We start from the raw sequence: 144,179 nt of genomic DNA on the forward strand, positions 1-144,179 counted from the left end.
GTCTCTCTCTCTCTCTCTCTCTCTCTCTCTCTCTCTCTATTGTAGTCTTGTAATAACTTTGAAGTAAATAAAGTCTCCAGTTCATAACATTTAGGCTTTGCATCCCGGCCTCAAGAGGTATTTATTTTACTTTAATTTCAAGTCTCTTCTCTAGTCTATCCTCTCTGGTCGTGACTATGTCCGGCTAAGAGATTTCATATCTATGTTGAATATCTAACTTCTCTCCTATATACACCATGAAAGATCTGGCCTCTATCAAAATATAAAGGAATTTTTATACAGTTTCTTGGCTTGGTTTCGTGATGGTGGTACAATCTAATCTAGCACTACTCTTATTGGCTTTGCCTTAGTGGCTCCGTCTAGCAAGCCGTGAACCTTAGCCCGTTATTCTAATTGATAATAGTTTTTCTATTACAAATATTGCTATGATTGATAGTGGAGCTGATGTTAGCTGCATTCAAGAAGGTTTAGTACCTACTAAATATTTTAAAAAAAACTACTCATATGGTTAAATCTGCATCAGGACATGCTTTAGATATAAAGTATAAATTGCCTAATACGGGTATTTGTCAGAATAAAGTCTGCATTCCTCACTTCTTTTTCTTGGTTAAAAATCAGTTATACCCTCCAATTATACTTGGAACACCTTTTATTAATGCTATTTATCCTTTTACTAGCATAGACTCAAAATATTTTACAGCTACTTATAAGGATAGAAAGATAAGTTACACTTTTGTTACATATCCCGTAACAAGAGATATAAATACTTTAATTGATATGAAGCAAAGACATATTGATTCGTTACAATTAGAATTATTTAGTATGAATATATTTGACACTTTAAAATCCACTAAAGTACAGGAAAAGATTAAATTGATTTCCGAACAAATTGCTATTGATATTTGTGCTGAGCATCCTAGTGCTTTTTGGAATCGAAAAAAGTATATTGTCACTCTTCCATATGAAGATAATTTCTCTAAAGATGATATTCCTACTAAATCTCGACCTTGTCAGATGAACGTTGAATTGGTAGAATTCTGCAAAAAAGAGATTGATAATTTGTTACAAAAGGGTTTGATAAAATTCTCAAAATCTCCTTGGTCTTGCACATCTTTTTATGTTAATGCAAGGCCTAAATGCTATGAATTGGAGACTTTATTTACTTCAAAGTTATTACAAGACTACAATAGAGAGAGAGAGAGAGATTTATAAGAGAGAGAGAGTTTTTGCTAATGCCTCTCTCGGAATGAAGAATGATCTTATATATAGAAAGAGAAAAGAATCTATGCACAGTAAAATAGGTCCCATATGTGGGTCCCTTATACAGTGAATTTACTGTGTAAACAGTATCTCTACTGTTTAGTGGGGTCTGTATACAGTGTTTCTACTATGTAAATAGTGTATCTACTATTGAGCGGGGTCTCCGGCGGCTTCACTGTTGATCATACTCCTCGATTTTCTAATTCTTTCATTTGCTGGATGAAATCTTCCGTATTTTCTACGGCTTCATCAGATAATATCTGCTCTGATTGAATAGGCTAGGAATCTTCTGCAATATCATCGTTCCTTGTTTCACTCTGCATTGAAGTGTCAGATTTTTCATACTGATTAATAGATTGAAACAAGTTTCTTTTTACTTCTTCTAAATATTTATTAATCATCTCATCTTTATCTTCTTCTTGAAAAGAGATTCTTCTAGCAATATGATTGACTGAGCTATCATCAATTATTCCCTTCCGGGGAGCTGCTGAGTATTCTTAGATTTTTGCTCCAATAGAATCCAAGAGTTCTTGACCGTATAACATTTTTGTCTTGGGATCCTTTTTCATTAATTTATCTCAGAAATTATTGTAAAATATCCTATATAAGCAAAGAATCTGTTCTTCAGTGAACCCCAGCTCGGGAGTCCATTTATGAATCCATGGAATAGAGAACTCTATAAAGAAATATATTTGATCAATTTTTTCCATATAGCATATATGATCTGCGTGGTATAACTCGTTCAAATCTGGCGAAACTTTAGTCCATTCTTTGTATAATATAAGAAATGGGTCGGGTAATATCTTGACTGTTGGACCGTGGAATGACCACCAATTTAAGAACTAATTAGGAATGGGACCTGCAAATATCTTTGCACATACCTTTATGAATCAGGTATGTTTATGCCTCTCATTATTATAATAAAGTACTTTATCAAAGGCTTGGATATAATCCTAATATGTGAAATTCATTCGAGATTTGTTGAGGCTTATCTGCCTTTCTTTCATTATGGAAATCCCCCAATCTTCAACAGATATAATCTGTTTAATAATAACTTTTGAGAAGTTATAAACATTCTCATCTGTGCTATAACCGGAAAAATGCTGAAATTCTGCACTGCCTGTGCTGGTGAGAATAGTCTCATAATAAGAACGGATTTTGTATGACTCACCCGGATAATACAACCCATTAATTAAATACCTTTGGAATATCTTCCAGGGTTCATCTTTTCTTTGTATCTCAGAATTTTTCAAAAGAAATATCATTTCTTTTTTAGGCAATTTTTCATTGGACTTTATATCATCAGTGTCCTCTTTGGCAATTGAAGCAAACATATCACTTTGCTTTTGAGCAGCCAAATATGCCTGCAAATAACCGTATAACGGGCTGTCCTCTGGAATATCTTCCAGATGAATAGAGGGAATTGACGAAGATTCTCCTTTGGGAGATATCTTCTCATTAGTTAAGCTCCTTCTTCCCATTTGTATCACTGGGGAGTTAGATGAGGATCCGTATGATGATCCTTGAGAATATGATTTTTCTGGGGATGATCTTTCCCCTCTGCCTCTGCCTCTACCTCTGGCCCACGGAGGGTCCATGCTGCAAATATAACAATTCATTTTATTCAGATAATTAATAGTCTTTCATATCATCTCTAATTTCTTCAGAATAATCATGAATAGAAAATTCTTCTTCGACAATGTTATCAATAATAATATCAATTATAAGACTTTTTAAGTATTTATATAACTTAACCACTTTCAAAATAGTGATTAACGTTTTCTCATCTAGAAAATTTTTATAGAAATTCATGATTAATTTAAATATTCACGGGATAGGTAATCAGGAAGAGAATTATCAACTCCTTTTTTATACTGAATTTCGAAGTCATAGGGGGCTAATTGAGCCTGCCATCTTGCAAATATTAATTTCGAAGCATCATGTTTAAAATCTTTGTTAAACATATATTTGACAGATTGGGCATCAGTTTTTATCAAAAACTTTTGATTGTATAAATCATCCTGAAATTTTAGAACACATTTGACAATAGTCAACATTTCATGGGCCACAGTAGCATATTTTTTCTGAGCTTCAGTCCACTTTCCAGAATAAAATCTTATCAAATATTCACAATTATTGTAGGGATTAACTTGTTTTAAAATCCCACCATAGCCAATATTAGACGCATCTGTCTCAATAATTTTTTGCCAAGCTGGATTAGCAAGAGTTAAACAAGGTAAATACTTAACCCGTTGTTTAATATTTTTAACCAAAGCAGTATGACTATCAGTCCAAGGTTTTTTATGATCCTTCTTTAGTCTGTCGTATAAAGGGGCTAAATTACGAGATACATTATTATAAAAAGGGGATATATAATTTAAACTTCCCAAAAATCTCTGTAATTGTAACGACCCGGCCGGTCATTTCGAGAGTTATAACCCTGTTTTCTCCATTCCTATTTCTTTTTGTGTTATTAAGCTATATTATGTTATATCGGGTTAGTTGGTTCGAGTCCGGAAGGATCTCGGAGTGAAATAAGACACTTAGTCTCATAATTAAAAATTTTAAGTTAGAAAAGTGGACCGGATATGGACCTATATTTAAACGACCTCGAATTTGAATTTGATGATTCCAATAGCTCCGTATGGTGATTTTGGACTTAGGAGCGTGTCCGAAATATTATTTGGAAGTCCGTAGAGGAATTAGGCTTGAAATGCCGAAAGTTTTATTTTTGAGAAGTTTGACCGAGGGGTTGACTTTTTGATATCGGGGTCGGAATCCGATTCCGAAAATTGGAATACCTCTATTATGTCATTTAGGATTTGTGTGCAAAATTTGAGGTCAATCGGACGTGATTTGATAGGTTCCGGAGTTGTTTGTAGAAATTAGAAATTTCAAAGATCATTAGGCTTGAATTGGGGTGTAATTCATGGTTTTATCGTTGTTTGAGGTGATTTGAGGATTCGACTAAGTTCGGATGATATTTTAGGACTTGTTGGTATATTTGGTTGAGGTCCCGAGGGCCTCGGGTGAGTTTCAGATGGTTAACGGAACAAAAATTGAACTAGAACAGCTGTTGCAATTTCCTTCTGTTGGAAATTGCTTCTGCCCAGAAATCGAAGCCCAGATCGAGCTCAGGGTCGAGGGACACGATCAAAGGCATGATCGAACTTAGGGTCGAGTGCCACGATCGAAGCCATGATCGAGCCCAGGATCGAGAACCAGGATCGAGGGGCACGATCGAAGCCATGATCGAGCCCAGAGTCGAGGGCCACGATCGAAGCCATGATCGAGCCCAGAGTCGAGGGCCACGATCGAAGGCATGATCGAGCTCAGGGTTGAGGGCCACGATCTAAGCCATGATCGAAGCCATGATCGAGCCCAGGATCGAGAACCAGGATCGAGGGGCAGGATTGAGGACCTCGATCGAGGGCCAAGATCGAGGCAGAACCGAGGATGTCTGGGCGGAATTATAAAAACAGGGACTTCGTCCCATTTGCCATTTTTGACAAATTGGAGCTTGGGGAGAGGCGATTTTTGATATATTTTTAAGGAAAACTTGAGGTAAGTCCCTTGTGATTATTTCTACACCATAATATTGAATTATCATCGAATAATCCGACTAGATTATATGATTTTGAGGTGTAAATTAGAGATTGGAACTTAGAAAATTTGGAAATAAGATTTGTAGATTTGAGGGTCGAGTTGAGGTCGGATATTGGTAAAATTGGTATGGGTAGACTCGTGGTTGAATGGGCTTTCGGATTTTGTAACTTTTATCGGGTTACGAGACGTGGGCCCCACAGGCGATTTATGAATCAATTTCGGGGATTGGTCTAATTTTGAAGCTTTTCTTGTGGAATTCATTCCATTAGCGTATATTGATGGTATTATACTGATTGTGAATAGATTTGGAGCATTTGGAGGCAGAGTCCAGAGGCAAGAGCATTGCGGGGTAGAGATTTGACCGGTTTGAGGTAAGTAAGGATTGTAAATCTAGTCCTGAGGGTATGAAACCCCGGATTTTGTATCATTCTATTATTTTGAAGTGATGCACATGCTAGGTGACGGGCGTGTGGGCATGCACTGCTTGGGATTTATGACTTGGTCCGTCCTGTAGCAACTGTAAAGTTGCATACTTTGTTGAAACCATTTGATACTTATATGTTTTAGAAAGAATTTCTGTAAATTGGGCTGAATGCCGTGTTTGGGCCTTGCGCCAATGCTGTTTGGACCCTTAGGGGCTGTTTCTTATCATCCTCTCACTGTTTTCGATTGAAAATCTATACTCAGTCATGTTTATATTTGTTTACCGCATAACTCAGTTTTATGACTCTATTTTGATGCATATAAATGTTTTGGGCTGATTGCCCTGTTTTACTGAAATGCCCGAGTGGCTTGATTTTTGAGGATGAGTGTGGATTGGGGCTGCCCGCCTGCAGCATACTTGTGACTGAGTGAGGCCGAGGGCCTGATTGGTGAGGATGAGTGTGGATCGGGGCTGCCCGCCTGCAGCATACTTTATTATTATCGCACGTAAGTTATCCGTGCAGATTATAGCGCTTGGGCTGAAGGAGCCCCTCCGAAGTCTGTACACACCACCAATGAGCGCAGGTACCTACTGAGTGCCGAGTGCCAAGTGCTGAGTGACTGGGAGGCATGAGTGATTGTGAGGTATGCTCGAGTGGCAAGAGTGATTGTGAGGTATGCCCGAGTGGCAAGATTGATTGTGAGGTATGCCCAAGTGGCACGAGTGACTGTGAGGTTTGCCCGAGTGGCTGTTTATGATTTCATCATTTTTGCTCACCTTTGCATTGAGCCTTTGTTTGAAAAACTATTGAGAAAAAAAAATGTCTTTAAAATGATTTTTATTGGAACTGGGTTTAAACGAGATGTTTGATTCAAATCCTGATTTTTAAGAGCATGTGGTATTTTACTGAGATTTCCTGATATGAACGTTATATGCTTTATTGCTCGTCACTACTGCTCAGTCTTTATTTATTGTTGTTACTTACTGAGTTGGCGTACTCACGTTACTCCCTGCACCTTGTGTGCAGATCCAGGTGTAGCTGGACACGGTAGCGATTGTTGAGTGTTCTGCTTGCAGATTTTCTTGGAGATAGCAAGGTAGCTGTTTGGCGATCGCAGCCCCTACTCTTCTCCCTCTTATCTTCCTCTAGTTGTATTTAGCCATTTTTCGGGCTGAGTTAGCCTTGATATTGTTAGATAGATTGTAGTATATGCTCATGACTAGTGACACCCTGATGTCGGGCTTTTCTTTTTCGCACTTCTGTTCTTCTTTGATTTTAACTCTTTAAATGGAGGTTTTATGTTAAATAACCTTGAAATTATCTTTGAAATGAAAATATCATTTTGTTTTGGAAATGAGTCGGCTTGCCTAGTTCCACGATAGGCGCCATCACGACAGGGGTTAGTTTTGGGTCGTGACAGATTGGTATCACAGCCTAGGTTACATAGGTCTCACGAGTCATGAGCGGGTTTAGTAGAGTCTTGCGGATCGGTACGGAGATGTCTGTACTTATCTTCAGGAGGCTACAGAACCCTTAGGAAACTTCACATTCTTGAATTCTTGTCGTGCAAATCTGTTGATTCGAGTAACTATATATCTATTGTTTTATTCTCTCACAGATGGTGAGGACTCATGCTACCGGTCAGGAGAGCCAGCTACCAGTACCACCAGCCAGGGCCGCGAGAGGCCGAGGCCGTGGTAGATGCCATGGTAGGGGCAGAGGTGCAGCCCGTATAGCAGTTGGAGCAGTACCTACAGATCCACCGGCTGTCCCAGATCAGGACCAAGTTCCAGTTATTGATGCACCAGTTCAAGCACCACATGTGCCTATTGTGATTTCAGACCTTCAGGAGGCCCTAGCTCAGATTCTGACAGCGTGTACTGGCCTTGCTCAGGCGGTCTCTATTTCGACGGCCGCAACGACTTCTCAGGCCAGGGGAGGCACTCAGACTCCCATCGCTCGCACACCCGAGCAGGTTATTCAGGGACTTCAGACACCAGAGGCACCACCAGCCCATCCGATTGCTGTTGCTTAGGATTATGTGTTTCCTGCTATGCCTGAGGATGATCAGCGTAGGTTGAAGAGGTTTGGGAGACTTCGGCCACCACCTTTCAGTGGCATAGAGAGAGAGGACGCTCAGGACTTTTTGGACAGGTGTCAGAGGATACTCCGTACTGCTGGTATTTTGGAGACTTGTGGGGTCTCGTTCACTACCTTTTAGTTTTTTGGGGCTGCACTCAGATGGTGGGAGACTTACGAGAGGCGTAGGCCTGTTGGCGCAGCACCCCTTACTTGGCAGCAGTTCTTCGTGGTCTTTTTGGAGAAGTTCGTGCCTCGATCCCGCAGAGAGGAGCTGCGTAGACAGTTTGAGCGGCTACGCCAGGGTGATATGTCTGTGACGCAATATGAGATACGGTTCTCCGAGCTGGCCCATCATGCTATCTGGTTGGTTCCCACGGACAGAGAGAGGATCATGAGGTTTATTGATGGCCTCACTTATCAGCTATAGTTGCTCATGACAAGGGAGCGAGTTTCGGGTGCTACATTTGATGAGGTTGTCGACATTGCTCTGCAGATTGAGATGGTTCGCGGTCAGGAGAGGGTTGATCGGGAGGCCAAGAGGCCTCGTGGTCAGGGTGGATTCAGCGGTGCTCCTTTTGGGGGTCAGTTCCAGCACGGTAGAGGTCGTCATTTCAGACAGGCTCAGTCAGCTCGGCCATTTCATCGGGGTGCATCATCTGGCCATGGTTCTCACAGTTCTCATCAGGGCCACTCATCACTTAGTGCCCTTCCAGTTCAGAGTTCGTCCCGTGCTCCACCTGTTCAGGGCTCTTCCATGCCAGGTTCTTCTACCAGTCATCCCGGTGCTAGGGGTTCCCTTCAGTTTCTACCGCCGGCACCAGGGAGTTGTTTTGAGTGTGGGGAGCTTGGGCATATGTGAAGGCAGTGTCCTCGTCGTCATGGAGGTCTATCTCAGCAGAGGAGTCAGCCTCCGACTACAGCCCTAGCTACCTCACCATCCGCCCAGGCAGCTCGGGGTGAAGGTCAGTCAGCTAGGGGTCGCCCTTGAGGGGGAGGCAGATCAGGGGGTGGTCAGGCCCATTTCTATGCTCTCCCTGCCATACCAGATGCTATTGTTTCAGATGCTGTGATTACAAGTATTGTCTCAGTTTGCCACAAAGATGCCTCATTATTATTTGAACCTGGTTCCACGTATTCATATGTTTCCTCGTATTTCGCCCATTTTTTGGATATGCCCCGTGAGTCCTTAGTTTCAGCTGTACATGTATCTATTCCTGTGGGCGATACTATTATTGTGGACTCCGTCTATTGGTCATGTGTGGTGACTATTGGGGGTCTAGAGACCCGAGTAGATCTATTGTTGCTCAGTATGGTTAACTTTGATGTGATATTGGGTATGGATTGGTTATCTCCATGTCATGCTGTTCTAGATTGTCACACTAAGATGGTGGCATTGGCTATGCCGGGAATTCCGAGGGTTGAGTGGAGCGGTTCTATAGATTATGTACCAAGTAGGGTGATTTCATATTTGAAGGCTCAACGCATGGTTGAGAAGGGTTGCCTATCTTATTTGGCTTTTGTGAGGGATGTTAGTGCAGAGACTCCTGTCATTTATTCTGTTCCGGTGGTACGTGATTTTCCGGATATGTTTCCTGCAGACCTACCGGGCATGCCGCTTGACAGGGATATTGACTTTGGTATTGATTTGGTGCCGAGCACTCAGCCCATTTCTATTCCACCGTATGGTATGGAACCGGCGGAGTTGAAGAAATTGAAAGAACAGCTTCAGGAACTCCTTAATAAGGGGTTTATTCGGCCTAGTGTGTCACCTTGGGGTGCACCGGTTCTATTTGTGAAAAAGAAGGATGGTTCCATGAGAATGTTTATTGATTATAGGCAGTTGAACAAGGTCACAGTCAAGAATAAGTATCCTTTGCCTCGTATTGATGATTTATTCGATCAGCTTCAGGGAGCGAGGGTGTTCTCCAAGATTTATTTGAGGTCCGGTTATCACCAGCTGAAGATTCGGGATTCAGATATTCTCAAGACAACTTTCAGAACCCGATATGGCCATTATGAGTTCTTGGTGATGTCTTTTGGGCTGACCAATTCCCCAGCAGCGTTCATGCATATGATGAACAGTGTATTCCAGCCCTATTTGGACTCATTCATCGTTGTATTCATTGACGACATCCTGGTGTACTCTCGTAGCCAGGAAGAGCACGCTCAACATTTGAGGGTTGTATTTCAGAGATTGATGGAGGAGAAGCTTTATGCAAAGTTCTCTAAATGTGAGTTTTGGCTCAGTTCAGTAGCATTCTTGGGGCACGTGGTGTCCAGTGAGGGTATTCAGGTGGATCCGAAGAAGATAGAGGCGGTGCAGAGTTGGCCCAGACCGTCCTCAACCACGGAGATTAGGAGCTTTCTTGGTTTGGCGGGTTACTACCATCGCTTTGTGGAAGGATTTTCATCTATTGCATCGCCCTTGACCAAATTGACCCAAAAGGGTGCTCCATTCAGGTGGTCGGATGAATGTGAGGAGAGCTTTCAGAAGCTCAAGACTGCTTTGACCACAGTTCCAGTGTTAGTTTTGCCATCAGCTTCAGGTTCTTACACCGTGTATTGTGATGCCTCGAGGATAGGCATTGGTTGTGTTTTGATGCAGGAGGGTAGGGTGATTGACTATGCCTCGCGCCAGTTGAAGACCCATGAGAAGAACTATCCTATCCATGATCTTGAGTTAGCAACCATTGTTCACGCCTTGAAGATTTGGTGTCATTATTTATATGGGGTTCATTGTGAGATCAATACTGATCACTGGAGTCTGCAGTATCTGTTAAAGCAGAAGGATCTTAATTTGCGTCAGCGGAGATGGTTGGAGCTTCTTAAGGACTATGAGATCACTATCTTGTACCATCCGGGGAAGGCCAATGTGGTGGCCGATGCTTTGAGTCGCCGGGCAGAAAGTTTGGGGAGTTTAGCATATCTTCCAGCAGCAGAGAGACCTTTGGCATTAGATGTTTAGACCTTGGCAGGCCAGCTTGTTAGATTGGATATTTCGGATCCTAGTCAGGTATTGGCTTGTGTGGTCTCCAGATCTTCTCTTTATGACCGTATCAGGGAGCGTCAATATGATGACCCTCACTTGCTCGTTCTTCAGGACAGGGTTCGGAGAGGTGATGCTAGGGATGTGACTATTGGTGATGACAGGGTGCTGAGAATGCAGGGCCGGATATGTGTGCCTAATGTAGATGGGCTTCGAGAGCTGATTCTTTAAGATGCCCACAACTCGCGGTATTCCATCCATCTGGGTGCCGCGAAGATGTACCGGGATTTGAGGCAGCACTATTGGTGGAGGAGGATGAAGAAGGATATAGTTGGGTTTGTGGCTCGGTGTCTAAACTGTCAGCAGGTTAAGTATGAGCATCAGAGATCGGGTGGCTTGCTTCAGAGGTTAGAGATCCCAGAGTGGAAGTGGGAGCGGATCACTATGGACTTTGTAGTTGGTCTCCCACGGACTTCGAGGAAGTTCGACGCTATTTGGATTATTGTGGATCGGCTGACCAAGTCCGCGCACTTCATTCTATTTGGTACTACTTACTCTTCAGAGTGGTTGGATGAAATTTACATCCGAGAGATCGTTCGCCTGCATGGTGTCCCAATTTCCATCATTTCAGATAGGGGTACTCAGTTCACATCGCAGTTTTGGAGGGCCGTGCAGCGAGAGTTGGGTACTCAGGTTGAGTTAAGCACAACTTTTCACCCTCAGATGGACGGGCAGTCCGAGCGCACTATTCAGATATTGGAGGACATTTTGCGTGCTTGTGTCATTGACTTTGGGTGTTCATGGGACCAGTTTCTGTCACTCACGGAGTTTGCATATAACAACAGTTATCAGTCGAGTATTCAGATGGATCCGTACGAGGCTTTATATGGGAGGAGGTGTAGATCTCCGGTTGGATGGTTTGAGCCGGGTGAGGCTAGGATCCTAGGTACAGACTTGGTCCAGGATGCATTAGATAAGGTGAAATTGATTCAGGAGCGACTTCGCACGGCGCAGTCTAGGCAGAAGAGCTACGCGGATAGGAAGGTCCGTGATGTGTCTTTTATGGTTGAGGGGAAGGTTTTGCTTAAGGTATCACCCATGAAGGGTGTTATGAGGTTTGGGAAGAGGGGCAAGTTGAGCCCCCGGTTCATTGGGCCTTTTGAGGTGCTTCAGAGGATAGGAGAGGTGGCTTATAAGCTTGCCTTGCCACCCAGCTTGTCGAGTGTGCATCCAGTGTTTCATGTTTCCATGCTCCAGAAGTATATTGGAGTTCCGTCCCATGTTTTGGATTTCAGCACGGTTCAGTTAGAGGGTGATATGACTTATGATGTGGAGCCGGTGACTATTTTGGATTGGCAGGTTCGAAGGTTGAGGTCAAAGGATATAGCTTAAGTGAAGATGAAATGGAGAGGTCAGCCTGTGGAGGAGGCCACCTGGGAGACCGAGAGGGAGATGCGGACCAGATATCCATGCCTATTCGAGACTCCAGGTATGTTTCTAGACCCGTTCGAGGACGAACGGATGTTTAAGAGGGGGAGGATGTAATGACCCGGCCGGTTGTTTCGAGAGTTATAACCCTGTTTTCCCCATTCCTACTTCTTTTTGTGTTATTCAGCTATATTATGTTATATCGGGTTAGTTGGTTCGAGTCCGGAAGGAACTCAGAGTGAAATGAGACACTTAGTCTCATAATTGAAAATTTTAAGTTAGAAAAGTGGACCGGATATGGACCTATATGTAAACAACCTCGGATTTGAATTTTGATGATTCCAATAGCTCTTTATGGTGATTTTGGGCTTAGGAGCATGTCCGGAATATTATTTGGAAGTCCGTAGAGGAATTAGGCTTGAAATGCCGAAAGTTTTATTTTTGAGAAGTTTGACCGGGGGGTTGACTTTTTGATATCGGGGTCGGAATCCGATTCTAAAAATTGGAATACCTCTATTATGTCATTTAGGATTTGTGCGCAAAATTTGAGTTCAATCGGACGTGATTTGATAGGTTCCGGAGTTGTTTGTAGAAATTAGAAATTTCAAAGTTCATTAGGCTTGAATTGAGGTGTAATTCATGGTTTTAGCGTTGTTTGAGGCGATTTGAGGATTCGACTAAGTTTGTATGATGTTTTAGGACTTGTTGGTATATTTGGTTGAGGTTCCGAGGGTCTCGGGTGAGTTTCGGATGGTTAACGGATCAAAAATTGAACTAGAACAGCTGCTGCAATTTCCTTCTGTTGGAAATTGCTTCTGCCCAGAAATCGAAGCCTAGATCGAGCTCAGGGTCGAGGGACACGATCGAAGGCATGATCGAACTTAGGGTCGAGGGCCATGATCGAAGCCATGATCGAGCCCTGGATCGAGAACCAGGATCGAGGGGCAAGATCGAAGCCATGATAGAGCCCAGAGTCGACGGCCACGATCGAAGCCATGATCGAGCCCAGAGTCGAGGGCCACGATTGAAGGCATGATCGAGCTCAGGGTCGAGGGCCACGATCGAAGCCATGATCGAGCCCAGGATCGAGAACCAGGATCAAGGGGAAGGATTGAGGACCAGGATCGAGGGCCAAGATCGAGGCAGAACCGAGGATGTCTGGGCGGAATTATAAAAACAGGGACTTCGTCCCATTTGCCATTTTTGACAAATTGGAGCTTGGGGAGAGGCGATTTTTGATATATTTTCAAGGAAAACTTGAGGTAAGTCCCTTGTGATCATTTCTACTCCATAATATTGAATTATCATCGAATAATCCGACTAGGTTACATGATTTTGAGGTGTAAATTAGAGATTGGAACTTAGAAAATTTGGAAATAAGATTTGTAGATTTGAGGGTCGAGTTGAGGTCGGATATTGGTAAAATTGGTATGGGTAGACTCATGGTTGAATGGGCTTTCGGATTTTGTAACTTTTGTCGGGTTACGAGACGTGGGCCCCACAGGCGATTTATGAATCAATTTCGGGTTTTGGTCTAATTTTGAAGCTTTTCTTGTGGAATTCATTCCATTAGAGTATATTGATGGTATTATACTGATTATGAATAGATTTGGAGCATTTGGAGGTAGAGTCCAGAGGCAAGAGCATTGCGGGGTAGAGATTTGACCGGTTTGAGGTAAGTAACGATTGTAAATCTAGTCCTAAGGGTATGAAACCCCGAATTTCATATCATTCTATTATTTTGAAGTGACGCACATGCTAGGTGACGGGCGTGTGGGCATGCACTGCTGGGGATTTGTGACTTGGTCCGTCCTGTAGCAACTGTAAAGTTGCATACTTTGTTGAAACCATTTGATACTTATATGTTTTAGAAAGAATTTCTGTAAATTGGGCTGAATGCCATGTTTGGGCCTTGCGCCAATGCTGTTTGGACCCTTAGGGGCTATTTCTTATCATCCTCTCACTGTTTTCGATTGAAAATCTATACTCAGTCATGTTTATATTTGTTTACCGCATAACTCAGTTTTATGACTCTATTTTGATGCATATAAATATTTTGGGCCGAATGCCCTGTTTTACTGAAATGCCCGAGTGGCTTGGTTTGTGAGGATGAGTATGGATTGGGGCTACCCGCCTGTAACATACTTGTGACTGAGTGAGGCCGAGGGCCTGATTGGTGAGGATGAGTGTGGATCGGGGCTGCCCGCCTACAGCATACTTTATTATCATCGTACGTGAGTTATCCGTGCAGGTTATAGCGCTTGGGCTGAAGGAGCCCCTCCGGAGTCTGTACACATCCCCTAGTGAGCGCAGGTACCTACTGAGTGCCGAGTGCTGAGTGCTGAGTGACTGGGAGGCATAAGTGATTATGAGGTATGCTCGAGTGGCAAGAGTGATTGTGAGGTATGCCCGAGTGGCAATAGTGATTGTGAATTATGCCCGAGTGGCACGAGTGACTGTGAGGTTTGCCCGAGTGGCTGTTTATGATTTCATCATTTTTGCTCACCTTTGCATTGAGCCTTTGTTTGAAAAACTATTGAAAAAAAAAAATCTTTAAAATGATTTTTATTGGAACTGGGTTTAAACGAGATGTTTGATTCAAATCCTGATTTTTAAGAGCATGTGGTATTTTACTGAGATTTCTTGATATGAACGTTATATGTTTTATTGCTCGTCACTACTGCTCAGTCTTTATTTATTGTTGTTACTTACTGAGTTGGCGTACTCATGTTACTCCCTGCACCTTGTGTGCAGATCCAGGTGTAGCTGGACACGGTAGCGATTGTTGAGTGTTCTGGTTGCAAATTTTCTTGGAGATAGCAAGGTAGCTGTTTGGCGATCGCAGCCCCAGCTCTTCTCCCTCTTATCTTCCTCTAGTTGTATTTAGCCATTTTTCGGGTTGAGTTAGCCTTGATATTGTTAGATAGATTGTAGTATATGCTCATGACTAGTGACACCCCGGCGTCGGGCTTTTCTTTTTCGCACTTTTGTTCTTCTTTGATTTGAACTCTTTAAATGGAGGTTTTATGTTAAATAACCTTAAAATTATCTTTGAAATGAAAATATCATTTTGTTTTGGAAATGAGTCAGCTTGCCTAGTTTCACGATAGGCGCCATCACGACAGGGGTTAGTTTTGGGTCGTGATAAAATCCTTTTGAGTCTATGCTAGTAAAAGGATAAATAGCATAAATAAAAGGTGTTCCAAGTATAATTGGAGGGTATAACTGATTTTTAACCAAGAAAAAGAAGTGAGGAATGCAGACTTTATTCTGACAAATACCCGTATTAGGCAATTTATACTTTATATCTAAAGAATGTCCTGATGCAGATTTAACCATATGAGTAGTTTTTTGAAAATATTTAGTAGGTACTAAACCTTCTTGAATGCAGCTAACATCAGCTCTACTATCAATCATAGCAATATTTGTAATAGAAAAACTATTATCAATTAGAATAGTACATTTGATATACCATTTTTGGGCAGTAACAATTTGCATCATTCCCAAAAATATATCATGTTTAGAATCAAGTCTAATAGGTTCTTCCTCAATATCATTTTCAAAAATACCTTTGTTTTTATCATTAGAAAACTCAGTTACGAAATTATTTTTCTCTATCTGAGTAATCCTGTGATCACAAATTATTTGATTTTGTTTAAGAGATTTAATCTCCCTTTTTAAACTTTCAATTTAAACCTTTAAATCATCGAAAGAAGCATCTCTAGTTGGTGTAATTTTATTATTAAGTCGGTTATTAATTTCTGACAAAGAATAAGGCGTAGAATATTCAAATTCATTCTTTTATTTTTCAAAAGGTTTTGAAGAACTAGAACTTGAACTTGCAGCCAAATTTATAATTCTTTCACGAAGTTTATCATCAGTAACTTCTTTTAAAAGTTCTATTACATTATCAGATGTAATAGTTTTCATGTTCAAATCTTGAAATTGAGATTCTAATTGATAAAATTCATCATCATCACAAGTACATGTATTACCTTTTCAAGTTGTACAAGTATTATCAATATTTTTATCACTATCAGATAAATCAAGTAAATCGACTTCAGCTTCAGATTCTGACTCAGAATTATAATCAGTTTCTGATCCAGAAGTGTATAACAAACCATAAACCTTATCACGTAACTCATCGTCTAGTTCTAGGGTTTTCAGCTTTTGAAGCTTACAATTTGGAGCTATATGGCCATATTTTCCACATTTATAACACTTAATATCAGCAAGATCTCGCTTAGACCTATTTTTCGTAAATCTAGTAGACTTGCGATGAGCTTTACTAGCATCACGCTCTTCTTTGGATCTATATCTCGATCTCTTTTTCTTATAAGGACTGTCTGGGTTATGATACCTATTTTCCTTTTTCTTGCTATGAGCATACGTCTCGGGTAAACCGAACTGGGTGCAAAAGTCTCCTAATTGTGATTTCTCCTTAAGCTTATCTATCTTAAGCTGTCTGGACAATTTTAATTCATTACACAAGTTTAATCCTTCTTGTGTGCATACTCCTACCAATTTTCCATAGGTATAATCTTTGTACGGAATTTTCCCGTAACTACCCCTTAGAGTTTTTCTTACTCTTTCAGCAAATAAGGAGGGAAGGCCATCTATAAACTTAGCTTTCCAATGTTCATACTTATTTTTGGGTAATTCCATTACTCTACTCATAAAAGTATCTTTATACCATCTAAACTCGCTTAAGGTCCTACATCTAAGGCCATTTAGCAGAGTACGGACAGTCTCGTTCTGATTAGTAAATCTACCATTGAAATGTTCTAATATGGTAAGAACAAGGGTGTAAACATCATCTTCTCTATTTTTCACTAGAGCCATGCCTAAGTTATCGACTCCTTCATCAGTGGCTATTGCATTAATAACCATCGCCTTTTCTTCAGTACTTAAATAATTATCCCACCAGCCACGAAGCTGGCCAGTAAAACCTGCAATAATTATTTTGCAAATAGTTCTATCTGTATTTTGCAAATAATAATAATAATAATAATAATAATAATAATAATAATAATAATAATAATTGGATTGAATTGTATTAGACCATTTTGTAACTCGCGATCGGTAGAGTTGCAGTCCTTTATCCATCTGTTTGAGTGTTGTTTACCCGTAAAACGGTACAGTTAAATTTGTTCGTGGTTTCTAGACAACTGGATAAATTTGATCCAAAAGATAATGAAATAATCGATGAAATATAAAATACTTAGCCTTAGAATGTAAATAGAATGGCAGAGTTGATGAGTCCAGGAGCAGGGTTTCCGGGCACAACAATGATGAGATAAAAAACGAGAGAATAAAATTATATTAAAATGCTATATAGAATGTAGTGTAAGTTAGCTAGAAAACTCGTCCTCTTACAATGATAACAGAGCTTACTATTTATATCTACATCCGGGAAAGGTGGTCCTAGGATCATGCCATTCTTTGATTTCAATTATGAGGGTTATTGATGAAGATGTAATGTTAGACATAAATGCCAAATTCCTTGTAACGGGTTATCATCCTTAATGCTGCAAAATATTCTGTATTAAATGTTACCGGGCGCAAAGCATTTAATACTCATTTTTTGATCGTTATTCCTTCCGGTGACAAGCGGAATAGCTATGTTTGGTGGTCATCCCTATCTTCCGTTCCACGTGTCCTTCCTTTAAACGGCCACGTATCATGTCGTATTTTTCCTTATATAGATAGCCTCCTTGCTTTCCGGTGACACAATCTTGCATTATCGGGAAGTTGGTAGAAAGCACCTTTTTGGCGGGAATTACTATAACTCCCTTTGATGTTTTCTGACAGTTGATTAGACACATGTCTCTCCGCATTTAATGCCCCGAACACACATCATCCCACGATTCAGCACAGCTTTTTTTCGATTATCGAGGTAATCATGGCCATGAATTTAGCCGCCAAAATTTTAGTTATACGCATCATCCTCCTCTTATGTACTTCATAATTTCTCAAACTTCTAACTTGCATCTTTATTTCCCAACTTTTCTCTAATCTTCTTCGAATTAGAAATTTTCCTTCCTTATATTCCAATGGCTTCCTCTTCAAAAAGTGCTACTTCTTCAAATGGCAAGAACAAAACCGAGGATTCCGTTCCTCCAACAGTGCGTTCCATCACCCCAAGAAGGCTTAGTACTTCGAAGGATTTCGAAGAGAAATTTTCTACTGCTAACTCTCGTACATGGGTTGTTAGTAGATACCCTTCTTCCATTCGCCATTTCAGTATTCCTATTGTGAAGGAGAACTGGCCCTGCCCTGAGTTAGATATTATTGCTCCTGATTTATCGGAGAGAGTGACCCTTCCCAAGGAAGGTTTTACATATTTCTTCAGGTATCCCTTTACTTTGGGTGCGTTTTCTTTGAGCGAAGAGCTTGATTCCATAATTGCGGAGTTTTATCTTTGTTACCATGTGTGCTTGGCACATGTAAGTCCTTTGGTGTAGAGGACAATTGCCTGCCTTCGACGTTTGTGCCTAGAAACTGGAAAGGAGCTAACCCTATCTCATATGATGAATCTTTATTCCCCCAAAATCTTTTGCGGGGGAATGATAAACCTTTGCAAGCGTGGCCACAATGCTTTACTGTCTAGCATGGATGACGACAACGACCGTGGGTGGATGGAACGGTTCGTTGCAGTTGCCACCAGTGACATTATTCCAACAACGGCTTTATCCTTTCCGGTCGCTTGGAACCGCTCTCGTAAGTTCCCTTTAATAAAATTTTTCCTACTAAATATTCTTTCATGCTCGTTGTTATCCTTCAACCTTCATTTGTTATAGCGACTCGATGGATCCCACCTGTGATAGAAGGCTTGAATCGGTGGGTTCAAAAGATCTTGGACATCACAACACCTGAAACTCGTTTGTGGAAAGAGTTGTCCCTTAAATATGGGTGGAAGGCCAAAAATCATGGTAATTTTGAATTACCTTGTTTCCACTTTTTTGTATATGAAGAACTTGGTTGAACCCTTCTGACTTGTTCATGAAATTAGGTCTACCTGCGGGCTCAGTTGATATTCCCGAGGAGGATGATTTGGCTGACCCTGTTGATGCGGCGAGGCTACTTCAGGAGGCACTTACTCGAATATGCATCTCCGGGCCTGCTTCAGGTGCAAACATTTCTTCACGGCGTCCCTGGCCAGAGAACAAACAACCAAAGAGAAGACGTTCATCTATGGCCGGGGAAAAGAATAAGAGGGCAAAGGTTGATGCCCCCGAGTCATCTCCAGTGGCGATGGTGACTGGTCCTCCTTCTGGGCCGGTCATAGACACTGTGATGATCGATGATGATGAAAAATCTCGTGATGAGGGAGCTTCTTTACATATAAGGATACGATCCTCATCATCTCAATAGGATGCTCGACCTGCTGACACAATTGCACTAACTGACGATGACGTCTCAACACTTTGGGCAGAATCTGATTTAGTTGAATATGCTAACTCCCGCTTCCGGGCTCCAATTGTTGTAACCGATACCGTGGGGCTGAGTACCGGGTCCGTGCCATCTTTGGTTGGTGAGCATCAAATAACCAGCACTGCATTTGATGCAGCTGCTTCTCACTTTTCAACTCCATCAGCTTCATCTCCACCTTCACCACCACCAGCAACTACTATATCATTTCTATCTTCAACCACTCTTCCAACAGCGATTGCTACATCATCTCTATCGGCCTCACCTGACCATGAAGAAGGTGTCCCTCCTCTACAGTCCCCAGTTCATGGGAATTTAGGGCAAAATTATGCTGCCCCTTCTGAAGATCCACAAAGGAGGAGGAGTGTTACCCTTTAAGTCTCCACCGGGTACAACTTGGTTTTGAGGCTTGTGGAGCTTGCTAACTATCTGAAGCCTTTGGCTTCAAAAAAAAACTGGGAGAAGATTCAGACACTCTCGGGGGAGTGTTTGTTGAATAATGCTATGCATAACGCCGCAACGGTACGTTCCTTTCTTCTTCTGTTATTTCTTCTACTTTTGAGCAAATGTACTCTAAGTTTTACCTCTTCTTGTTTTGTAGGCCAACTTTCTTGCTTCTGAGGGCCTTCAAAGGCTGATTCGTGAGAAGGAAGAACTTACTTCTGAACAGGATCAACTTTTGGCAAAACGGGACCAGACTGTTCTCTGCCTCTCGGAACTGGAAACCAAGGCTACCGAGGCTGTTGTTTTGGAGGCTCGTTTGCAGCAAAGCAAGCAAGAAGTGGTAAACCTTAGACAAGAAATTGGGCCGCTGAGGGTTAGATTTGATGAAGCCAAGGCTAAATGGCAGAAATCTAGAACGTTGTTCTTGCTGCAACCGATCGTGAGGCTGCCTCTGCTGAAAGAGTGATTAACTTGGAGGCATCCTTAAACTCTAAAAGTGAAGAGCTTGCTGCTGTGGTGGTGAAACATGCCCAGTTAGAAGAGAAGCACATGAAAACTATCGAGCATAATAGGTTCTTTAGTTCAACTGTCCGTGAACTCGACGTCAGTCTCAAATCTGCTAGGTCTGCCCGGGAAAACCTTTCCGTCGAAGTTACTCAACTCAAAGAAGAACTCAAGCACCGAGTGGCTTCCCTCATTGTTGAAAAAAATTATTCCATGTATAGCATGAGGAGAAAAACCTTGGAAGAGGCCAAGACTGGTATCATTAACATTGATGCCGAAATTGCTAAGGTCTGAGAGCTTGAGTTGGCTGCAAAAACTGGACTCCCAGCGCAGTCTGACGCTCCAGGTTCTTCTGATTCCGGTTCCGAGTTTTCGGAAACTTAAGAAGGATCGGAAGGCGGTGATGCCGAAGACTAAGCTGGGGAAAATATTGAGCCATCAGTGGAACCATCTACTACTCCCGGGGATACGGATACTTCTCTTCCTCCTGATTCCGGAGACGCTGCAATTTAGCTTTTTCTTTCTTTTTCTATTTTGCACCTTTATCATGTTGACGCGTCCTTGTAAATAAAAGCATATTTTTTTCTCAAGTATCGTTTGAGTCTTACTTTCATTTGAATATTCATGCAAGTCTTTAACTTTCGTACTTGCTTAAGTATTCTACGCATGTTGTTCTGTTCGCGCTATATTATGTGTAATATCAGATGCCTTTCCTTCGAGGCATTTTTGGTTCCGAGTGTTATCCCTTTTTCGTGAGGGTTTCTATGAGTATTTGCGCAAGTTTGCTTTTTGCGTCTTTTTCTATGTGGTTTCGGGTGTATTTTTCCCCGATGGCATTCTAGATTCCGGGCATTGATTCTTCCGGAACCAACCCTTTAACTTGAGGGTTTTCATAAGAGAGGGCCCTCTTATGTTTACGGTGCTCTTGAAGAGGACGTCTCCTGTTCATTACGGCACTAACATTTGAAGTACTTATTTAACTTTCAAATGGAAAAATTAACTCATCGTTTGGACAAGAAACAAGATAAAAATAAAAGGATTTCATTTCATTTCATTTCATTTAATTCCTTATATTTTCAAAAGTACATAAGCATTTTGCTATGCACAGAAGAAATTGCCATGAATTAGGGCTATCTTGTACAACTTGTTTCTACGGGGCTAGCTACGCAGTCCCTGGTCCCGATGATGTATTTTGTTCCTGGATTTTCGTTCCTCGTTTGACGTGGCATTCATTGTTTCCGTATTCTCATATCATTCCCCCCAGTGTTAGAATGCGAAGAATGCGATTTGGTACACTGGAAGTCTTGTATCTTCGAAGATCCCACCAAATGAATTGATAGGTAATCCTTCACTCGGCAACATATCTTGTTTCCCCTTAGGAACCCATGCTATCGAGCGAAAGAATACCTAACAGTCCTCTAGTGGTTTGTGCTCGTGAATGGTCGGGTAACCTCCATTCGGTAGCAAACTTAACTTCCCGGTGGGAATTTGCTATCGAAGAAAAGATTATCTAATCGTCTCTGAGTGGAAACTTGTTCATTTGCCTTGTTATGAAAAGTCTTATCACTGCTGTCTTCGTAGTATGATTTCCGTCGCTGCCTCATTAAAAACCTTGACCGAAAAACCCAATTGGGACAAAAACTAAATGAAGGGAAAAAGAGTGCAACACATACTCTCCGTTTGACTGTTGTTTGTCAGCAGTAATATCTTTTCAGGTGAGCCACGTTCCAATTGTTGGGCAACTTGTCTCCATTCTATTTCTCCAACTCGTATGATCCTTTCCCAGTGACAGCTGAAACCCGGTAAGGGCCTTCCCACATTGGGCCTAACTTGCCCGCATTGATTTCCCGGGTGTTTTGAGTTACCTTCCTCAAGACCAAGTCTCCTACTATGAAATAACAGAGGTTAGCTCTTCAATTATAATATCTCTCCATTCTCTGCTTTTGAGCTGCCATTCTGACATGCGTCAAGTCCCTGCGTTCCTCGAGCAGCTCCAAGTTGATTAGCAATGCCTCGTTGTTCGATTCTTCATTTGCTTGGAAATACCTTAAGGTTGGTTCCCCTACTTCCACTGGTATCAAAGCTTCTACACTGTACACAAGGGAAAAAGGGGTTTCTCCCGTGCTTGACTTGGCCGTTATTTGGTAGGCCCATAGAACCACAGGTAATTCTTCGGTCCAGTTTCCTTTTACCGCTTCCAACCTTTTATTTAGATTTTGTATAATTACTTTGTTTGTTGACTCTGCTTGACCATTTGCGCTCGGATGATAAGGTGAAGAGGTAATCCTCTTTATCTTCAAATCTTCAATGAACTTTGTAACTTTTGCGCCGATAAACTGTGGCCCATTATCGCATGCAATATCTTTTGGTATTCCAAACCTGCAAATTATGTTTTCCCACAGGAAGTCGACCACTTTGCGTTCTCCGATCTTCTGATAAGAACCCGCTTCCACCCATTTAGAAAAATAGTTAGTCAAAATTAAAAGAAACCTTATCTTTTCGGGAGCCGGTGGTAGTGGTCTGAAAATGTCCATCCCCGATTTCATGAACGACCACGGGGACAGAACCGAATGTAGGGGTTTTTTCGGTTGATATACTAGTGGTGCGTAGCGTTGACACTTATCACATTTTCGTATGAAGTCTTTGTCATCTTGTTCCATACGGGGCCAGTAATATCATACCCGAACTAATTTTAGCACCAAAGAATCTGCACCTGAGTGGTTGCCACATATCCCTTCATAGACTTCTCTCATGACATAGTTAGCTTCCGATGCTCCTAAGAACCGGGCCAACGAGCCTTGAAAGGAATTTTTGTACAATTGACCTTTTTGAAGCTATAACATGCAGCTTTGGCGCGCAACACTCTTGATGATTTGGGGTCTTCGGGCAACTTTCCATGCTCGAGATAATCAATTATTTTGTTTCTCCAGTCCCAGACCAAACTAGTCAAATTTACCTCATAGTAATCTGTGTCCAAGACTGAGTTCATCAGTTGTATTACCGTTCCTGATTCCGATCCCTAGATTTCTATTGATGAGCCCAAATTTGCCAATGCATCTGCTTCTGCATTGTCTTCCATCGGGATATGAGTAATTGACCACTCTCGGAATCATTCCAATAAAGCCTGAACTTTTACTACGTATTGCTGCATACGTGCTTCTTTGGTGTCAAAAATTCCGTAGACCTGATTCACCACCAATTGCGAATCACATTTGATTTTGATGACTTCAGAGTTAAGTCCCCAGGCCAATTCGATCCCTGCAATCAAAGCTTCGTACTCTGCTTCATTGTTTGTTAAAGGAATCATTCTGATGGCTTGCCTTAAAGTATCCCTCGAAGGCGTGATCAAGACTATTCCGAGCCCGAACCTTTTTACATTTGAAGCTTCGTCCGTAAATAAGGTCCAAACTCCCACTATCGATTCTAACACCATTATTGCCTCTTTGACTTCCAGAGGCAATAGTCCCGGACTGAAATCGGCCACGAAGTCATCCAAGACTTGTGACTTAATTGCAGTCCTCGATTTATATTCTATATCAAATTCACTCATTTCGATGGCCCATTTGGCCAATCTACCCGAGAGCTCAGGTTTATGTAGGATATTCCTCATAGAAAAAGTAGTCACCACAACTATCGGTGGCATTGGAAGTAGGACCTCAGCTTACGGGTGGCGACTACGAGAGCTAAGGCCAGCTTTTCCAGATATGGGTAGCGAGTTTCTGCTCCCGTTAAAATTTTGCTAATGCAATAAATGGGAGATTGCGTACCTTCATCTTCTTGGACTAAAACTGCACTTACCGCAACTTCTGAAACCGCGAGGTAAGTAGACTAGAAACATTTTACCTTCTTTTGGTTTTGAGACCAACGAAGGGCTTGACAAATATTTATTCAACTCCTTCAAGGCTTGCTGACACTCCGGTGTCATCTAGAAATTGTTTTTCTTTTTGAGTAGTGCGAAGAAGCGATGGCATTTTTCCAATAAACGGGAAATGAACCTGCTTAAAGCTGCCAATCTTCCTGTGAGCCTCTGGACTTCTTTTACGTTAGAAAATTGGTCCGGGAAGTCCTCTATGGCGTTGATGTTATCGGAATTTACCTCAATTCCCCTTTGTGAGACTAAGAATCCTAGGAACTGACCCTGAACGCACACTTCTCGGGGTTAAGCTTCATATTATGCTCCCTCAGGATGTGAAATGTTTGTTGCAAATGCTTCAGGTGGTCGCCTGCATTCAAAGACTTAACGAGCATATCGTCTATATATACTTCCATAGTCTTTCCTATTTGTTTTTCGGACATTTTATTCACGAGCCGTTGATATGTGGCTCCGGCATTTTTTTAACTCGAAGGGCATTACGTTGTAACAATATGTACCAAAATTCGTTATAAATGAAGTCATTTAGGTTCATATTGATTTGATTGTACCTAGAATAAATATCGAGGAAACTCATTAACTCGTGCCCGGCCGTGGCATCAATCATTTGATCGATACTTGGCAATGGGAATGAGTCTTTCGGGCATGCTTTATTAAAATCCTTATAATCGACGCACATGCAAAATTTATTATTTTTCTTAGGAACTACTACTACATTGGATAGCCAGTCCGGATATCTTACCTCTCGGATTGAACCAATCTTAAGCAAACGGGTTACCTCTTCTTTGATGAATTTACTCCTTGCTTTAGCAATAGGGCGCTTCTTTTGCTTTACCGGAGGCGTGTTGGGATCCAAGCTTAACTTGTGTAGGACTATCTATGTCGGGATTCCTGTCATATCCTCCTGCGACTATGCAAAACAATCGGCATTAATTTTAAGGAATTCAATAAAAGCAGACCTGTGCTTTGGGTGCAGTCCTGTTCCCAAATGGAATTTCCTTTCAAGGAATTCTTTGAACAACGCAACCTGCTCCAGTTCTTCTACCGTGGACTTCGTTGCATCCGTCTCTTCTGGTACTTAAAAATACCTCGATACCTGGTATTGTTCCGACTCTTCTGTCCCCGGGCTAAGTTCATCTGGTTCGGGGGCAGGTGCCGATTCCGGTAATTGCTATACCGCACGTTCCTTTCTTTTGTTACTGGAGACCGAAATTGCACTCATCTCCCTTGTTGTCGGTTGATCACCCCTTATTTGTTTGATCCCCTTGGGTGTCAGAAATTTTAACAATTGGTGATATGTTGAAGGCACTACTTTCATCTCGTGCAACCATGGTCTTCCCAAGATGATGTTATACCACATGTCTCCATTTACCACTTCAAAGAGAGTTGTCTTCATTACTCCCTTAGCATTCGTGAGCAGCAAAATTTCTCCCCGGGTTGTCACACTTGCAAGGTTGAATCCAGCGAGGAGTTTCGTTGCTGGGATAATGCTTCCGGTGAGTTTAGCTTGCTCTAGTACTCTCCATTGTATGATATTAGCTGAACTTCCTGGATCCACTATAACACGTTTAATTTTAAATCTAACACATTTAAAGAAATTACTAGTTCGTCATTGTGCGGTAGCAGTAATCCGTCAGCATCTTCGTCCGTAAATGTGATATCGTCTTCCCGGAGACTTTTATTATGAGTTATCGATACTTTTGTATTCTTTGCTACCGAAAAGGTGACCCCGCTAATTTGATTTCCTCCGAAGATCATGTTGATCGTTTGGCGTGGGGGTTCTTCTCCTGCTTTCGAGGTTTCCACAACGCTGATGTTCCGACCATAATTATTTTTAGCTCGGTCACTCAAGAATTCTCTGAGGTGACCATTCTTTAACAGTGTTGCCACTTCTTCCCGAAGGTGTCGGCAGTTTCCAGTCTGGTGGCTGTTAGTGCCATGGTATTCACACCATAAATTGGGATCCCTCTGGCTGGGATCAGATTTCATTGGTCTTGAGAATCGTGCCTCTTTGATATTTCTCATGGCTGATACCAACTCCACCATACTGACGTTGAAGTTATGCTTTGACAACTTTGAGAAAGAAGAATCTCGCGACCCCAAGATTTCTCTATCATGTAGTGATCTGTTGTTCCGGCCACGATCGGTCCTTCTTTCAATGGTGAACTTGTTTGCTGTTCGGAAGCTCCTGCCACGACCTTCTGTCCGCTCGTAGGGTAAAAATCGGCCCCTCGAAGTCCGTCTATCCATGTCAATATCATTTTTCATTTTTTCTCTATTCTTCTCCCATCCTTTGGTCGACAATGGAAATCCAACTTGATCGTCTTCGATCCTTATTTTCGACTCGTACTGGTTGTGGACATCTGCCTAAGTCATCGCTTGAAACTCGAGCAGACTTTCCTTTAACTTCCAGGAAGCGTCCGAACTTCTTGGATTTAAACCTTTGGTGAACGCTTCAGCCGCCTATTCATCCGGGGTTGTCGGTAGTAACATCCTTTCCTTCTGGAATCGGGTAACAAACTCTCATAATAATTCGGATTCTCCTTGCACGATCCTGAATATGTCAGCCTTTCGGGCTTGTACCTTTCTGGCACCGGCATGAGCATTGATGAAAGAATCAGCGAGCATCTTAAAGGAATCTATGGAATGCTCGGGAAATAATGAATACCACGTTAAAGCTCCCCTCGTGAGAGTCTCACCAAATATTTTCAGCAACACTGACTTAATTTCATGAGGAGCCAAATCATTTCCTTTCACTGATGTTATGTAGGTGGTAATGTGCTCCTGTAGATCTGAAGTTTCGTCATACTTTTTCACTTCGGGCATTTTGAACCGCTTCGGGATTAATTCCAGGGCTGCACTCGGTTTATACGGTAATTGAATATACTTCTTCTAGTTTGGGCCTTTTAGTACTGGTGGTGCACCCGGGATTTGATCCATGCGGGCATTTACTTCCTTCATGAACCGCAAAAGTTCATACTTGAACAAATCGTTCTTGTTGTTGAGGCCGGATCTACTCTCCCTGGCCCAGTCAGAGCCAACTTCGCCCCTATGAGTGCTATTATCAACTCTCTGCATTTTCTGGTTCGTGAGAACATTAGGAGGAACTGGATCTCGCCTGTCTGTATTATTTGAGACACTCGATAGCGCTTGCTTCAGTTCTATCATAACCTGATCCTGCCGCGTGAGATGGCCTAGAATGATTGCATGTTGCTCTTGCAGGAGCCTTACTGCATGCGCTGCATGCTCCTCATCAGCATCATCAAGAGTTTCCTCCCGAACCTGTTGAGGGAACCGCGTGTTATGTAATAGTGTGGCGTTATTCCCCTCATTGCGAGTGTCACTGATTGAATCCTCGAAATGAGGCTGTTCCCCTTAAATTTTAGGGTTGCGCGTGTCGTTAACAATGTTATCTGCCATTTTTGGTGATTTTTCGCTAGGACAAAGTAATCAAAACACATTAGTAAAAAAGACAAGGATCAATTTAATCGCATGACTGTCTAGGACCCATTGTGGGCGCCAAACTGTTTACCCATAAAATGGTACAGTTGAATTTTTTTATGGTTTCTAGACAAGTGAATTAATTTGATCCAAAAGATAATGAAATAACTGATGAAATATAAAATACTTAGCCTTAGAATGTAGATGGAATGATAGAGCTGATGAGTCCGGGAATAGAGTTTCCGGGCACAACAATGATGAGATCAAAAGCGAAAGAAAAAAATTATATTAAAATGTTGTATAGAATGTAGTGTAAGTTAGCCAGAAAATTCATCCCCTTACAATGATAACAAAGCTCACTATTTATAGCTATGTCTGGAAAAGGAGGTCATAGGATTATACCCTTCTTTAATGTCAATTATGAGGGCCATTGATGAAGATGTAATGTTAGATATAAATTCCAAATTCCTTATAACGGGCCATCATCCTTAATGCTGCAAAATATTCTGTATTAAATGTTACCGGGCACAAAGCATTTAATACTCCTTTTATGATCGTTATTCCTTCTGGTGACAAGCGGAATAGCTATGTTCGGTGGCCATCCCCATCTTCCGTTCCATGTGTCTTTCCTTTAAGCGGCCACGTGCCATGTCGTATTTTTCCCTATACAAGTGTGTAGACTGGTTCTGATATGGCTAGGGGTGTAAGAACATTCATGGTCTCTCCGGTCACGATCATCCTGTTTGGTCACGTTTTCGATCTCTGTCTCTATCCTTGTCCCTCTCTCTGTCTCGATCCTTGTCCCTCTCTCTTTCTCTCTCTTGGTCACACCCAAAATTCCGGTCAAATTCATGGATATGGTATCAGGTTTGGTCATGTTCGATCATCGTCACGAATGGGAATGAGGAAGGGAGAGTGAAAGAGTTTTGAAGTTTGAACAAAGAAGCGATAGTGATTTGTTTCCCTCAAACCATGAGTCCCTCTGGTGAAACTGAAATGATTAAGTGTTTAAGCATTAATTTTTTTGTTAAAACCTATATAATATCCTCAAAGCTTGAGCTGATTACTACAATATTTTTAATTCTAAATTGATGCAAATATAAAATATGTTATATTTTAATAGGATGAATGTCATGCTTGTTTATATAAGAAGGTGCAATTTAAATATATTTTTTAACTAATTCAAATACAAAGGGTAAAAAAATATTTATATAAATACAAGCATCAAGATTCACAAATTTTATTAGCAATCAAATCACAAAGATCCATCCATAGGAGATCACTCTTTTCTTCCATATTTTTTGCATTTATATTGTTATTAGCTCTAGAAGATATACCAATGCCGGGATCAATAGATGAAATATATCTCTCATTCTTAGTTGCTCTTAATGCATAATCCATACTGCATTTCTTTCTTATATAGTTATGAATGACCATACTAGCAAGTACAATATCTCTCTAGGTGTCAATGTGATAAAAATGCATGTCTCGCCAAATAGACCTTGCTTTTTCAAATCCCAAATGTGTGCTCTAGTGACAGGAGGTTGGGTAGTTCGCATTTGCGACAAAATAGTCGCTTTTGCAATGAGGACAGGCTTTGCAAATGCGAAGCCAATGTCACATTTGTAACCTCCTCTTAGGATGTCAGTGGCCGCATTTGCGAGGATTTCTTCGCAATTGCGAACCCATGTCGCAATTGCGACAAGTGCAATTGAACAAAAGGTTAGAAAAGTCAGGATTTAGTCCATTTCTCACCTTTTAGAACCCTAGACTCGGTAGGAGGTGATTTGGAGAGGGAATTTTCATCTACAAACATTGGGTAAGTCATTTTAATCAATTTTTAACTATATTTCATGATTATATCTTAGATTTAACATCAAATTTATGTGAATCAAAGAGGTTTGGGAAATTTTGTCAAGTTTTGAAAAATAAGATTTTAAGTTTTGTGAGTCGATTTGGATTCGGATTTTAAAACTAATCACATATATGGAATCAGGGGGTTATGGGTAGTCGGAATTTACCCTTGGACCCGAATTTTGACCGAACGGGTCGGGAGTTGATTTTTGTTGACTTTTTGGAAAAAGTGTAAAGATCATAACGGTATTTATTGTGATTGTTTTCCCTTGCATTGTTTGATGATATTAAGTCAATTTTGGTTATATTTGAGCCGTGTGGAGACGAATTTTAGGGAAAAAGCTATTTTCGAGGGTTGAGTTGGCCTAGTTGAGGTAAGTGTCTTGCCTTACTTGTGTGGGATAAAGTACCCCTTAGGATTTGGAATTGATTGTATTATTTGTGTTATGTGAAAGCCGTGTACGCAAGGTGACAAGTGGGTACACTGGTTATATGTAGTATTTGACCGGTTTTGGTTATTTAGACTCTTTCCATGCCTTTAATTGAATTGTCATATCATGTTTTAATTCTTTATCAATGGCCCACCCTTTCTTTGAACCTTATCAATGATCGAACTTAAAGATATGAACTAAGTGCCATTTGATGAGTAACTAAGAACAAAGGAGAGGGATATGGAAAGAATGAAGTAATGAAAGAGGAAGTCATTGCTAGTAGTAACGACTTGTCACAATCCATTGGTTCATATAGAATCCATGTCCTAGGTGTATCAAAAAATATTTTTTTTGCTAAGCGTATATAATAAAATAGAGTGAAAAGGTCCACCCCGAAACCAAGGGGGTACTAACTAACAACTGAGTCCTCTCCGAACCGCAGGAGATAGTTTGCCATCATACGGCTCACCAACTTCACTTGCCTCTGTGGGAGGCTCACTCCGGGCAGGTACAGATCACTTACAATACACGGGCTCTACGAAGGAAGGGGTTGGGTCAGGAGCGTTTTCAATATGATTCTTTTCCTGTATTTGTTCGATGAGAAATGCGAGTCTGTTTTGTCCACTTTATTCATCCCCTCTATCAAAATGATCAAAAAGAAAGGCGAGCTTGCTTCTTATTCCCGTGTTTGATCTCTTCCATCTCTGCCTGGCTCGTTGTCACCTATGTTGAAGAAAGGTTTGGAACTCTGTAGAGAATGAAGAAGGGCCAAGGATCTTCCTCTTAACAGTGCTTTTTGAGGCTCCCCCTGAATAAGTAAGTCCCCGTTAGCTCGGGCAAAGATGGGAATAAAGAGTAAGGATTGAAGCCCCCTTAGCTCTGCCAGGCACTGGATTGGGGTTAGCTTGTAAATGTGTAGAGCCAAGTATAGTGTGGTGTAGTAGTAGGCACTTCTAGGCCCCTTCCCGGCTACTGGATCACTCCAGTGCTTTGGGTACTACGGACCCTCTGCCATCCATTGCAGCAGAGTTGTTTCATGGGGGGGGGGGGGGATGGGCTAAGCGCAGTTCTTCGAATCAAACGTTGAATGAAATTGATTCTTTTTTATATATCAAAATCTAAATCGGATAGAATATATGGATGGATCTATCTTTCTATTCATATATATTACTAATCAAAATGGATTTTTATATTGTTGTAGCGTAGCAAGAAGCCCCAAATCCTTGATTTGGCCAGGAAAGACTGCACTGCTTTGGGCCCAGGAAGCGAAGGGAATGAGCTCGGCTGCTTCTTCTCCATACTTCTTTTTCTCCGTACCCGTTCCGCATGCGCTTCGCGTGCCATTGGCGCTTTGATCTCCTCTTATTCTTAATTGGACGGTTCAGATGGACTTCACCGTTCTTTCCCAACTAAAATCGAAAGGGCTGTATGACATCGAGATATCGGTTCGTTTGCTGCCTCCAATGAGATGGGGAATTTGTAATCCACTATTTAGACTTTTGGGCCCTTCATCTTTCTGAATCGAGACCCGGCCTAGCTCGTGTCGTTCCAACAACGGGCGGGGAGCACCTAAGTATACGATCGCGTGCAGTAATTCGGAGTCCTATTAAACCTAAGGCCAACTTCAATTCACCAAACCAAGGTTCATCTCGTGTAGTCATTATGGACGCGTACAAAGATATTGAGTAGACGGTTGATGTATCAGACTCGACCCTATCTTTCGTAGCATGCATTCCCATCCGTGTTGCAACTGATTCGGTAAGCTACATGTCCGGTGTACGGAGAACTGCCTTCGATCCCCCAAACTTACTTACTCGTGGCAACCTTCCGGCGGCCCAACGACCTATAATGCTAGTCACTACTCCCACTGGGGCTAGGAAGTAAGCCCCACAACCCAAAGCGGTGAAGAACAAATAGAATTTGCTACAAAAGCCGGTTAATGGGGGTATTCCTGCGAATGGGAACATAGTAATGGAGAAGGTAATAGCCAAAATAGGTATCGTTTTGGCTAGAGTGCCCAAATCAGCTATATATTTGACACGGGTTTGCCGTAATGCTAAAACTATGGCGAATGCATCTATCATCATTGATGCATAAATAAAGATACCAATTAGTAGTGATTGAATTCCTTCTATGGTTCCACATGGGAAACCAGTACGAATATAACCTACATGTCCAATTGAATTATGAGCTAGAAGTCTTTTTACTTTCATTTGGGCCATGGCGGCCAGTGCTCCTAAGATCATAGAAGCAATGCTGCAGAAAAAGAATATTTGTTGCAATATAGCTCCATAAGAACCATAAATAGAATGGAATGCTATAACCGGGGTGGGTGAACCCTCATAGATATCAGGTGCCCATATATATAGTGTAGAAAGATATATAGAGTCCGAAGGGTAGGGGGTTTTCTTCAGGGCTCGAGAGATGGAATGGATAGGGCCCACAAGTTTTGAATTCGCTGCTGGGGAATTCACATGAAGGGGAACGAGGAATTCTCAACGAAAAAAGTGCTCTCTGAACCAAACGTGAAAGTAGTTTTCCATCAGACGGCTTTTTCTGTAACTCTACTCTCGACTTGGATTATATATCCAAAAAGGTCCGCTCTCGGCCATTCCACACGCTGCCTAGCAGAGACGTGGTTATCTGAAGTGGATTCTCTCTTTTGTAGTAGATGCCGAACCTGCTGTGCCCCATTTCCTATGAAGGGGGTGGACACAGCAGCTACATGAACTCCTTCCTTTCCGCTGTTGCAAGCGCTTTCCCGGGCCGAGCTGAAAATTTTTATTATAAAGGGCAGGCAAAGCCTGAAGGCAGCTATCCTAATAGGAAGGGAGGAACGAGGAGAGGGCCCGACAATCATACCACAGCAGTCAAAAAAGCGTGTTCCCTTCAGATAAGATGCACTGTAGGCCATCCTCGGCCTTCTTCGTTTTCAATGAAAAATCGATCTTGATCTTTGAAAGCGTTTTCCTTCCCCCGCCGCACCTCCCTCCCTTCATCAATCCTTTCCTTTAATGGTTGGGGAAAGCATTCCCTTATCTGAACTTGGTGGGCATTTTTTCCAGCCTTAGTAAAATAAGGGATGGGTTTGGCTTGAACATAGACTCAAACTGAATTTGAAGGGTCCTAGCTATGCCATGCGTTCAATACAAAATCTGAAAAGCTGCAGGGATGACAAAAAGAGGGCGCTTTCCTGTGTTGCACTAAAAAAGGACCTAAGAGACGAGCGTCTTCTCTTAGGTTTCTACCTCCCGCGCTCGTCACTCCCGTACCGCATTAGAGAGGAAGATTAGCAAAGAGGGAAAAGAAAGAGGGAATGGGAGCAACATCTTATTCTCTTCGCGAGAACTTCCAGATCGTAGAAGCATTCGGAACGGGCTCCGCGTTCATTTCGTTGGAAGAAATGATCCATTCTATTCGGGGCTTCGGGGAACCCAAAAACGAAATCTTTTAACTTGAGAATCAATGATAGATAGACAAGATACATAAATGATATATATATATATATATATATATATATATATATATATATATATATATATATATATATTTCTCACAAAAAATTTGTGAGATAAAGAGTAGATGGACCGTATCCCCTATATCTAACACTCATTCCTATCTATTGATAGAACGATCTTCATCAAATACCGGACTTTGCCTTTTTTTAAGGAATTACTCATATCCAAAGCATCTTTTCACAAGTACCCCAACCCATACAACTAGTTGGGGGGGGGGGGGGGGCTATTCACGTTTTGAATCAAACAAAGTAAGTAGTAGGGGCTTCATAGCAACTTTCATTCTAAAGGAAAGCGAAGAACCATCCTTTAGTCAATAGGAGCCCTACTTCCCTCTTTCCAACCTCATCCCTTCAATTCAAGGGCAAACCCATTTCCTAGTCACCGGGCTGAGCGCACCTTTGGTACTTCAATAGGGCGAGCTATTTGATAGTGACTTCTTTCGTTTGGTAGGGCGACGAAAGGTTACTTCAATGACGAAAAAAACCGAAAACTCGAGAGGGTTGCCTTTGGAGAAGCATTTGCCGGTAACCAAAGCCTCACTCTGATTATGCCGTGAGGCTGACTGAATCCAATCCATAAACCCGGAAATGAAAGGTTGCTCATTCCCTTTCGTCTAGTAGGCATACTAACCACTTTTCCTTAGACTCTATTGGAACAAAGCAAAGAAGGAGGCAGAATGGAGAAAGGAAAGGGACAAGGGCGGTCTTGCTTGGCACGAAGGCTGCTGGTTCGGGGGTAGAGTACAGTACTAAAGGTCCTCAGACTTCCAGGCGGCTTTTCTTTTGGGCAGTTGTTCACCGTTAGATCTCGCCAATACAGCCCCCTATAGTTTTCGTTACCGAGATATCATTTTTTTCATTGTTCCTAGGGATTTTTTAGGTAATCTACTCCCATGCTGCAAACAGTCAAATCTGAACTGAACCCTGTCGCTCTTCTTTCTTTCCTCGCGAGCAGGAAGCACACCAGCAGCGTGCGTTGTGTGATTTTACTATGTTTTTTGTACTTGACTAGGTGGATAGTTGACCGGAAGATAACTTCGATTCGCCCGACCAGTAGGCAGACGACGTGTTTATCTTGTGTGACAATACTACAGAGCGAGTTGCTCTTCTAGGCGGGCAGCTGTGTGACAACACTACAGAGAAAACAACGCTTTTGTGTTACATGCTATGGTATCAATGCCCTTATGAGGTAGTGATGAGTTTCACGCGCTCTAAGCCCGGCCCGCGCGCGGTTAAGAAGATTGGCCACAATCTGAGCGGTACCATCCACCCTACCCTACCACCTATAGGCGACCGTCTTACAGCCGCCCAAAAAGGAACTGCAGTGATCTTGAATAGGGATCCTACAACGATAAATAGAATACCCATAAAAATACCACTAGATCGAGCACCAGTGATTTCGTATTCGATCAAAATCTTGGTTAATTGATCGAAGTGGGTAGCTCCAGTAGACCCATAGATCATAGAACAAATAGGGTGGGTAGGCCTAAGCACCACACTACACGTATAGACGCGAACCCCCTCATTACCGTACGTGCGAATCTCACCGCATACGACTCGCATAAAGACTCCTAAATCCATCTCGAGCCCTTTCTTCCACCCCCCTCTCCAATCCTTAATAAAACTTGTATTCCCCAGGCGCTATAAAATGAGGGTCTTTCCTTCGCCTATCGTATGTATTGGCTTGGCTTCGTCCCGAACCAAGGAGGCATTCTAGCGAATGCATGTGTGTAGGAAGGCCGACGACTACATAAGCTAAAAGACTACGACTACAAGACAGGCCGGAAGCGACTCGCTTCTATTCTCGTTGAGATTGAATATAGATGGGAAATGACGAATGCCTCTTTTCTCTTCTCTGAAGTCTACAACAAACAAGTGGGAGAAACATGATTCGAACCTACATAGAAAACCTTCAACAAATTTACAGTTTGTTGCTTTTGACCACTCGGCCACTCTCCCCTTCCCGGACCGAGGCCCCCCTCAATGGGTTCTAATTCTAAGAAGGGGGTGCCCCCCTGAATCAATCAAAAAGCTTATTGATTTAATTGAAGGGAGCTAAGACGATTAGCTTAGCTAGTATTCTAGGAGAATCTAGTCATTTATTCAGTTCATAACTATCTCTGTAAAGCAAGGGGTAAATATTCTACGAAAGCTTCCCCCTCATGTAGTCGTCAGCCTTCCCCAGCCCCCCCTCGTCGCTTATGGCGAAACTGCGAGTTCATGAGCAAGTGAATGAAGGAGCCATGTTCCAAAAAGAAAATGACCCTATTTGTTTTCTTTATTCCCCTATCCCTTCAAAGCCCTTATATAGGTTGGGCGCTAGCGCTTTACTAATATAGTAAAAAGTTAGGCTCTTCTGCTGAGGGAAGCTGCGAGCCTACTTAAATATAGCTTACGCTTACCAAGCCTAATCTAAAGAAATAGGGCTACAACAAGCAAAGCAAGCTATACTTTGTTTGGCCCACATGCCCGAATTCCAAAAATTTTCAAAGATAAACATTACCCATAATACCACGAACTCAAATATATAATTTATTCCTAATTCCTTGTCCAATTTCGTGGTCAAAATCGAAAAATACCATTTCTAGGTTTTCTTCCAAAAATTTCATAATTTTGATCCAATTTCCATGTTAAAATCCATATATAACCAATGTATTTTGTCACGCCCCAAACCTGGGAAGGCGTGGCTGGCACCCGGTGCCGTACTAGCCCGAGCGAACCACTCTGTAACTCATTTTTTTTCTGCAACTATCATGGGCCAACATAGTCATAACTCGTAATGTATAGCTATAAGTGGGCAACACTGTATCAATAAACTATCGTTCTTAAAACATGAATACATATGGGCTGTCAAGGTCTCTGACATACTGTACAAAATGAATCTCTGTCTACAAAGCCTCTAAGGTTATATGACATCAAATGGGACAGGGTACCGGCCTACCCATAAGTCTGTAGCACAACTCTGACATGATGACTCATAGACTCGGCTGCACTCCGAATGAGGTGGAGTCTTACCAATCCTTCGCTGAATGCTAATCTCGTCTATTATGAGGGCTCGCCAAACTGATTATCTACACCTGCAGGCATGAATGCAGTGTCCCCAACAAACGGACGTTAGTACGAATAATGTACTGAGTATGTAAGATAGAACTAAAACATAACAGTAAGTCAACATTAATTAAAGACATATACGAATCAACCTGAATCTCTAAAGTGCCACCGTATATGCATACTTATACTTATATATATAATACTTCTCTTTGAATCTATTATCCATATCGTATAATGCATGACTGCCCAACAGATCAGTGGTAACTGCCCGACCGGCCGTAGCATGGTGGTAAATGCATGACCGTCCGACCGGCCGTAGCTCGGTGAATAATGTATAACTGCCCAACCGGCCATAGCTCGGTGGTAAATGAAAGACTGTCCGACCGGTCATAGCTCGGCGGTAAATGTGTAACCGCCCAACCGGCCGTAGCTCGGTGGTAAATGAATATGCATGTCTGCCCAACCAGCGATAAATAATGATACATAACTGCCCAACCGGTGGTAACTGCCCGACCGACCGTAGCACGGTGGTAAACGCATGAAGATGTATGTACATGTATTACTATATTATAAACATTAACTTCTCTATCATATACCATACACAACTTGAGGCAGAGTTACTTTTACTTACTTTTTGCCAACAATCTCACTGGCTCTAAAAGCTTCAGTCATAAAAAGCAAAATGCAAGGATAAAGAACAAGCTTTTATCTTTGGCAGCATTCTTTGGCAGAAACATTACATTTACATGTAGACAATTGTTATCTTTTAATATCGCCTAATAAAGTAATGACACCCTTACTTGCAATGCAATACTTATTTAGCTATTGATGTATAATTCAGTCTCGAAAAGTTGGCTGAGTAGACTATCCGCTCACAAGGACTAAGAAGAGATTCACGTAAATAATGGAACTGAATAACGTAGATATACTTAACTGCTAAGAGTAGAACCACTTATGGAATAGCATTATATTTACGTCTCGTTACTTGAATCATGCCAAAAGAAAGAAGGATTAGCCTTAACATACCTGAGTCGATTCTCTTGAGAAAGATTATACCGTACTCCCTTAGAATCGCAAAATCCCATTACTATTACGCAGTATAATTTCGTATGAAATTTTTTGACGAGAAAAATCACGTCAATCTATCTCACTTTGTAGAAGAGTCATATGAAACAAGAGTCACTTTGTAAAATCATGTTTGAGACTTTCCACCGTAAGTGTCTTAATTACAAAATATATGGAAATCCCTTGCAACAAATGAATTTGATAACCTTGAAGATAATTTAGAGATAGACCAAAATCATTTCACTTTTCACGTGTAAATGTCTTAAGGTTGATATCCAGGTGCCTACTAATTGATTTGTCTAAAGGTAAGAGTCACTTATGTCTTACTCCACTTGCTGCCACGTGGGGGTGGGGCGGGAATTTTAATCTTATCCTATAATCAATTAATTAATTAGGTAATATCCCGCTACTCGGTAATTAACTAATTATTCGCACAATTAAGAATTATCTCAAATTACTTAAAATTCTATTTATTTTTGATATACTTTATACATCATACTATCATGGTCATGTGGTACTATATAAAATAAATACCTACACTATTATTTTTACCAAAACATCCATGTAAAAATACTTATATTTTCTCAACTTTTAATTTTCCTAATCTCATATAAAGAGTAAAAATTCTTGTACGCTTAATTCTTAAAATGGTAAAAAGATAACCTTTTTTTCTTGTGAGAAAATAATTTTTATCTTTACAATAAAGAAAATCTCATAAACTTTCTTATATTATGTGTATAATTTACCATATTCAAAAACAGTAATAATGGTAACTATCCAAAATTATACTTATAAAACTTTTACTAAAATACTCCACTTAAAAGAAAATACCACATTAACTTAATATCTAACGGTATCAATGTTATTAAACTTACGGAGTCTTACAATAACATAGTCGCAAATCCTCTATAATCTCATGAATGGTCTTAATCCCTTCTAGCTCATATGGATTACTACGACTAATTCTAATATTAAATTACGGGATGTAACATCCTTTCCCCTTTAAAATATTCGTCCTCGAATATTAACTCTTAGCAATTTACAAAATTTTTCTCTAGGGTCTCCTCTATAAACTAAACTAAAATCTAACCTCTATTTGAAGTCTCGACTATTCACAATCTCTTGTACTTGAATATCTCGTATCTTTTTCACCTTTACCTTACCTTTCAATCTCGCATCGTATCTGCTGTTTCTTTTATAACCTTCCTTTCACATTACACATTAAAGCTTTACTGTAATACCTGCACCTCTGGCGCATACAAAATCTCACGACAACTTCATACTGACTTCTTATAACTCAGCTCTGTGGCACGATCTGGAAACAAAAGAAGGGTAATATTTCCTAAATGCCCTATAGCCTCTCATTTATAAATGTGGCGCACAACACATCCATAAGTGAGACTCTATTAGGCACGACTTTGTAGACTCCCTAGGACACGACCCGCTCTGATACCACTTTGTCATGCCCCAAACCTGGGGAGGCGTGGCTGGCTCCCGGTGCCGTACTGGCCCAAACGAACCACTCTATAACTCATTTTGTTTTTCTTCTGCAACTATCATGGGTCAACATGGCCATAACTCGTAATGTATAACTATAAGTAGGAAACACTGTATCAATAAACTATCGTTCTTAAAACATGAATACATATGGGCCGTCAAGGCCTCTGACATAATGTACAAAATAAACCTCTATGTATAAATCCTCTAAGGTTATATGACATCAAATGGGACAGGGTACCGACCTACCCATAAGTCTGTAGCAAAACTCTGACACGATGACTCATAGACTCGGATGTACTCCGAATGAGGTGGAGTTTTACCGATCCTTCGCTGAATGCTAATCTCATCTATTATGAGGGCTCGTCAAACTGATTATCTACACCTGCAGGCATGAATGCAGCGTCCCCAACAAAAGGACGTTAGTACGAATAATGTACTGAGTATGTAAGGCAGAACTGAAACATAACAGTAAGTCAATATTAATTAAAGACATATAAGAATCAACCTGAATCTCTGAAGCGCCACCGTATATGCATACTTATACTTATATATAATACTTCTCTTTGAATCTATTATCCATATCATATGATGCATGACTACCCAATTGATCAGTGGTAACTGCCCGACCGGCCGTAGCGCGGTGGTAAATACATGACTGCCCGACCGGCCGTACCTCGACGATAAATGTATAACTGCCCAACCGGCCGTAGCTCGGTGGTAAATGCATGACTGTCCGACCGGCCATAGCTCAGTGGTAAATATGTAACAGCTCAACCGGCCGTAGCTCGGTGGTAAATGAATATGCATGTCTGCCCAACCGGCGGTAAATATTGATACATAACTGCTCAATCGGTGGTAACTGCCCGACCGGCCTTAGCACGATGGTAAACGCATGAAGATGCATGTACATGTATCACTATATTATAAACATTAACTTGTCTATCATATACCATACACAACTTGAAGCAGAGTTACTTTTACTTACTTTTTGCCAACAATCTCACTGGCTCTAAAAGCTTCAGTCATAAAAAGTAAAATGCAAGATTAAAGAACAAGCTTTTATCTTTGGCAGAAATATTACATTTACATGTAGACAGTTGTTATCTTTTAATATCGCCTAATAAAGTAATGACACCCTTACTGGCAATGCAATACTTATTTAGCTATTGAAGTATAATTCAGTCTTGAAAAGTTGGCTGAGTAGACTATCCGCTCACAAGGACTAAGAAGAGATTCACATAAATAATGAAACTGAATAACGTAGATATCCTTAACTGCTAAGAGTAGAACCACTTATGGAATAACATTACATTTACGTCTCGTTACCTGAATCATGCCAAAAGAAAGAAGGATTAGCCTTAACATATCTGAGTAGATTCTCTTGAGAAAGATTATACTGTACTCCCTTACAATCGCAAAATCCCGTTGCTATTACGCAGTATAATTTCGTATGAAATTTTTTGACGAGCAAAATTACGTCAATATATCTCACTTTGTAGAAGAGTCATATGAAACAAGATATATAAAACAAGAGCCACTTTGTAAAACCATGTTTGAATCTTTCCGCCGTAAGTGTCTTATTTACAAAATATATGGAAATCCCTTGCAACAAATGAATTTGATAACCTTGACGATAAGTTAGAGATAGACCAAAATCATTTCACTTTTCACGTGTAAATGTCTTAAGGTTGATATCCAGGTGCCTACTAATTGATTTGTCTAAAGGTAAGAGTCACCTATGTCTTACTCCACTTGCTGCCACGTGGGGGTGGGTGGGGATTTTAATCTTATTCTATAATCAATTAATTAATTAGGTAATATCCTGCTACCCGGTTATTAACCAATTACCCGCAAAATTAAGAATTGTCTCAAATTACTTAAAATTCTACTTATTTTTGATATACTTTATACATCATACTATCATGGTCATGTGGTACCACATAAAATAAATACTTACACTATTATTTTTATCAAAATATCCATGTAAAAATACATATATTTTCTCAACTTATAATTTTCTAGTCTCATATAAAGAGTAAAAATTCCCGTACGCTTAATTCTTAAAATGGTAAAAAGATAACCTTCTTTTCTTTTGAGAAAATAATTTCTATCTTTACAATAAAGAAAATCTCATAAACTTTATTATATTATGTGTATAATTTACCATATTCAAAAAAAGTAATAATGGTAACTATCCAAAATTATACTTATAAAACTTTTACTAAAATACTCCACTTAAAAGAAAATACAAGATTAACATAATATCTAACGGTATCAATGTTGTTAGACTTACGGAGTCTTACAATAACATAGTCGCAAATCCTCTATAATCTCATGAATGGTCTTAATCCCTTCTAGCTCATATGGATTACTACGACTAATTCTAATAATAAATTACGGGATGTAACATATTTAACTCGAAATAAGTAGGAATAATTTACCTTATGATATATGGCGAAAACGATCTTCAAGAATCACCCCAAATCGCCCCACATGAGCTCCAAGAACTTAAAAGTGATGAAATGAGCTCAAAATTCTGAAATTAGATGTGTAATACACATGCCAGACCTCCTTCTTCGCGATCCCGGTCATTATCCAAACGATCGCGATTAACAAAAGTTCCATCATTGTTTCCTTCATCGTGGTCGCAGCCAAAACTTCGAGATCGCGATGTTCAAATTTTATTTCATCTACACAAACACCCTTCGGTATAATAGCCATAGTTTTTTGTACAAAGTTCCAAATGACAAATGGTTTATTTTTTTTGGAAACTAGATTCAAAGAGCTATAACTTTCATTTTTGTATCATCTCCAAATTCGTTATAGATTGCAAGATATAATTTTCCTAAGTCAGACCGCTAACAACAAAAATTCCTTCTACGCGATCGTGATATTCTTTCCGCGATCGCGATTCAAAAGGTCTGGAACAACACTTTGCTCTTCACAATAGGGGCCGTTTCTTCGCGATCGCGAAGAAGGTGCACCGGATCTCAAAAACAACAGCTCAAATATGACGAAATGACCTGTAGCCCATCCGAAACACAACCGAGGTCCCAGGACCCCCTACAATCATACCAACCATTCCCAAAACATGATGCAAACTTGCTTCAAATCACACCAAACAACATCCAAACCACGAATCGATGATCAAAACCCTTCTTTTAACTTTCAAACTTTTAAACTTCGCCGAACCCGTCTGAATTATACTTAAACATTCTGGAATGATGCCAAACTTTACGTACAAGTCACAAATCACGATACGAACCTATTCCAAGGCTCAGAATCCCAAACGGACACCAGTAAAATCAAATTTCACTTCAAATCAATTTTAGGAAATTCTAAAAACTTCAAAATGCCAACTTTCCATAATAAGCACCGAAATGCTTCCGGACCACCCGATCCGAACATACGCCGAAATTCGAAATCATCATATGAACCTATTTGAACCTACAAATCCCTTTTCCGAGGCCGTTTACTCAAAAGTCAAATCTTGATCAACTCTTCCAACTTAAAGCTTCCGAATTAAGAATTTTCCATCCAAACCAACTCCGAACATCCCGAAATTCGATTCCTACTGCACGTACAAGTAATAAAACATGAAGTGAAGCTACTCAAGGCCTCAAACTGCCGAACAACGCGCTAGAGCTTAAAATAACCGGTCGGGTCGTTACTTTCTCCCCTACTTAAACATATGTTCGTCCTTAAAGGGTTCCAATAACTGCTCCGGAATTGCCCAGATCCACTGTTTAACACCTCGTGCACCTACCCGTGCCACCACAACCCATGTGAATATATTAGCTTGAGCCAGATTGAAGATCCTTCCTGCTACCTTAGCCCACAAGCCTTAGAACCAAATTCCAACATCCGGAATTCTCTACGAGATCTAATTCTTACATACAAACACCATATCAATCTCAACCCGTTGTACCAAATATGATCATACACCCATGCCAAAACTACACAATGCACCACATAATTCGTATGCCCATAATAACATCCACCAACTGTATAAGCTACAAATTCACTAACCTGATGCCCGTAGTATACCTCATATGCGCATAAGCCCCGATCTAACCCTCGCGATACTGCAATGATGAAAACGACGTGTAGTAGTTCATAACCTCCTGCCAAATCAATAAATCATGGAGTCCTCTGCTCAATAAGAACTCTTGCCTCATTCTGAACTAAATAGTGCCATTTTCCCTCTAATATACCTTATATAAATCTGATTGCACTAATTTCAGGTCCAATAATCTCGTCTCACCCAGTACAAGCTGCTCGGGAAATAAGCCACCTCAAACACCACCAACAATCTCATATGATGCCATCAATGCGCCAACAAGCTATAAACTCGAATGTGACCCATAAGGAAGAACGAATTCTAGCAAAGAAACATCCAGCCCGCGTAACGAATAAAGCGGCCATAAAGATGCGATGAAACTATCTTAGAGATGAGAAACAAGGCGCAAAAAATAAGTATAAGGAGCCATACTCAACATCTCACTGTTGCGGCATGCAACCCGATCCACACATAACACCATTGCGGCTTGCAACCCAATCCAAACATGACACCGTTGCGGTGTGAAACCCGATCCAAACGTGACACTGTTGCGGTGTGCAACCCGATCCAAAAAATATACCGGTGGCGGTGTGCCACCCGATCCACACATAACAATAAATAAGAAAATACCCATCAAGCCATAATGTTCATACCTACGAAATACCCGAATATCGACCACAAACACGCCAAGTGCATAAATACAACCTTGGGGAGACGGATCGCGCCATGCGCTACAAAAACTCAAGCACAACTAAGGTGCAATAAATGATCTACATCTAGAGAGACATCTTGCTCATATAACACCACAAGATACATGAGATCACAACACATGTGCGAAGAATCAAGCCATCTCACAACCCACATGGCATAATAGAGTATTACATAGAATAGCTGATGACATGAATAATATCTAACACCCGAAGACTCCTCCATAAGCAATGTTATGCTGAATGAACACATTTGACCTGATGTAGAGCATACATTTACATTAGATCTACTAATGGACCTCAAGCCAATTTCGATCGTCCTATACTGGGCCAATAACCTTTCAAGGATCCACGATGACCCTATTCATGGCACATACGAGCAATCGTCAAATTTGGAACAAACTCCCACAGTCCACAACCCAAGGAATAGAGCGCCTCTCAGTCATAACCTCTCCCATTGGCTACATTACCAAAATCTCCATATCTGATTTCAATCTCTAATAATCTATTGACTAACACATCACACTTATACGATCTTCTCGTGGGGTATACTCCCACAACCTTCCACACTAGGTAGTAAAATCTGAATATTAATGGCCATCGACCATGCTATTTCTATAATACTAGTCAAGCATCTGCATTTCAATACCCAACACTCCTTCCACAAAATAGACCATCCTCAAGCTGCCCGAAAATAGTGCCAGCATACTCTGAACATCTGAAATCCTCCTCCGCTCCTCCGAGTTCGTGACATTCTTATCAATACCGAACCTTAGCCTTGATCCTTAACTTCCAATTTCCATACCGCTCACTGCACCTATCATGCCGCTATTCAAGAGTACAAGAATTTCATCATAACTCCTGAACCGCCAATAGAATAAACACTTCATCATCTAGAACCCTTTCACTCAACACATTTCAGAGGAACAATTGCAACACAACCGAATTCCCATAACCGCAAACAATGCAAACCTCCAATCGTTGTCTAAATCGCCATATCTCTTCTAGGATTCATTTACACATAACAAGGCCATCAGAATCAAATACCTCTAAATTAATCAAATTACGGTAGCTGTCAAGCCCGCATGTACAACCACAAATCACCTATATAGCCTTACCATCCCGAAGGAACCAATCATTTCCACAACCATGCTGATTCAAACCACTACTAACTGACTCAACTTCTTCCAATTTACTCTTTACTTGCCTTATAAATAATAGTTCTACTCAAACACATAAAAGACCTCAAAAAACACTCATCCCGAGTGACCCAAATCACGAGACGACATCGTCTCAATACCCATCATCCATCTCATACCCTCCTTATGCACTCAATAGTATCTCCAACTGATACACCCGTTCTGAATGACCTCCTGCGAATCCGAAGTTGTTTCCTCCATCTCTCTAACATTACACCGCAGACCCAGTGACACTCATAGAAATACTCCAAGCCTCTTTCATACTTTGCTGCAAAACTAATTCCTTAGTCACACGACGAACTCGAAAATTCCTAGGCACCGCACTTTACTTATTAAACCCACTAGAATCATTGTTGAGCGTCACCCACTCTAACCTGGTCCTGAATATATAGTTAGCAACCAGTGCTCCGGTAGCACATGAATACCCCTGAAGAAGCAATCGAATGACTCTCATTCCTTAATCATAACTAATCCACCAATGTAACAATAACCCGATACTGCTAAGGCACACAACCACATGACCCAATCATAGACGGTGGGCTCCCTCACTTAGGTTCACGCCACAATTACATAAATCCATAATTCACAATAACTCCTCCTCCTTGGTTACCATGATTTCGCACTGTTGCTCTGCCAAATTCCTCACAATCTCTTATTAAACTTGCATGACATAACTCGAATTACCATCTCCAAACACACACTCGACCTCCTGACCATTACACCATCTTATTCAAGCGATCCCAGCTCACATCGTAGTACATACTTCATGTTGGACAAAAAATAAAGTTTTTCAGAGGACCTTTACTAGGAATCACGCATCTCCTAACACCTCACATGAGATAGCCCACCTGATTACAACGAGTTTGCCCTGATTACAACCATCATAAAATCAGTTAATCCTCCTGAGCCTATGCTCTCCCACCCGTAAAAAATGGCCGTTCTTTCCTATCAACATCAAATGAAGGTCCAGCAATGCATCCAAAACTCGAAGTCATATTACATCCCAAGCAAACTCTTTCCATCATATTCAAACTTCCGAAGCACAAAGCCATCATTTCGAACGAAATACACAGATTTAGTCCCTTGTTTAACATGGCCATAATCGCTCCAAGCTTTCTGGAAGCATGTGGCCATCCTACCAGGAAATCCATACGATACGCTAAAATTCTCACTCTGAGTTAACCATCTTTCGAAGTGAACTATTCGACCTCTAGAAATTCAACCTCTGCGAGACACCTCCCACTATGTACTTCCTCATCTTTCACTGACCAAATACTGCCTCAAATCATAATCTATCTATGTAGCACCAGAACTGATAAATACCACCAACTATGAGCCTCCATAAAGATCATCCCTCTCGAACCATTCAACACCGGAAGCACCGATCTGACCCCGAAGCTGCCACATATCACCATCTCTAATAACTGCCTCTTAGGTACCATTCCACAATACCCTGCCCCAAAAACAAACCAAAGAAGACCATCACATCGACGAGCCTCAATACATTCAAACAAAGAGGACCACACCATAATATTAATAAGAGATCCACTAGATTAGGAAATATCCAATCTCGCGACTCCATCAACCAATGCCTGAACATCTATAGTCTAATTGCCTCTCCTCCGCTGGAATCAAATGTCGAATCTCCCGATCCTAAACTGATTAGTACTCCTCCCGAGTCAATCATTGTCGTGACACATAAGTAAGCATCCTATAATTCACATCAGCACTACGCGATAACACCGTATGAACATCACAATACACTATGCATAGCCTCGAAACTTTAGGAAACATCAATACTGGGATGAAATGACAGAACACTCCTCCACAAGGCGACGATAATAGTCCGCCTGCATACTTAGGGAAAAACATCCTGCACCACATCTGTAGCATTTTCACAACTCGTCGGTGCCCAACTGATAAAAGTGCCTAACGTCGTGTACGAATGAGTAGGAAGGAACCGAAGGAATAAGCTTCAATGAAATCATATCGCACGATGAGGAATCAAGGAAGGGAAGTTCTCTTAACAGCCATGAAACCTCTCGAAGATAAGTACAGATGTCTTCGTACCGATCCGCAAGACTCTACTAGACTTGCTCATAACTCGTGAGACCTAAGTAAACCTAGTGCTCTTATACCAAGCTGTCATGACCCAAAACCCACTATAGGTCTTGATGGCGCCCAACGTCGCCGTTAGGCAAGCCAACAGTGAACTACCAACTTAATTATGCATTTTATTATTTTCAAAATCGTGAATTTTATTAGATAAAGAAATCAATGCACTAAAATCATGGAAACTTATAATTTAAATAGAATAGATAATAAAAGATTGTAAATACGAAGCAAAACCATGGACAACTTCTAGAACATCCCAAAATCCGATGCCACAAGTGCATGAGCGTCTACTAAAGAGTCTAATAATAATAAAACATCTATCTGAAATATAAAATAGACAGGATAAAGTAAATAAATAAGATGAAAACTCTGTGGGCTGTAGTGCTAAGCATAGAAAGCAACTCACTATAAAGTTCCCTCAGCAGTTGCACCTACGCGCCAAGATGGCCATTAAATGAATGAGTACGCAAATCAATGCGTACGTAAATCAATATGTACCAAGTAAGTATCTAGCCTAACCCCAGAGAAGTAGTGACGAGGGGTCAACATCGACACTTACTAGCGGTCCAATAAATCAATACGATAACTCATAACAGATATGAGGCACAACAGTAGTAGTAAGATAAAAATTGTAACTAACATAATCCTCCAAAAATTTCTTTTAACGATATAAATATGTCAAATCTCATGTGCCATCTCAACAGATCTGAAATATCAAGTGCAATATCAAACGGATAAGGAATACCATATAAAATGCCGAGTCTCATTAGAAGGGTGATCTCGTGAATATCCGAACTGCTAGTGGTATAACGCATGATTATGCTGAGGTCGTATGACCCGATCTAGAGTGGTGCGCGCACTGCCGAGGGTCGACCGGCGTGAACCAAAGATGCATCTCAATATACTGCCGAGGCGTTCGGCCTGATCCACAGAAAAGGAAGAAACTTATCGAATTACGAGTCACATGCTTACAACATAGGTGCAGGAGCATAAATTAAACATGATTTTTACTGTTTATCAAATATCTTGCCAAACAACTCAAGGTGATAAAGCTCGGCCTAATATATTCCCAAATCAATTTCAATTATAAATTCACTTAATTAAGCTAGAAAAATATGTTCAAATAATTCAAATATTACATGATAAAGTCCCAAGTCTACCCAGACATAAACATGCTTTTAGCCACATACGGGCTCTCGTCACCTCGTGCATACGTAGCACCCACAATTAGTAGCACATTACAATTTTAATACCTACCGGGCAGATTTCCCCTCACAAAGTTAGACATGAGACTTACCTTGCAACGAAGTTCCATAACCGGCTCCAACACCTCTCTAAAACCTTAAATCAATGCCCATCAATCCAAAACTAGTCAAATAATGTGCAAACCAATATAAATATACTCCTATACTCATAATTAATCAATTTATAATAATTTTTAACTCCGCTTAAAAAGTCAACCAAGTCAATCCTCGGGCCCACGTACCCGGATTCCGATGCTTTTCAAAGATAAGCATTACCCATAATACCACGAACTCAAATATATAATTTATTCCTAAGTCCATGTCCAATTTTATGGTCAAAATCTAAAAAACTATTTTTAGGTTTTCTTCCAAAAATTCTATAATTTCTATCAAATTTCCATGTTAAAATCCATATATAACCCATGTATTTAACTCGAAACAAGTAAAAATAATTTACCTTATGATATATGGCAAAAATGATCTTCAAGAATCACCCCAAATCACCCACATGAGCTCCAAGAACTTAAAAGTGATGAAATGAGCTCAAAATCCCAAAATTAGATGTTTAATACACCTGCCATGCCTCCTTCTTCGTGATCGCGGTCATTATCCATGCGATCGTGATTAACAAAAGTTCCATCATTGTTTCTTTCATCGCGATCACAACCAAAACCTCGCGATCACGATGTTCAAATTCTGTTTCATCATATGAACCTATTAGAACTTTCAAATCCCGATTCTGAGGTCGTTTACTTAAAAGTCAAACCTTGGTCAACTTTTCCAACTTAAAGCTTCCGAATTGAGAATTTTCCATTTGAACCAACTATGAACTTTCCGAAATTTGATTCCGACTATGCGTACAAGTAATAAAACATGAAGTGAAGCTACTCAAGACCTCAAACTGCTGAACGACGCGCTAGAGCTCAAAACAACTGGTCGGGTCGTTACACTTAGTTTTTTATATCTTCACATGAGAGGGACTCTAACATTTTCTCCTCCGAGTTTTGGAGAAATATCATCCTGGGTATGGGTGGGCATAAAATTCGAAAAACGAATTCTGAACTGAATCGAATTAATTTGGTAATTTAGTTTTAATTTTTTTGATATTTCGATATATTTCGGTACAAAAATTTTGATATTTCAGTATTTTGGTACGGTATACGGTATTGAGTTTTTGATATTTCGGTATACCGAAATACCGAAATATTTAAGTCCAAGCTCAACTATATTTTTATTTTCCAGCCCAATAACTAGCCTAATCCCAACACCCAAAGCCCCCTAATTCCCTAATCCTTAGCTCTCAAGCAGACTTATCACTTACAGGCCGTACATGCTTACCCTTTTTCCCTTTTCTATTTTTCTAACCCTAGTCTTCTCTAAATAATTGCAACATTGCCTGGCTACTGCTGATTCACAACTGCAATTGCAGAGGGAGACAACGACTTCACGACCTCGGCGAGCGGCGATGACACTCCTCTCCTAATGTGGTATTAAGTTTGTTGTTTGGCAGGTGTTTTATGTTTGGTTGATCTGTTGTAGTTTACTATTTTATGTGTTTGGTAATGTGGTATAAAGTAGTTCAAGCTTTTCTAATGTAGTAACAACATTGTTCAAGCTTCTCAAGAGCTACACTGTTCAAGCTTCATAGACTTCCCCTCATACATTATAGGTATATTTGTTTGTGAAGGATCAATGTCAATTGTAAAGAAAAACATATTCAACTTTCCAAATAGCCCACTCCCCTTCAATGTGCCATAGCATTTGTTTGATTTTAATTTTCAATTTATACAATTTTTCTTTTTACTCTATTTTTGATGGTTTGTCTTTTAAGTTATTTGGTCTTGTAATTGCAGAGGATGGAGGAGTCATTTGGGAGTTAGACAAATGAATCCTTGATTATTTTGCACTTCCTTCGTTTGCTCCATAGTTTTCCATTTTCTCTTTTCAGTTATCACATGGAGTAGTTCACAACTTCATATTAGCCTCTATAGTTCAAAATTTTGTATACATGATAATACACAGTTTATTTTCTAGCTATACATTTGAGGAGCAGTGACTACATTGATGTAGTTAATTAATTTTAATTACATTGAAAGACTTTGGTATGATACCGAAATCGTACTGTACCAAATAAAAAAATACCGAACCGTACCAATCTACTTTGTTATGGTATTTGGTACACACAATTGATATACCGAATACCGAAGTACCATACCGTAGTTATTAAATACCGAACCAAAGTACCAAACGCCCACCCCTAATCTCGGGCACTTCACAGGAGATATCATTTGGACTTGGAGTTGGTGGAGCATCAGTCAGATAATTCAGGGAGTAGTAGTTTTACAATGAACTCCAGAATTTCTCATGACTTCGCTACTCTCACCACTTTTCTATATTGAGATCAGCACATCATTCCCAGTTGTCAGCCGTGGACGATCATCAAATGGTTCATGTGGACGGCCGAAAAGATCATCATCCTGGGTCTGCACAGGAAATAACATCTGATATCGGACATTGTGAACATCAACCAAACAATCTGGGGAGTGTTAGTTACAATTCTTGATTATACCATTTTATGATGACACTACTCTCACTATATTTTTATATCTGCAACAGATAATCAGCCTGGCTATTAGCCGGGGATGATCACCAAAAGGTTCCTTTGGACAGTTGGAAGGTCGCAACAAAATATCCCTGCAGTCAATTGGGAGACAACCACAACAACTGTCTCACAAATAGTTAGGGTCATCAAAGCAACTATTCGAAGAAGCAGTTGGGGCACATCTTCTGGAGGGAGTCACTTTTCAACTTTAGAGATACCACACCCAATCATGGGTACAAGGAGGCATCACTCCGAGTTTGTCTATACTCTTGCACTTCATACATATCTGTGATGCAATTAATGTTGTTAGTGCTATTTCCTTTAAAATATGAGAGTAAAAGAAGTGTTGAAAACTATACACCTTGTACTCTATAATCTTCACGAACTACGCGAACCTGATTCTTGGCCTTGTGTCAAAATACGTAGGCAACTCGTCATGGGTCCGGTCTTTCTCGTTCTTAGTTGGACGAGTCAGTCAAGTTTGGCCACTTGGGTCATATTTGACCAAAGATCCTTGCGAAAGAGTCATCTCTGAAAAAAATGTAAAATGTATATATCTTCCGCTGGTGCTTCGAAGTCTTTCTATAAACATCAATGGAAAATCAAAATCCAAAACATGTTCCTGCATAATTCCTCCTTGAAGAAATTCAAAAAAAAATTAGAAACATCTTCCTCTATCCCTAATCTTCATGAACTACATGTGCCTGATTCTTGGGCTCGTGTCAAGATACGTAGGCAACCTGTAATGGGTCTGGTTTTTCTCGTCCTTAGTTGGACGAATCAGTCAAGTCTGGCCATTTGGGTCATAGTTGACTAAAGATCCTTACAAAGGGATCATTCCCAAAAAATCAAAAAATAATATAACAAACATATGTATATCTTCCTCAGTTGCTTCTCTAAAAGTCTTCCCGTGAGACATCAACATCAAAATAAAAAAAACATCATCCTCTTTCCTTGAGGAAATTAAAAAAAAAATCCAAAACAAACCTCTCTTTATCTGTAATCTTTCAGAACTACGCCTGACCTGATTATTGGTTCGACAAGGTACGTAGGCAACCTGCGGGTTCGGTCACAGTTTTCAAAATCATCAAAAAATAATCATCAATCAGGGACCCTTACCAGGTTCGACCACATTTTTCAAAAACCAAAAAATACTCCCATCGTGCAGAGATTTTCAATTCCTGTCTCTCCCATCGCGCAGAGATTTTACATTTCAGCCACTCCTATCATGCGGAGATTTTTAATTCTTGCTCTGCCAACATATGGAAATTTTACTTTTCTATCAACGGTCCCAAACTGAACGGTACCTAGCCCCGTACTAACAATGCTCCTATACAGAACGGTACATATTTCGTCATTTTACTTTTCTGTCAGCGCTCCTAAACGGAATGATACCCAATCCCATATTAACAATGCTCCTATACGGAACGATACACAGCCCGTCATTTTACTTTTCTGTCAATGCTCCTAAACGGAACTACGCTTCAGTTCTAAAAATATTTTCCGTTTTGATCCCAAAATCCAAAAAAAGGGGGAACCCTTCCTCGGGTTTGATCCCATTTATCAAAAATCAAAAGAGGAAGAGTGGAAACCTTTCTTTAACTCTGGTCCCATTTTTCAAAAATAAAAAAAATAAAAACAAAAAGGAAAACAAAAGGAGAAAAAATCACCAAATATTGACTTGGTAATACCGATATAGTTGGGTTGAAAAATTGGGGAAAAATGAAGGAAAGTCCTTAGGCCGAATTTTGGGGATTTGATTGAGATTTTGGTATCAGATGTGAATAATTTTGGTATGGGTGGGCTCGTGGTTGGATGTATGTTCGGATTTTATGACTTTTATCGGATTATAAGACGTGGGCCTGGGGGTTGACTTTTAAGTTGACTTTTTGACTTTTGATTAAGAACTTAGTATTTTCTTATGGAATTGATTCCTTTAGCTCGTATTGATTGTATCGAACAGTTTGTGGCTAGATTCGAGGAAATCAGAGGTTTTTTCGTGAGGCAAGGGCTTGTTGGAGTAGGGATTTTCACAGTTTGAGGTAAGTAACACTTTTAAGCTTGGTTCTGAGGGTATAAAACCCCGAATTACGTGCTATGTGATTGATGTTGATATGACGCACATGCTAGGTGACGGGCGTGTGAGCGTGCACCATAGAAATTGTGATTTAGTCGATTCCTTGGAACTGCATAGCTATTTTATCTGAACATTTTTGCTGTACTCTATGTGTTAGAGCACTTGAGCTGTGACTCGTGCTAAAAATCATGTTTAGACTATATGCTGGTACTATTGGGACCCACAATGGTCGTTCTTTGCTGTTGAGTTATCTGTTTGATTGCAGTTGTGTACTCAGTCAGATTTATCATTACGTGTCATATCTCAGTCTCTGTTATCGTATATTGCCACAACTCGTATCATTGATTAGGGTTGCTTAGCATGAGTGTTGTGAGCCCGAGAGATTGGTGACTGAGTTGGGACCTGAGTGCCGTGATGTGAGTATATATATATATATATATATATATATATATATATATATATATATATATATATATATATATATCGGGTTGCACGCCGCAACAAGCCTTATGGCTATATATATGTGGATCAGGTTGCACGCCGTAACAAGCCTTATGGATATATATACATGGATCGAGTTGCATGCCGCAACAAGCCTTATGGCTATATATATATATATATATATATATATGTGTGTGTGTGTGTGTGTGTGTGTGTGTGTGGATTGGGTTGCGCACCGCAACAAGTCTTATGGGTATATGTGGATCGGGCTACACGTCGCAGCAGGTATCGTACAGTGCTGAGTGACTAAGCGTGACGAGCGAGAATTGAGACGGGCAGAGTGAGAGCTCCGAGAGTGTGAGTACTTGGGATTTCACCGTGTTGCATCACATACGGTATTCATAATGGCATGTAGCTATAGATATGTCATACTCTTATTATCAGTCACACTCGACATATTTTATCCGTGCTAAAGTTAACTGTCGATCTAGAAGCATGCCTACTTTTCTATATTGTTAAACTCTGTATCTTTACTATATTGTTTGATCTCGTCACTTCTTTCGGACCACAAGTTAGACTTCTTACTTATTGAGTGGTTGTGCTCACGATACACCCTGCACTTTGTGTGCAAATCTAGGTGTTTTCGTGCACGACGGTTGCTGATTCCTGGCGTTTCATCAGTTCGGAGATCATCAAGGTAGCTGCCTTGGCGTCCGCAGACCTTGACTCTCCTTATTTATCATTTAGTCTTGTTTATACTATTCTACTTTCCTAGACAGTTTTCCTTTGGTTAGGCCGTGTGATTATGTAGATGCTCATGTATTGTGTGACACTCAGATCATTTGTGAGAATTTTGTACTGAGTTACGATGTTTATATTCAGTTTTGTTTTACGAAATTCTTAATTATTTAAACCTATTTTCGTATATTTGGGATTTAAAAATATTGGTATGTGTGAGACATCGACTTGCCTAGTACCATGATAGGCTCCATCACAACATGTAGGGTTTTGGGTCGTGACAAGTTGGTATCAAAGCCTAGGTTACATAGGTCTCATGAGTCTTGAGCAAGTTTAGTAGAGCCTTGCGGATCGGTACATAGACGTCTGTACTTATCTTCGAGAGGCTGCCGAACCATTAGGAAACTTCACATTCTTGTATTCTTGTCGTGCGTATTTGTTAATTTCGGGAACTAAACTTCTGTTATTCTATTCTCTCGCAGATGGTGAAGAGACGTGCTATCAGACAACATTGACATCCACCAGTACCACCGACTAGGACCACGAGAGGCCGGGGTCATGGTAGGGGTGGCGTTAGTGGTAGAGGTGCAATGCGTATAGCAGCTAGAGTAGCACCTGCAGATCCACCAGTTGCCCCAGCTCGGGAGCAGGTTCCGGATGTGGTTGAGCCGGTGGGACCAGCTCAGGCACCAGCTGTGCTTTTTGTGATTCCAGGCCTTCAGGAGGCTCTAGCCTAGATATTGACTGTTGCACTAGCCTAGCTCATGTGGTCTCAGTCCGGCCGCAGCAGCCACTTCTCAGGTCGGGGGAGGTACTCATACTCTCGCCGCCCGTACTCCAGAGCAGGTGATGCAGGGACTTTAGACACTGAGGGTACTACCAACCCAGTTGGTTGCAGTTGCACAGGCCTAGGTGGGTCCCGTTATGACTGATGATGAGCAAAGGAGACTAGAGAGATTTGGGAGGCTCCAGCCTCCATCATTCAGTGGGACTGAGTCTGAGGATACCCAAGTCTTTTTGGATAGGTGCCAGCAAATTCTTCGCATGACGGGTATTCTGGAGACCAGTGGGGTCTCATTCACTACTTTTCAGTTTACTGGGGCTGCCTTCAGATGGTGGGAGGCCTATGAGAGGCGCAGACCAGTCTGTACAACACCACTTACATGGCATGAGTTCTCTGTTCTCTTCTTGGAGAAGTTCATGCCACAAACTCGCAGGGAGGAGCTGCACAGATAGTTTGAGCAGCTACGTCAGGATGACATGTCTGTGACCAGTATGAAATGAGGTTTTCAGAGTTGTCTCGTCATATAGTTTGGCTGGTTTCCACTGAGAGGGAGAGGATTAAGAGTTTATTCATGGCCTCACCTATCAGTTTCATTTGCTTATGACTCGGAAGAGTGTATCAGGTGCTATATTCGATGAGGTGGTTGATATTGCTTGACAGATAGAGATGGTCCGTAGTCAATAGCGTGAGGAGAGGGAGGCCAAGAGGCCTCGTGGTTTGAGTGGTTTCAGTGGTGTTCCTTCTGGGGGTAGTTCCACCAGAGTAGGGGTCGTCCTTATAGGCCCGCTCAGATAACTCGTCCAGTTCATCATGGTGCATCATCTAGCCATAGTTCATATAGTGCTCGTCCGGGGCAGTCATCTCTTAGTGCTCTCCCAATTTAGAGTTCGTCCCGTGCTCCTTCAGTTCAGGGTTCGTCTGTACTGAGTTCTTCTAGCAGGTATTCTGGTTCTTGGGGCCCGATCCAGTCCCCACTACCATTGTCGAATCGGGGTTTCTACGAGTGTGGGGAGCTTGGTCATATTAGAAGGCAGTGTCCCCTCCTCTTGGGAGGTCCAATTAAGTAGGGGGCCAGTCTATGACTTTAGCACCAGTTACATCACCACCTTCCCAACCAACTCAGGGTGGGGCTCAGGCAGCTAGGGGTCGCCCTAGAGGGGGAGGCCGATCAGGTAGCGGTCATGCCCGATTCTATGCTATTCCTGCCAGGCTAGATGCCATTTCTTCAAACACAGTGATCACATGTATTGTCTTAGTATGCCACATGGATGCTTCTGTATTATTTGACCGTGGCTCCACTTATTCGTATGTATTATCATATTTTGCTCTTTATCTGGATATGCCCTGTGAGTCTTTAATTTCATATGTTCATGTATCTATGCCAATGGGCGATACTATTATTGTTGACCATGTATATCAGTCATGTGTAATGACTATTGGGGGATTGGAGACTAGAGTTGAGATCTTATTGCTTAGTATGGTCGATTTCGACGTGATCTTGGGCATGGATTGGTTGTCTCCGTGTCATGCTATTTTGGATTGTCACGCTAAGTCCGTGAAGTTGGAAATGCCGGGGTTGCCAAGGATCGAGTGGAGAGGTTCTCTAGATTATGTTCCCAATAGGGCGATTTCTTATTTGAAGGCCCAACGGATGGTTGGGAAGGGGTGTCTGTCTTATTTGGTCTTTGTGAGGGATATAGGTGCTGATGCCCCTACTATTGATTCTGTTACGGTGGTGCGAGACTTTACAGATGTGTTTCCTGCAGACTTGCCGGGCATGCCGCGCGACAGGGATATTGACTTTGGTATTGACTTGGTTCCGGGAACTTAGCCCATTTCTATTCCTCTATATCGAATGGCACCAGCTGAATTGAAGGAATTGAAAGAACAACTTCAGGAACTTCTTGATAAGGGGTCTATTAGGCCCAGTACGTCCCCTTGGGGGTGCACCGGTTTTGTTTGTGAAGAAGAATGGTACTATGTGGATGTGCATCGACTATTGGAAGTTGAATAAAGTTACAATCAAGAACAAGTATCCTTTGCCGTATATTGATGATCTATTGGACCAGCTTCAGGGAGCGAGAGTGTTCTCTAAGATTGATTTGAGGTCTGGATATCACCAGTTAAAGATTCGGGACTCGGATATTCTAAAGACAGTATTCATGACCCGTTATAGTCACTATGAGTTCCTTGTGATGTGTTTTGGGCTGACCAACGCCCCAACAACTTTCATGCATCTGATGAACAATGTATTTCAGTCTTATCTCAACACATTTGTCATAGTATTCATTGATGATATCCTAGTGTACTCTCGTAGCCAGGAGGAGCATACCCAGCATTTGAGGATTGTACTACAACAATCGAGGGAGGAGAAACTTTATGCCAAGATCTCCAAGTGTGAGTTTTTGCTTAGTTCGGTGGTGGTTTTGGGGCACATGGTGTCTAGTGAAGGGATTAAGGAGGATTCGAAGAAGATAGAGGTAGTTCAGAGTAGGCCCAGGCCATCTCAGCTACATAGATTTAGAGCTTTCTCGGCTTTGCCGGTTTTTGTCGTTGCTTCGTGGAGGGTTTCTCGTCTATTACATCGCCTTTGGCCAAATTGACCCAGAAGGGTGCCCCTTTTAAGTGGTCGGATGAGTGTGAGGAGACCTTTCCGAAGCTCAAGATTGCCTTGACCACAACTCTAGTTCTAGTTTTGCCTTTAGCTTCAGGCTCTTATACAGTGTATTGTGATGCTTCTCAGATTGGTATTGGGCGTGTCTTGATTTGGGGGGGGGAGGGGGTAGAGTAATTGCTTATGCTTCACATCAGTTGAAGCCCCATGAGAAGAACTACACTGTTCATGATTTGGAATTAGCTGCCATCATCCATGCATTGAAGATTTGGAGGCACTATCTCTATGGTGTGTCTTGTGAGATATTTACAGATCGTTGGAGTCTTCAGAACTTGTTCAAATAGAAGGATCTAAATTTGAGATAGCGGAGATGGTTGGAGCTGCTAAAGGACTATGATATTACTATTCTGTATCATCCCGAGAAGGCCAATGTGGTGGCCGATGTCTTGAGTAGAAAGGTAGTGAGTATGGGTAGCCTTGCATTCATTCCTGTTGGTGAGAGACTGCTTGCAGTTGATGTTCATGCCTTGGCCAACCAGTTCGTGAGGTATGTTTCGGAGCCCAGCCAGGTTCTAGATTGTGTGATTTCTCAGTCTTCCTTATTTGATCGCATCATACAGCGCCAGTATGATGATCCCCATTTGTTTGTCCTAAAGGACATAGTTCAGCACGGTGATGCCAAGGATGTTACTATTGGGGATGATGGGGTGTTGAGGATGCATGGTCGGATTTATGTGCCTAATGTAGATGGGCTACATGAGTTAATTCTTGAGGAGGCCCACAATTCACAGTATTCTATTCATCCGGGTGCCGTGAAGATGCATCAGGAATTGAGGCAACACTATTAGTGGATGAGGATGAAGAAGGATATAGTGGGGTTTGTAGCTCGGTGGCTAAACTGTCAGAATGTGAAGTATGAGCATCAGAGGCCGGGCGGATTGCTTCAGAGGCTTGAGATTCCTGAGTGGAAATGGGAGCATATCACCATGGATTTAGCAGTTGGGCTCCCACGGACTTTCGAGGAAGTTTGATGCTATTTGGGTGATTGTGGATTGGCTAACCAAGTCCACGCATTTCATTCCAGTTAAGACTACCTATTCTTCAGAGAAGTTGGCTGAGATTTACATCCGCGAGATTGTTTGCCTTCACGGTGTGCCGGTGTCCATTTCAGATCGGGGCACGCAATTTACATCATAGTTTTGGAGAGCAGTGCAGTGTGAGTTGGGCACCCAGGTTGAGTTGATTACAACATTTCACTCTTAGACGAATGGACAATCCGAGCACACTATTAAGATATTGGAGGATATGCTACGCACTTGTGTCATAGATTTTTGGGGTTCTTTGGATCAATTTTTGCCGCTCACAGCATTTGCCTACAACAGTAGCTACCAATTGAGCATTCAGATAGCTTCGTATGAGACTTTGTATTGGAGGCAGTGTCAATCTCTTGTGGGCTGGTTTTAGCCGGGTGAGGCTAGGCTATTGGGTAGTGACTTGGTTCAGGATGCTTTGGACAAGGTTAAATTGATTCAGGATCGACTTCGCATGACGCAGTCTAGGCAGAAGAGTCACGCCGATAGGAAGGTTTGTTATGTTGCTTACATAGTTGGGGAGAAGGTACTTCTCAATGTTTCACCCATGAAGGGTGTTATGAGGTTCGGGAAGAAGGGTAAGTTAAGCCCTTGGTATATTGGGCCGTTTGAGGTGCTTCAGAGGATTGGAGATGTGGCTTACAAGCTGCCTTGCCACCTAGTCTGTCAAGTGTGCATCCAGTGTTGCATGTTTCTATGCTCCTAAAGTATGTCGGCGATCCGTCACATGTTATGGATTTCAACACAGTTCGGTTGGATGGTGATTTGACTTATGATGTGGAGCCGGTGGCCATTTTGGGTCGACAGGTTCGAAAGTTGAGGTCAAAGGACATAGCTTCAGTGAAGGTGTAATGGATAGGCCAGAGGGTTGAGGAGGCTACTTGGGAGTCCGAGTGGGAGATTGGAAGAAGATATCCATGCCTATTTGAGACTCCAAGTACATTTCTAGACCCGTTCGAGGACTAACGCTTGTTTAAGATGGGGAGAATGTAATGACCCAGCCGATTGTTTTGAGAGTTGTAGCCCCGTTCCCCCATTTACTACTCAGTTTATGCTTAATAGTTGCTATGTGAATTGCCGGGGTAGCTGGTTTGGGTCCGGAGAGGTTTCGGAATGAGTTGAGACAATTAGTCTCAAGGTTGGGAGCTTTAGTTGAAAAGGTTGACCGAATATTGACTTATGTGTAAACGACTTTGAAATGGAGTTTTGATGGTTTCGTTAGCTCCGTTGAGTGATTTTGGACTTAGGAGCATGTCCGGATAGTGATTTGGAGGCCCGTAGTTGAATTAGACTTGAAATGGCGAAAGTTGGAAAATTAGAATCTTTAGAGATTTAGAAGTTTGACCGAGAGTTGACTTTGTGGTTACTAGGCTCGGATATTGGCTTCGAGAGTTGAAGTAGGTCCGTTGTGTTATTTGTGACTTGTGCGCAAAATTTGATGTCAATCAGATGTGATTTGATAGGTTTCGGCATCGAATGTAGAGGTTAGAAGTTCAAAAGTTCATTAGGCTTGAATCGATGCGCGATTTGTAATTTTAGCGCTGTTTGATGTGATTTGAAGGCTCGACTAATTCGTATTGTGTTTTAGGACTTGTTGGTATATTTGGTTGAGGTCCCGGGGGCCTCGGGTGAGTTTCGTATGGTTAACATATCAATTTTTGGACTTAGAGAATTGCTGAAATTTTCTGTTGTACTGATATGGTTTTCTTATACGCGATCGCGTGGGAATGTCCGCGATCACGTAGGCTAATTGGAGCAGTTGTGGTATTTTGTTCAATGCGATCGCCAATTATGGTATGCAATCGCGTAGGCTGGGGAATCAGTGCATTGCGAACGCGTGGGATAAGCCACGTTCGCGAAGAGGAAAAGAGGCAAGAGCTGGCCATGTGTATTGTTCTTTGAGAATGCGTAGGTCTAACCACGATCGCGTAGGCCTGAGAAGCCTATGCTTCACGTTCGCATGAGCGTGCATACGATCACGTAGAGGAAGTTCTGGGGGTAGTGGAATTTGTGCTTCGCGATCGCGAAGGTGTTTCCGCGATCGCGATTAAGGATATTTGTGTATACTTTAAATATTTCAAAAACGAGGGTTTGAGTTCATATCACAAATCTGATTTTGGGAGCTCGGTTGGAGGCGATTCTTGGGGAGATTTTCAAGGGAGTGATAGGAGTAAGTGATCCTTAGTTTTTGTTAAATTCCATATTTATATCTTTGATTTCATCATTTAATTAGTTATTTGGGTTGAAATATTGGGAAAAATGGAGGAAAGTCCTTAGGCAGAATTTTGGGGATTTGATCGAGATTTTGGTATCGGATGTGAGTAATTTTGGACTCGTGGTTGAATGTGTGTTCGGATTTTGTGACTTTTATCGGATTCCGAGACGTGGGCCCAGGGGTTGACGTTTTAGTTAACTTTTTGACTTTTGATTAACAACTTAGTCTTTTCTTAAGGAATCGATTCCTTTAGCTTGTGTTGATTGTATCGAACTGTTTGTGGCTAGATTCGAGGCAACCGAAGGCCGTTTCGAGAGGCAAGGGCTTGCCGGAGTAGGAATTTGCATAATTTGAGGTAAGTAACACTTCTAAGCTTGGTTCTGAGGATATGAAACCTCGAATTACATGCTATGTGATTGATTTTGAGGTGACGCGCATGGTAGGTGACGGGCGTGTGGGCGTGCACCGTAGAAATTGTGATTTAGTCGATTCCTTGGAACTACGTAGCTATTTTATCTGAACATTTTTGCTGTACTCTATGTGTTATAGCACTTGAGCTATGACTCATGTTAGAAATCTTGTTTAGGCTATATGCTGGTACTATTGGGACCCACAATGGTCGTTCTTTGCAGTTGAATTATCTGTTTAATTGCAGTTGTGTACTCAGTCAAATTCATCATTACATGTTATATCTCAGTCTCTATTATCGTATATTGTTGCATCTCGTATCTTTGATTATGTATGCTCAGCATGAGTGTTGTGAGCCCGAGAGACTGAAGAGATAGGTGACTGAGTTGGGGCTTGAGTGCCATGTTGTGAGTGATATCTATATATATATGGATCAGGTTGCATGCCATAACAAGCCTTATGGATATATATATATATATATATATGTGGATCGGGTTGCACGCTGCAACAAGCCTTATGACTATATATATGTGAATCGGGTTACACGCTGTAACAAGACTTATGGCTATATACATGTGGATCGGGTTGTGCACCACAACATACAGAATTCACATTGGCATGTAGCTATAAAGACGTCATACTCTTCTTATCAGTCACATTTGGCATATTTTATCTATGCTAAACTTAACTGTCAAACCTAGAAGCATGCCTACTTTTCTATATTGTTAAACTCTGTATCTTTACTATATTGTTTGTGCTCATCACTGCTTTCAGACCATAGGTTAGACTTGTTACTTGTAAGGCCCCGTAAAAGCTTTTCCTAAAAACTCGAATTCCGTGATGCCAAAGTAGGCTTGATAGGGAGATTCCGTGAATTTCCAGGGGTCTTTCCTGATGAACTCACTGGGATTTCGCCAGATAGGGAGATTGATTTTGGGATTGATGTGATGCCAGTCACATAGCCTATATCTATTCCACCCTACAGGATGGCACCAACATAATTGAAGGAACTAAAGGAACAATTGAAGGATTTGTTAGAGAAGGGTTTCATCCGACCGAGTGTGTCGCTATGAGGCACACTGGTCCTCTTTGTGAGGAAGAAACATGGGTCACTGAGGATGTGTATTGACTACCGACAGCTCAACAAAGTAACAATCAAAAATAAATACCCACCACCAAGGATATATGGTTTGTTTGATCAGCTACAGGGTGCTAGATACTTCTCCACAATTGATTTATGATCCGGGTACCACCAATTGAAGATCAGGGAGCAGGATATTCCGAAAACATCTTTTAGGACCCAGTATGGGCACTTTGGGTTTCTGGTAATGTCTTTTGGGCTAACAAATGCCCCGACGGCTTTCATGGATCTTATGAATCGAGTTTTTAAGACTTTCCTCGACTCCTTTGTGATAGTGTTTATTGACGATCTTTTTGTGTATTCACGAGGTCGGGAGGACCATGCCGATCATCTCAGGGCAGTTTTGTAGACTCTTCATCAGCACTAATTGTATGCGAAGTTTTCAAAGTGTCAATTTTGGCTCGAATGTGTCACATTCTTGGGTCATGTTGTCTCTAGAGAAGGAATCAAGGTTGATCCTCAAAAGATTTCAGCAGTAAAGAATTGGCCTAGACCTATAGCGCCCACCGAAATTTGCAGTTTCTTATGCTTAGCAGGGTGTTACAGGAAGTTTGTGGAGGGATTCCTTGTCGGCCTATGTTCAGTGTACGAGTGGTTATTTTGGTCTTATAGGCCCGTATGTCTTATGTATAAGTTGGTATTTCATATTGTATTCTACTTATCTCATGTCAGCCTTTCCGGCTTAGTTATTTATGATAGTATGATACGAAAAGATACATTATGTTAGTACTCGGTTGAGTAAGGTACCAGGTGCCCGTCGCGGCCCATCGGTTTGGGTCGTGACATTAACTAAGATATATAACAATTAGGTGGGTAAACATATCATTTGCTCCACAAAGAAATGCCTATATTACTTCCAAGACTTAATAAAACAACTATTTCGCTTCGCAAACACACAGGGAAAGTTCTAGACATCAAATGCAATGCACAGTATACACAAAACCTCACTCACACATCGCATATAACTCGTTAAGGATCGGACTATCAAGACACTCTAGTCAAAACAGTTAAGCAAAGTTAAGATCATACAATTTAAGGTGCTTATGCAAGAGTAAAAAATTGAGCCTAAATGTCACAAGTAAAGCACTTACTATTCTCAAGGTATAATAAAGTCAAGAGATATTTCTTCCAATTCAAACCATAGCACAAGGTTTCCTACTACTCTACAAAATAAAAACTAACTACACCCGATTCAAACAAAACCCTTGGAAAAGAACCGCGGCACAAAGAAAAATCAAGGGGGAATTGTAACACTACCTAATAAAAGAAATTTGTTTTGTCTTTTTCTTTCCAACTTTAATCCCTCAAGAAACTTATCGATGATATCCATCACCGGGAAAAATCGAAAATTTTAAAATGTTTATGTCATTTTTTTCAATTTTTTCTGTTTGTAACTACTACAACTAAGTAAAAAAGAAAACTAATATACATACAAAAGTACATCCCCCACCCCACACTATATGAAGTGTAGTTTGATTGCTCGAGGACGAGCAATGGTTTAAGTGTGGGGTGTACCATCGTGCGTAATTATTCGGGACGAGCAATGGTTTCTTTTGCTCCTCCCACTCCTCCTTAGATTCCTTCGGTCTAGAGTATGCCAAATGTTTGACGAGCAAAAAACACACACTTAAATTATTCTCGCTAATCAAATATTGTATATCATAATATCGTATCCACAAGGATGGAATTTAAACCGTATTCTCGTAGTTTCTAGCTTGGTTGCTATCATAGATGATCAATAATTGAGATTTGTATGATTTATAAATAAAATTAACTAAGAATCTAAAGCTATTGACTAGTGACTATCGAGACAAGGAATAAGCAACTAAGGTTATCAGTGGGAGAAAATAGGTTTTGACAGGATAGGTGCAAGATAATTGTTCTGGTTCTAACTCTATATAATTCACTTCCAATCTTCAAGTGAGTTTCTCAAATTCACTCTATTATTAGTTCAAATGTTCAGCAGAAACTCCTCTCTTGATTAAGTCTTAACCTCACAAGATGAACCAATTTAAGCACTACGAAGATATGTTAGAATGCGTAGTGGTCTTTAGGAAAACCTCTTCCGATTATTCTCCTAACTAAGTTTAATCAATGATTCAAATAGCCTCTTTCGATTACTTAGAAGAATCTATGAACTCAACCAACAATATAATGCAAAGATATCACAAGTTATGCCTATCTCAATTACATGAACAAGTGAATATATATACAATAATTAAATCATCCAAAAATGCTTCAATATATAAAACTAGAGTTATAATCCACAAACAATCATCAATACACCAAATCTATCAAACTCTAAAGAGAACTACTCCATAGATATGGAGCAATTCATCACAAATACATTTAAAGTAGAGGAAAACATAAATTCAATCTAAACTCGTGTCTTGAGAGGAATGATGAAATCCTTGTGCTTTTTCTCCTCCCACTCCTCATTAGCTTCCTTCAGTCTAAAGTATGTCCAAAGTCCTGAAAATAGCATTTTTTATGTATTTATACCAAGTAGGGTAGGGCCCAAATAAAATAACCTTTTCCTAGCCGAAATAGGACATTTACTCTGTAAATATTGCACAGGCGTGCCGCATCGGGCAACGCGCCATGTATGGCATTAGTGGAGAAATCCAGAGAGCTAAGTTCTGACAGACCACATGAATTTGTACAAGCGCGGCTCCCCACGCGTTGCGGCAGTGGGGATTTCTCAGGGTATGGATCAAACTTCGATTTTTGACGTCAAGACTTGGTCGTCGACCCCCGAACACAATCCCGGCTTAATAACTTGGACTTTTAATCAGACTTCAAAGCTCCAAATAGCTCGAATTAGCTCCACAACATCTACATAGCTCAGAATCATTCCTACAAGGCATATAACATACAATAAGTGCATAACACTAACAGTTAAAGCTCATACACGAATAAAGTGCAGTGAATTAGAGTGTAACAAGAGACTAAAAAAGAGATTATAGCCTACCATCACCCTATGGCCATGATATCAAGATGAGCATTAGCAAAGGCATGTATTATTGTATCCTATAGGCATGCTATCTAAAGCGTTTAGTAGTAGACATGAAAGCAAGTGTAGAAATTACTTGAGCCAACATGCTTTGACAAGTTAAGTAATGTGTGTGTGTGGTTCCTACAGGCATGATTTCTATTAGTGTGCAACACGCTAAACAAAATAACAAATAAGGCAAGTTGAACGAAATAGCAAATAGAACACATAGACCCTATAGGCATGTTTTCTACCCTTTTATGCAAGCATTGGAATAACCCAACTCCCTTTTCATTAATTTCCCCATCATTAAATTTTATAAGTTATTACAGACCATACAGAATGATTACATGCCCAAATACGAATATAGAATAACCCAGTAACACATCTGGGCCTTCAAACAGGCTTAGAACTTCATATGAACTGTAGGCCCAAATTTCAGGAGTGGACAGTGTTCTTCAGACCTCTAGTACCAAAGCATGCCCTACATACCAGGCCCAAACAAATAATTTCTTACCGAAATGGATGCCAAACTTGTCTATACAAGTGACAAACTACACACATAGTTAATTGAACAACTTTAAAGCTTAAAACACTCAGTCCTTAAGCTGTGACCAACAACAACTCTAACCAAAACTTATAGACAGGATCATAATAAAATGAAAGACCCACAAAGCACATATGAGGCAAAGCTTGTGGTTGTATTTCCAGAAACAGAGTTTAACAGAAACAGGGTTATTTCAAAAAAAGTTCTAGAACAAAGCATAGTCCAAAGCCATCCCAAGGAACTTTAAGCAGGAGTTTATACATGGAAATCTAGCACTGTCATAGACAAGACAAGTAAGATGCATACTTAACATGGAAGATTCAACATAAGAGCCTAATGAGAACAAATAACTTGTAGAGTTTAACATATGGAATAATCAAGCAAACTTAGTTTATTAATAAGTGAACATTTAGATGAAAAGAGGCTGACTTTTAGGTAAATAAAGCAAGCAAGCATCATGTGAAGAGGAGTAAACAAGACATGGATTGAAATTCACCCTAGGAATCTCAAATGATCAGTGAGCACAAAACATCAAAGCAAAGAACAAGTCTTCCTTGGCATTGCAACAGTCTTGACATATAGAATTCATATGATCACAAGTGGGTTTCAGGGAATAGCAGGTAATTATAAAAGATTTGGCATAGACATATTTTAGTAGGTTCTAAGCATGCATTAATTTCCTAGGAGATCCTAAGTCATGGTTCATGATAAACAACAGTCTTGAGTAGTCAATTAGGCTTAAATGTGAAGAGAAGCATTCAGTCAACTTGGTCATCTACAATAGGCAAGCATTGAGGCTAATAATGTCAAGGAAAATAATAATAGGCTATATATTTATACAAAGTCATCACATAGTTTGCTAATTGCACCTTAGTTCTTATTTTCCACCATGTTGTATTATTTCTATTCATTTCCCATAGTTATGTTGTGCACTCTATCGTGCTTGATATCGGCATTCACGTGATCAGTGAACCCGAGCACTTTGGTTGGATGGGTATCCCTATGTGGATTGATATATTTGGGATTAGGCTGCAAGACGCAACGGATGTTATGTGGGATACCCTTTCCTTGTGTTTATGTGGTGTTTTGTTTTCCCTCTTTGGGATGAGTTAACGAAATTGTACTTTTGTTGTTATATCTGTTGTACTTGCTAGACAGTCCTCGTACCTTGCTTTCTTTCTATTTTTGCTGCATATCTGAGTTGTTGCTGGTTTGGTGTACGGACCGTGTTGGGTGAGAATCCATGTGGTTTCAGGGTGAGTTGTCAGTTGGGCTACTTGTATTGGTTGAGATGAGGTTTCTAGACCTTAGATTTGCACTATCGTATCGGGAGGAGTGTTTGGAAGGATGGTGCTATTTTTTCTCAGAATAGGGCAATGGCCCTTGACGGGCGAGAGAGCTTCTTAGCTTGTGGATTTCATGGGTGGTTATGAGTTTTTGCATGTTCTTTTATCATGGGAAGCGTTGTGGAGGTCCTAAACAAAGTCTTATTCGATATGAAGTGTATTACCGGTACCAAGATTGTTATTGGACAACCTTGGTGGTCGAAAGTTATTGCTGCGGGCATTTGAGTTATGTGGAACATCCTGTGATGGTACCCTTGTAAGTCCTCGTAAAATTTCACCTAGAACCCGGGGTTTTGTGGCGCCGAGGTAGAGTAACGTGATTGAGGACTGCAGAAATTCTTCTTGATGAGTTTGCTCGTACAAAATAGGGCTGAATCATCGCTTGTTGTGGAAGTCAAGGAGAAGCAATACGGCGATCCATTGTTGGTACAATTGAAGGAGGGGATCCATAAGTATAAGACTATGGATTTTTCTCTTGGTATGGATGACGGTACGCTAAGGTACCAAGGGAGATTATGTGTTCCAAATGTAGATGGTCTCCGGGAAAGAACCATGACTGAGGCTCACAATACGAGGTATTCTGTGCACCCGGGATCTACAAAGATCTACCATGACCTTAAGGAAGTCTACTGGTGGAATGATATGAAATGAAATGTAGCAGACATTATGGCAAGTGAAGGCCGAACACCAAAGGCCCGGTGGGTTGGCACAAAACATCGAGATTCCAATGTGGAAGTGGAAGATGATCAACATGGACTTTGTGGTAGGACTACCCCGCACCCCTCACAACTTTGACTCTATTTGAGTAATTGTGGATCGACTCAAGAAATCAGCTCACTTCTTACCTGTTAAGGCTACCGACACAGCGAAACAGTATGCTTAGTTGTATATTAAGGAATTAGTCAGGTTTCATGACACTTCGGTTTCTATCATCTCAAATCGAGGGGCACAGTTCAAAGCTAACTTTTGGAGGAAATTTTAGCAAGGTTTGGGTACTCAGGTGAATCTTAGTACAACCTTCCATCCACAAACTAATGGGGAGTTTTGGGTTTAACAACGCGTTGGGGAGTTGAAGATATATTGTTGTAGAATAGGGTATTTTTGCTGTCCATTATGCGATCGCAGAACTACTCCGCGGACCGTAGATCTGCCGCAGCGTGAAGCAGAGAAATAGCCAATTTTTGAGGTCGTTCTGCGGTCAACTATGCGACTGCATAATCATTTTTCGGGCCGCACTTCCATTACAGAATTGGCATGAAGAAATTTGGAGGATGATTCTGCGGGCCATTTCATGGCCGCAGAACTAGTCTGCGGATCATAGATGTAACCGTAGACCTGACTGCAGACTGATCTAGAGCAGCCCAAGTTTTGGCATCACTTTCGAGGCCTATTTTGCGTACCGCATATCTATTCTGCGGTCCACTCTGCGACCACTAAACTAAGTCCGGAGGGTCTATTTTTCTATTTTTATAACCCGACCTTGTTTTAATAAATAGCCTTGAAGGACCATTTTGAAGAGGAATTCTGCCATTTTAGAGAGAGGGGAGTATTTTAGAGAGAGAGGGGGAAGCATCAAGTGCTTGGTTCACCAATCTTTGCTCAAGTATTGAATAATTAACAAGAAAAAGACACAAGGTCTTCATCCAAGAGGTAAGGTTCCACACTCTAGTCTTCAATTTCGAGTTTGTGGTAGAATATGGAGTGTGATTCTTAGGTATGGGGGTGTTATCTATGCATGTATGTACCAACAAAGTTGTGGGAAGGTTGTTGAGATCAAAAGGGTAGATATTGGGTTGTGGGATGAAGGAATCCACCATAAGAGGACCTTGAAATCATTATGCCCACCTAGTGTTTGATAAAATGCTCAAATGAGCTGAAACCACGAGTACCTTCCTAATTTTGGTTCAAACTTGTTATGTTTCTAAACAGATTAAGGTTGCTAGGATTTCCTGATCATTTTAGTACTTAAGGGAGCTCAAAGCGAGGTATGTTGGCTAAACTCCTCTTGTAGAATCGAAGCTCTTGATGTCCTCGTAAGTTGTAGTTATGATTGGCTCAAGCTCTTATGTCTCATGTTCCATGTTGTTCCTTTTAAATTTGATTATTACGAATAAATTCTGTGTCGAAACTTCTATGTTCAAAATGTATTCGGAATGCTCTTATTATATTGTGTTTTCCTACGAGATTGTATTCAAATGTCACTATGTGTCGAAATATTATGAATTTAATTATGTCTCAATTGCTAGTTATTATGCCAAATTGTGGATGAAAACTCAATGTGCCTAAGACTCTTATTTTCTCATATGTGTACTAAAAGTCGTGATTAGAGATGCTTTGTTGTTGATAATCCATGATGATGTTTGAAAGTAAAAGGGGTGAACATGAAATATGAAATACGGTAGACGTGCACAGAATGATATTACATTTGTGGCCACTAGTGCCAATGAAATAAAAAGATAAGTAAACGACTATGAAATGAGCTGAAAGTCCTTTATACAATAAATATTTGTGATTATCGTTAATCACTGAGGAAGGCAGGTTGAAATAACCTAACCCTGAAACTACACGTGTCGGTGTAGGAGTGGATTGTGATTATTTCCCTTATCTGGGATGAGATTAATGTGATGAGATTATTCCCCTTAAATTGGATGAGATGATTGCTAGCAAAGGGTGATGTCGATCCACATGGCATTGTGGTGAGACGGTCTAGCTGATCGGGTCGATATCGGATACCATGCCGCATACATGGTGGTGACTATGCTTGAAATTGTGATTGTGATAGTGTTTGAGATTGTGATTGTGATTGTGATTGGATGTCTTTGGGTGAGACAGCCTAGCCGATCGGGCCGTGATAGGACTCCGTGCTAAAGATACGGTGGTATATCGGTACTAAAGATCTCCCAATCTAAAATACCAACATTTACTTGAAATCTTATCTTGCTCCTAACTTGATGCCTTTGCATTATTGAGGCTCCTATTGATTCTATGATTGTTCTTCCTTGTTTTATTATTCGTTCTATTTAGAGGGTGTTTAGTCATTCATACTAGTACTATTCCATATGTACTAATGTCCCTTTTACCTGGAGCGCTGCATCTTTAATGGATGCAGGTGGTTCCATAGCAGGCGACTTTAATCAGTGATAGCGTTACACCATCTTCCTATCTGACTTGGTGAGCCCTACTTCATTTTGGGGTCGTATATATTTTGTTCCTTGTGTATTATGTTTTGAGGTATAACCGATGCCTTGTTGCCAGTACTATCATAGTACTCTTTTGTATCTATTATATGCTCCGTAGATATAGTGTGGGTTGTATGTTGGTGTTGGGAAAGTCAAACTAGTAATGTTATATTTGTATCACATGTCCCACTTCAAACTATGAAAGTGTATGGTGAAATTATGCAGTGATTTGATTGCTTTGGAATGACTCCCGGCACGTTCGAGGATGAATTTATGTTTAAGTGGGGGAGGATGCAACGACCTAGCTTGTCGTTTTGAGAAATTGCATTCGGTTCGGCAGTTTGAGGTCATGAGTAACTTCACATAGTGTATTATGACTTATGTGCATCATCGGCTCTGGTTTTTGAGTGGTTCGAAAATGATTTTAAGGGGTGACTCTCATTTGAGAAGCTTAAAGTTGGAAGAATTGACCATGTTTGACTCTTGAGTATTTGACACCGGATCAAAGTTTTGATGGTTCGGGTAGGTCCGGTTGGTGAGTTTAGACTTGGGCATATGCCAGGATTTGCATATGACTTTAAGGCTATCACTTGGAATAGGTCTATTTTATCATATGGAACTTGCCTGCATAATTTGGTGTCACTTGGAGTTGATTTGTATGGTTCGGACGCTTGGTTGTGATTCTAGAAGTTATTCAAGTCCATGGTGATTTTCATGCATTTTGGCATCCGATTCGTGATTCTTCAGGTTAATTTGGTGTTTTCATCACGCGAGCGAGTTCGTGTTATATTTTAAGACTTGTGCAGATGTTTGATTTGGAGCCCCGAGGGCTCGGGTGCGTTCTGAATTCGTTTCAGAGTGTTTTGTTGGGAATTGTGTGTGCTGGTACTGGTGTCATAGCATTTTCGATTCGCTTATACGATTCTGTGTTGCTGGGGGTGAGTTCGCATTTGCGATAAAATGCCTCGCATTTGCGAGTGTTTGCTGTTCGCTTTTGCGAAGATGTTTGTCATTTTTGCGATGACAACTATCTTCGCATTTGTGATAATTTGGGTCGCAAATGCGACTTTAGCAGGAAGTCCCATGTTTCACTTTTGCGATGAAATGCTCGCTTTTACGGGGTTCGCATTTGCAAACTCCATGTCGCAAATGCGACATCTGCAGCTGGTCTATAACTGAGTACTTCAGGACTTAGGTTCATTTTAACATATTTTGAACCCTAGACTCGGTAGGAGGCGATTTGGAAGAGGGTTTTTCTTCTACAAACTTTCGGTAAAAGATTCTAATCTTATTCCATCATTATATCTTGGATTTTAACATCAAAATCATGTGATTCAAATTGAAAATTTGTGAAACTTTGTCAAGTTTTTGAAAAATAAGAATTTGAGTTTTGAGAGTCGATTTGGACTCAGATTTTGAAACTAATCACATATATGAACTCGTAGGGTCGTCGGAATCTACCATTGGATACGGGTTATGACAGCGCGGGTCCCGGGTTGACTTTTATTGACCTTTGAGAAATTGTGTAAAGATCGTAACTTTAATTATTGGGATTGATTTCACTTACATTATTTGATGTTATTAAGTCAATTTTGGTTAGATTTGTGCCGAGCGGAGGTGAATTGTGAAGGAAAAACTATTTTTGAGTATTGATTGAGGGCTTTTGAGGTAAGTATCTTGCCTAACGTTGTGTGGGGGAACTACCCCGTAGGAATTGAGTTGTTTGCACTATTTGAACTACATGAAGGATGTGTACACGCGATGACGAGTGTGTGCACGGCTTATACATGGAAATTTGACCGGCTTAGACTCTTAGGTTCTTATGTTCATTAAAAATGAAGTTGTCTTATCATGTTAAATCCTCCATTAGCTAAATTCCCCCTTACGTGTCTTATTTGAAGCTGATTGATTCATGTTCTACAGTTGTTGTCAAATAAACTCTTATAATCTCACGACCCGAAATTCCCACCTTCGGGACTGTGATGGCGTCTAACGTTTCACTTGCTAGGCCAACCAACGTTAGAATAATCTTAACCATTTTTAAACCAATTAAATTAAATGGAAGTCAATTACTGAAATAAAGTGCGAAAGACCATAACTACTAAATCATCAAAATACATCCCCGAATCTGGTGTCACACATGCACGAGCTACTCGGATAATACAAAGAAAAGGGTCCGAACAAAATAAAGTTGTCAGAAAGAAAGCACACAGCTAAGATAAAATAGAACAGGACTTCGGAGCTGCGAACGTTGTGCAACTATACCTCAAGTTGCCTTTAATAGTTGAATTCGAGCAAATCTACGGTACTCCCCTTGGACCAACTCCAGTATCTGCACAAGAAGTGCGGAGTGTAGTATGAGTACAACCGATCCCATGTACTTTGTTAGTGCCAAGCCTAACCTCGACGAAATAGTGACGAGGCTAAGGTAGGTCGCCTACATTAACTTGTACACAATAATAATAATAATAATAATAATAATAATAATAATAATAATAATAATAATAATAATAATAATAATAATAATAATAATAATAATAATAACAGGAGAAGAAGTAAAATCGGTAAATCATATCAATTATTGAAGTCAATTCAGCAGTCATAATCCCTCAACTAATTACCGTTATGGCGTGCAACCCGCTCCAATAATATAAACTTAAAATAAAATCCATTGCGGCGTGCAACCCGATCCAACAATATAATCTTTCAATTAAATTCCGTTGCGGCGTGCAACCCGCTCCAACAATATAAACTTTAAGTAATTCTATTGGGGCGTACAACCCGCTCCAACAATATAAACTTAAATTAACTTCGTTGCGGCGTGCAACCCGCTCCAACAACATAATTTAACCACTCTTAAATATAAAAATACTCCAATAAATAACACATTAATAAGAAATTATTAGGCAACAAGACATACAATAATTATGATTTATTTAGGAAAATAAGTAATGACAAGTAGTAATTAATTGTGAAAATCAGGGAGAAAATAGGCAATTTAATATTTAATATGCTATATGTCAAGTAGCAATTAAGACACATAATTCAAATAAGCATGTAGAATCTATAGCATCAATTCAAGACATAATATTGAACAAGGAATATGAGAGAAATAATTAATGTAATAATTAATTTATGATTTAAAAGAATTTATGATTTTCAGATAATTATGCAAACAATCAATTTGACGACGTATAGGTACTCGTCACCTCGCCTATACGTCATTACACATGAAATTCACTTAACAAATAATTCAAGGGTTTTATTCCCTCAAGTCAAGGTTAACCACGACACTTACCTCACTTCGCAACCAATTTCAAGATCTAAATAAACCTTTGCCTCACGCCGAAAGCTTTAAATCTAGTCACAAACAATTCAATATACTCAATACAAATTGTAGGAATTAATTCCATATGAAATTACTAATTTTTTGAATTAAAATCTGAAATACATCTCAAAAATTTATAGTGGGGCCCACATCTCGAATCTCAGAAAAACTCACGAAATTCGAACACCTGTTCCAAGACGAGTCCAACCAGAAAAAAATTATCAAATTCCGATGTCAAATGGACCTTCAAATCTTAAATTTCGTTTTTGGAAAGTTTTACAAAAATTCCATTGTTCTTCCATTTAAATCCGAAATAAACGATGAATATAAGCATAGATTTATGAAATATAATCACTTTCGGGTATAGAACACTAACCCAAGTCGAAGTCGTGAAAACCCCCTTTGAAATTGCCCAAATCCGAGACTCAAAACTCAAAAAAGAGTAAAAATGGCTAACCCTGGTTTTATGGGTTCTGCCCAGGCTTTTTCGCATCTGCGGGCACAAGTGCCTCATCTGCGAGCTCGCTTTTGCGGAGATTGTGGTCGCTTCTGCGGGCTCGCTTATGCAGAAAAGCGTCTGCTTCTCCGATGAAGCTGCCCCTTCCCCTTTTCCACTTCTGCGATGGACTTCACCCTTCTGCGAAGACACTTATGCGGCCAAGGCTTCGCAGAAGCGAACACACCAGAAGCAACAAATTCCAGAATTTGCTTAAGTCCAAAATTTGATCCGATTTTGATCCGAATTACACTCGGGGTACTCGGGACCCCATCTGAATATACCAACAAGTCCCGTAACATAATACGGTCTTACTCGGGGTCTCAAATCGCGCCAAACAACGTCAAATTTACAATTCACACCTCGATTCGAACTTTTGAGTTTCAAACTTTTCAATTTACAAAACTCGTGATGAAATGTATTAAACGAATCCGGAATGACTTCAAATTTGGCGCACAAGTCATAAATGACATAACGGAACTATTCCAATTTCCAGAATCAGGTTCCGACCATGATATCAATAAAGTCAAATCCGCGGTCAAACTTTGGAAATCTTTAGCCTTTCAAGCTTCAAATTTTCAATAAATGGCGATAACACAAGTTAGGGACCTCCAATATAAATTCTGGGCATACGGCCAAGTCCTAAATCACAATACCTATCGGAACTGTCAAAATATTTTTCTTGGTCCGTTTGCTCAAAACGTTGACCGAAGTCAACTCAAATGAGTTTTACAACACTATTTCACATTTTAATCAATTTTTCACATAGAATCATTCTGGAAAATTTATGGAGTGTGCACGTAAGTCGAGGAAAGCTGAATGGTGCTATTTGAGATTTAAGAACACAGAAATAGTTATCAAATTTAAAGATGACATATTGGGTCATCACATTCTCCACCTCTAAAACAAACATTCGTCCTCGAACGGAATTAGAAAATTACCCGAGGTGGTGAAAAGGTGTGGATATCTACTCCACATGTCCAACTCGGACTCCCAAGTAGATTCTTCAACCGGTTGGCCTCTCCATTACACCCGAACTGAAGGATAACTCTTAGACGTCAATTGTCGGACCTGCCGGGCTAGAATAGCTACCGGCTCCTCCTCATAAGTCAAATCCTTGTCCAATTGGACCGAGTTGAAATCTAACACATGGGACGGATCACCATGATATTTCTGGAGCGTAGACACATGGAACACCGGATGAACTGCTGATAAACTAGGTGGTAATGCAAGCCTGTAGGCTACTTCACCCACCCTTTCAAGAATTTCAAAAGGTCCTATATACCTATGGCTCAACTTGCCCTTCTTTCCGAACCTCATTACACCCTTCTTAGGTTAAACCCGGAGCAATACTCTTTCTCCAACCATGAATACAACATCACGAACTTTACGGTCAGCATAACTCTTTTTCCTAGACTGAGCTGTGCGAAGTCGGTCCTAAATAATCTTGACCTTATCCAAGGCATCCTGTATCAAATCGGTATCCAACAATCGAGCCTCTCCCGTTTCAAACTAGCCAACTGGTGAACGACATCGCCTCCCATATAATGCTTCATATGGAGCCATCTGAATGCTCAAGTGGTAATTGTTATTATAAGCAAACTCTACAAGTGGCAAGAACTGATCCCAAGAACCTCCAAAGTCTATAACACAAGCGTGAAGCATATCTTCCAGTATCTGAATAGTGAGCTATGACTGTCCGTCTGATTGTGGATGAAATATTGTACTCAACTCAACCCGCATGCCTAAATCACACTGTACAGCCCTCCAGGTGAACTGTGTACCTTGATCTGAAACAATAGACACGGGCACACCGTGAAGGCGGACAATCTCGCGGATGTAAATATCCGCTAACCGCTCTGAAGAATATGTAACTGCTACTGGAATGAAATGTGCTGACTTGGTCAACCTGTCTACAATGACCCATACTGCATCGAACTTCTTCTCAGTCCACGGGAGTCCAACAACAAAATCCATAGTGATACGCTCCCACTTATACTCAGGAATTTCTAACTTCTGAAGCAAACCACTAGGTTTCTAATACTCGTACTTGACTTGCTCACAATCTAAACACTGAGCTACATATGCAACTATATCCTTTTTCATTCCTCTCCACCAATAATGTTTTCCAAATCTTGATACATTTTGGCAGAACCCGGATGAATAGAATACCGGGAACTGTGGGCTTCCTCAAGAATTAATTCACGAAGCCCATCCACATTAGGAACACATATACGACCCTGCATCCGAAAAACTCCATTATCTCCCACAGCAACCTGTTTGGCACCATCGTGCCACACCGTGTCCTTAAGGACAAGCAAATGAGGATCATCATACTGTCACTCTCTAATACGTTCATACAAGGAAAACCGAGCGACTGTGCAAGCTAGAATCCGACTGGACTCTGAAACATCTAATCTCACGAACTGATTAGCCAAAGTCTTAACATTTGCAGCTAACGGCCTTTCACCAACAGGAATATACGCAAGGTTGCCCATACTCACAGCCTTTCTACTCAAAGCATTAGCCACCATATTGGCCTTTTCGGGGTGATACAAAATGGTGATATCATAGTCTTTCAATAGCTCCAACCATCTTCTCTGCCTCAAATTGAGATCTTATTCTTTGAACAGATACTGTAGACTATGATGATCAGTGGATACCTCACACGAGACACCATAAAGGTAATGTCTCCAAATCTTCAACGCGTGAACTATGGCTGCCAATTCTACATCATGAACACGATAATTTTTCTCATCAACTTTCAACTGTCGCGACGCATATGCAATCACTCTGCCATCTTGGATTAATACTCCACCAAGCCCAATGTGAGATGCATCACACTGGCATCGTAGTCAAAGCAGTCTTGAGCTTCTGAAAGCTTAACTCACATTCGTCTGACCATCTGAATGGGGCACCCTTACGGGTCAATTTGGTCGATGGAGATGCTATAGATGAAAATCCCTCCACAAACAGTCGATAATAACCTGCCAGACCCAGGAAACTCTAGATCTCTGTAGCTGAAGTAGGTCTAGGCCACTTCTGAACTATCTTAATCTTCTTAGGATCCACTTTTATGCCTTCTGCCGATACAACGTGCCCAAAAAAGTCAACTGAGTCTAACCAAAATTTGCATTTTGAAAATTTGGCATATAACTGATTATTCTTCAAAGTCTGAAGCATAATCCGAATATGCTACTCATGCTCCTCTCGACTACCGGAGTAAATCAAGATATCTTCAATGAATACCACCAAAAATGAATCCAAATAGGGCTTGAATACCTGGTTCATCAAATCCATAAATGTTGTTGGGGCATTTGTCAGCCCAAATGACATAACTAGGAATTCGTAATGCCCATACCGAGTCTGAAAAGCTGTCTTAGGAACATCGGATGCCCTAATCTTCAACTGATGGTAACCAAACCTCAAATTGATCTTTGAAAATACCTTGTCACCCTAAAGCTAATCGAATAAATCATCAATTCTTGGCAATGGATACTTGTTCTTGATAGTAGCCTTGTTTAACTGCCGATAATATATACACATCCGCATTGAACCATCTTTCTTCTTTACAAATAACACTAGTGCACCCCAGGGCGAGGCGCTAGGTCTAATGAATCCCTAGTAGAGCAAGTCTTGTAACTTCTCCTTCAATTACTTTAGTTCCGGCGGGGTCATACGGTATGGTGGAATAGAAATGGGCTGGGTGCCCGAAGCCAAATCAATACATAAGTCAATATCTCTATCGGGTGGCATCCCCAGAAAATCCGCAGGAAATACATCTGGAAACTCACGGACAATTGGGATTGAATCCATATAAGTAATATCCGCATTGGGATCGCGAATATAAGCCAAATAAGCTAGACACTCCTTCTTGACCATACACTGAGCTTTCACGTAAGAGATAACCTTGTTGGTGGAATGGCCAAGAGTCCCTTTCCACTCTATTTGAGGTAACCCTGGCGTGACAGTCCAATACAACATGATAGGGTGACAACACATTCATTCCCAAGATAACATCAAAATCTACCATATCAAGAAGTAGAAGATCCACGCTAGTCTCAAGACTCCCAATAGTAACCACACACGAACGATAGATATGATCTACAGTGATAGAATCCCCCACCGGGGTGGACACATGCACAAAAGCACTCAAATAATCAAGAGGCATAACCAAATATGAAGCAAAGTAGGAGGACACATAGGAATAAGTAGATCCTAGATCAAATAAAACTGAAGCATCTCTATGACAAACTGGAACAATACCTGTGATCACGGCATCGGATGACTCAGCCTTAGGCCTAGCTGGAAAAGGATAAAATCAGGGCAGTGCCCCACCACTTGGAGCTACATCTATGGGACGACCTCTAACTGGTTGGCCTCCACCTCTAACAACCTGACCTCTACCTCTAGCTGTCTGACCCCTGCCCCTAGCTGGATGGGTGGGCGGTGGAGCAACCGGTGCCGGTATGGTGGCACGAGAATCCTGCTGAGATATGTTGCTCGACAACTTAGGGCAATACCTCCTGATGTGACCAATGTTCCCATACTCATAACACCTATACTATTGTTGTGCTTGCTGAAGTTGACCCGAATGGGCCGGATAACCGTTGTAGTGACTCCAGAGTGGTGGTGTACTGATAGGAGCTGGATGTGCACTAAATGTCGGCTGCCCAGAGTAAGGCATAATAGGTACATGACTCTCTGAAGCACAGTGAGATGCCGAAGTGCTGAATAAAATGGCCTGGGAGGATGACCCCTACCATAAGTACCCCTGCCTCCAGAAGAGGCACCTCTGAAATTACCGGAATGACGAGGCCTCTTATCAGACCCCTACCCTCTCTCCTGTGTTAGAACTATCTCGATCCTCATAGCAACATTAGCAGCCGCCTGAAAGGAAATCTCACTTCCGGTCTCCTTGGCCATCTGAAGCTTGATAGGGTGAGTGAGTCCATCAATAAACCCCCTTACTCGCTCCCCCTTAGTAGGATGTAAAAAGGAGAGCATGACGGGCTAGATCCACAAAGCAGGTCTCGTACTAAGTAACAGTCATGCTGCCCTGCAGGGGATGCTCAAATTGCCTGCAGTAATCCTCTCTCAATATGAAAGGGAGGAACTTCAGGCGACCCAGCTGGTCGGGTCAACATATAATCTCTCCACCACTTCTTGGCGGATCCTGTCATCTGAAATACAACAAAATCGACCCCATTGGTCTCAACTATACCCATGTTCCGCAAAACCTTATGTCAGCAGTCAAGATAATCATGTGGGTCCTCAGAAGGTGTGCCACTAAAGTGAACTGGAAAGAGCTTAGTAAACTTGTCCAATCTCAATAAAGACTCATAAGACATGGAAGACCTATCACTGGTCTGTGCCACAACAACTAGCTGAACTACCCCAACCGGTGGGGCTGCTGGAGCCTGATACTGGGGAGCCATCTTCTCCGGAGCGGGAGTAGTGGGAGTTTGTGCTCCTCCTCCAGCATGTGCGATGGCTGGTGCCACTGAAAATGTACCATTCCGGGCCACGCCCTCCATAAGTCTCACCAAACGGACTAGAGCGTCCTGAAGCACTGGAGTAGCTATGAATCCTTCCAGAACATGAACAGGTCCAGCCGGTACAGTCTGAACTAGAATCTCCTCCTAAAGATCCATCCGAGGTTCTACAACAGGTGCTGCTGCTCGAGCACTAGGCTGGGCTCTACCTATACCTCTGCCTCGGCCTCGGCCTCGACCTCTACCCCCGGTCATGGTTGCCATCGGGGGCTCTGGTCCCTGTCCATCGGTAGATGTATTATGTTTTCTCACCATCTACGAGAGAATAAGAATAGAATGGTTCAATCATCGATGATAAAATAAAATCGAACGACAGAATAAAAAAAAGTGATATCGTTCCTAAACTTCATAGCCTCTAAGAGATAAATACAGGCGTATCCGTACCGATCCTTTCGACTCTACTAAGCTTTCTCGTTTCTCGTGAGACCTAAGTAACCTAGTGCTCTGATACCAACTTGTCACGACCCGAAATTCCCACCTTCGGGACCGTGATGGCGCCTAACATTTCAATTGCTAAGCAAGCCAACGTTAGAATAATCTTAACCATTTTAAAACCAATTAAATTAAATCGAAGTCAATTACTAAAATAAAGCGTGGAAGACCATAACTACCAAATCATCAAAATACATCCCTGAATCTGGTGTCACAGGTGCACGAGCTTCTAGGATAATATAAATAAAGGGTCTGAACAAAATAAAGTTGTCTGAAAGAAAGCACACAACTAAGATAAAATAGAAGTGGACTTCAGAGCTACGAACGCTGTGCAACTATACCTCAAGTCTCCTTTGATAGCTGAATCCGAGCAAATCTACGGTACGCGGCTGGGACCAACTATGGTATCTGCACAAGAAGTGCAGAGTATAGTATAAGTACAACCGACCCTATGTACTCGGTAAGTGCCGAGCCTAACCTCGACGAAGTACTGACGAGGCTAAGGCAGGTCGCCTACATTAACCTGTACGCAACAATAATAATAATAACAGTAAAAGAAGTAATACCGGTAAATCATATCAATTATTGAAGTCAATTCGGCAGTCATAATCGCTCAATTAATTTCCGTTGCGGCATGCAATCCACTCCAACAATATAAACTTAAAATAAAGCCCGTTGCGGCGTGCAACCCGATCCAACAATATAATCTTTCAATTAAATTCTGTTGCGGCGTCCAACCCACTCCAACAATATAAGCTTTCAATAATTCTGTTATGGCGTGCAACCCGCTCCAACAATATAAACTTAAATTAACTTTGTTACGGCGTGCAACCCGCTCCAATAATATACTTTAACTACTCTTAAATGTAACAATACTCCAATAAATACCACATTAATAAGAAATTATTAGGCAACAAGGCATACAATAATTATGATTTATTTCGGAAAACAAGTAATGACAAGTAGCAATTAATTGTGAAAATCAGGGAGAAAATAGGCAATTTAATAATGAATATGCTAAATGTCAAGTACCAATTAAGACACATAATTCAAATAAGTATGTATCAATTATAGCATGAATTCAAGACATAATATTGAACAAGGAATATGAGAGAAATAATTAATGTAATAATTAATTCATGATTTAAAATAATTTTTGATTTTCAGATAATTATGCAAATAATCAATTTGACGACGTATAGGCACTTGTCACCTCGCATATACGTCATTACACATGAAATTCACATAACAAATAATTCAAGGGTTCTATTTCCTCAAGTCAAGGTTAACCATGACACTTACCTCACTTCGCAACCAATTTCAAGATTCCAATAAACCTTTGCCTTGCGAATTCATGTCTGAAAGCTTCAAATCTTGTCACAAACAATTCAAAATACTCAACATGAATCGTATGAATTAATTCCATATGAAATTATTAATTTTCTGAATTAAAATTCGAAATTCATCTCAAAATTTCATAGTGGGGCCCACATCTCGAATCTCAGAAAAACTCACGAAATTCAAACACTAGTTCCAAGACGAGTCCAACCATATAAAAATTATCAAATTCCAATGTCAAATGGACCTTCAAATCTTAAATTTCGTTTTTGGAATGTCTTACAAAAATTCCAATTTTCTTCCATCTAAATCCGAAATAAACGATGAATATATGCATGGATTTATGAAATATAATCACTTTTAGGTATAGAACACTTACCCAAGTCGAAGTCGTGAAAAACCCCTTTGAAATCGCCCAAATCCGAGACTCAAAACTCAAAAATGAGTAAAAACGGCTAACCCTCGATTTTATGGGTTCTGCCCAGGTTTTTTTTACATCTGCAGGCACAAGTGCCGCATCTACGAGTTCGCTTTTGCGGATATTGTGGTCGTTTCTGCGGGCTGGCTCACTTTTGCGGACTCGCTTGTGCAATGAAGCGTCCGCTTTCTACGACGGGGCTGCCCCTTCCCCTTTTCCACTTCTGTGATGGAATTCACCCTTCTGCGGAGACGTTTCTGCGGCCAAGGCTTCGCACAAGTGAACTCACCAGAAGCAGCAAATCCCAGAATTTGCTTAAGTCCAAAATTTGATCTGATTTTGATCCGAATCACACTTAGGGTACTCGGGACCCGATCCAAATATACTAACAAGTCCCGTAACATAATACGGACTTACTCGGGGTCTCAAATAACGTCATACAACGTCTAATTTACAATTCACACCTCGATTCGAACTTTTGAGTTTCAACCTTTCTATTTACAAAACTCGTGCCGAAACGTATTAAACGAATCCGGAATGACTTCAAATTTGGCACACAAGTCATAAATGACATAACAGAACTATTGCTATTTCCATAATTAGGTTCCAACCCTGATATCAATAAAGTCAAATCCGCGGTCAAACTTTGGAAATCTATAGCCTTTCAAACTTTAAATTTTCAATAAATGGCGAAAACTCAAGCTAGGGACCTCCAATTTAAATTCCGGGAATACGCCCAAGTCCTAAATCATGATACGGACCTACAGGAACTGTCAAAATACTGATCCGGGTCCATTTGCTCAAAAGGTTGACCGAAGTCAACTCAAATGAGTTTTGAAGCACTATTTCACATTTTAATCAATTTTTAACATAAAACCTATCCAGAAAATTTATAGACTACGCACGCAAGTCGAGAAAAGCTGAATGGTGCTATTTGAGGTTTAAGAACACAGAAATAATTATTAAATTTAAAGATGACATATTGGGTCAACACATATAAGCCTTAATTGATGTTTTTGCCTCTTAAATTGCCATGCCATCTCTTCCATAATTACTTAACCTCAATTATAATTATTGTTATCCCTTCTATAATTTCTTAACCTTAATCGAAGTTATTGTTATCCCTTCATTATTAATTATCATTGTTTGAAGTTATTGTTTGTGTTATCTCCTTCCTTATTGATTTTTGTTACTTGAAGTGATTGTTCATGATATCCCTTTACTTGTTGATTTCCATTATTTGAGATTCACTGTTGAATATTATCTCTTTTATTATGAGTTAGTCTTATCTTCAATTGTGGTTATACATTATTCCTCTCATTGTCGAGTTATTTGGAGTTGAAGTCATGAAAGTCGTTAGTACGTTGAGGCGATGTTGGTTATTGTTGAAACATCTATCTTATTGAGCATTTTTCATCCATTTTTGTTGTTGATATTCTTGTATACGTTATGGTGAATACATGGGCTATTGTTGTGGAAACATTAATATTGTTGTTGTTGGCAAGTTGTGATATATGAGCACTTGTGGTGTAAATTTTTATAGTGATATGATATTAACGCGCATGCGGTGATATCAGGCTTGGGATTGATGTGCATGTGGCGGTATAAAGTCGGACTTATGTGCGTGTTCCTTGTAGGGGAACTACATGAAGTCACATGCATCATAAGGTAGGCTAAAGTGTGTGTAGCTATTTCGGAAAAACTGTTTTCAAAACCTATTTCAAATGCAAGGCTCACACGGCGGTATAAGGAAAGATCGTGATTGAAATTGAGAAACGTGAATACAAGGCGGTACCTCGATTGTGATTCTTGATTATATGGGGCGGTAGCTCGGTTTGATTTCATTATACATGAGGCGGTACCTCGTTGTGATTCTTGTTATTTATTTCATGTTGCAAAGTGTTTTAGTGGGAATATTTCTTGTTGCTTCATTGTTTATTATTCTAGCAGTTGTTGTCCGTTCATGATCATTGTAGCCCTTTAGTTGCTTCTTTTGTGCTATTTCCATTGTTGATTCCGGTACCAGTTCATGCTATTATCTTGGTTTTGTCTCAGCTGATTCTTCATTTTTTTCCATTACCTGTCCGCTTTACATTTTCATACTATCTATGGCCTGGGGGCATTGTTGTTGATGATATTTGTGTAGTGGTGTGGCTACCTTGTGTGAGTTATGCATTTTACGTTTCGTAGTGGTGTTTCCTATGTACCATTCACCCTCTTTGTTCTACTTGTTGACTTGAGTTGTGGTAGAACACGTATACAAGCATACACATAATTAATCACTCATATCAGTTAAAGAAGATGAATCCTGAAGTTTATTGACTATTTACATGTATTCTCGTTTACTTTCCCTCTGTGTGAGAGTTGTACTATTGGCACGTGAACCGTCTGTGCGTTTATGAGATATTGTCACTCCCTTAGCAAGTGAGTTGTCCGTGCGATTATGAATTTTAGTGTGGGCACAAGATTCCAAGTGATTAGGATTCGTGAATTGGGACCCGTGAATTGAAATTATGAGGTGTGGTACCTCGGGGAACTCTTAAGTAGATCTTGTGTGAAAGCGGTTGTTCTTATTGAGTTGTTACTTGTTTTCCTTACTTGGTTTCACTGGACTTAAATTGTATTCGGCTTACCCTATGGTGTTATTATCAGTTGTTCCTTATTGATAATTATTGCTTCTAGTTTTCTGTTGCAAGTATTATTGTCGTTTACCATGCTTAGCTCTATATTCTTATTATTCCTTGTTAGATTCATATTTATACCCGTACAAGTTGTCATGTTTAGTAGGTGTCCTGACTGTCCCTCGTCACTACTCCACCGAGGTTAGTCTTGATACTTACTGGGTACCGCTGCGGTGTACTCATGCAATGCTTTTTGCACATTTTTGCATGGATCAAGTGTCACGACCCAAAATCAACCGTCGTGATGGCACCTATCATGGAACTAAGCCAGCCTCAACTTAACAACCCAACACCAACCACAATAAGTTTGAAAACATTAATGGAAGTTTTTAAAATTAAAGAAAAACTATTTAAAACATATGGAAATCCCTAAGTGATACAATATAGCTCAAAACCAGGGTGTCACTGAGTACATGAGCATCTAGATAAGAAATACAGTCTACTACAGTGTCTAGAGATATAAACTGAAAGTACGATAAAGATAAAGAAGGAGAGTTAAGGCCCGCGAACGCAGTGCAGCTACCCTGATAGTCTCCAAAACTCTAGGATCCTCAATCAGCAACCGCCACCACGACTGGTATCGCCTGGATCTGCACACGAGGTGCAGGGAGTAACGTGAGTACACCAACTCTGTAAGTAACTCTTGGGTTATTCCCTTTGTCTTAACTTACGTCTTGCATTGTCTCCTTATTTATCAATAACATCTCGGGTAGGAACCCTTACTTCCTTTTCTTGACATCGTGTTTGCATAATGTTCTGGAATCGTAGCATATCTGTAGTATTTGAATCAGTGCATTCTCATTCCTTTTCTTATTTTTTTCACATTCTTTTACCATTCCATAGTTACTAGAACCGCTTAATTCTGACTTAATGCCACATCACTCCATATTCCCCCCATTAGGAGAGCACTAAGATTTAATGTTATGATTATTTACGTATAGATATTTTACCTTCTCATCTTTGGCATCTTTTCACATTATCGATGATCCTTACTCGCCTCGCGGTAATCCTTTTGTACCAAGGATAACGAAATTCCTCACTTGCGAGGGTGACATTTAGTGTAACTGGCACATACAGTCCCTTAAGCTTAACTTTACTCACCTTGCTTGCTTTAGGGAAGCGTCTTCCTAAATGACCTTTAAAGGTATTCTTTTGTCGTCCATTCTATTATCGCCGGGACGCAATCTTTGAAATTCTCATGATGCGGACTATTACTCAGTCCCTAGTTCATGCTTAGTTTATCTTATTCATAAGTCCATGCTGATTTCTTATTACTCTGGGGTCTAACTTTTCCTTTTGGTAGTCGCGTTGGAGTCACAAGCTTATTTCTTGAAATGAGGATATGACTTTATGGCCTATACTCTTTTATTGTCTCAAAGCCTGTCACCTCTCGTCCTTTCTTTCACTTGACTATAGATTCTGTAATACTGTCATCTTTTTGATCTACCGTTGTCATCCACGTATCATATCTTACTCATAATGCTTCATTAACTCTCTTCTTATTTTTCGCTAACATTTATGTCTATCACTTTATTCTGAAAACTCGTACTAAAAGGTAGTGACGAACTCAACCTCAACAGGTATAACATAAATAAATGTGCATAAACGTAGGCATGCTTTCATGTCAAATATACATCTCAAACAGTAAAGGAAATACAGATCTAAACAGTGTAAGGTATACAACTCAACTATCTCGACATGCCAATGCACAAACTGTATGAAATGCACCATGTGCTCCACTCTCAAGTATTCAGCCACTCGATACTATATATGGCCATCCGACCCAGGGAAATCAACCCCGGAGCATATACAATACTGACTATAAGTCAGTAGTACTAAGGAAAAAGGGAAATCCAACCATGTGGAGAAATCCATCTCCAGGTATCAAGTACTTCGGACAAATCTATGTCCAGGGAAATCCATCCCTCAATAATATCATCCGGGCTCACAGGGGGTGTGTTACAGACTCTAGAGGGGCTCCTACAGCCCAAGTGCTATCATAATCATCGATATACCCACTGCGGCATGCAGCCCAATCCCATAACTGTCACTCATAACTAGGCTTTCGGCCTCACTCAGCCATCAACCTCTCCAGTCACACCACGGGCTCACATTGTCATGAAAAGAACCCGGAATAATGATATGATGAATCAATAAATAACTGAGACTGAGATATGATATCAAAATGCATGATCATGACTGAGTATGGAATAGTAACTGAACTAGTGAGATGACAGCAAGAAACGACCGCTAAGGGGTCCAAACAATACCGGCACAAAGCATAAACATGATATCTAACATGATTTACAACTCAACTACTTTATCACATGATGAAAACATGGGTATCTATAGGATAGAGTCACTAAACGGTGCCTTGGAATCACCCAGGTCACAATTCTCACGGTGCACGCCCGCACGCCCGTCACTTGGCATGTGCGTCACCTCAATACCAATCACATAACCTATAATTTGGGGTCTTGAACCCGCAGAACCAAGTTTGAAAATATTACTTACCTCAAACCAAGCAAAGTTCTACTCCAAAATGTCCTTGCCTCTCAATTCGGCCTACGAACGTCCCGAATCTAGCCACAAGTAATACAATATGATCAATATAGGCTAAAGGAATCAATTCCACAAGAAAAATACCAAATTATAGCCAAAATCCGAAATCGACTCAAACCCGCCCCCCGGGCCCACGTCTTGGAATCAAATAAAAATCACAAAAACCTGGAAGCCCATTCACTCACGAGTCCAACCATACTAAATTCATCAAAATCCGACATCATTTGGTCTCTCAAATCCCCCAAATCCACTCTCCAAAATCTCAAGCCCTAACCCCCAATTTTCACTTCAAAACCCTTCTAATTAGGTGAGAAATCAACGAGAAAACACAATAGCTAAGGATAATTAGTGATAACCCTCAAATTTCCTTCCAAAAATCACTCCAAAAGCTCCAAAGTTCGTGTTCCAAATTGTGAAAATGAGGAAATATCTCGAAGTCCTCTATTTATACTTTCTGCCCAGCAAAACCGCACTTACGGTCCAATATCCGCACCTGCGGAACCGCTTCTGCGATTGGGAACTCCACTTATGCGAAAACTCACTTAACGCACTGGTCCCGCACTTGCGTCCCAGGTCTCGCACGTGCGGACGCGCACCTATGCATTTCCTTCCGTTGATCATCTGAAACACCTCCCGAGGCTCTCGGTACCTCAACCAAATGTACCAACAAGTCATATACCAACATACGAACTTAGTCGAGCCTTCGAATCACTCAAAACAACATTAAAACACCAAATTACCCTCGGATTCAAGCATAAGAACTTCTAAACTTCCAAATTCCGCAAAAGACGCCGAAACCTACCAAACCATGTCTGAATGACCTCAAATTTTACAAACATGTCACATATAACACCACGAACCTACTCCAACTTCCGAAAATTCATTCCGACCCCGATATCAAATTTTCCACTGCCAACCAAAATTGCCAAATTTTCAAATTTTACCAATTCAAGCCAAATTCCACTACGAACCTCCAAATCACATTCCGAACGCGCTCCTAGGTCCAAAATCACCTAACAGAGCTAACAAAATCATCAAAATTCAAACCCGAGATTGTTTACATATAAGTCAACAACCGATGGACTTTTCCTACATAAGTTTCTCAATTTACTCCGAAACCACTCCGGACCCGAACCAACTAACCCGATATATCATAATATAACTGAAGAACACAGAAGAAGCAGAAATGGAGGGAAATGGGGCTATAAATCTCGAATAAAATGGCCGGGTCATTACATCCTCTCCCTCTTAAAAAAACGTTTGTCCTCGAACGAGTCTAGAAACATACCTAAAGCCTCAAATAGTTGTGGATATCTGTTCCGCATCTCCCTCTCGGTCTCCCAAGTGGCCTCCTCCACAGGCTGACCTCTCCACTGCACCTTCACTGAAGCTATATCCTTTGACCTCAATTTCCTAACCTACCGATCCAAAATGGCCACCGGCTCCACATCATAAGTCATATCACCATCCAACTGAACAATGTTGTAGTCCAAAACATGGGACGGATCTCCAATATACTTCCACAGCATAGAAACGTGAAACACTGGATGCACACTCGACAAGCTGGGTGGCAAGGCAAGCTTGTAAGCCACCTCCCCTATCCTCTGAAGGACCTCAAAAGGCCCAATGAACTGGGGGCTCAACTTGCCCCTCTTTCCAAACCTCATAACAGCCTTCATGGGAGATACCTTTAGCAACACCTTCTCCCCAACCATGAAAGACATATCACGGACCTTTTTGTCTGCATAGCTCTTCTACCTAAACTGCGCCGTGCGATGCCGCTCCTGAATTGATTTCACCTTGTCTAATGCATCCTGGACCAAGTCTGTACCCAAGAGCCTAGCCTCACCCGGCTCAAACCATCCTACTAGAGATCTACACCTCCTCCCATATAAAGCCTTGTACGGAGCCATCTGAATGCTAGACTGATAATTGTTGTTATATGCAAACTTCGCGAGCGGCAGAAACTGGTCCCATGAACCCCCAAAATCAATGACACAAGCGCGTAACATGTCCTCCAATATTTGGATAGTGCGCTCGGACTGTCCGTCCGTCTGAGGGTGAAAGGTTGTGCTCAGCTCAACCTGAGTACCCAACTCTCGCTGCACGGCCCTCCAAAACTGCGATGTAAACTGAGTGCCCCTATATGAAATGATGGAAAGTGGGACACCATGCAGGAGAACAATTTCTCGGATGTAAATCTCAGCCAACCGCTCTGAAGAGTAAGTAGTACCAACTGGAATGAAGTGCGCGAACTTGGTCAGCCGATCCACAATAACCCAAATAGCATCGAACTTCCTCGAAGTCCGTGGGAGCCCAACTACAAAGTCCACAGTGATCCGCTCCCACTTCCACTCTGGGATCTCTAACCTCTGAAGCAAGCCACCGGTCTCTGATGCTCATACTTAACCTGCTGACAGCTGAGACACCGAGCCACAAACCCAACTATATCCTTTTTCATCTGCCTCCACCAATAGTGCTGTCTCAAATTCTGGTATATCTTCGCTGCACCCAGATGGATGAAATACCGCGAGCTGTGGGCCTCCTCAAGAATCAACTCCCGGAGCTCATCTACATTAGGCACACACATCCGGCCCTGCATCCTCAACACGACGTGGTCAGCAATAGTCACATCCCTAGCATCACCTCGCTGAACCCTGTCCTGAAGAACGAGCAAGTAGGGGTCATTATACAGATGCTCCCTGATACGGTCATAAAGAGAATACCTAGAGACCACACAAGCCAATACCCGACTCGGCTCCAAAATATCCAATCTGACAAGCTGGCCAGCTAAGGCCTGGACATCCAATGTTAAAAGTCTCTCTACTGCTGGAAGATATGCTAAACTCCCCAAACTCTGTGACCGGTGACTCAAAGCATTGGCCATCACATTGGCTTTCCCCGGATAGTACAAAATAGTGATATCATAGTCCTTAAGAAGCTCCAACCATCTCCGTTGGCGCAAATTAAGATTCTTCTGCTGGAACAGGTGCTGCAAACTCCGGTGATCAGTATAGATCTCACAATGAACCCCGTACAGATAGTGCCGCCAAATCTTCAGGGCGTGAACAACAACTGCTAACTCAAGATCATGGACAAGATAGTTCTTCTCATGGGTCTTCAACTGGCGTGAGGCATAGGCAATCACCCTACTCTCCTGCATTAGAACACATCCAATACCTATCCTCGAAGCATCACATTACATGGTGTAAGAACTTGAAGCTGATGGCAGAACTAGAACTGGAGCTGTGGTCAAAGCAATCTTGAGCTTTTGGAAGCTCTCTTCACACTCATCCGACCACCTGAATGGAGCACCCTTTTGGGTCAATTTGGTCATGGGAGATGCAATAGATGAAAATCCCTCCACAAACCGATGGTAATAGCCAGCCAAACCAAGAAAGCTTCGAATCTCCGTGGCTGAGGACGGTCTAGGTCAACTTTACACCGGCTCTATCTTCTTTAGATCCACCTCAATACCCTTACTGGACACCACGTGCCCCAAGAATGCTACTGAACCGAGCCAAAACTCACACTTGGAGAACATTGCATAGAGCATCTCCTCCCTCAATCTCTGTAATACAATCCTCAGATGCTGAGCATGCTCCTCTGGTTACGAGAGTACATCAGGATGTCATCAATGAATACAATAATGAATGAGTCTAAATAGGGTTGGAATACACTATTCATCAAATGCAAGAACACTGTTGGGGCATTGGTCAGCCCAAAACACATCACTAAGAACTCATAGTGGCCATATCGGATCCTGAAAGTTGTCTTAAGAATATCTGAATCCTGAATCTACAGCTGGTGATACCTTGACCTCAAATAAATCTTGGAGAACACCTTTGCCCCCTAAAGCTGGTCAAATAGGTCATCAATACGTGGCAAATGGTACTTGTTCTTGACCGTGACCTTATTTAACTGCCTATAATCAATACACATCCTCATGGAACCATCCTTTTTCTTCACAAATAGGACTGGTGCACCCCAAGGTGACACACTATGTTGAATAATCCCCTTATCAAGGAGTTCCTGAAGCTGTCCCTTCAACTCCTTCAACTCCGCCGGTGGCATACGATACTGTGGAATAGAAATGGGCTGAGTGCCCGACAACAAATCAATACCAAAGTCAATATCCCTATCAGGTGGTATGCCCGGTAGGTTTGTAGGAAACACATCCAAAAAGTCACGTACCACCGAAACAGAATCAATGGCAGGAGTCTCAACACTAACATCCCTCACAAAAGCCAAATAGGATAGACAAACCTTCTCAACCATCCGCTGAGCCTTCAAATATGAGATCACCCTACCAGGTACATAGTCTATATAACTGCTCCACTCAACTCATGGAAAATCTGGCATCGCCAATGTCACAGTTTTAGCGTGATAATCTAGAACAACATGACATGGAGACAACCAATCCATACCCAATATCACATCAAAATTGACCATACTAAGTAGCAAAAGATCCACTCTGGTCTCCAGACCCCTAATGGTAACCACACATGACCGATATACATGGTCCACAATAATAGTATCACCCACAGGAGTAGATACATGAACAAATGAAACTAAGGACTCACAGGGCATATCTAGAAAATGAGAGAACTATGAGAAAACATATGAATAAATGGAACTAGGGTCGAATAATACAAAGGCATCTCTATGACAAATTGAGACAATACCTGTAATCACAACATCTGAAGCAATAACATTCGGTCTAGCAGGAAGAGCATAGAAACGGTCCTGGCCACCCCCTGATCTGCCTCCCCCTCTCGGGTGACCCCTAGCTGACTGGGCTCCACCCCTAGCTGGCTGGGCAGGTGGTGGAGGAACTGGTGATGAAATCGAAGGCTGACTCCTCTGCTGAGATGAACCTCCCGTCAGGAGGGGACAATACCTCTTGATATGACCCAAATCCCCACAGTCAAAGCAACCTCTACCGGCCACTAGGGCCTGAAGGGAACCCCAGGCACTGGAATAACCGCCAGAAGGTCCTGACACAGATGAACCCTGAGCAGATGGTGCATAAGACGAACTCTGAGTTGGTAGCGCACCGAATGTTGTCCGGCCTTGCTGGTAACCATGGGGCCTATGACCGGATGATGCACCTTGGTGCACTGGGCGAGCCATCCGAGCATGTCTGAATGGACGGCCTCTACCGTGCTGGAACTGACCCCCAGAAGATGTACCATAAAATCCACCCTATCCATAAGGCCTCTTGGCTTCCCTCTCAACCCTCCCCTGACTGCGAACCATCTCAATCTGACGAGCAATGTCGACAAACTCATCAAAAGTAGGACTATACACTATCTCTCTGATCATAAGAAATTGCAGCTGATAAGTGAGGCCATTTATAAACCTCCTGATCCTCTCCCTGTCTATGGGAACTAACCAGATAGCATGTCGGGCCAACTCCGAGAATTGCATCTCATACTGCATCACAGATATATCACCCTGACGAAGCTGCTCAAACTGTCTGCGCAACTCCTCTCCATGGGACTGAGGCACGAACTTCTCCAGAAAGATCACAAAGAGCTGCTGCCATGTAAGGGGTGCTGCGCCGACCGACGTATGCCTCTCGTAAGCCACCCACCAACTGAATGCAGCCCTAGAGAACTGAAAGGTAGTGAATGAGACCTTACTGGTCTCCAGAATACCTGCTGTACGGAGTATCCTCTGACACCTGTCCAAGAAACCCTGTGCATCCTCTCCCTCTACACCACTGAAAGATGGAGGCTGGAGTCTCTCAAACCTCTCCAATCTATGTTGCTCATCCTCAGGCATAGCAGGAACCACATAGTCCTGAGTAGCTGCAATCGACTGGGCTGGTTGTGCACCCGATGTCTGGAATCCCTATACCACCTGCTCTGGTGTGCGGGCAGCGGGAGTCTGAGCACCTCCCCCGGCATGAGAAGTGGCTGCTGCGGCCGGAACAGAGACCCCTGAGAAAGACTGGTACACGCAGTCAGAATCTGAGCTAAGGCCTCCTGAAGGCCTGGAATCATAATAGGCACAGGTGGTGCTTGAGTTGGTGCATCAACAACTAGAATCTGGTCCTGAGCTGGGGCAACTGGTGAATCTGCAGGTACTTCCCCAGCTGCTGTGCAGGCTGCACCTCTGCTACTACCACGGCCTCTACCGCGCACTCGGCTTCTCGCGGCCCTGGCTGGTGGTACTGGCGGCTGTCCATCCTACCCGGTAGTACGAGTCCTCACCATCTGTGAGAGAATGAAATAACAGATGTTTAGTTACTAGAATAAACAGATTCGCATGACAATAATTCAAGAATGCGGAGTTTCCTAAGGCTTCTGCAGCCTCTCGAAGAAAAGTACAGACGTCTCCGCACCGATCCGTAAGACTCTACTAAACCCACTCATGAATCATAAGATCTATGTAACCTAGGCTATGATACCAACTTGTCACGACCCAAAATCAACCGTCGTGATGGCGCCTATCGTGGAACTAGGCCAGCCTCAACTCAACAACCCAACACCAACCATAATAAGTTTGAAAACATTAACGGAAGCTTTTAATATTAAAGAAAAACTGTTTAAAACATATGAAAATCCCTAAGTGATACAATCCAGCCCAAAACCAGGGTGTCACTGAGTACATGATCATCTAGATCAGAAATATATTCTACTATAGTGTCTAGAGATATAAACTGAAAGTACTACAAAGATAAAGAAGGAGAGTCAAGGCCCGCGAATGCAGTGCAACTACCTTGATAGTCTCCAAAACTGTAGGATCCTCAATCAGCAACCGCCACTACGACCGGTATCGCCTGGATCTCCACACGAGGTGCAGGGAGTAACGTGAGTACACCAACTCAGTAAGTAACAAGTCCAAACATTGGACTGAAAGGTAGTGACGAACTCAACCTCAACAGGTATAATAAAAATAAATGTGCATAAACGTAGGCATGCTTTCACGTCAAATATACACCTCAAATAGTAAAGGAAATACAGATTTGAATAGTGTAAGGTATACAACTCAGCTATCTCTACATGCCAATGCACAGACTGTATGAAATGCACCATGTGCTCCACTCTCAAGTATTCAACCACTCGGTATTGTATATGGCCATCCAGCCCAGGGAAATCCATTCCGGAACATATACAACGCTGACTATAAGTCAACAGTACCGAGGAAAAAGGGTAATCCAACCCTTTGGAGAAATCCATCTCCAGGTATCAAGTACTTCGGTCAAATCCATGTCCAGGGAATTCCATCCCTCAATAATATCATCCACGCTCACTGGGTGTGTGTTACAGACTCCGGAGGGGCTCGTACAACCAAAGCGCTATCATAATCATCAATATACCCACTCCGCCATGCAACCCGATCCCATAACTGTCACTTATAACTAGGCACTTGGCCTCACTCAGTCATCAACCTCTCCAGTCTCACCACGGTCTCACAATGTCATGAAAACAACCCGTAACAATGATATGATGAATCAATAAATAACTAAGACCGAGATATGATATAAAAATGCATGATCATGACTGAGTATGGAACAGTAACTAAACTAGTGAGATGACAATAAGAAACGACTGCTAAGGGGTCCAAACAATACCGGAACAAAGCCTAAACATGTTAGCTAGCATGATTTACAGCTCAACTACTTTATCACATGATGAAAACATGGGTATCTATAGGATAGTCACTAAAAGGTGCCATGGAATCACCCAGTTCACAATTCTCACGGTGCACGCCCGCACGCCCGTCACTTGGAATGTGCGTCACCTAATGCCAATCACATAACATATAATTTGGGGTCTCGAACTCTCAGAACCAAGTTTGAGAATGTTACTTACCTCAAACCAAGCAAAGTCCTACTCCAGAATGCCCTTGCCTCTCAATTCGGCCTCCGAACGTCCCAAAGCTAGCCATAAATAATACAATATGATCAATATAAGCTAAAGGAATCAATTCCACAAGAACAATACCATAATATAGCTAAAATCTGAAATCGACTCAACCCCGGCCCCTCGGGAACATGTCTCGGAATGCAATAAAAATCACAAAAACCTGGAAGCCCATTCATTCACGAGTCCAACCACACAAAATTCATCAAAATCCGACATCATTTGGTCTCTCAAATCCCCCAAATTCACTCTCCAAAATCACAAGCCCTAACCCCCAATTTTCACTTCAAAACCCTACTAATTAGGTGAGAAATCAATGGTAAAACACCATAGCTAAGGATAATTAGGCTCAAGGAACTTACCTCAGTGATAACCCTCGAAATATCTTCCAAATATCACTCCAAAAGCTCCAAAGTCCGTGTTCCAAATTGTGAAAATGAGAAAAAATCTCGAAGTCCTCTATTTATACTTTCTGCCCAGCAAAACCGCACCTGCAGTCCAATATCCGCACCCGCAGTCTAATATCCGCAACTGTGGTCCAATATCCGCAACTTCCGAGCCGCTTCTGCGGTTGGGAACTCCGCTTTTTCGGAAACTCACTGGCCCCACAGCTGCGTCCCAAGTCTCGCACCTGCGGACGCGCACCTGCGCATTTCCCTCCGCTTCTACGGAAACAGCCAAACTCCTCTCTTCCGCATCTGCGTCTCAGCCTCGCATCTGCAGGCTCGCAGATGCGTCCTCCTTCTTGCACCTGCAACTTCCTAAGCACTTTTGCGGGCCTCCCACCGCAGGTGTGAAAACACCAAAACACCAAAAACATCTGCCAAGCCTAAGTCCAAAACTTCCTTCCATTAATCATCCGAAACACCTCCCGAGGCTCTCAGAACTTCAACCAAATGCACCAACAAGTCATATAACAACATACGAACTTAGTCGAGCCTTCGAATCACTCAAAAAAAATATCAAAACACCAAATTACCTTCGGATTCAAGCCTAAAAACTTCTAAACTTCTTAATTTTTCAAAAGACACCGAAACCTACCAAACCACATCTAAATGACCTCATATCTTACACACACGTCACAAATGACACCACGAACCTACTCAAATTTTCCACTGCCGACCAAAATTGCTAAATTTTCAATTTTTGCCAATTCAAGCCAAATTACACTACGGACCTCCAAATCACATTCCGGACATGCTCCTAAGTCCAAAATCACCTAACGAAGCTAACGGAACCATAAAAATTCAAATCTTAGATCGTTTACACATAAGTCAACATTCGATTGATTTTTTCGACTTAAGCTTCTAATAAAGAGATTAAGTATCTCAATTCACTCTGAAACCACCCCGGAGCCAAACCAACTAACCTGATATATCATAATATAACTGAAGAGCGCAGAAGAAGAAGAAGAAATGGGAGGAAATGGGGATATAACTCTCGAAATGACTGTCCGGGTCGTTACATCCAAGTACTTCGAAGTTTGTGGATCATTGGCTAGTTGATTGGACATTGCTGTGGAGACTCAAGGTATACCTGCCATCGCATTCGCAAATAGTTGTACTTAGAAATTTACTAGTGAACTCAGTAGAGCTTATTACTTGTACTACCAATTTTGGGATATTGTATTGTACTCGAGGTTGTTGGCTTATTATAGAGGATTATGGTTTATGTTCGATAGTTGTTTTTGTTACATTCTTTCATTTAATTCAGTAAGTGTTAGGCTTACCTGGTCTTAGAGAATAGGTACCATCACGACTTCATACGGAGGGAAATTAGGGTCGTGACAAGCACATGCTATATCTAGTCGCGTACAATTCATTATATACATCAAACTTCCCAATACTCTTGCATAGTCCAGTTGTGAATCACTTTCGCCCTCATTATTTTGAAGTGCATAAGTCACATCAATTGGAGTCTTTCCAATATTGAAATTCAAATACTTGAACTTGTCAAGTACCTTTTCATTGTAGTGAGACTTGATAATGCTAGACCTTGTGAAGTCTTGTGATTTCTTATTCCTAAGATCACATCAGCAACTCCTAAGTCTTTCATGTCAAAATTTCTAGCCAGCATGCACTTAGTAGTATTTATATCTGCCATATCTTTGCTCATTATCAACATGTCATCAACATATAACAAAACAATTACTTCATGACCAATTGCTAACCTTGTTTGATCAAATTTAGCATGCCATTGTTTGGGTACTTGTTTAAGTCCATAAAGAGACTTAACAAGTTCGCACACTTTCTTTTCTTTACCAGCAACCACAAAACCCTTAGGTTATTCCATGTAAATTTCTTCCTCCAAATCTCCATTTAAGAAAGCTATTTTAACATCTATATGATGGATTTCAAGACCATACTTGACCGCCAGTGCCACTAACACCATAATAGATGTTATCCTCGTTACTGGCGAGTAAGTATCAAAGTAATCAAAAACTTCTTTTTGTCTATAAACTTTGACAAAAAGTCTTGCCTTATATTTGTCAATAGTACCATCAACTTTCATTTTCCCTTAAAGATCCATTTCGAACCTAAAGGCTTATTTCATGGAGGAATATTAACCAATTCCCATGTATGGTTATCCAAAATTGATTGAATCTTACTATTGTCTGCCTCTTTCCAAAATACTGAATAAGAAGATGACTTAGGTGCTTTGAAATTTCGAGGCTCATTTTCAAGCAAGAACATCACAAAATTAGGTCCAAAGGAAGTAGATGTTCTTTGAAGTTTGTTACGCCTTGGATCCTCTTCACTCTGAGTATTTTCCTTTGGTTCTTACCGTGGTCGTTTAGATTTTTTTGTTGACGGCTCGCATTTTATTTTATATGGATAAATGTTTTCAAAGAATTCAATATTATCTGATTCTATTACTGTATTAATATGAATTTCGGGATTATCAGATTTATGAACCAAAAACTTACATGCTTTACTATTTGTAGCATATCCAATAAAAATTCAATCCACAGTTTTTGGTCCGATTTTTACCCTTTTGGGTAAAGGCACTTGCACCTTTGCTAAACACCCCCACACTTTGAAAAAATTCAAGTTGGGTTTTCTTTCTTTTCATTTTTCATATGGAATATATTGTGTTTTGTTGTGGGGTACTCTGTTGAGTATTCAGTTAGCTGTAAGGATAGCTTCCCCCAACCCCCCCACCCCCCACAAACTTTGCAGTAAGCCGAAACTTATTAATTAAGCATTCATCATTTCCTTTAATGTCCGGTTTTTTCTTTCCGCAATTCCATTAGATTGAGGTGTATAGGGGGCAGTAGTTTGATGGATGATTCCATATTCTGAACATATCTCTATAAAAGGAGATCTGTATTCTCCACCCCTATCACTTCTAATCATTTTAATCTTTTTATTCAATTGATTCTCCACTTAATTCTTGTGTTGCTTAAATTCTTCAATTGCTTCATCCTTACTATTAAGAAAATAAACATAATAATATCCAGTACAATCGTCAATAAAAGTAATAAAATACTTTTTTCCACCACGAGATGGTGTTGACTTCATATCACAAATATCAGTATGAATTAAGTCTAAAGGATTTAAATTCATTTCAACAGACTTATAAGGATGTTTGACAAACTTAGATTCAACACATATTTGACATTTTAATTTATTACACTCTAATTTAGGCAATACTTCTAAATTAATTAACTTCCACAAGGTTTTGTAATTGACATATCCTAAACAAACATGTCATAAATTATTTGACTCCAATAAATAAGAAGAAGCTGAATTTTTATTAATACTGTCAACAACCATTACATTGAGTTTGAAAAGGCCCTCTTTGAGGTGGCCCTTTCCAACATACATATCATTTTTGCTTACAACAACTTTGTAAGATAGAAATACACATTTGAATCCATTCTTAACAAGTAGGGAAGTTTAAACTAAATTTTTCTTAATAGTAGGAACATGAAGAACGTTGTTGAGCGTTAACACCTTGCCAAAAGTTATCTTCAGGAATATCTTCCCATAACCCTCAATCTTGGCTGTTGCAGTATTTCCCATGGAACGCTCTTCTTCAGGACCAGCAGGAGAGTAAGTAGCAAATGCGTCTTTGATAGTTCAAACATGTCGCGTGGCTCCAGAGTCAATCCATCACTCCTTCGGATTACCAACTAAGTTACATTCCGAAAGCATTGCACACAGATCATCAATGTCATCATTGTTCTCCACTATGTTGGACTGTTCCTTTTTCTTGTCCTTTTTCGAGAGACGAAAGTCAGGGGCTTTGTGACCAGCTTTTTCGCAATTATAGCAGTTTTCCTTGAATTCTTTTCTTGTTTTGCTCCTTAGTCTGTCGAGAAGACTTCATCCTTTTATTACTTTTTAGAGCAGCCTATTGAACGATATTCGCTCCCATAATCGTTGAATTTCCACATGACTTCTTCTCGGCTGTTTTGTTATTTTTCTCAATCTTGAGACGAATCACAAGATCTTTCAAATTCATTTCTTTGCGTTTGTGCTTTAGATAATTTTTCAAATCTCTCCACGAAGGCGGAAGCTTTTCAATCATTGCAGCCATTTGAAATACTTCATTCACTACCATACCTTCAGCAATAAGGTCACGAAAAATAAGTTGAAGCTCTTGAACTTGGGTTCCAATGGTTTTGTTGTCTATCATTTCATAGTCTAGAAACTTGGCGACCACAAACTTTTTCAAGCACGCATCTTCAGTTTTATACTTCTTCTCAAGTGCATCCCACAATTCTTTCGAAGTATTCATAGCACTCTAGACATTGTACAAATCATCCTCCAAAGCACTTAGGATGTATCCTTTGCAAAGAAAATCAACATGTTTTCATGCCTCAACAATCATAAATTTTTCATTGTCTGACATTTCGGTGGCAGACACTGGAGGGTCTTTATTGCTGAATTTCTGCATACCAAGCGTGGTAAGCCAAAAGGACACCCTTTACTGTCATCCCTTGAAGTTGGCTCTAGAAACTTTCCCTGATTTTTTGGCCAGTGGCACAACAGTTCGGCTTGACGACGGTATTATCGTGGCTGCAACAGTCGCAGAAGGAGTTCCATTTTCAATTGCCATTTCTCACTATCAATAGTTGACAAAAAATAACATAATAGTTTAATTAATGACAGAAAAATAAAACAGTAAACATTACTATAATTAATAATAAACAGTACTTTTAATAAACAAAAATAGAAGTTTTTATGTTCTTCAAATCGTTTCTGAATTATGAACTTTAATACTCCGATGAAGTTTTTATATCTTCAAATCAGAAATAGAAAAATTCACAAGGAGTAGAAAAATATAAAGGTTTTAATTTCCAGAAACAGAATACAAATTAAAGTATAAAATTAATTTCCTAGATTGTTAATAATATGTATTAACTATAATATTATGAAATAGTAAATTTCCTGTAAGAAAAACATAAACAGAAAAAGCAGAAGTAAAGCAGAAACTGCAAATAATCAGAAACAGAATCTAAAAATAAATTCGAGCCCACTGAATGCACAGTGTATTCTTAAGGAAAATATTCTCCACAAGCACCCAAGATGTTGGAATATTATCCTCCCAGGATAGAACGATTTGACTCACCAGAGTATCGATACCTAAAATACTAGTAAACTACGAACCATTGAATGGCTGTAAATCACACTGGATTTTATTTGTGCAGAAGCAGAAGAAGTTTGAAGTTCAAAACATTTTTGTTAGGAAGAAATCTGGGATCAAAGCGAATTTATAGCCATTTCTGGCACTGTTTCTGAAAGTTTCTAACCTTTTAGAAATAGCCATGACTGTTAGAACAGGTGGGAATATTAAAAATTATTTGAGAAAAGAAATGGACCGGGTCGCGGGTCACGCGCGGATCCTCGGTTATTTAGGGTTGACTTTTGATAATTAAATATTGGATTTAATTTTAATTAAATAATTAAAGGAAAATTTGTCCAAAAGATTAATCAATTAATCGATCTTTGACCAAATCCAAATCTGAATCCGAATCTGAAGCCTAAGCCGAAGCCGAAGCCGAAGTGAGCCGAGCCGAACCGAATCTGAATCCGAAGGGAAGTGTTTTCTTAATATAAGAACATTCCCTTTTCTTTCAACTACCAATGAGAGACAATTGCTCTTTTCCAAAGCATAAGGGAAGAACTCACTTTCCCTTCACATTTCTTCCCTCCATTTCCTATTCACCAACCTCTAATCCCAACAATTCCCCAAATGAATGGGGAACGGCTATAAGACAAAGGAATACACGGACGAGTGTGTGATTTACAAACAAGGATTAATTGCATATTGATAAGTATGTTTTCCTTTGAACTTTCTATATTGAACTTATATCGGATAAACTCGGTCAATCGGTAGATTTGATATCATTGAACTGTCGAGCTTTGTTGTTTACCTAGACAACATAAGTCACACAATCAACCCTTAACCATCTATGGTTCTCACGGTTGTGTTCGTTCCAGCCATGAACACTGCCTGGTTTCATGAGTGCATAGAGAATGGGCCTTTACTTTCATTCCCCTTGAAACAACTTACACTTCACAGCCACATAGGTGATTTCTAAATGTGTAGTCCTATAGAAACGCTATCTGGTCATTTCCTACCATACTTAGCAAATCATTAAGAATCTTTAATATTTATTGACTCATCAAAAAGCCTTAATGCTTTACCCTGATTTCCGAACATTGTCTTCATCACGAGAATGAGTTAAATTTGTTGACAATGTAGAACTATCATTCATAACTTTGCTTGATCTCTGTGAACCTAGCTCTTGGGATCTCCAGTCTGCTAGGTAGAATTACCGCCATGATGACTTGTCCTTGGCCTTAACCCCATTCCCTTCGATGATCTTTCAACTACCTCTCTAGATAGGCCTTTTGTAAGTGGATCTGACATGTTATCTCTTGACTTCACGTAGTCAATCGTGATAACACCACTAGAGAGTAGTTGTCTAACGGTATTGTGTCTCCGTCATATGTGACGAGATTTTTTGTTATACATAACACTCCCTGCCCTACCTATTGCTTCTTGACTATCTCAATGTATTTATAAGGGTGCCAAAGGTTTGGGCCAAAATGGAATATCTTTCAAGAAATTCTAGAGCCATTCAGCTTCTTCATCGGCATTGTCAAAATCTATGAATTCAGATTCCATCATAGAATGGGCGATGCACGTGTGTTTGGATGATTTCCAAAGCACTCCTCCACCCCCAATTATGAAAACATATCCACTCATGGATTTAACTTCAGATGATCCGGTGATCCAATTTGCATCACTATATCCCTCAATCATGGAGGGATATTTGTTATAATGCATCTTGGATTTGTTTCAAATACTCCAAAACTCATTTCATTGCCATCAATTTTTATTTGTGCAAAAGAAGAAGTTTAAGGTTCAGAATATTTTCGTTAGGAAAAATCTGGGATCAAATCGAATTTATAGCCATTTTCAGAACTATTTCTCAAAGTTTACAACCTTTCACAAACAGCCATGGCTGTTGGAACATGCGAAAATATTTAAAATTAACCGAAAAAGGAAACAGACCGGGCAGCGGGTTGCGCGCGCGGATCCTGTGTTATTTCGGGTTTGGATTTATTAATTAAATTGTTATTTAATTAAAGGAAAATTTGGCGAAAAGATTAATCAATCAATCGATCTTTGACCGAAATCGAAGCCGAGCGAGCGACGACGACGACGACGCGAGGCTTACCTTCTTTCCAACCATTTTCACACCAAGGAAAGTTCTTTCTTAATATAAGCACATTCTCTTTTCTTTCCACTACCAATAAGGGACAATTTCTCTTTTCCAAAGCATAAGGGAACAAATCACTTTCCCCTCACATTTATTTCCTCCATTTCCCATTTACCAACCTCCAATTCCAACAGAATTAACATTTTTTCCAATAGAATTAACTTACTTTTGGTTTAATTCGCCACAAATGGTGAAACGTCATATCCTAGACATAAAATAGAAAATTTAAACCTAAAGTTATCTTTTTCCTTTTTAAATTTACATCCATGATGGTAGGCTATAATCTCGTATTTTAGTCGCTTATTGCACTCCAATTTACTACACTTTATTCATTTTGAGCTTTAATTGATAGTGCTTTGTAGTTACTGTGTTTTATGCCTTGTAGGAGTGATTCCTAGCTATGTAGATGTTATGGAATAAATTCGAGTGATTTGGAGCTTTGAAGTCTGAGTAAAAGCCCAAGGGATTAAGCCGGGATCGTCTTCAGGGGTCGAGGACCAAGTCTGGTCGTCAAAACGCAAGAAATATCCGTAGTCTGAGAAATCCCCACTGCCGCGGCGCATGGGGAAATGCGTGGGGCGCCGCGGCTGCCCATTTTCCTGATGTCTATCAGAAAATCAACTCTCCGTTTTCCCTAATAATGCTCCACATGGCGCATCGCCCCAAGCGGTGCGCCTATGCAAGTTTTACAGAGTAATTTTCCTATTTCGGCTAGGAAAAGGTGATTTCGTCTAGGCCCTACCCTACTTGGTATAAATACAAGGACAAACATTATTTTCAGGACTTTTGACACATATTCTACCTAAGGAGGCTAATGAGGAGTTGGAAGAACATGAGCACAAGGATTTCATCATTCCTTCTTCACTCAAGACACGAGTTTGGATTGAATTAATGTTTTCTTCTACTTTAACTTTATTTGTGATGAATTGCTCAATATCTATGGAATAGTTCTCTGTAGGGTTTGATGGAATTGGTATTTTGATTATTGTTTGTGGATTATAACTCTAGTTTTATGTATTGAAGCATTTTTGGATGATTTAATTGTTGCATCTATATTCACTTGTTCATGTAATCGAGAGAGGCATAACTTGTGATATCTTTGCATGATATTGTTGGTTGAGTTCATTAATTTGTCTTAGTAATCGAGAGGCTAGTTGAATAATTGATTAAACCTAGTTAGGAGGATAATCAAGAGAGGTTCTCCTAAAGACCAATCCACTACACATTCTTGAATATCTTCACGTGCTTAAATTGGTTCATCTTGTGAGGTTAAAACTTAATCGAGAGAGGGGTTTTTGGTGAATGATTGAACTAATAATTGACTGAATTCGAGAGACTCACACAAACATTAGAAGTGAATTATCTAGAGTTAGATCCCAAATAATTATCCTTCAACTATCCCATCAAAACCTTATCTTCTCCTATTGATAACCTTCTTTGCTTGTTCCTTGTTGAGATTGTCATTAGTCAATAGTTTTAGATTCTTAGTTAATTTTAGTTAGAAATCATATAAATCTCAATTGTTGATCATCTTGGATTTCAACCAAGCTACAAACTACGAGAATATGCAATCTTTGTGTGTTTCGAGCTCATCAAATTTTGGCGCCATTGTCGGGGATTGGCAATCAATAGTGTTTGAAGTAGTTTGTAGTGCTAATTCAGGAATTTTTCTTTTTATTTTTATTTTTTCCTTTTTACATTTTGCGTTCTTTGATTGTGCGCAGGCTACAAGTTAGGTTGGTGCATGACTCAAGCTTCTATGAAAGAAGTGCTACCATACGAGCCTCAAATTGAAAAACAACTGCGACAGCTGAGGAAGGAAAGAAGTCTCACCGAGATGTTAGAAAAGGTTGGGCAATCCTCAACCAAAGAAACTATGGCTGGAAACGGTGATGATAATGAGGATTTGGCTGCAAGAGAGGCAGCCCAACGACAAGAACAAGCTGCACGGGATGTTGAAGAAGCAACTATTAGAGATGCCCAGATTATCTATGAAGAAGAGAGGGGGTCGTAGAATTGCTTAAAATCAACCTTTGGGTACAGACCAGTTCGGAAATATAGCTCCCATGCCTGGGAGACCACTTTGAATTGAAGCAAGTGTTGCTTCAAACTCTTCAGAATTGCTTTAACTTTAGAGGGAAGCCAACCGAAGATCCAAACACATATCTAATGGACTTCGAGGAGATTATGAACACTTTTCAATATAATAGTGTGTCAGAAGATGCAGTGTACTTATGGGTATTCCCCTTCACACTCAAAGATGATGCTAAGCAGTGGTTTCAGAGCTTGTCCATGGGATCAATTAGAACTTGGGAGGAGATGACCAGAAAATTTTTTAATAAATATTTCTTCTTAGCTAAGACGGGCAAGTTTATAAGAGAAATCCATAACTTCTGCCAGAAAGAGAATGAAACTGTTTTTGAAGCACGGGAGAGGTTTAAGGAGATTGTTAGAAAGTGTCAACATAGTGGAATTAAACTCTGGATGCAACTCTAGTACTTTTGGGATGGATTAACACCGGCCTCACATAGAAGATTGAAGCAATGCAGTTGGAGGTCCGTTGATGAAGAAAACGAGTTATCTGAAGATGCAAATCAGTGGCCCTCTGTGAGTGCTGAAAGAAGAAGATCAACTGGTGTTCACCAGGTTGATGCTAACACGTCTGTGCAAGTACAACTTGATGTTATGGCCAAAGAGATAAGGAAGCTGGCCTTCTCCTCTATACAAAGTGAGCCTCACGCAGCATTTGATATATGTGGATGAGGACACCCTACTCATGAGTATCAAGCCTCAACTGAGGAAATAAATGTTGTGGGAATCTACAATTTTAATGCAATAGGTCAGAGGAACCTCGACTTTTCATGGAGTTTACCTGGGGGTATCACAAATGCATAGCAACAAAATAACTCTAGACCCAGGGACAAGGAACATTCCAAAATCAGCAGAGGCAGCAATTTCAGCCTCAACAGCCCATTCAGTCTGGCATAGAAGATCTCATGAAGGCCTTCATTCTAAAAACTGATGAGAGGCTTGAAACTAATAGCGCGGCTAAACGGGAACATAGAACAGCTATCAAAGAAGTAGGTAATGGTTTTCGAAATTTAGAAAGACAGGTTGGTCAGTTAGCCACTGTATTGTCTGAGAGGATTCCAGGAACTCTCCCCTCTGATACTGAGATAAATCCCAAAGAAATAATGTTGTGACCTTGAGAAGTGGGCAAGTGTTGAAGGATCCCACCCCAATCCAAAAAGATGTGATAATTGCAAAAGAAAGTGGGGAGCAGCTGAAAAGTGATGATGACAAGAAGAAGAAAGGCCCAATGAAAACTGATAAGAAGAAGGAAGGAAAATCAAGAAGGGAGGAATATAATGAGAGCGAGCATATGCCTGCTTTACCTTTCCCTTAGAAGCTATGTAGAGAAAAGCTGGACAAGCAGTTTGAGAAATTTCTGGATGTGCTGAAACAGGTTCATGTAAACTTACCATTCACATAAGTGCTCTCACAAATGCCTTCTTATGCCAAATTCTTAAAAGAGATCCTTACATAGAAGATGCAAATAGAGGAGATCTCGGTCAGCTTACAGATCATTGCAGTGCTATATTGAAAAAATAAACTCCCACAAAAGTGTGGAGATCCAGGGAGTTTTACTATACCTTACTCATTAGGAACTATAAATTTTGATAATTCTTTGTGTGATTCTGGTGCCTCAATTAACTTAATGCCTCTATATATTTACAGGAAACTGGAGAAGGAGATTGGCGAGATAAGGTCAGTATCAATATCTTTGCAACTGGCGGACCAAACAACTTTAATACCCGAGGGGATAGTGGAAGATGTGTTAGTTCGGGTAGATAAGTTTGTATTTCCTGTAGACTTTATAATGGTGAATATGGATGAGAACAAGGAGCTCCCCCTCATCCTATGAAGACCATTCTTAGCGACGGGTAGAGTTATACTAGATATACACGAGAGGAAACACATGTTTAGAGTGGGTGAGGAGACGGTGACTTTTGATATGAATATAGAAAAAGGGGCATAAAAAGAAAAACCAGCTGCGAGTGTTGAGTGAAAAGTGAAGGACTCAAAGGAGAAGGATGCAGTGAGCAAGAAATATAAGTGTGGGGTGTACCCCAAAAAGGCTGAGAAGAAGTTGTTTGTCTGGATTTGCGCATTAGTGTGAAGGCGAGGAATGGAGCCTGACTTCGACTCAGACCCCGACTAGATGTTCAGGGAAGTTTCCTTTACCTTATGCTTTTTAATTGTGTGTCATGAGGACATTTCACAACTTAAAGTGTGGGGTGGGATAATTGTATGTTGTATGTATATGTGTTAGTTTTTGTTAGTTGTAGTAGTTGGGAAATTGAAAAAGCAATAAAAATGGAAAATATTTCAATTTTCCCAACGATGGTTATCATTCGACATGTTTCTTGAGGGATTAAAGTCGAAAGAAAAAGACAAAAAGATTTTCTTTTGTTAGGTAGTATATTAATTCCCCCTTGGTTTTTTTTTGTGACGCGGTTCTTTTCCAAGGGTTTTGTTTGAACCGGATGTAGTTAGTTTTTATTTTTGGTAGTAGTAGGAAACCTTGTACTTGTAATTGAATGGAAGGCAATATCTCTTGACTTTATTTTGCCAGTGAGTGCTTTAGTGGCTTAGTTTTTGACTCTTGTATAAATACCTTAAACTGTAGGATTTTAACTTTGCTTAACTGCTTTGACTAGAGTGTCTTGATAATCCAATCATGAGTGAGTTATGTGCCATGTGTGTATGAGGTTTTGTGTTATTATGTGCATTGCATTTGATGTCTAGAACTTGCCTTGTGTGTTTGCAAAGCGAATTAGTAGTTTTGTTATGTATCTTAGTTAACCCCTTTGAGCCTGTAATCTTGTTTCTTTGGTAACCACAGTACAAGCCTTACCCATTTGTTTGAATTGACAATCTATTTGAACCTTGTACCTCTCGTGAGCACTTGAATTTGTTATGAACTTTGTAAAAGTTGAAGTGTGGGGTAGTTGGTTTGGCTTTTGAGTGGAACTAATGAAATAAGGAGAAAGGTGCAAGGTTTCAAAAAAAGTAAGAGCCACTTGAATTGGAAAAGAAAAGAAAAAAGAAAGATAGTTGTATTGTTGTGAAAAAATATTCCTTGATAGTGGTAAATCTTGATGTATTTGTGCTTAAAGAAGATGGGAGTTGACGTATATTGATGTGAAGGTAGAGTTATGGTTTGATATAAGTGTGGGGTTTTGAATTGTTAATTGTATGCATTAAAAGTGCTTAGAGAGGTGTAGTCACTCTTTTATCTAAATGTATCCTACCCGTCCCGCAGCCTACGTTACAACCAATTAAAGTCCTACTTGATCCTTGATTGAATGAGCTCAATAAGTAGAGTAGTACACTACAGGCAAGGCTATGATACGTCTTTTGTGGCATATGAATGTTGTTTCTGATAGTAAGCGAATTCTTTCTATCTTGAGGATCTAATTGTTTTAATGTCTATTGTATGTGGAACTACTCTCTATTGTTGTATGAGGGCACTTGATTCACGAAGGAAAGGTAATATCGCTGACCTCTGTGTTAGAGTAAGTGAGTGGGTTGTGAAAAATGCATGGTGCTTGTGAGTCAAATCTTGAGGCGAGGATGTTACGTTAGAGTGCTTAATCTGTTTTAAATATTCTTGTTATGATGATTTATGAGAGTTGTCTAAAAAAGGTCGTGTCTATATGAAATGTAGTCTGACTGCTTGAGGACGTGAAATGGTTTAAGTGTGGGGTGTTGATTGTAGCTATAATCTCGTATTTTAGTCGCTTATATCACTCCAATTTACTGCACTTTATTCGTTTTGAGCTTTAATTGATAGTGTTTTGCACTTATTGTGTGTTTTATGCCCCGTAGGAGTGATTCCAAGATGTATAGATGTTATGGAATGAATTCGAGTGCTTTGGAGCTTTGAAGTCTTAGTAAAAGCCCAAGGGATTAAGTGGGGATCCTGTTCTGGGGTCGAGGACCAAGTTTGGACGTCAAAACGCAAGACAAATCCGTACTCTGAGAAATCCCCACTGCCGCGGCTGCCCATTTTCCTGTTGTCTATCAGAAATCAGCTCTCTAGATTTCCCCACTAGTGCCCCGCATGGCGCGTCGCTCCATGCGGCATGCTTGTGCAAGTTTTACAGAGTAATTTTCCTATTTCAGCTATGAGAAGGTGATTTCGTTTGGGCCCGACCATACTTGGTATAAATACATGGAAAACGTTATTTTCAGGACCTTTGACACATATTAGACCTAAGGAGGCTAAGGACGAGTTGGAAGAATACAAGCACAAAGATTTCATCATTCCTTCCTCACTTAAGACACGAGTTTGGATTTAATTTATGTTTTCCTCTACTTTAACTTTATTTGTGATGAATTGCTCCATATCTATGGAGTAGTTCTCTTTAGGGATTGATGTATTTGTTATTTTGATGATTATTTGTGGATTCTAACTCTAGTTTTATGTATTAAAACATTTTTGGATGATTTAATTGTTGCATCTATATTCAATTGTTCGTGTAATCGAGAGAGGCATAACTTGTGATGTCTTTGCCTGATATTGTTGGTTGAGTTCATTAATTCTTCTTATTAATCGAGAGAGGCTAGTTAAATCATTCATTAAACATAGTTAGGAGGATAATTGAGAGAAGTTCTCCTAAAGACCAATCCACTGCGCATTCTTGCATATCTTCACGTGCTTAAATTAGTTCATCTTATGAGGTTAAGACTTAATCGAGATAGGGGTTTTTGCTGAATGTTTGAACTAATAATTGTGTGAATTCGAGAGACTCATACAAATATTAGAAGTGAATTATCTAGAGTTAGATCCCAAAAAATCATCCTGCACCTATCCCATCAAAACCCTATCTTCTCCCGTTGATAACCTTCTTTGCTTGTTCCCTGTAGCGATTGTCATTATCAATAGCTTTAGAATATTACTTAATTTTAGTTGGAAATAATATAAATCTCAATTGTTGATCATCTTGGATAGCAACCAAGCTAGAAACTACGAGAATACTGTTTAAATCCAATCCCTATAGATACAATATTATACTATACTATATTTGATTAGCGAGCATAATTTAGGTGTGTGTTTCGAGTTCGTCAATCCAACATGAAATATTTGAACCTAAAACATAAATTACTTAGGGCTTATCATATGGGATAGGATCTTTTTATCCTTCAAATCAAATACTATTACTTTAATATTTTGCCCCAATAAAATAAATCTACATTCCAATGAATACTACAATTAATTGGATAAGGCTGTTCAAGTACATCGTATAAAAGTATGTGTGTGTATATATATATATATATATATATATGTGTACCCGAAAAATTGATAGAGTTGAATTTGTACGTAGTTCTAAGGATATGTGGTATAGCTTAATACAAATCGTAAGGATAAATAGAAATATCAAATATGGATTGCAAAGAATGCAAGATAAACAAGGTTGGAAAGAAGATGATTTTTAAAACTAAGAAAGATGAATCAATTAATGATGCTTAAAATAATAACTCTTGAATATAGGAGAATATGGTGCTTGAGTTACAATGTGAGCAAAAAAAACTGTCCTTTACACAAATGTAGCCATCCTCTTTATAGTGGAGGATCCTACTTTTAGATATAATTAAAGATACATAGTGGGAGACCCATGATAAATCAGCTTTTCCATGATTCCTGCCAAGATTCTCTCCTCTAGTGGGATTGTAACGGTTCTTGTCTGTGAGCTCGATATTAACTCGAGCTCTCAATCTTGACTTGAGCTCATTTCTGACTCAGGTCCCTGTATTGATTCGGGGTCAGTGTTGGTCGGTCTCTGAATCATAAGCTCGATAACGTTACTTTGAATCATAGTTCGATTTGAATTCGAACTTGATAATAATATCGAGCACGACGTTGATCGGTCCTTCGGGCTCGAAGCTTGGTGACCCGACTTCGGACCTCAACCTGATACTATGAAGATGCTTCTCCGATCCAATGTATTACCATTCAAACCAGTCCGTATGAGGGACTAACCGATTTTTACCGTATACAGATAGTCCCCTCGTTTCTCGAGAAGGATGTAGCGAGAAACGACATGATTTCACAATGGCTCGATCAGATATAAGCTGTTGTTTGCATTGAGCCTGACCATGACGTATGTGATAGCTGTCCGTCGGTTTAGCTTCCCAAGGCATTTAATGCATGTCAAAAGGTGGTCGGCCACCGCTGATATTGAACCGTCATTGCTTAAATCTATAAATGGCCCTTCCTTTCACTATTTATCACTTTTACGTCTTCAATCTTCCAAATATTCTAAGTTTCTTCCGAGTTAATTCATAAATCTATGATTCTTTTCTGCAAAATTGTTCTTAAAAACCACCAAATCTTTATCACCTTCTTCAAATAAAAAAATGGTGAAGACATCAAAAACAGTCCCCCAAAAAGAAAAAGCTTCTTCTTCCCAAGCCACTGCCGACAAAGCACCGGTGGATCCACGACCTAAAGAGTGCGTTCCGGCGGCGTGTGTTCTTACCTCCGATTTCAAACTCGATAAAGGTTCGACGGTTCCCGGTCGATGTGAGCCCATATCAAGATATATTTATTCGATAACCGGGGGGTATATCGAGCAGATAAAAAAAGATTGTAACTGGGGGAACAAAGAAGTGGTAGTACCGTCTCTCGAAGAGGATATTACTACTCATGTGAAAGGGGTTTTAAGTGTGTACACTTACCCTTTCACGTTAGGTCCCCTCGACCCTGTTATCATAGAATTTTGTCGTAAATACCTAATAACCTTAGGCCAGATTCACCCTTCTTTTTGGCGGATCGCTATTTTGATTCGATACTTCGAGAACAAAATCGAGGGGATGCCTTTAACCCTTGATCATCTCATCTGATTGTATCGTCCTTGCCTTTTTCGATGAGGATTAATAAAACTTTAGCGTCGATCTACCAAGGCTCTATTCTCGAGCATAGACGAGGACAGAGATCGAGGCTGGATGGGCAGGTTCGTCCGAGTAAGGACTTCGGACCTAATTCCGATTGAAAAGATGCCTTTTACCCAGGAGTGAAACATGCAGCGTAAGTGTAATTCTGTTGTTATCTCCTACTATTTTGCTCTTTCATTTCTTTTCTCATCGATATCGTCTTTTTAATGATGCAGCGGTTCCCTGGATGCCCGACGTAGTTCCTGATCTCAAGAACTGAGTACGTGATCTGGCTTCGACCTCCACATATGCCGAGCGCTCATGGCGTGATTTGTCGAAGGGCTGATGGGAGGCCAAAAATCATGGTAAGCCCCTTTCTTGTATTTTTTGGCAGTTTGAACGAGATGCTTTTCATATATTTTTAATATATTTTCCCGTATGTAGGTGTGGGCAAAGATGCAATTTTGAGGCCCTCGTCCGTCGAGGAAGAGGCTTCGGCCTCTGTTCCAAAGCCGGTGAAGGAAAATAAAAGGAAAAAAGCCTCCATTCCCGAAGATCAAAAACCAAAGAAGAGGACTACTCGTAAGCCGAAGTAGAATACCATTCCTTTGACTGTAGAATCAGTTCTGCGTCTAAGGGATGAAGACGAAGAAGAAGAAGAAGATGACGGGTCTGCACTGGTGGCCCGAATGAAGAAAAGCACCGATGCCCCAAAGACGGCTGAATCGATGGTGATTTATAAGGCTCTGCCTCGAACCGAGGAGATATCAGAGGAAAGTTCAGGGAAAGAGCCTGAGTCATTAGAAATCGAGGATGCTTCCTACCGAAGTCAATAAACAGTGAGTACATCGGAAAGGGGCTGGTCGTGAAGCTCTCCAAAATGAGGAGAACGCCTAAAATGAGTCGCCTGGGGCAATAGTAATCAGAGATTCACCTACTCTCCCTGCCTTTTCCGAAGGGGCTATTCGTGAAGCCCAAGCTTTGGGGGCCCTCGAGATGAGCTGGTCACATGAAGGGAAAGACCCTTTCCTTGATCTGTTTACTGTTGTCGAGGATGTTGTTGGCCCTAGTGATGTGTCAGGCCTTCTCTGTGAAGTGCAGCTAGCTCTGAATCGGGTAAGCTCTTAACTCTCTTGGTTGATATTGTTTTTGATGTTTTGCTATTCTGTCCTAACCTCTTTTCTTCCTTTTTCGCAGGCCGTGGCGGTTCATCGAGAAGCATGTTCTCGATCTCGAGCTCAGTTGCATCGGTTCGAGACTGATCTTCAACGGGTCACGGAGGATAGGAACTCCCTTAAACTCTTCTTAAGGCAAAGGGGAGAGGAAATCAAAGACCTTCGAGCTGAGTTGGCCAAGGCTCACCAAGATCAGACCGATCTGTCTGAGCAGGTAATGATACTTTTAAAGGCCTATGGGCTCGATACCGGAACGATGACTAATGTTTCGGTCTCGCAGTTGCAACAGAAAATTGAGATGATCGGGAAACTATGGCTAATGTCTCGTGGAGTCCTTAAAGTGGAAAGAAGGTATGGACCGCTTTGCTGTAGAGAAAGAGGCTGCTCCAGCCCAATTGTCATCGACCGACACCCAACTTCAAAGTATGAAGGAGAAAAGCTCGGTTCAAGTAAGAAGAATAGAGGAGATCGAGGCTCGGTTGGCCTCTGAACTTGCTAAGGCCGAATCCGACGCTGAAAAGGAAAAGGCCGATGCGGATGCATTCGTGGCTGTTTACCGGGCCGATGCTGAAGCTACTCAGGTACAATCAAGAGAGGCAACTGAGACCACCAACACTCGAGCACATTGGGTTGCTAAGCTTGCTAAGTGCTGATCTCGGAGGGAGACCCTTGAGGAGATCCATGCTTGAGGTTTCGACCTCACTAAAGAGATAAAAAGGGCTAAGGAGCTTGAAGGCGATGCTGAAGCCTTGGATTCCGATGATGACGATGATAATGATGACGATGATGAGAGCAAGAGCAGGTTCGAGAGCGGGGAGGAACCCGATGGAGAAGAGACCACCCCCGGGGATAACCAAGAAACATAGTCCCTTAGTTTCTATTTCGGATGTTGCAAACAATCTTGCAAACAATCCTGTAAATATATATGAATATCTTTTCTTTTCCCGTTTTGTCTCCGTTTTATTTTCTGTCTTGTGAAGACTTTGTTATATTCATGCTTTATGAATGTTTTCATAAGGCTTTAGGAAATTTGATCGAATTCAGACTTTTTATCCTTTATATCCGAGTGAGCATTTTCGAACTCGAAGTGATGTAGCCCGTAGGCTTAATAGTCGAGTGCGTGATTTCAAACTCGAAGTAATGTAGCCCATAGGCTTAATAGTCGAGTGAGTGATTCTGAACTCGAAATAATGTAGCCCGTAGGCTTGATAGTCTAGTGAGATATTTTTACCTCGAAGTAATATAGCTTGTAGGCTTAATAGTCGAGTGAGTGATTTCGAACTCGAAGTAATGTAGCCCATAGGATTAATAGTCGAGTAAGTGATTTCGAACTCGAAATAATGTAGCCTGTAGGCTTAATAGTCAAGTGAGTGATTTTGAGCTCGAAGTAATGTAGCCCGTAGGCTTGATAGTCGAGTGAGTGATTTCGAACTCGAAGTAATGTAGCCTGTAGGCTTAGTAGTCGAGTGAGTGAATTTGAACTCGAAGTAATGTAGCCCGTAGGCTTAATAGTCTAGTGAATGATTTTGAACTCGAAGTAATCTAGCCCGTAGGCTTGATAGTCGAGTGAGTGATTTTGAACTCGAAGTAATGTAACCCGTAGGCTTGATAGTCGAGTAAGAGGTTTCGAACTCGAAGTAATGTAGCCCGTAGGCTTGATAGTTGAGTGAGTGTTGCTCAAACTTGTTGATTTATCTTAAGCCTATTTGCATAATAAATCTCAAAATAGGGGAATCTTTCTTGGATATAAGATATCGGTAAAGAAGAAATTTTTCTTTGCAAGTCATTATACATGTGTCCATGTTTCGTGTCAGGGCTCGGGCCAACTATAAGAGCATGGTTTGTTTTGACCATTTAGCTCTTACAATTATTCCTATCGGAACCCTATTATTATGAAGTAACTTTCTTGCATCAAACTTGATATATTTGAGGGGCTAATGCCCCCCCAGTATTCAAGGTCGATTCTAAAGAGGCCTCAGATACTGTCGAATTGTTTCTAAGTTAAAATGGTTGCCTCAATAAAAACCTTGCCGAAAAAACCCATTTCGGATAAAATCGGTCTAAGGGAAAAAGAGTGCAACGCGTGCTTTTAGACCTGGGGCTTCGTATTGAAATATCCATCCTAGCTCCTGATCGGACTCCTGCAGGGTTTAGTTTTGAAGTGTAAACAAATATGGGAGGGTCGTACCTTAGCAGTAGTATCGTTTTAGCTGCGACACATTCTAATTGCTTGATAGTTGTTTGTTGTTTATAATACCGAGCTTGTATGTTCCTTTTCTGACGTTTTTGAAAACCTGATATGGTCCTTCCCAGTTCGGTCCTAGTTTTCCTTCATTTGGATTTTGGGTACGAAGGGTGACTTTCCTTAGCACTAAGTCCCCGAGTTTAAAATGGCAAAGCTTGGTTCTTCAATTATAGTATCTTTTGATTCGCTGCTTTTGGGCGGCCAATTGGACGAGAGCAGCTTCTCGTTTTTCATCCGATAATTCGAGGCTAGTGTTTATAACCTCATTATTTGGCTCTTCTGTTGTATATCGAAACCTGACACTGGGTTCCCCGACTTCGACTGGAATCAAGGCTTCGGAGCCATATACTAAGGAGAACGGGGTTGCCCCCGTACTAGATTTTGATGTTGTTCGATATGCCCAAAGAACTTTGGGTAGGATTTCTCTCCATTTTCCCTTAGCATCGATCAACCTCTTTTTTAGGTTTTGAATGATAGTTTTGTTCGTTGATTCGGCATGTCCGTTCCCACTGGGGTGATACGGTGTTGATAATATCCTTTTTATTTTGTGGTCTTCAAGGAATTTTGTTACGTTGCTGCCAACAAACTGTTTCGCATTGTCACACACTATTTTCGCGGGTATCCCAAATCGACATATGATATGATCCCAGATAAAGTCTATAACCTCTTTCTCTCTTACTTTCACGAATGCCTAAGCTTCAACCTATTTAGAGAAATAGTCAGTCATAAATAAAATGAACTTAGCTTTACCTGGGGCTAATGGCAGAGGGCCGACAATATCCATTCCCCATTTCAAGAGTGGCCATGGGGATATGGCTGAGTGAAGTTGCTCTCTGGGATGGATCATTAGTGCAAACCTTTGACATTTGTCACATTTTCGAACAAACTCCTTTCCATATTTGTCCATATCGATCCAATAATACCCTACCCTGATTATGTTTCGTAATAATGAATCGGCACCGGAGTGATTTCCATAAGTGCCATCGTGCACCTCACGTAGGACGTAGTGGGTGTCTCCTGGACCTAAGAATAATGCCAATGGTCCATCGAATGTCCTTCGGTATAACGTTCCATCTGTAGTTAATGTGAATCGAGCAGCTTTGGTTCGTAGGGCCCTCAAATTTTTAGGGTCCGATGGGAGCTTTCCATTCTTTAAGTATTCAATATACTATTCATCCAATCCCAGGTTAAGCTTGTAGAATTTATCTCAGCATGACCTTCTTCTATCACAGATCTCGAGAGTTGAACGACAGTCCCCGAGCTGATCTCATCTTCCCCGAACGATGATCCCAAATTTGCAAGTGCATCGGCCTCACTATTTTCTTCTCGAGGTATATGCTGTAAGGTCTATTCTTTGAAACGGTGCAAAGTTACCTGCAGTTTGTCCAAATACCTTTGCTTTCTATCCTCTCGAACTTCGAAGGTTTTGTTTACTTGATTTACCACCAGTAAAGAGTCACATTTTGCTTCAACGACTTCTGCTCCAAAGCTTTTAGCTAGCTCGAGACTTGCAATCATGGCCTCAAACTCGGCCTCGTTGTTAGTCAACCTAGTAGTTTTGATAGATTTCCTAATGGTGTTACCTGTGGGTGGCTTTAAAACGATGCATATCCCGGACCCCTTCACGTTCGAAGCCTCGTCTGTGAAAAGGGTCCATACCCCCGATGATGTACCCGATTTCAATAAGAGTTCTTTTTCAACTTCGGGTACGAGGTCGGTGTGAAATCGGCCACGAAGTCCATTAAAATTTGAGACTTGATGGCCATACGAGGTTGATATTCGATATCGTACCCATTGAGTTTGACGGCCCATTTAGCCAATCGGCCTGATAGTTCAGGCTTGTGCAAAATATTACGGAGTAGGTAAGTGGTCAATACGCATATGAGGTGGCATTGAAAGTACGGTCTTAACTTTCTAGAGGCGCTTATCAGTGCAAGTGCCAATCTTTCTAAGTGTGGATATCTAGTGTCTACTTCCCCTAAGGTTCGACTTAGATAATAGACGGGAAATTGCGTACCTTGCTCTTCTCGAACTAGGACTCCACTTACCACAATTTTCTATACTTCCAAGTATAAGAAAGGTTTTTCGTCTGTTTTTGGAGTATAAAGTAGTGGTGGGCTCGATAGATATCATTTTAATTCCTCTAATGCATGTTGGCATTCCGGGGTCCAAGCGAAATCATTCTTCTTTTTGAGTAGAGAGAAAAATTTGTGACTTCGATCTGATGACCTTGAAATGAATCGACCGTTAGCTTCTGCACGACAATTTCGATGGCCTTGATTTTATCGGGGTTAATCTTGATCCCTCGATTTGACACCATGAAGCCGAGGAACTTGCCCGAACCGACCCCAAAGGCACATTTCTCAGGGTTGAGCTTCATGTTGTATTTCCTTAAAATCTCGAATGTTTCCTTTAAATGGGTCACATTGTCCTTTGCTCGTAGGGACTTAACTATCATGTCATCAATATAAACTTCCATTGATTTACCTATTTGTTCCTCAAACATTTTATTTACTAGGCGTTGGTAAGTAGCTCCTGCATTTTTTAGCCCGAAGGGCATCACATTATAACAATATGTTCCATATTTGGTGACAAATGAAGTCTTTTCCTAGTCTTTCGGGCTCATTTGGATTTGATTATACCCGGAATAGGCATCGAGAAAAGTAAGGATCTCGTGGCCGGTCGTGGCATCGATCATGCGATCGATGTTAGGCAGTGGAAAAGAATCTTTGGGGCATGCCCTATTTAAATCCTTGTAATATACATACATTCTAAGTTTGTTCCCTTTTTTAGGGACTACAACTACATTGGCTAACCATTCGGGATATTTCACCTCCCGAATGGCCCTATTCTGAGAAGTTTAGTTACCTCGTCCTTTATGAATGCGTGCTTTACCTCAGATTGGGGTTTTCTCTTTTGCTTTACCGATTTGAACCTGGGGCCTAGTCTTAGACGATGCGTTGTTATATCCGATGGGATCCTTGTTATATCTAAATGGGACCAAGCAAAACAATCTATGTTATCGATAAGAAATTGAATAAGCCTTTTCCTAAGTTCAGGGGTTAATCCCGTTCCCAGGTATACCTTTCATAGGGAAAATGCTCGATTAATATGACTTCCTCCAACTCTTAAATCGTTGATTGGGTAGCGTCGGAATCATCGGGAAGCACTAAGGATCGAGGGATCCTTTGATCATCATCTTCATCGATCTTCTGATTTTCTAGTTGGGTTAAAGCTGATGTCTGTGATTGCTATTTGGCATCTCGTTCCCCTTTTGAGTCCGATCCCTTTTTTGGCGACAGCGAGGATATCAGATTCGCTTTCTCGACGGCAAATATTTCTCTTGCAGCCGGTTGTTCTCCGAACACTGTTTTGACTCCCCCCCCCTGATGTTGGGAATTTAAGAACTTGGTGTAGGGTCGAAGGCATTCCAAAAAGAGAGTTGTACCTCATGTCGCCTTCGATTATGTGGAACTTCATTTCCTGGATGGTCCCGACCACGTTTATCGGCAGAATTATCTCGCCTTTGGTTGTTTCACATGGCATATTGAATCCGTTTAGAACCAGGGCTGCGGGTACGACCTGGTCCTGTAGACCGAGCTATTCTACAAACTTCAATCTAATGATGTTGGCCGAGCTACCTGGATCAATTAACACATGCTTAACTTTAGTTTTATTCATAAGTACGGATATTACCAGTGCATTGTTATGAGGTTGTATGACTCCATCTGCATCTTCATCACTGAAGGACAAAGTTCCTATGGATGCGTAATCCTGAGTTCGAGATCGCTTTTCCCTCACAATCGATGTTTTAGTGCATTTAAGCACCGGCCCTTCAGGTGTATCGACGTCGTCGATGATCATATGGATGACGTGCTGTGGTTCTTCTTGTTCAGTTTTTTTTCCAAAATCCCTATTTTTGAAATGGTTCTTCACCCTGTCCCTTAAAAATTCTCGAAGGTCCCCTTTATTGAATAACCGGGCTACCTCCTCTCTTAGTTGCCTGCAATATTTCATTCTGTGGCCATGGTGCCATGATATTCGCACATTTGATTGGGAGTCCTCTGGGCAGGATCAGTCTGCATGGGTCGAGGCCATTTAGTGTCTTTGATGCGTCCAATAGCCGACATGATGGCGGATGCATCAATGCTGAAGTTATACTCCGATAACTATGGTGCTTCCTTAGGTACCGTAGGCCTGTCGAACCCACTTCTGTTCATCAGCCCCCGAGACACTTGACCTCGATCACTTCTTTTGTTGCTTTGTCCGGGGTTACGTTTCGATTCATTGACTCTGTGGTTTCCACTATACGGTCGGTATCGGTCCCTGATCGGACCATGCTCTCGATTGATATCCCTTCGAGCAGCGGGTTCAGACCCCAACTGATCATCTTCGACTCTAATTTTTTATTGGTACCGATTGTGCATGTTAGCCCAAGTGATAGCTGGGTACTCGATCAGGTTATGCTTCAACCATCGTGAAGCTGTCGAACTTCGTTCGTTCAAACCTTGAGTGAAAGCCTAAACAACCCAATCATATGTGACTGGTGGCAGATCCATTCGTTCCATTTGAAAATGAGAAACGAACTCCCTTAGCATCTCGTTATCCTTTTATCTTACCTTGAACGGGTCCGACTTCCTGTTCTCGACTTTTATGGCCCCGATGTGTGCTTTTACAAAGGAGTCTGCAAGCATAGAAAAAGAATCGATAGAATTAGATGGTAAATTATGATACCATTTCATTGCTCCCTTCGATAGGGTTTCACCGAATTTCTTCAATAATACGGATTCGATCTCATCATCCTCTAGGTCGTTCCCTTTGATGGCACATGTGTGTGAGGTGACATGTTCATTGGGGTCGGCAGTTCCGTTATATTTAGAAATCTCGGGCATGCAGAATTTCTTTGGGATAGGTTTAGGAGTCGCGCTTAGTGGGAAAGGTTATTGTATGAATTTTTTGTAGTCTAAGCCCTTCAATATTGGTGGTGCCCCCGGGATCTGATCAACCCTGGAGTTGTATGTTTCCACCTTTTTGTCGTTTGCTTCGATCCTCCTTTCTCCTGATTCTATTCATTTGGTCAGTTCTTCGAACATCTTAGCAATTTCGGGATTAGTCCCCGACTTCTGCTCATTTGATTTCACTATAGTTGGTTCCGTTGTATGGGCGATTTCTCGGGGTTGACTGGCCTCCGGTCTACTCAGTATCTGGGTTTGACTCTGCAACTGAGCTATTGTTGCATGTTGGGCTTGCAACATTTTGATAATCATACGCAGGCTGACGTCGTTTCCTCGACATTATGGGTATCTCGAGCTGCAGACCGAGTGCCACCATGAATGCTATTTTTAGGTTCAGAATGTAGGTTCGCCTCAACGGCCACATGCGAATTGATGTCTATCGGCACTTTGATTCGAGCTCCGACGGCGTTGACAAGTCGTCTTTCAGTACTGGGTGTCAAGTTATTGTTCTCATCCTGAAGACCAGCTTCATTGTCTATTGGTAAGGCCATTTGATTGATAGTTGGTCGTTGCTAATCCGAAATCCAAGATACTTTCGGAAACAAGCGCAAAACGGTGTGCTTTTGCAGATTTGTATCAAATAACCACTGTTATCCTTAGCCCGTGGGCGCCAAACTATTTACCCAAAAAATAGACAGAGTTGAATTTGTACGTAGTTCTAAGGATATACAGTATAGCTTAATACAAATCGTAAGGATAAATAGAAATATCAAATATGGATTGCAAAGAATGCAAAATAAACAAGGTTGGAAAGAAGATGATTTTTTAAACTTAGCAAGGTGAATCAATTAATGAAGCTTAAAAGAATAACTCTTGAATAAAGGAGAATATGGTACTTGAGTTACAATGTAAGCAAAAAAACTGTCCTTTACACAAATGTAGCCATCCTCTTTATAGTGGAGGATCCTACTTTTAGATATAATTAAAGATACATAGTGGGAGACCCATGATAAAATAGTTTTTCCATGATTACTACCAAGATTCTCTCATCTAGTGAGATTGCAACAGCTCTTGTCTGTGAGCTCGATATTAACTCGAGCTCGATTCTGACTCGGGTCCCTGTATTGATTCGGGGTCAGTGTTGGTCGGTCTCTGAATCATAAGCTCGATAACTTTACTTTGCATCATAGTTCGATTTGGATTCGAGCTTGATAATAACATCGAGCTGGACGTTGATCGGTCCTTCGGGCTCAAAGCTTGGTGACCCAACTTTGTACCTCAACCTGATACTATGAAGATGCTTCTCCGATCCAAAGTATTATCATTCAAACCAGTCCGTACGAAGGACTAACCGATTTTTACCGTATCCAATATATATATATGGTTTGATTTCAATGCTGTGTTGCAGGGAGATTATGGTGAGATCTTTGGGGTTTTTGATTAGGAGAGTTAAGCAAAGGTATACCGTATATATCTATGACTATCCCACCTTTCACTCTCGCCTAACAAAGTACTTAGAAGCTTTGCTGCTCTTTGTAAATTTTGATTTTGCCAAGTTCAGGTTTCTCTTTGTATGGAGTTATGAAATTTCTTGAAGTATTTTCGTAAAAGTAGCATTTTACTTGCCATATAATTAAGAAAATTTAAATAATTGCAGGGATAATAGGCTTTTTGATATTTGAGGACAAACAAAAAAAAAAGTACACTGGATCTCTTCCGCAAGACTTTAGCATTTTGTATTCACATATCTTATCTTCATCTCTATAAGTATCATTTTTCTACTTTATGTGTAAGAAGCAACATGCGATTACATAAGGGATATATACAAGTCCATTTTATATGTTATCGATAGTTACGAATAATGAGACTTTATTTGATTTTTAATGGATATTACTGTTAAATTATGTGAAAGTTAAAGTTTACTTGGGTTGTTAATTGGTCCTACGTTCGACTCGAAATTGCATATCAATCAAATAAAAGAACACATAATATATAATCTTATATATCTTTTACAATGTAATTAGAGTATATATCTTTTTCATTCCTTAGGGGAGCTCTATTAAATTATTGGTTTTTACTCTATTCTCTGACTCATCAATTATATATGTACTTTCAAAAATTTATACTCATTGACAGGGTACACGCGTAATGTGCGCGCCAAAAAACTAATAATAATAATAAACAACAATTGAATTCAATTGAATTAGACTGATTTGTAACCGGTGATTGGTAGAGTTGCCTTCCTTTATCCAACTGTTTGAATGGAGATGAAAAATAGGAGTGTAAGCTGGTGATTTAATCGCAAATGCTTTGCTAAAGTTTGTTGGGATGAGCATCATTTGGGTGAAGGGCTTAATTGAAAATGATTCTAACGGGAAAGGAGAGGAAATGGCCACATGAGCAAGTTCGTAAATGGAAGAGTTAACAAGTATCCTTTCATTTCAAAAGAATGAAGTAATTATTCGAAATTCGAGGGTTAATAATTTAATTATCCGCGTGAATTCGGACGTTTAATCTCTAATTTCTTCTGTGATGACCCGACCGGTCATTTTGAGCCTTTGCATTTGGTTCAGTGGCTCGAGGGCATGAGTAGCTCTGTATGATGTATTATGACTTGTATGACTTGTCGGTTTTGGTTTTCGGGTGATTCGAGATTGATTTGAAAGAATGATTCTCATTTTAGACGATTTAAGTTGGAAGAGTTGACCAAGTTTGACTTTTATGTATTTGACCCCGGATCGGAGCTTTGATGGTTCCGGTAGGTCTGGTTGGTGATTTTGAACTTGAGTGTATGTCCAGATTTGCATTTGAATTTTTCTAGAAGGTTTTAGCATTAATTGGTGAAACTTGGCAATTTGAAGGTTTGGAAAGTTCATCGGGTTTGACCGGGAGTTTACTTTAATGATATCTGGTTTGGATTGTTATCCCCGGGAGTTGGATAGGTTCGTTATGTCATTTGGAACTTGTGCGCAAATTTTGAGGTCATTTCGGGTTGATTTGATATGATTCGACACGAGTTTTGAAAGTTAAAAGTTTAAAAGTTCATTAACTTTGATTTGAGGTGCGATTCGTGGTTTTGATATTGTTTTGGGCAATTTGAGGCCTCGAGTAGGTTTGTGTTATATTTTTGGACTTGTTGTTATGTTCGATCGGGGTCCCGAGGGGCTCGAGTGTGTTTCGAGGTGGTTTCAGTCCATTTTGGGTAAAGTTTGTGTTGCTGATTGCTGGTGTATCTGCAGAGCATCGCGATCATGGAGCTAGGCTTGCGATGACGTCGAGGAAATTGGACTGGGCTGTTTTATCTCTTCGCGTTCGCGTGTATAAGGTTGCTTTCGCGGAGACTGTGTAACTTGAACTTCGCGTCCGCATTGGTGAGGTCGTGTTTGCACTGGTTAGCTGGAGAAGCCTTCTTTGCATCCGTGAGACGCTGGTCGCGTTCGAATATTGTTGGCGTCTGTGAGAATCGCGTTCGCATGGGAGGTGTCGCGAACGCGCAAGGCATTTTGGTGGCAGTGCTTATTGCACATCGCGAGCGCGATGATGCTTCCGCATTCGCGAAGGGTACCCATGGAGTAGATCTATAAGTACTCTTGTAACGATTCGGCCGGTCGTTTTTAGTATTTTAGCCCCGATCCCCTCAATTTATGCTCCCTCTATGTTACGTGACTTGTCGGGGTGCTTGGTGTCGGGTTCGGGAAAGTTTCAGGGTGATATGGGACATACAGTCCCTAAGTTGGAAATTTAAGTCGTAGGAGTTGACCGTAGTTTGACTTATGTGAAGGTGACTCCGGAATGAATTTCTGACAGTTCCAATAGTTCCGTAGGGTGATTTTGGTTCTAGGAGTGTGTCCGGATATTGATTTAGAGGTCCGTAGGTCGTTTCGGCGTTAATTGGCGAAAGTTGGAAAGTTTGAAGATTGTTGAAAGTTTGACCGGGAGTGGACTTTTAGATATCGGGGTCGGATTCCGATTCCGGAAGTTGGAATAGGTCTGTAATGTCATGTATGACTTGTGTGCAAAATTTGGTGTCAATTAGAGTTGTTTTGGTATGAATCGGCATTGGCTTCAAAATTCGAAAGATCATAAGTTCTTAGGCTTGAATCGATGCGTCATTCGTGATTCAAGTGTTGTTTGATGTGATTTGACGCTTTGCGCATGTTCGTATGATATTTTAGGATTTGTTGGTATGTTTGGTTGAGGTCTCGGGGGCCTCGGGTATAATTCGAACCATGTTCGACGCATTTCGGATCATTTAGGAACAACTAAAGTTTTGGTTTTTCTCAGGTCAGTTTAATTCTATGCGATCGCGAGGACTGGTCCTTGATTGCGATGGGTTTTTTGTTGACTGATGGGTTTTACTTTATGCGTTCGCAAAGAGAGGGAAGCGATCGCGGAAGGTTGGTTCCTAATGAATTGCGAACATGAGGTGAAGGTTGTGTTCGCATAGAGGAATTGAGGGGCTATAGGTTCACGCTCTTTTCTTCATCGTGGTCGCGTGGTGTGTTACGCGATCACGTAGCTTAAAGAGGCAATGTTACGCGTTCGCATGAGGTATTCCGCAATCGCGTAGTGTAATTTTGGGCAGCAATATTTTTGTGCTTCGTGAACGCGAGGCATTTTCCGCATTCGCGAAGAAAGAATAACTGGGCAGCAGAACTTAAGTTTGAAATCGAGGGTTTATTTCATATTTCACAATTTGGACTTAGAGAGCTCGGTTTGAGGTGATATTTCGAGGGATTTTGAGAGGGATTGTTTGGATTTGAGTTGTTCGGAGTTGGAAAATCGAGGGAAATACCTTCTAGTTGATTAATTTAGTGTGGTTTGAGGTAAGTGACTTGTCTAACCTTGTGTGGGGGAAATTTTCCTTGGGATTTGGTATTGTTGTGATAATTGTGATATGTGGAGGCCGTGTACGCAAGGTGACGAGTGCAAACACGGGCTAAATGTTGAAATTCCGGTTTTAGGTACGAACTTTTGTTTTCATTCTTTAATTGAGTCACTTTAAGATTTTATAGCAGCCTATGTTTAGCCAAATTTCACGTCTACTTGTCTTATCTCTTATTTGCAACTTGTGCTATATGTGTAGTTGAATTACTTGCTTTCTTAATTCTGTATTCAATATTTAACTGAGAGATTCTTTACTTGAAATTTTTTATCCTTGAAATATCTTGTCGTTGAGTTGCAAAGGCCGTGGTTTCTATTGAGGCAAAGTGTAAGTTATGAAATATCATTTTATTGAGTTGTTATGTTTTGGCATCTGTGCTATTGTTGAGAGAATTATTTGGTTGATTGCACGAGGTTTCTATCGTACTGTTGTTACTATTTGCACGAGGTTTCTGCCGTGCCGTTGTTACTATTGATACGCATGCGGTGGTATAAGGTCTGCGTGTTGAAACGCATGCGGTGAGATAAGGTGGGCTTGATACGCGTGGCTAGTAGGGGAACTACTAGAAGCCATGTGGTGTGATAAGGTGGGCTAAAATGCGGGGTGCTATTTTGGGAAATTAATTTTCTAAACTAAATGTCAAGGCTTTCGCGGTGATATAAGGAAAGACCGTGAGTTACTTTTTGATTTGGGACTATGAGACGGTACCTTAGTAGGGACCCCTATTGATCTTCTTTATTTGCTGCATTTGTTTGGTTGTTGTTTCCTTAACGTGTAAAATCCTTGTTTTCTTTTCGTGTTGTATTAACTGCCTCGATTCCGTATTGTTAACTTTCCGTAAATTCTTTATTGTTTCACTCCTTTTGTCATTATCATTATATCATTACATCTTCTGTCTTGTTTCTTATTATCTCTAGCAGGGTCTTGACCTGACCTCGTTACTACTCTGCCGAGGTTAGGCTTGTCACTTATTGGTTACCGTTGTGATGTACTCATACTATATTTTTGCATATATTTTTAAACCGATCCAGGTACATCTTATCAGTCCCAGCACTAGCGAGCTGAGCTACTATTGGAGACATCAAGTTACACCTGTCCACGTCTGCAGGCCTCAGAGTTCCCTTCTATCTTGTTCATCCTTATTTCTTTATACTTTTATAGACAGTGATGTATAGGATTGTCCAGCACTGTATCTAGATCTTGTGACTTATATTTCACAAGGTTTTGGGAAGTTGTACGCATTGTGTTTATAGATTGTATTTAGGAAATTGTTGGAGTTTTAAGATTCGTAGTTTTATTTATTGTTTCCGCATATTATTAGGCTTATATAGTCTTATAGACTAGGTGCCGTCACGATATTCTACGGAGGGAATTTGGGGTCGTGACAAGTTGATATCAGAGCCAGGTTCACAGGTGTTATGAGTCACAAGCAGGTTTAGTAGAGTCTCGCTGGTCAATACAGAGATGTCTTTACTTATTTTCGGGAGGCTATGGAACTGTTAGAAAAAGCTTCACTTCTTTGATTCCTTATCGTGCAAAATTGTTGACTTCGGGATTCTAAACTTTTGTCTTTCTATTATCTCACAGATGGTGAGGACATACACAGCTGGATCAGATAACCAGACACACGCGCCCCCTGCTAGAGCCGCGAAAGGCAGAGGCCGGGGTAGAGGCCGCGGACGTCCACGTGGTGCAACCAGAGCACCTGCACGAGCTGCTATAGAGGAGCCACCATTAGCTCCAGTTGGAGAGCAGGCACCTGAGACGCTTGGTACTACACCAGCACTCCAGGAGACTCTCGCCCAGTTTCTGAGCATGTTCGGCACTTTAGCTCAGGCAGGGTTGATCCCACTTGCTCCTGCCACATCTCAGGCCAGGGGAGGAGCGCAAACTCTAGCCGCCCGTACCCCTGAGCAGCGGGTCCAGGTTGACTAGGTCCCATAGGTCATACCAGTGCAGCCGGTTGCCCCAGTTCAGCCCGACGTTAGGGAAGCAATTTCTGAGGAGGAGAAGCTCCGGCTCGAGAAGTACAAGAAGTACCACCCTCCTACTTTCAGCGGCTTGGCTTCAGATGATGCCCAGGGTTTTCTTGAGGAGTGCCACCATATCCTCTATACTATGGGTATTGTGGAGTCTATTGGGGTTGATTTCACTACGTTCCAGCTTAAGGGAGCAGCTTATCAGTAGTGGTGAGCATATGAGTTAGGTAGTCCGCTGAAGCAACTTCATTCACATGGACTCAGTTCTCGGATATGTTCTTGAGGGAGTTTTTTCCCCAGAGTCTCAGAGATACATGGCGCGTAGAGTTTGAGCAGTTGCGCTAGGGCTCTATCATCGTGTCAGAGTATGCGGTTCGGTTCAGTTATTTGGCTAGGCATGCATCAGCCTTGGTTGCTACTGTTAGAGAGCGAGTCTGTCAATTTATAGAGGGGCTCAACCCTAGTATCAGATTTAGCATAGCCCGAGAGTTGGAGATGGACATCGCATAAAAGTAGGTAGTTGGGATCACTAGGAAATTGGAGGGTATGTGGACTCGGGAGAGAGAGGAGAGGGAGGCCAAGATGCCTCGAAATTCTGGCACATATAGTGGTACATGTGCCCCAGTTGTAGCTCATCATGGTCGGGGCTATCTGAGTCGCCATGTTCATGCAACACTTTCAACCTCCAGCGGTATTCCGGCCACTCCTAGGCCTCAGGCTCCCTATTATGCACCAACATTGTCTAGTACACCTCCTGCACGGGGTGCTTTCAGTGATCAGTCTAGCCGATCAGGCCCGAGCCAGCCATAGAAGCCACGTCATCTGAGAGCTTGTTTTGAGTGTGGTGACACTCATCATATGCTGAGTGATTGCCCCAGACTCAGGAGGGGTGCACCTCCACAGACTACTCAGGCTCCGCATGTTCCACCAGGTCCTCAGGCCATGGTTACCACACCAGTTGCCACTCCATCTGTATAGCCAGCTCGAGGTGGAGGTCGAGCAGGTAGAGGTCGCCCTAGAGGGGGAGGCTAGGCCATGTATTATGCTCTTCCTGCCAGGACGGAGGAAGTTGCATCCGACTCAGTCATCATGGGTATTGTTCCAGTCTGTCATAGAGATGCTTCAGTCTTATTTGATCCAGGCTCCACTTATCCCTATGTGTTATTTTTCTCAATATTTGGGTGTATCCCGTGATTCATTGAGTTCTCCTGTCTATGTGTCCACACCTGTGGGAGATTCTATTGCTGTTGACCGTGGTGGTTTTAAGACTAGGGCCTATCTATTGTTGCTCACTATGGTAGATTTTGACATTATTTTGGGCATGGACTGGTTGTTGCCCTATCATGCTATTATCGATTGTCACGCCAAGACCGTGATGCTGGATATGCCAGGTTTACCACGTATAGAGTGGAGAGGTTTTTTAGATTATGTTCCTAGCAGGGCTATCTCATTTCTAAAGGCTAATCATATCATTGAGAATGGGTGTAATGCTTATCTAGCTTTTGTGAGGGATAAGTGTTGATACTCCTACCGTGGAGTTAGTTCCGGTAGTGGGGGATTATACATATGTATTTCCAGTGGAACTTCCAGGCATGTCGCCCGATAGGGATGTAAAATTTTGTATTGATTTGTTACCGAGCACTCCACCCATTTTTATTCCACCCTATCATATGGCCCCATCAGCGTTGAAAGAGTTAAAGGAGCAGTTGCAAGAGTTGCTTGATAAGGGGTTCATTCGGCCAAGTATGTCGCCATGGGGTGCTCCAGTCTTATTTGTAAAAAAAAAAGGATGGTTCTATGCGTATATGTATTCATTATCTCTAGTTAAACAAGGTTACAGTAAAGAACAGGTATCCATTACCATGTATTGTTGACCTATTTGATTAGCCATAGGGCCCCAGAGTATTATCTAAGATTGAGTTGCATTCAGGCTATCATCAGTTGAAGATTCGGGAGTCAGATATCCCGAAGACTGCCTTCGGGACTCGGTATGGTCATTACGCGTTCCTTGTGATGTCTTTTGGGCTGACCAATGCTCCAGTATCATTCATGCACTTGATGAAAAGTGTATTCCGGCCCTATCTTGACTCAATCGCCATTGTGTTTATTGACGACATTCTGGTGTACTCCCAGAGCCGGAAGGATCATGAGCAACAATTGAGGACCGTGCTACAGACCTTGAGAAAAAAGAAGTTGTATGCAAAATTTTCAAAGTGTGAATTCTGGCTAGATTTGGTTGCATTTTTGGGTCATGTAATATCGAGTGATGGGATCAAGGTAGATCCGGACAAGATTGAAGCAGTGCAGAGTTGGCCTATACCGTCTTCAGCAACGGAGATCCGGAGTTTTCTTGGTTTGGTAGGGTATTACCGTCAATTTGTAGAGGGATTTTCATCTATTGCATCGCCTATGATCAGATTGACCCAGAAGTGTGCTTCGTTCAGATGGACAGAGGAGTGTGAGGAGAGATTTTAAAAGCTCATGACAGCTTTGACTACAACCCGAGTATTGGTGTTGCCTTCGAGTTTGGGGTACTATACTGTATACTATGATGCATCGCGTATTAGTCTCGGCACGATATTGATACAGGACAGTAGGGTTATTGCCTACGTGTCTAGACAACTGAAGGTTCATGAGAAGAACTAACCTATCCACGACCTCGAGTTAGCAGCTATTGTTCATGCCTTGAAGATCTGGCGGAACTATTTGTACGGTGTCCCTTGTGAGGTTGACACCGACCACCGGAGTCTACAACATCTGTTCAAATAGAAGGATCTTAACTTGCGGCAGTGGAGGTGGTTAGAGATGCTTAAGGACTATGATATCACCATTATATATTATCCCGGGTAGGCTAATGTAGTGGCTGATGCCTTGAGTCGCAAGGAAGAGAGTTTGGGAAGCTTAGCATATCTACTAGCAGGAGAGAGGCCATTATCCTTGGATCTTTTTGAGCCGAGCCGAGTTTTGGCTTGTGTGGTTTCTCGTTCTTCTCTTTATGATCGTATCAGAGAACGTAAGTATGACGACCCCCATCTGCTTGTCCTCAAGGATATAGTTCAGCACGGCGATGCCAAGGAGGTCACTATTGGGGATGACAGTGTATTACAGATGCAGGGCAGGATATGTGTGCCCAATGTAGATGGCTTGCATGATTTTATTCTCCAGGAGGTTCACAGTTCACAGTACTTGCCAGGGTGCTTGGTGTTGGGTTCGGGAGAGTTTAGTAGTGATATGGGACACACAATCCCTAAGTTGGAAGTTTAAGTCGTAGGAGTTGACCGTAGTTTGACATGTGTGGAGGTTGATTCGACATTAATTGGCGAAAGTTGGAAAGTTGTAAGATTTTGGAAAGTTTTACCAAGAGTGGACTTTTTGGTATCGGGGTTAGATTTAAATTCCGGAATTTGGAATAGGTCCGTAATGTCATGTATGACTTGTGTGCAAAATTTTATGTCAATCAAAGTTGTGTTGGTATGAATCGGCATTAGTTTCAGAATTCGGAAGTTCATAAGTTCTTAGGCTTGAATCAATGCGCGGTTCGTGATTCTAGAGTTGTTTGATGTGATTTGACGCTTCGAGCATATTCGTATGATGTTTTAGGACTTGTTGGTATGTTTGGTTGAGGTCACGGGGGCCTCGGGTGAAATTCGAACCATGTTCGTCGCATTTCAGATCATTTAGGAATAGCTGAAGTTGTGGTTTTTCTCAGGTCTGGTTTCCTTCTATGCGATCGCGAGGATTGGTCCGCAATCGCGAAGGGATTTTTGTGGACTGATGACCTTTACTCTACGCGTTCGCAGAGAGAGGGACGCGATTGCTGAAGGTTGGTTCCCAGTAAATCGCGAACGCGTGGTGAAGGTCGCGTAGAGGAATTGGGGTGCTATAGGTTCACGCATTTTTCTTCATCACGGTCCGGTAGTATGTTACGCGATCGTGTAGCTTGATGAGGCAGTGTTACGTGTTCGCATGAGGTTTTTCGCGATTGCGGAGTGTTATTTTGGGCAGGAACATTTTTTTGCTTCGCGATTTTCCCCCTTCGCGAAGAAGGAATAACTGGGTATCAGAACGCAAGTTTGAAATCGAGGGTTTATTTCATATTTCACAATTTTGACTTACAGAGCTCGGTTTGAGGCGATATTTCGAGGGATTTTCAAAGGGATTGTTGGGATTCTAGCTGTTTGGAGTTGGAAAATCGAGGGAAAAGCCTTCTAGTTAATTGATTTAGCGTAGTTTGAGGTAAGTGACTTCTCTAACCTTGTGTGGGGTAAATTTCCCTTAGGATTTGGTATTGTTTTGATAATTGTGATATGTGGAGGCCGTATACGCAAGGTGATGAGTGCGTACACGGGTTAAATATTAAAATTCCGATCTTAGCTATGTAGTTCTTTTTTCATGCTTTAATTGAGTTACTTTAACATGTTATAACCACTAGTTTAGACTTATTTCACATGTCTACTTGTCTTATCTCTTATTTGAAACTTGTCCTACATGTGTAGTTGAATTACTTGCTTTCTTAATTCCGTATTCAATATTTAACTGTGGGATTCTTTATTTGAAATTTGCTATCCTTGAAATATCTTGTCGTTGAGTTTGATGTTGAGTTGCAAAGGTCGTGGTTTATATTGAGGTAAAGGGTAAGTTGTGAAATATCATTTTATTGAGTTGTTATGTTTTGGCATCTGTGTTATTGTTGAGAGGATTGTTTGGTTGATTGAACGAGGTTTCTATAGTGTCGTTGTTACTATTGATACGCATGCAGTGGTATAAGGTCTGAGAGTTTAAACGTATGCGGAGAGATAAGGTGGGCTTGATACGCGTGGCTAGTAGGGAACTACTAGAAGCCATGCAGTGTGATAAGGTGGTCTATAACGCGGGTGCTATTTTAGGAAAATGATTTTCAAAACTAATTTTAAAGGCTTTCGCGGTGATATAAGGAAAGATTGTGAGTTACTTTTAAGATTTGGGACTATAAAGTAGTACCTCAATAGGGCCCCCTGTTGATCTTCTCTATTTGCTGTATTTGTTTTGTTGTTGTTTCCTTAACATGTAAAATCCTTGTTTTCCTTTCGTGTTGTATTAATTACCTTGATTTCATGTTGTTAACTTTCCGTAAATTCTTTATTGTTTCACTTCCTTTGTCATTATCATTGTATCATTATATCTTCTGTCTTGTTTTTTATTATCTCTAGTAGGGCCTTGACCTAACCTCGTCACTACTCTACCGTGGTTAGGCTTGGCACTTACTGGGTACCGTTGTGGTGTACTCATACTACGCTTCTGCACATATTTTTGTGCAGATCCAGGTACATCTTATCAGTCATGGCACTAGCGCGCTGAGCTTGCTACTGGAAACTTCAAGGTACACCTGCCCGCGTCCGTAGGCCTCAGATTCCCCTTCTATCATGTTCTTCCTTATTTCTTTATACTTTTATAAACATTGATGCATAGGATTGTCCAGCACTGTATCTAGAGCTTGTGACTTATATTTCACCAGATTTTGGGGAGTTGTACGCATTGTGTTTATAGATTCTATTTAGGAAATTGTTGGAGTTTTCAGATTCTAAGTTTTATTTAATGTTTTCGCATATTATTAGGCTTACCTAGTCTTAGAGACAAGGTGCCATCATGACATTCTACGAAGGAAAATTGGGGTCGTGACAACTCTATTTCGGACCTTTGAGCTATTTTATCACATTTTGAATTATGGAGCTCAGATTTGGGTAGTTTTGGAGGCGATTTTTACCACATGGATTGGGGTAAATTTTGTTTGCTCGGTTTTGATTATATTCCATGATTCCATCTTCGATTTAGCATTTGATTGATGATTTTAGAAGAGAAATTGTGGATATTTGTCTAAATATTTCTAAAATGAATATTTGAGATTTGAACATTGATTTAGATTCAGGTTTGAGTGAAATTAGTATGGCTGGACTCGTAATTAAATGGGTTATCAAATTTTGTGAGTTTTTTCAGGTTTCGAGGTGCGAGCCTGGGTTGACTTTGAGTATTTGATTAAAGATTCGACCTTTATCATTTGGGTTGATTTCCTTGGGCATTATTTAATGTTTTTGAGTTGCTTTTGGCTAGTTTCGAGTCGTTTGGAGGTGGATTCGCACGGGATGGTATTTCTATAGTATCGTTTGGCTTGCTCGGTATTGGATTTGGCTTGTTGGAGGTAAGTAATATTTCTAAACTTGGATTTGAGGGTAATTATCCCTGGGAACTATGTTATATGAAATGTATTGCGGTGACGCACATGCTAGGTGACGGGCATGTGGGTGGGCACCAGGGTAATCATGATCCGAGTTAACCTTTAGACTATTATCGGACTTGTTTTGCTATTATATTCGTGTTCTCCCTACTTGTTTGATTATCTGAGCTGTAATTCATGTTAGAAGTCATGTTTAGGCTATGCGATTATTTTGGTTAGACCTATTGAGACTATTTCTATTGTTTTGAGTTATCTCATTTAGCTGTAATTATACACTCATTCATGGTTCTTCATTTTCATATCATATCTCAGTCTTTGTTCATCATTCATTACTACATCGTATGTTATCATTGTTTTTTCATATGTGGAGTTGTTGAGATGAGTGGTATGAGATTGTGAGCCCTTGGGACTTGAGAGGTTGATGACTGAGGCGAGCCTTAGAGCCGTATTGAGAGTGATGTTGTGGATCGGGTTGCACGCCAAATCAGGCTATACTGACTTTATTATTATTATTATTATTATTATTATTATTTATTATTATTATTATTATTATTATTATTATTATTATTATTATTATTATTATTATTATTATTATTATTATTATTATTATTATTATTGTGGATCGGGTTGCACGCTGCAGTAGGCCTTATTGGCTTTATTATTATTGTGGATCGGGCTGCATGCCGCAACGAGTCATATTGTCTTTTGATTAGAGCTTGCGCAGGATCCGCCCCTCCGGAGTCTGATATACCAGTAGTGGGCGTAGGCACAGTGATATACATGCACATGCTTTCGTGAGGGGCATTGATTCCAGGCACCCATACAGTGTTGAGTGATGGTGTATATGTGATGAAGTGGGCATTTGAGACAGACAACTTGAGTATGTTGAGAGAGATAGAGAGTACCCGGGGATATCACCGTAAAACCATTCATTTGACATACATACTTGGCATGTAGGCATAGAGATGCATTTTCCTCAAACTAGACGGTAATGTGACATTTATGATTTGACATGTAGGCATTGAGATGTATATTCCTCATGCTAGGTAGTATATGATAATTGATGACCTGACATGTAGGCATAGAGATGTACTTTTCTCATACTAATTGGTAACTGGAAATTCTTATATGGTGTTGTGAATTGTGAGTACAGTTCATTGATAAACTCATGTTTAGTTATTTTTCAGTGGTGAGATTTGGAATTGATTGTTTTACTTGAAATGCTTGCTTACTTCTCCATAACTGTGAACGAGTTGAGCATATATCTCTTGAGTTATTTACCTTTACTGTTCTCATTATATTATTACGAGTTGTTATTGGCTATTTGTGTCGGACTCTGACCGTCTTCCAAGCTTGTCACTGCTTTCAACCTGAGGTTAGGCTTGTGCGATGACCCGATAAGTTGTTTTGAGTACTACCCCTTGTTTTCGAGTTCCGAGACCTCTATTAGCTCCATTTGATGTTTCCCAATTTGCGTGTGTAGTCCGTATCTTTTTTCCGTAAAGTCTTTACGTAAAAATTTGAAGAAAACATAATTTTTGAATTGAAAAACAACTTGAGTTGACTACGGTCAACATTTTATGTAAACGATCTCGGATCAATATTTTGATGATTCCGGTAGGTCCGTATTGTGATTTTGGACTTGGACATATGCCTGAAATTGAAATCGGAGGTCCGTAGGTTGATTTGACTTGTTTTGCCGAAATTTTGTAATTTGAAAGTTTGGAAATTTCCTAGGATTGACCGTAGGTTGACTTTATGGATATTGAATTCGGATTTTTATTTTGGAACTTGGTATAAGTCTGTTTTGCTATTTGAAACTTGCCTGCAAAATTTGGCGCAAATCGGAGTTGGTTTTATATGATTCGGGCGCTTGGTTGTGATTTTAGAGGTTCTTGAGTTTTCTTTGAAATTTCATGCATTTGATGACCGATTTGAAATTTTATATTGATGTTTCAATCGCGCGAGCGAGTTCTTATGATGTTATTACACTTATATGCATGTTTTGTTTGGAGACCGAGGGGCTCGTATGAGTTTTCGATAGGCTGTGGACTATTTCAGACTTAGGAATTGCTGGTTTTCAGCTGTTTCTGATGTTTGGTTCTTTGTGCTTTACGATCGCGAATCTACTCTCACAGTCGTGAAGGGAAAATTGGGGCTTGCGCGGATTTGTTCTTTGCCAATGCGGGGAATGGGTCGCGAACGCGAAGTAGTGCGGGGCTTACCCTTCGTGAACGCAAAGAGTTGTAGGATCTGGGGGAAGGTCAGTCTAATACTCTATGCGAATGCGGGCCTTATCTCGCGAATGTGAAGGTTTATGCCGTGCCATTATTGATTTCTTTTCTTTACTTGGATACAAGATTGATGATTTACTTGGTAGAATTAGTATTGTTTCTTTTCAGAAAAAGGTTATTCAGTGATTTTGTACTTGCCGTTCTTTTTGTACTTCCAATTCTACATGTCCCCTCCTAGTTAATACTTTAATTGTCTTACTTGTTATTTTGTTGCTTTATATATATATACATGTCCAGGATTTACATAGGTGTCTTGTCATAGCGTCGTCACTACCTTGTCGGGGTTAGGCTCGACACTTACGGAGTATATTGTGTCGGTTGTACTCATGCTATACTTCTACACTTCTTGTGCAGATTCTGGTGTTGGTACCAGCGGAATTTTTGGTGTCTTTACTCGGATTCAGCTGCATTAGAGACTTGAAGAATAGCTGCACGGCGTCCGCACCCTTGAAGTCCCCTTCTTTATCTAGTTTATTGTTCATTTAGTTTCAAATAGTTGTATTTTGTTCAGAATTTATCTATAGTAGTCTAGATGCTCATGTATTCGTGACTCACAATTTTGGCATATGTTTAGATCACGTCTTTTGGGTATTTTACCAATCTACTTCAAACTTATACAATTTATTATAATAAATATTTTGATTTGAATTGTTAAAACTGGGTAAGTAATTTAGCTAACGTTGGCTTGCCTAGCAAGTGAAATGTTAGGCGCCATCATGGTCCCGATAATAGGATTCCGGATCTTGACAAGTTGGTATCAGAGCACTAGGTTGCTTAGGTCTCACGAGTCATGAGCAAGCTTTGTAGAGTCTGGTGGATCGGTACATAGACGTCTGTACTTATCTTCTACAGGATATAGGGCTTTAGGAAACTTTTACTTCTTTCTTTCTCTATCGTTTGATTTTATTCTATCACTGAAGTTTGAATCATTATATTCTTGTTCTCTCGTAGATGGTGAGGACACGCACAACATTTATGGCGGGTCAGGAGCTGGAGCCCAAGGTTTCTGCCACTACTAGAGGTAGAGGCAAAGCTCAGCCAAGAGCACGTGCAGAAGCACCTATTCTGAAGCCTCAGATCGAGCAGGAGGAGGATGTTCCTATTCAGACCGTGCCAGTTGAACCAGCCCAGGTCCCGGAGGGGTTTATTGCTACCCCGGTACTTCACCATGCTCTAGTCCACTTGGTGGGCCTTATGGAGAGCGTGGCCCAAACCAGTGCATTTTCGGTGGCACCAGTTGTCTCTCAGGTTGGGGGAGGAGCAAAGACTACCGCTACTCACACACTAGAGCAGATGGCTCAAGGATATCAGACTCCAGCAGTTCCGCCAGTCAGAGTGGCTCAGCTTATTGTTGCTACACAGACCGAGGAAAGGCCCACAATGTCTTCTGAGGGATTGATGATATTAGACAAGTTCACAAAGTTATTTCCCATTCGCTTTGGTGACACACCTTCCGAGGAACAACATAATTGCATTAACCGTTACCACGAGCTGTTGTGCATCATGGGTATTATGGAGTCCAATGGAGTCAACTTTGAAGTATATCAGATACCGTTTCTGCCAAGGTGGAGGCAAGATTATGTACGGGGCAGACCAGCTAGTTCACCGCCATTCACTTGGGATCAGATTCGCAACTATTTTTGGAGAAGGTCATTCCTTTTACTCTGAAAGAGCTGTACTGTAGGTAGTTTGAGCACCTTCAGCAGGGTGGAATGACTATTAACCAGTATGAGACCAGATTTGTGGATTTAGCTCGCCATGTAGTAATCTTGCTTCCTAATGAGAGGGACAGAGTGAGGAGTTTCATTGATGGTCTTGCTTTTGGTAACACGCTACATTTAGCACACTACAAAGGATACTGGGGATGATTTTGTTTTTTCCAGCGGGCCGTAGAGATTTCTTGATGGATCGAGATGATTCGTGGTCAGGGTAGGGAGGCGGTATCTGAGAAGAGGCCTCATCATTTTGGTGGTTTTAGTCGTCTCGTCTGGAGGCAGGGGTTCATTTGGTAGAGGCTATCCTCCTAGGCCGATTCAGTCAGCACTTCAAGCATCCCATGGTTCTTCGGATAGTCATTGTTATTATGGGTCTTATCCTGAGCAGCTAGCCTACAACGCACCTTCAGCTCCTATTAGTGCACCTCCAATCCTGAGTTATCAGGATGGTTATTCAGGTCAACAGGTTCAGTTTCAGAGTCAGCAGTCATAGCAGCCGAAGACTTGTTATACTTATGGAGATTTGAGGCTTGTTGCTAGATTTTGCCCTAGGTCATAGAGCGTCATGCCAGAGTAGGGTTCTTATGCCATAGTTCCGCGACCGGTTGCTCTACCACCCGCTCAGCTAGCTAGAGGCAGGGGTCAAGCTGCTAGAAGTGGAGGTCAGGCCATTAAAGGTGGAGGTCAGGCCATTAGAGATGGAGGCTAGGCGGCTAGAGGCCTTCTGAGAGGCGGAGGTTAAAGTGGTGGGGCCCAGCCCCATTTTTATGCATTTCCAGCTAGACCTAAGGTAGATTCATTTGATACTGTCATCACATGTATTGTTCTGCTTTGCAATAGATATGCGTTAGTTTTGTTTAATCTGGGTTCTGCTTATTCATAGAGTGCTCCTATCTATGTGTCCATGCCTGTGGGAGATTCTATTGTAGTGGATCATGTTTACCGTTCGTGTGTGGTTTTTATCGGGAGTTTTGAGATTAGGGTAGACCTTCTACTTCTTGATATGGTAGAATTTGATGTTATCTTTGGTGTGGATTGGCTGTCAACTTATCAGGCCATTTTGGATTGTCACGCCAAGATTATGACCTTATCTATGCGGGGGTTGCCTCGATTGGAGTGGAGAGGGACTCCTGGTCATTCCACCAGTAAGGTCATATCTTATGTGAAGGCTCGGCGTATGGTAGAGAAGGGATGTCTAGCATATTTGGCCTATATCAGTAATCCTAGTGCGGAGGTTCATTACATGGATTCAGTACAAGTTGTGCGCGAGTTTTCAGAGGTGTTTCCTGCAGATTTGCTAGGGATGCCACCCGATACAGATATCGACTTCTATATTGACTTGGCTCTGGGCACTCTGCCCATTTCTATTCCTCCATACCGTATGGGCCCAGTTGAGTTGAAGGAACTGAAGGAGTAGTTGCAGATTGTGCTTGATAAGGGATTCATTAGAACTAGTGTCTTGCCTTGGGGTGCACCAGTGTTGTTTGTGAAGAAGAAGTATGGTTCGATGAGGATGTGTATGGATTATCGATAGTTGAACATGGTCACTATCAATAACAAGTGTTTGTTGGCGAGAATTGATGACTTATTTGATCATCATCAAGGTACCAAAGTATTTTCGAAGATTGATCCGAGATCTAGCTACCATCAGTTGAAGATTAGGGCATCATGTTACATCTCACGTTTTCGTATGTTAAAGTTTCGCCTTTAGTTAATCGACGTAGACTCAGGGATGAGATTATCTTGAGGTTAACATATTTATGCTATTTATAAAAAGCGATAAGTAAGTGCCATGAAGGGTAAAGGATACACGAATTAAAGAAAATGAGTTTCATTAAAGGTTGCCGATTTGGGGATAAAATACGATCCGAGCTATAATACTCGATATTTATGGACTTGTACCATACAAGGTACCATATGACCGTGATAGTATGATGTATAAGGTATATTAAAAATGAGTAGAACTTTAAGTAATGTGAGATAATTCTTAATTATGCGGGTAATTGGTTAATTATCAGCTAACGGGACATTACCTAGTTAATTAATAAATTATAAGATAAATATTAAAACACCCCCCCTCCCCCTCCAAAACGTGGCAGCAAGCCACTTCTTGAGAACATGACTATTAGTTATCTTTGGTTAAGTGGCAAGTAACATGTCAAGAACAAAGACACCTATTTTCTTATGATTTAAATACAAAGACTTGTAAGTAAGGTCGTAAGTACAAAACCTTTCATTTGTATTATTTGAATACAAAAGACTTCATATCAGAACTTAGCAACACTTCACTTCATAACAGAGCATTAGCAATTCTTACAATTCAAGTTCCTACAAAGATATTAACAACGCGATTTCTTCAGCCAAATCCAACGAAGAATTATTAGAAGCTTAACAACGTAAAACTTTTGCGGTTCTAAAAGAGTACAGTGCAACCTTTCCAAAGAATATCATACGGATTTTTTCCTACTCCAGGTATGTTAAGGCTATCTCTTCTTTCTTTATGGCGTGATCCAAATTATACAGAAGAAACGAGCAAACGCACAGTTTTCATAAACGGCTATATTCATAGAAATACTAGTGGTCTCTGTCTCCTTGATTCCCCATGTGACATACTATTATATCTTCTGTTCATGGGTCTCAGAATAATACGCAGTTGACAAAAGTTTATCCGAAAGGAATTTTGAGATTATTAACATATTTTCCTGCATTTCATTTATTTATACATGTACATTGACCCATGACCAGATGGCGTTATATACGCGTATTTATATGTGTATATATATATATATATATATATATATATATATATATATATATACATGACACGACATTTATATGCACGTGCATGACATTATAAATGTTTCAGAAATTAAAAAGTTATTTAGACTTACAGATGGATTTCTTTATTCCATGTTTCATCTATGTCTTTTATGTATGGATTTTCATAACTTGCATACTCAGTACATTATTCGTACTGACGCACTATTTTTCGGGGCCTGCATTTCATGCCTGCAGGTATAGATAGGCAAGCCGATGGTTCCCCTTTTTAGGATCCTTGATCAGCGAGAGTTGGCGTGCTCCAATTGATCTGAAGCTGCTTTTGATTTTGGTACGATATGCTTATATATATATATGGGTATGATGTGGCTCAGTCCTGTCTTTGTACAGCTGTATTTCTATTAGAGGTTTATAGACAGTTATGTATAGTTGGATAATATGTGGCCTTGTCGGCTTTTAGTTTTGGGTATTTAGTTGTCTATAGCTGCCTTGCCGGCTCGCCCACTATATTCCGTATGTATATGTACATATGTCTTTTGGATAGATTTCCCTCGCGTATGTTATTCATGTCTATAAATTAAATGCATGCTTAAGGATGTTCGACACGTAGGATTCAGGCACCCGTCGCGGCCCATCGGTTTGGGTCCTGACAAAAGTGGTATCAGAGCAGTTCTGTCCTAGGGTTGTCTGCAGACCGTGTCTAGTAGAGTCTTGTTTATGGGTGTGTTGTGCACTACACTTATAGACAAGAGGCTACAGGACATATAGGATGTCATCCTCTGTTCTTATCTTAGATCGTGTGATATAAGAATTCATGTTCCTAACGATTTGGTTTCAGCGATGCCTCCAAAGACTACAGCTGCTAGCACAGGTTAGAAGACTACGAAGGTGTTAGAAGGAGATATAAGTTAAACTATGGAGTCAGATCCATCGGAGATCATGGGTTCTATCGAGGAGTATCCATCCGAGGATCCATATAAGTCATCCGTTTGAGTAGTTTTGATTTCGCCGGCAGCAGATGAGGTGAGGGGATTTCCGACCTCACCAAGGCCCTTAGTTTCATTATCAAGACCCATTGATCAGGGTATAAGGGGAGTGGTGCATGGATTGGCACAACCGGGTTCCCCTTAGGCTCAAAACTATGTTAAGGTATTTGCGGACACCAGCTCTTTTGAGGTTCTAGATAGTCCACAGTCTTTGGAGTCTTCCAATCAAGGTTTGTCAGTGTATGTTATGGGATATGCAGAGGAAGAGGATAGTAGTGGGGCCAAGAGGAGGATGGTGACTGATAATGATACAAAGGTTCCGCTTTGAAGTGTGTCTGATCGAGGTTCTCATATAGGACGAGGCAAGGACCCTCTACTGTAGACTTCTTCAAGATGTTAGTTTTTGGTTGGTGATTTCCACTTCTTCTTGGAGTATTACCAAGTCAGGGTTCTGAATGTGTTAAGTTATTTTATGAGGACATAGGGAGCCCCGTCCTGACTTGTATATATTATGGTTATGTCTACTTAGAGGTTTTGCAAACAGTATCTTGTATATAGTTTTGGGTATGATATGTCTACGGCCTTGTCGACCCCTATGTATATAAACCTTTTTTCTAAATTAGTTATGCGAGTTAAGTCTTAATGTTGTCACTTATATATATGGATGTCGCCCGTAATGGCTCGTGATAGATTTGATAATAAACAGGGATAAGGTACGTGGTGTTAGGTTGGGTAGAACTTGATATTATAATGGGTATGGATTGGTTGGCTTTTTGTTATGCTAACATCAAGTGTAGATTAAAGATGGTTCCTTGCGGATTCATATTGATTATAGATAGTTGAATAAGGTGACAGTCAAGAATAAGTACACCCTCCCGAGGATTGATGCTTTATTTGGTCAGTTGCAAGGTGCCAAGTATTTCTCGAAGATAGACGTGAGGTCCGGGTACCCTCAGGTAATGGATAAGGAGAAAGATATCATGCAGATAGCATTCAGGACCAGATATGGGCACTTGAGTTTTGTATCATGTCATTCAGTTTGACTAATGCCCCAGCGGTATTCATGAACTTGATAAATCGAGTGTTCATACCCTTTCTAGATCTATTCGTGATTGTATTATTTGATGATATATTGGTGTACTCTCATTATGAGACTGAGCACGCAGATCATTTGCATATTGTGCTCAAAGTTCTACAAAAAGGGAAGTTGTATACAAAATTCGCTAAATGTGAATTCTGTTGCTTTTCTTAGGCATACAATTTCAAGTGAATGTATTCCGGTTAATACACAAAAAATTGAGGAAGTAAAGACTTGACCTAGACCCACGACACCGACGGAGATTTGTAGCTTTCTCGGTTTGGCAGGTTATTACAGGAAACTTGTAAAGGGATTTTCTTCTCTTTCAGCACCTTTGACAAAAGTAGTGTGACAACGTGATGTATCGCTTGATGTTCCAGAATAACATAAGGAAATCTATGGTGCAAACAAGTTGAAGGAAAGTTACGAATAAGTATAAATAGATATGCGTATCGCAAGCTAAAGTATGGTACAACGACAAGGTTTTAGGAAGACAGGAATAAGGATAAGAAAAGGTGAGTGAGAAGGTGTCGGGAATGGATAAGTCCTTGGGATTAAGCCCATGAAAATAAGAAAGCTGATGGTTTCTCTAAGCCATAGAAAGCTAAGTATAGCCTGAGTGAACTCAAAGGAGTTTAAGACCAGTAGCATTTATAAGAGATGGAATGTTTCCCTGGTGGTGGAATAAGGGCGTAATTGTGATAGATAAAGGATGACGTTTAAGATTTTAAAAGGAGGAATTTCATGAATTGTAAAAGATTAGAATACCCATCTAAGTTGACTCAAAAGGGAGCTAAGTTTTAGTGGACTGATGCTTGCGAACGGAGTTTCCAGGCATTGAAGGACAAATTAACTTCAGCACCGGTTCTAACACTCCCAGAAGGGACCGATGATTATATTATCTATTGTGACGCCTCGGGCGTTGGGTTGGATTGTGTACTGATGCAGCATGGTAAGGTTGTAGCTTATGCTTCTAGACAACTGGGAAAGCACGAGAAGAATTACCCGACCCACGATTTAGAGTTAGCCACAGTGATTCATGCACTAAAGATGTGGAGGCACTACTTGTATGGCATTCATGTTGATATCTATACAGATCATAAGAGCCTCCAGTATATCTTCAAGCAAAAGGAATTGAATTTACGTAAAAGGAGATGGTTGGAGCTACTTAAAGATTATGACGTTGATATTTTATACCATCCGGGGAAGGTGAACGTGGTAGCCAATGCCCTCAGCCATAGATCTATGGGTACTCTGTCATATTTACAGCCAGAGACGAGGGGAATAGCCCATTTGATTCATCAGCTAGCTAGTCTTGGAGTTCGATTACTGGACTCAAGTGATATTGGAATTACTATTCAGGATACGGCAACATCCTCGTTAGTAACTGAAGTGAAGGAACGCCAGTACGAGGATCCTGTGTTAGTTCATTATAGGGATACCACCCCTCAGAAGGATAAGACACCGTTTGAGATTACGGAAGATGGGGTCCTCAGATATCGAGGACAATTATGTGTCCTTAATGTTGCAGGGTTGCGTCGGTAGGTTATGGGAGAAACTCACTATTCTCATTATTCTGTCCATCCAAGAGCAACAAAGATGTATCATGATATCAAGGAGGTATATTGGTGGGACGAAATGAAAAAGGATATAGCGTAGTTTGTTGCTTAGTGCCCTAACTAGCAGCAGGTTAAAATTAAGCATCAAAAGCCTGTGGATTATTGCAGGCTATGGAGATTCCGACTTGGAAATGGGAAGTAATTAATATGAATTTCATCGTAGGCTTACCTCGTACCCAGCGTAAGTTAGATTCTATATAGGTAATTGTTGATAGGCTTACAAAATCTGCCCATTTTATGCCCGTTAGGGCTACATATTTCGTAGAGGATTATGCACGGATTTATATTAAGTAGATAGTACGACTGCATGGTGTCCTTGTCTCTATTATCTCAGATCGAGGAGCTCAATTTATAGGATTAGGGACTCAGGTAAGTCTCAATACAACATTTCATCCCCAGACAGACGGACTAGCTGAGTGTACTATTCAGACACTTGAGGATATGTTACGAGATTGTGTGATAGACTTCAGGGGTAGATGGGATAATCATCTGCCGCTTATT

The 144,179-nt window shown here is 40.9% G+C and overlaps 3 protein-coding genes and 1 non-coding gene across 4 annotated transcripts; all 4 read right to left on the reverse strand.

Annotated features, from left to right (window-relative positions):
• Positions 1–15,786: 15,786 nt before the first annotated feature.
• Positions 15,787–16,677, reverse strand: LOC138901272 (uncharacterized). The gene has a single exon (XM_070189023.1). The coding sequence runs from the start codon at positions 16,675–16,677 to the stop codon at positions 15,787–15,789; it is 891 nt and encodes a 296-aa protein (XP_070045124.1).
• An 8,531-nt stretch (positions 16,678–25,208) lies between these two features.
• On the reverse strand, positions 25,209–26,863 carry LOC138901273 (uncharacterized). The gene is made up of 3 exons (XM_070189024.1): positions 26,621–26,863; positions 25,906–26,404; positions 25,209–25,594 (listed from the first exon to the last, which is right to left on the reverse strand). The coding sequence occupies exons 1-3, from the start codon at positions 26,861–26,863 to the stop codon at positions 25,209–25,211; spliced, it is 1,128 nt and encodes a 375-aa protein (XP_070045125.1).
• Positions 26,864–31,526: 4,663 nt separating this feature from the next.
• On the reverse strand, positions 31,527–76,754 carry LOC117281797 (NADH-ubiquinone oxidoreductase chain 2-like). Its single transcript, XM_033661649.2, has 3 exons — positions 76,574–76,754; positions 34,592–34,623; positions 31,527–32,129 (listed from the first exon to the last, which is right to left on the reverse strand). The coding sequence occupies exons 1-3, from the start codon at positions 76,752–76,754 to the stop codon at positions 31,527–31,529; spliced, it is 816 nt and encodes a 271-aa protein (XP_033517540.2).
• A 28,431-nt stretch (positions 76,755–105,185) lies between these two features.
• Positions 105,186–105,292, reverse strand: LOC117281798 (small nucleolar RNA R71). The gene has a single exon (XR_004512425.1). It is a non-coding gene; the product is annotated as a small nucleolar RNA R71 (small nucleolar RNA).
• Between the last annotated feature and the right edge of the window lie 38,887 nt (positions 105,293–144,179).

The sequence above is a fragment of the Nicotiana tomentosiformis genome, chromosome 11 (assembly GCF_000390325.3).
Source record: "Nicotiana tomentosiformis chromosome 11, ASM39032v3, whole genome shotgun sequence".
Lineage (NCBI taxonomy): Eukaryota > Viridiplantae > Streptophyta > Magnoliopsida > Solanales > Solanaceae > Nicotiana > Nicotiana tomentosiformis.

What these genes read in the sequence shown, in the direction of transcription:
- LOC117281797 (XM_033661649.2), bottom strand. Translation starts at nt 76,754, where the DNA reads ATGGTGGCTAATGCTTTGAGTAGAAAGGCTGTGAGTATGGGCAACCTT. An exon ending in TCGGTTTTCCTTGTATGAAC is followed by an intron (nt 34,624 to 76,573) that starts GTATTAGAGAGT and finishes TTATCGTTGTAG; the next exon opens with GATCCCTATTCAAGATCACT. An exon ending in AGATCACTGCAGTTCCTTTT is followed by an intron (nt 32,130 to 34,591) that starts TGGGCGGCTGTA and finishes CTTTCTACACTA; the next exon opens with TATATATGGGCACCTGATAT.
- LOC138901273 (XM_070189024.1), bottom strand. Translation starts at nt 26,863, where the DNA reads ATGCCCGAAGTGAAAAAGTATGACGAAACTTCAGATCTACAGGAGCAC. An exon ending in CTCATGCCGGTGCCAGAAAG is followed by an intron (nt 26,405 to 26,620) that starts GTACAAGCCCGA and finishes GCGATGACTTAG; the next exon opens with GCAGATGTCCACAACCAGTA. An exon ending in GGCAACACTGTTAAAGAATG is followed by an intron (nt 25,595 to 25,905) that starts GTCACCTCAGAG and finishes AACGTGTTATAG; the next exon opens with TGGATCCAGGAAGTTCAGCT.
- LOC138901272 (XM_070189023.1), bottom strand. Translation starts at nt 16,677, where the DNA reads ATGGTTATTAATGCAATAGCCACTGATGAAGGAGTCGATAACTTAGGC.